General features: G+C 42.7%; 1 protein-coding gene across 1 annotated transcript; it reads right to left on the bottom strand.

Moving 5' to 3' along the window:
- Positions 1 to 26485: 26485 nt before the first annotated feature.
- PDPK1 (3-phosphoinositide dependent protein kinase 1) lies at positions 26486 to 116386 on the bottom strand. Its single transcript, XM_082262144.1, has 14 exons — positions 116256 to 116386; positions 52811 to 53056; positions 49729 to 49771; positions 49170 to 49307; positions 44210 to 44354; positions 42763 to 42860; positions 41439 to 41514; positions 39971 to 40039; positions 39778 to 39874; positions 38695 to 38868; positions 33912 to 34129; positions 32584 to 32641; positions 32069 to 32221; positions 26486 to 26782 (listed from the first exon to the last, which is right to left on the bottom strand). The coding sequence occupies exons 1-14, from the start codon at positions 116277 to 116279 to the stop codon at positions 26669 to 26671; spliced, it is 1653 nt and encodes a 550-aa protein (XP_082118270.1). The 5' UTR covers positions 116280 to 116386; the 3' UTR covers positions 26486 to 26668.
- Between the last annotated feature and the right edge of the window lie 27793 nt (positions 116387 to 144179).

Here is a 144179-nt window from a genome sequence, read left to right as displayed (position 1 = left end):
TGGGATTACTTCAAAGTAGGAGAGAGAAAGATCTGCACCAGGAAACCATTAGGATCATTGGGACAGGTCTCCATAAGGACTTACAAGCCTTTATGACTTCCCTTGCTGCACAGTAAAAGAGTCATCTGGTGAGTGCGTTGTGTAAACTGTCGGCACGAGGTGGAATCTTTTTTTTTACACTTCATAGCAAGCGCTGCCTAGGAAAAACTTTATATTGATATCTCTAGGCAAGACTTTTTTTTTTTGTTTGGGATAGAGTGGGGGAGGGTTAGAAGCTCTGTCAAGTTTTTATTGTTGTCTATTTCCCATTGGAAAGATTCACCCTCTTTTTGTACTGGAAGGTTTCCCTCTAAATTCCTGCTGCGCCTTTGGCAAGGGAAGTGAAGATAAATTTCCCCAATGGTACACAGCAACATATTTTAGGCCCTATTAACACCTAAGAAATTCCAATGAATATTGTGTTGAAGCACTTCTGATGAAGCTTCAAATGTTGCTTCAAATTGCTCGGATGTTAATAGGGCCTTAAACATCCTAAATGTATTTTCTTAAGTGCATGCATTTTACATACCTATATATGACTTGGTATTAGGAACTTACATTCCCTGTATAGCAGATGTAAAATAAAGGGAGGAGAAACAGCACAAGAAATCTATCAGTTTTCTGCAGTACAAGAGCATGCTGACAGAAGTATAGTGACAGAGAGAAAGAGAAAAAATGGAAGGGTAGCGCTGGAACCCCGGAATTTCTTTTCTTCCTCCTCCCTCACCGCATCACACCCATCCTACCTCTTTTCCTATTACCCACCCCCCTGCCTTTCTCCTTTGAACAAATGTAATCTCCATCATACTCCCCACCCAATACACTCAATCAGTCTTGACTATTCCTCTTCTCACCCTTCTATGCACTCCCACCAATTTATATTACCCTGTTTTTTTTTTTAACAGCTGTCATGTAACATTCTTTTAAATCGTGTTTTGAAATATGTTCATTTTGACTTATGCCTCGTACACACCCATCGATAGTTGGCCGTGAATTTTCGGCCAACGTCCGATCGGCCGATTTTTGGCTTGTTAGTATGATGCTTTCGACAACCGACTCCGACTTTTCGGTCGAACAAAATCTGGTGTGCAGGCTATAAAATTTTTGTTGGCCGTCAACAGAACGGCCGATTTTCCGTCAGTCAGTACAGATTTCGGCAGACAAAAATCTGATGAGCAAGACTGGGCATGCTCAGAGAAGAAAAAACACACGGAAAGTAAACCAGAACATGACATCACTTCTGAAGTTGGTTTATGTTGGCCGAGAAAATTCGTGTGCAGTCTAGAGTACATTTCAACCAACACAACAACACTGGACAAAAGACGGCCGATCGGTCGGCCGATAATCGTTGCGTGTGTACGAGGCATTAGCAGTATCAGAATTTGGGGTAAGTACCCAACAGAAGTGCACTGAGGCTGGAGTGTCCATATGTAAAGATTTTCACTTAGTGCACAATTATAGTGCACAGATTTTATAAGTACTTTTTTCTGTGTGTAATAAAGTTTTTTTTCCAATGGAAAGTGCTATGACCTTGTCCTGTATATTTGCTTTATAAGATGCCCAGATGATGATGATGGATTTTTAAGTGCAATCTGGACCATATGGTGATACAACTATCTAAGTACTAAAGTTCTGTTTGCCCTTCTATAAAATATGAGGTTCACCATAGAGGGTGAGTTTGTGTCCAACAAGGGTGAGGGTGATCACTTGAGGGTGAATTTTGGAGCACTGCTGCATTCTGGCTGCTTGCTAATGGAGATATCTACACTTTAAATAAAGACTTTTTTGCACATGAAGAGAGATATTGTTTGAACAATTGGGTGAAACACACAAAGCACCCTTTTTAAGCTTTGCATTATGGTACTTTATAAATGAAAACTGCTTGCACTTTAAAATATTTTAAAAGTGATTGTAAAAAATATATATATTTTCTTTAAATAATAAACATGTTAAGCATACCTGCTCTGTGCAATAGACTCCCAGCTCTTCCTCTTCTCAGTGTGTCACCATAGGAAGCCTGGTTTTGACAAGTATACACAGCAAACAAGCAGAGCTTCCTCTTTTGGGTGGCGCTCAACTTTTATGAACTCCCAGCAACCTCTGGAGCAGGGGGTCTTCAAACTATGGCCCTCCAGTTGTTCAGGAACTACAATTCTTATCATGCCTGTGAATGTCAGAGTTTTCCAATACCTTATGGGATGTGTAGTTCTGCAACAGCTGGAGGGCCGTAGTTTGAGGATCTCTGCTCTGGAGGAACCCTGGGTGAGAAAGGGCGGTCTAAGGATTGACAGTACAGACTTATGGGAAAATCAATGAACCAGTCACACAAGCAGGAAAATACATTTTTGAGGACATTCCATACACCATTGGTGTACAGATTGCCTAAAGGATGCCACATTGGAAAACACAAAAATTTGGGTAGGCTAACCTGCTTTTTGAAACTAAATAATGACCAGCGCTAGGATTAACATACCACCATAAAAATTATTTTGAAGCAGCTGCTGCTCACCATAAAGAAAAACTTTTTTAAAAATTATATGTCACAGCGCTTGCATAATAAATAAGAACGTGTAAAAGTGCAAAAAAACATAAATAAATATGTATCCACAATAATGTATAAAGTGTCAAGTGACTAAGAATACAAACCAATATTCACATAATTACAAAGCGCACAGTGCTAATTGCAAAAGAATAAAGTCCCAAACTTTGATAATTGATACAGTCTTGTTTCAAAGTGCTACGTGCTTTACAGATCAAACTTACAAAGGTGCCAGCGTGCTTGAACTCTGTGTTGATCCCACAAGAATGTGCTCCACACTGTGAAGTGCCAAACTCCCCTCTTGTGCTCCTACTAACCAGAAATGATGACCCTATGGGTCAGATGGAGCGTTTTCTAGAGAGCATATATCCAATGGTAGGAGAACCATCCAAGACAGGGATGCCAGATATCTGCCGCTCGTCCCAAATAAAATAAGCACTAATAGGGAAGTACTGCTGATTGTACGTTTAATATAATCAATCTAAAACACTTACAAGCTTTAAACGTTAAAAATCGCATCCAGACAGAGATTTCCTGAAACGCCATGTCCGTGCTTTCCACGGACGGCAGGAAGTGATGTCACCGGTTAGCATGCACCGGAAGTTGCGTCAATGCATTTCGCCCCCCACCCACCCAGGCGTCATCAAAGAAATACAGAACTTAATAATTTTAAATAAATGACCACTGTCTATGACACTAAGGGGTTGATTTACCAAAACTAGGGAGTGCAGCTCTGCATAGAAACCAATCAGCTTCCAGTTTGTTTCGTCAAACAAGCTGAAGTTAGAAGCTGATTGACTACCATGCACATCTACACCAAATTTTCCACTCTCCAGTTTTAGTAAGCCAAACCTTAGGGTTCACAAAAGGACGTTCTTGCCAAACCAATCTGTTAACATTTTACGAGAAGGTGAGCTGTGAGCTAGATAGGGGGAGACCTGTGGATGTGGTGTATCTGGATTTTGCTAAGGCATTCGACACAGTTCCCTACAAACGCTTAATCTACAAACGAAGGTCTGCAGGCATCGACCACAAGATTTGTTCTTGGATAAAAAACTGGTTACATGGGCATGTCCAAAGGGTGGTGATAAATAACGCGTTCTCAGACTGGTCTGGAGTGGTAAGTGGAGTCCCACAAGGCTCAGTCCTGAGACCAATATTGTTCAATTTATTCATCAATAACATAGAGGATGGAATCAGTAGCTCAATCTCAGTTTTCATGGATGACACAAAAATAGGCAGGGCAATAACTTTTCATCAAGATGTAGAAATCTTACAGAATGACCTGAGCAAAATAACAGAGTGGGCAACTACATGGCAAATTAGGTTTAATGTAGAGAAATGTAAGGTATTGCACTTGGGGGCAAAAAACTTAAACGCAAATTATGCCCTCAAGGGGGAATCTCTGGGGGAATCCAGGATGGACAAGGATTTGAAGATAGAGTAGATATACTAACCAATAGCATGCAATGTCAAGCTGAAGCTGCCAAAGCCAGCAGAATATTAGCATGCATAAGAAACGGGATATATTCCAGAGATAAAGCTATAATCCTGCCACTTTATAAAATCCTGGTCTGCCCACATCTGGAGTATTCTGTCCAGTTCTGGTCACCAATCCTCAGAAGGGATGTGCTGGAACTGGAGAGAGTCCAAAGAAGGGCAACTAAATTAATTAGGGGATTGGAGGACCTTAATTATGAGGAGCGATTGCAAGCGCTTAATTTATTCTCCTTGAAGAGGAGACGCCTGAGAGGGGACATGATAGCGATTTACAAATACCTCAATGGTGATCCCAGCATAGGAAAAATTGATTTAGTCTCAAGAAGTGCAAGAGGGCACGTGGCCACACAATGAGTTTAGAGGAGAGGCGATTTAACCTTAAGCTGCGTAAGGGGTTCTTCACTCTAAGGGCGGTGAGAATGTGCACCTCTCTTCCACAATTGGTGGTAGCTGCGGAGAGTATGGGTACTTTTAAAAGACTCTTGGACGTGCATCTCACAGATCAGAACATTCAGGGTTATGGGAAATGATCAAGCCACTGACACACACACACACACACACACACACACACACACACACACACCTGCACAGGTTGAACTGGAAGGACTCTTGTCTTTTTTCAATCTCAACTACTATGTACTTAAGTAACCTAGTTTTTTTCTACTAAAATCATTCTACCAGTACTAACTGTCAGTGGCGGCTGGTGCTCAAAATTTTTTGGGGGGGGGGGGGGGCACAAAAAGAAAAATGTAATAGGTATTGCTTCGCGTCAAAAAATGCGGTAAAAAATTGCATGACTTTGAGGTCATGGTACAGGCATGGCACAGGTGATGGTACAGGCATGTCACAGGTCATGGTACAGGAGATGGTATAGGCATGGCACAGGTCATGGTAAGGGCATGGCACAGGTGATGGTATAGGCATGGCACAGATATGGTATAGGCATGGCACAGGTCATGGTACAGGCATGTCACAGGTCATGGTACAGGCATGTCACAGGTCATGGTACAGGAGATGGTATATGCCCCCTTTCAATGCAGAGACCAGCGTACATGCCCCCTTTCAATGCAGTGACCAGCATACATGCCCCCTTTCAATGCAGAGACCAGCTTACATGCCCCCTTCAGTTTGTAGGGTTCAATATTGAGTTGGCCCACCCTTTGCAGCTATAACAGCTTCAACTATTCTGGGAAAGTTGTCCATAAGGTTTGAGAGTGTGTCTATGGGAATGTTTGACCATGCTTCCAGAAGCGCATTTGTGAGGTCAGGCAATGATGTTGAATGAGAAGGCCTGGCTTGCAGTCTCCACTCTAATTCATCCCAAAGGTGGTCTATTGGGTTGAGGTCAGGACTCTGTGCAGACCAGTCAAATTCCACCTATTATTTACTAGCAAATGTACTAGTCTGTATGCAAAAGGTATACACTAAAATTTGTTTCTGGTAAAGCTGGTACGTGATTTCCGTAGCAAACAGGACTCCAGGACTCCAGGAATCCAGGAATGAACAACTTTAAAACAATAGATAGATAAATATGAAGATCCTAAAAGTCCATAGGAAAAGAGCCCTCAGGAGCAATCCCATTAACCATGTGCTGATATGACGGCGAAACCTCCACCAGACACCAATGAGTGTGGTCTCTTACCAGACTTTGTAGATCCCCATTACAGAGATCCACATTCGCTCCAATAGTAATGGTCACAAACACAGTTGGCAGATGGATGGATAATAGGTCCTGATGTCCAAACAACATACACTCCAAGATTATTAGTAGTGCACCCTCATAGGCAATGGTAACAAAACAGATGTAACATAGGGTAGGTAAAATGGAACAAAAAAAAGAGAACTCCTCATAGTGAAGTAAGTAGTAAACTTCAAATTTAATAGCTTAAAAAAGTTTTGCACTCACATTTTGCACAAACAAGGTACGCTTTAAAACGAATCCTACAGAGGTGTTCCCATAGAAGAAGTGTGGAAGTAAGCAGCCGATATGCTTCAAACTAAGCAGAGAGACTCGGGGAGATGTATGGATTGCATACGATGCCGATTCCCCTACCGGTTTCGTCAGATGTTGACGTCATGTGGTATGTAATGTGGCTTGTAGCATTGACGCTTGCAGGACTTCCTGTTCCAGCTTGCATTGCTGGCCTTTTATATTTTAAAATTAGGTAGACATTCTTACAAGGGCATAGTCCCTCTCCACTTACTACCTATATCAATTTCTTTGAAGGGAGCGCATAAATACCATAAGTCAAAAATTCTGACTATTATCTTTCAATAATGCACAAAGTGGTCACCGCCTCCACCTATAACTGGTCTTAGTGGTAAGGAGCACTGGAAGGGCGGACGCAGATCAAAAAAACAAAGAGATTTCTAGTCACAACTTACCAACCAGCCAGCGACCAACCGAATTGACCTGTCTAACAGTATGCATTAAAAAAGGGGTTTGGTTGCACACATTTGCAAATACATGCGTAAGCTGCAGGCCCTGACAAGGCACCCTGTGATCTGCAGTCCCTAACTCTACAATTTAAAGAGTCTCTACAATGAGAGCACATGCATTTAATGGGATAGATGGAGGACAGGTGACTAGAGGGAGCCCACCCCTCCTTAAAGGCACAGGGTCACACTGAACACCCAGCACATCGCACAATGGCGGCAAAGGTGTCAGTGCGTTGCCTGGCTCAATATAGATATCAATAATGCACAAAGTGGTCACCGCCTCCACCTATAACTGGTCTTAGTGGTAAGGAGCACTGGAAGGGCGGACGCAGATCAAAAAAACCAAGAGATTTCCAGTCACAACTTACCAACCAGCCAGCGACCAACCAAATCTCCTGTCTAACAGTATGCGTTAAAAACAGGGGTTTGGTTGCACACATTTGCAAATACATGCGTAAGCTGCAGGCCCCGACAAGGCACCCTGTGATCTGCAGTCCCTAACTCTACAATTTAAAGAGTCTCTGCAATGTTATATTATCCTTCAAGCCTTGTGCACACTTTGAGTTATAAAAAAAAAGCTGTAGCTGTAGAGTGAGTTTTTCACTTTTTTTTGCAGAAGCGTTTTTCAGCGTTTTTTAGCTGTAGCATTTTTTAGCAAAACTATACTCCCATAAAAGCTTATGGCTCAAAAATGCTGATAAATGCTGAATAGCCGCATTTTTTAGCTTTTATCAGAGTTAAAACATTTTTACAGCTCAAAAACTCATCTTAAAACCCACTAGTTCTGGGTGGGGGGGTTTCCAACCAGAAAACGCCCCTGCCAATAACAGCCTACATGTGCATGGACACATAGGATAACATGCAGGGGAGTTTACTTGCTGCTGCAGAAAAAAGCATCTGAAGCCAAAAACAGCAGCTGTAAAAATGTCCAGTGTGCATGAGGCCTTATTGTCACTATGCTTACAAGCTTGGGTTGAGTATTTGACAGGAACTCCTCAAAAACAATGGGAATAGCCAATAGTTTACATTGCCCACATATACTATAATAGCATCCAGCACAATTTGTCTTGTGCAAACACTTTTCTTGATATAACAATGGCATGTGTATAGAAATGTTTACACCAGAAATGTACCATTGTTTACTCTTGAAAGACTTAGAGTCGGTTCACACTGGGGCGACTTGTCAGGCGACCTGGTCGCCTGACAAGTCGCCGCGGGTCGCCTGCCATAGATTAGCACAGGACCAGTTCTAATAGGAGCGACACAAGTCGCTCCGACTTAGAAAAAGGGTCCTGAGCTACTTTGGGGCGACCTGGAGCGACCTGCATTGACTTCAATGATATGAAGTCCGTGCATGCCGCTCCGAGGTCGCGGTGCGAGCTGCACACCGCGACTTCACAGGTCGCCCCGGCAAGTCAGGTCGCGCCTATGTGAACCGGCTCTTAATTGATTTGTTTTTTGGAGTCTTAGGCTGGCCATACATTATTCGATGTTCTTGCACAATTTTTCTTTGGATTTAGAAAAACCATATAATAAGGCCCTTGCACTACATAGTTGAAGGTAAATCTAAAAGGAAATCGAACAAGAAAAGTATGTAATGTATGGCCAGCTTAAAGTAATCATAGATTACATATTGTATCTCCAAATGTATTTGAGAAGTCAGAGCTAAAATAAAATGCTAAAAGTGATTAAATAAACATGACAGCTGAGGTGTGAATATCAGACTAGCTGCTATAAAAATAACCAAAAACTTCAATCACTTTAGTGCAGTGGTCTCCAAACTGTGGCTCGGGAGTAGGATGCAACCTTTTGCTTGCCTTTATTTGGTCCTTGGGAGACTATTCCCCCCCACTGACACCAACAATTGGGACACTATTCCTCCCACTGACACCAATGATGGAACATGAATCCTCCCATTAACACCAATGATGGGACACTATTACTTCCACTAATACCAATGATAGGGCATTATTCCTCCCACTAACACTAATGATGGAACATTATTCTTCCCACTAATACCAATGATGGGACATTATTCTTCCAATTAATACCAATGATGGGGCAATATTCTTGACACTAATACCAATGATGGGGCACTATTCCTCCCACTGACCTCAATGATGGAGCACTATTCCTCCCACTGACCTCAATGATGGAGCACTATTCCTTCCACTGACACCAATGATGGGGCATCATTTATCTCATTGACACCAATGATGGGACAGTATTCCTCCCACTGATACCACCAATGATGGGACAGTATTTCTCCCACTGATACCACCAATGGGACACTATTTGTTCTACTAATACCAACAATGGGGTACTATTCCTCCTCCTGCTGACCACAGGTGGTATATAATTTTTTTTATATTCGCACTGACCTCCAAACCTGAGACATTTTCTACTCCCAATTGCCACAGTTCGACCCCCTATAGCAGTGATGGCAAACCTTGGCACCCCAGATGTTTTGGAATTACATTTCCCATGATGCTGATGCACTCTGCAATGTAGTTGCACATCATGGGAAATGAAGTTCCAAAACATCTGGGGTGCCAAGGTTCGCCATCACTGCCCTATGAAGGACAGCAAACTGGCCCTTTGTTTATAAAGTTTGGAGATCCCTGGTTTAGTGCTATAAATGTAACTAATATACAGATGACAATAATTAAACTAAATATCACTTTCAAATAGTGAAAATAAAGTCTAACTATGTGCAAACACAACGCATATAATGTGCAAATAGGCAAACAAGTGTGTGCAAATCCAAATATACAAGATGATTAGTCTCCCCTCCACACTGTTCACAAAAGTGAAAAAAAGGTTCATGGAATTAGAATTTCAAAGCACTAATCCTCAAGATTGTGAATAGTCCTAAAGCATAAAGGTGTACTCTTGTTTCTTCCACAAGTAATAACCAGATCCACCACTACAGCTATCCCAGTTAAAAACACACTCACCAAAGGGAGTTGACCAATTAAGTGAATGATCTGGTCTAACAGGCTTTGTGATTAATCCTGGTCTTCCCCATCACAGACTCTGGCAAACTTTGTATCCTCAGTGTGATGAATAAGGCGGAGAAGAAATCCATAATAGTGTAACACCGTTTATTAAAACCTTAAGGCCTTATGCACACGAGGCGTTTGCTTTTCTCCTCTGAATGCCAGAACTCTGGGCAGGAAAAAAGCTGTTTAAAAAAACGTTCCTAAAGTCGCATATTGCGCATATCACCTAGTCAATTCAAGCGTTTAAGTGTTAAAGAGGAAGTAAAGATTCCCCTGTACCTATAGGTAAGCCTATGATAAAGTGATGCCTTATGAGCTAGTATGCGATACGATGCATACTAGCTCATTATGCCTTTGTCTTTCAGGTTTTTTTTTTTTTTTTGGAGGTTTACAACCTCTTTAATGAATTCCACTGTAAACAAAAAAAAAAAAGTACTGCTCAAAAGCATCTAATACTAATATCAGATGCAATGAACTGATGCAGATCGTATGAAACAGCTTGTCAAGTTACAATATGCTACATGAAAATGACGCCTGATCGCACACAGGATGCCAACTCACTGTGACCAAAACGAAACCAGGTAATGTAAGATGGCTTCAGCTCTACTCTCCACCAGCAGGAGAGGTCTTCCAGATGCGTTTCACCCCTCTAGTGGGCCTAATCTTTGGGTCGGCATCCTGTGTGCAATGAATTTCATGGGCCACAGTTTTCTATTGCCATTGGAATGTGTTATTGCTCACACATGTCCACTGTTTAGAAGGATATACACGTGTTTAGATGTGTTTGGCGTTTTTTCTGCTTTTCAGTCGCTCATCTGAACGCGCTTTTGATGTTTTTTTTTCAGCCTGTAAACACCTTTGCGTGCTTAGACACATAGGCTAACAAGGAGGTGCTTTTACAGGCTGAAAAAAAGTCAAACGCCTGTTTAAGTGGCGTTTTTTTTAAGGCCAGTGTACATGGTGCCTTAAAAGAAAGTAACAACTAAAAACACTCACAGGAAATAGTGCCTTTTCCCAGCCCTAAGCTTTGAATAGCTCGGACATGCATAGGAGAAGCACACCAATCACTCCGGTGGGGGAAGACATTAATTGTCACCTGTACATTAGTTATACAGTATATAAAGTGATAAATGCTGAGTGATACAAGTTTTTGGTTAGCAAAAGGGTAGTCTACTGCATATCCTTCTAGATGCAGGTAAAAGGGTTAATGTTGGCGCTCAAGGTAAATGACAGGATAGGGCAAAAATTAAAAAACATCAATAGATAAACTTAGCCCATAAAAAAGTTCATAGACGGGGGATGAGAATACTCCAAATGGACTGGTGGGTAATATGCAGCAAGGGCAGGCTCTTCAGTAGAGTGAAGTCGACTCTGTAGGTTTGAGTAAAAGGATAAACAAGAAGAGCGCCTCGAAGTACAAAGTGGATATCAGAATCTGCTTACCAGAATGTATTGACGACTTGACTATATTGTAGATGGTCTCATCAGGCACAGGGATGTGAGTCCCCCTCGAACCATGCAACCTGGAACCACTTAAAGGGCTCGATTCAATCTCAAAAACAGAAAATCAGAAAGCACTAACATAGTGTAGTAACCAATGACGCTTTATTGATAAAACCAATATTTGCACTTACTCAATCTAATATTCAAAGTTGCATGTCATCATAAAACCATATAAAAACCATCCAAAGCCTGCGGCGTTCCCTCCGAGCTCCAGGCTCAAAGAACAGAGCCGACAAATCAGAGAATAGTTGCGTGGTGACGTCACCGTTGTAGTCTGCACTCTCACGTTTCATCATAGATAATGCCGTCTGGGGATAGGTCTAGGTCTAGTTCCAGGTTGCAGGTTCCAGGGAGACCCACACCCCTTTGCCTGATGAGACCACCTATAGTCTAGTGGTCAATACATTCTGGTAAGCAGATTCTGATGTCCACTGTTGGTGTGAAGTAGGAACGTCTTGGTTATTTTTCATCTATGATACCTATCACTCTTTCCATCTGTGGCGTTTCTCCTGCTCACATGGATCATTGATTCAGGACTCTGTAATATTTTTACCCTATGGACTTTGTTCTTCTTTTATTCATATATTTGAATAATATAATGAGCAATTCAGTTGATATTTGCATGAAAAGCATTAGTATATTGAAGGTAACATAATTTCAGTTGTAAAAAGCATCAGTAATCACATACAGTAGCTTTAGGCTCTGAGCGCATGACAAATCACCCATAAAGTTGCATGACAAGCCGCAGCCCATTGATTCCAATGGCATCCATTCCAATGTAAGTGACTTTTGTGCTAGTATGTACCGAGCCTAAAGGCCCGTACACACGTAGCGATTGTCAGCCGTAAATATTCGGCCAACGTCCGATCGGCCGATTGTCGGCTTGTTAGTATGATGCTTCCGACAACCGACTGCGACTTTTCGGCCGAACAGAATCTGGTGTGCAGGCTTTAAAATTTTTGTTGGCCAACACCAGAACGGCCGATTGTTCCTCAGTCAGTACAGAATTCGGCCGACAAATAGCAGATGAGCAAGACTGGGCATGCTCAGAGAAGAAAAAACACACGGAAAGTTAACCATCACATGACATCACTTCTGCAGTCGGCTGTTGTTGGCCGACAAAATTCGTGTGCAGTCTTTAGCACTTTTCAACCGACAGGACAGCACTGGACAATAGACAGCCGATCGTTCGGCCGACAATCTCTACGTGTGTACGGGGCTTTAGATGGGAATTGATCCTCTTATGCTTTGTATACTAATGAATTTGACTGAGTCTGGAACCTGTGACAAGCACACCCACCTTTGCAAAAATATTTTTGGTCTTGAACCAGTTGAAAAGAAACACTGAAAGAGCTAAGATCAGATGTACAACAGATAGCAATTTTAGGGTTAAGTAAACCAATGGCTTTATATTACTCTAGTATAGACAGATCCATCAGGTTTTTCTCAATGCTTCTGGAAAATGTCTCAAGATAGTTGATTTATTAAAAAGTAAATTTTTCTAATTTTTTTTTTTTTAGTGAAGGTACAGTGGTTGTAGCAACAGCGAAGCCCCTTATGCAGGAGAGAGGCTGTACTGCTTGCCTTCCACTACGTAATCATAAAATATAATATTTAAAGGTTATTTTTTAAGCAATGGAGAGGTTCTGTCTCTTGCAGCTTCTGGCTTATCTCAGAACATAATGCTGCAATTATAATTATTGCCCTTGTAGTGCCATCGACCGGTAAATTCTGCAGTGCAACCCTAAAACTTAGTGATTCTCTTTCTGCAGGAAACACAGGGAGGTTGCAGTTGCTCTAGATCTGGGGAGCTCTGAAATGAGGGGAAGCACTGCTGATTTATATCATCCAATCATGTGCAAACAAAAAACTGCATTTTTGTCCTACCGTAAAATCCTGTTCTCTGATGTTCATTGACGGGCACAGCTCCATATCTTGACCCTTGTGTTATGCTGCTCCACTGCAGGAGTAGGACAAGGCGGAAAAATGTTTGACTACGCCTATAGGGCAGTCCCAGGAGGTATATTCCCACTTCCTGCTACAGGTCTTCAGTTTTGTAACAAGCAGTGTCAGAAGAACATAACCCAACTCATTAGAGGGGCAGGTGCTGTGTCCATCAATGAACATCAGAGATAAAGATTTTACAGTAAGACAAAAATCCAGTTTTCTCTTTCGTTCATTGACGGACACAGCTCCATATCTTCTTGACCCTTGGGATGTCCCAAAGCAGTGTCAACATGAGGGGTGGGAAGAACACAGCAATAAACATACTTCCCAAAGGCTAAACTTAGCCTACCAGGTAAAACAGGAGCTCAACCAGGAACAACTGGAGCTCACCTGACAAAAAAGTACACCCTCAAACAGGACTAATCCTCTCCAACAGCGACCTACAGAACCTTGTGGCCAAAAGAAGCATCCACAGATGCCAACACATCCACCTTATAACATTTTGTGAAAGTGTGCGCGGACGACCAGGTGGCCATCTTGCAAACCTGCACCACTGACGCCTGATGACGGAAGGCCCAAGAGACACTAAGCGCCTACGTAGAATGTGCCTTAACAGGGAAAGGAGGATCCTGACACTTGATGGAATAGGCCTGCACTGCCATCTGCCTGATTCATCTGGAAATGTTTGTAGCAGACGCAGCCAGCCTCTTGCGGGGTCCATCCGTAAGGAGAAACAGGGAATCCAATTCATGGAAGGACTCAGTCAGGGTACACCCTGATTGCCCGAACCACATCTAAAGAATGTGAAAGATGTAGTTGGTAATTTGTAGTCATTTTGTACTTAACGATATGTTCTCTATATACTCTTGTATTTTTACTGCTTTAGGCAGTATTATGGAAATTGTCATAGGTCCGCTACTCGGCACCACTCATACGAAGTCTTATTTTTTCTTGATCCTGTTGTTTAATTATATCTGACAAGAACTTATACATACTTTCTGTAACAATGACTATTGTTTACCTCACTGTTAATATACGCTTTTGTACCACAATTTTTTCACCCTAATAAAAAAGTTTGTATACAAAAAAAAAAAAATAAAGAATGTAAGGCAATCTCTTTAGGGTGCTTAGGACACAGAGAAGGCAACAAAATGTCTTTATTTAAAGCGGTAGTATCCCGCTTTTTGACACTTTTACCTACAGGTAAGCCTATAGTAAGGCTTACCTGTAGGTACAAATAATATCTCCTAAACCGGCACGGTTTAGGAGATATTTACAGTGCATGCAGCCGCTCGCGCGAGCGGCGCATGCGCTCTGAAGGTCCGGGGGACCTTCAATTAAGTTGCCAGGAGCTTGCCGGAAAAATCACTCCCGCGCGCATGCGCGGGAGTGACGTCATCGCGGCTCCGGCCAATCATCGCGCCGGAGCCGTCTCTTCCGGCCAATCAGCGCGCCGGAGCCGCCGAACCCGGAAGAGACGACGAGGGACCATGGCAGCGCCCGCAGCGATGTCCGGGGGTCCGTGTCGGGGCTTCGTTTTAAGGTAAGTTACACATAATGGGCTAGTATGCGATGAATACTAGCTCATTATGCCTTTGTCTTGCAGGTTTTTTTTTTAATTTTTTTTTATAGAGTTTACAACCGCTTTAAATGAAAACCAGAGACGACCTTAGGAAGGAACGACTGACAGGGACGAAGCACCACTCTCCATGAACCACCAAGTAAGGTGAACGACAAGACAAGCAGTCAGCTCAGACACCCTCCATGCAGAAGAAAAAGCCACCAAGAAGGCTACCTTCTGGGACTATGTAAGCAGAGGAATCTCACGAATATGTTCCAAGGGCGGTTACTGACGAACCAACAGCACCAAGTTTGGATCCCATGAGAACAATGTAGACCGCACTGGGGGAGCCAAGTGGCAAACCCTCTAAAAAAAGGTGTGAACCACAGAAGCGTAGCCACAGAAGCATAGCCAAAGGACGATGGCCAAGGCCGAACCGGGCCCTTGATGGTACCCGAGGCCAGACGCTGCTCAACACCTCGTTGGAAGAAGCGAAACTCTGAGTCACCGAAAGGAGAGAGGGTGAACCCCAAGAGAGTCACATCCCCAAAGTACAGTATCTCACAAAGGTGACTACACCCCTCACATTTTTGTAAATATTTTATTATATCTTTTCATGCGACAACACTGAAGAAATTACACTTTGCTACAATGTAAAGTAGTGAGTGTACAGCTTGTATAACAGTGTAAATTTGCTGTCAAAATTAAAACAGCGCTATATTGTATTTATGCTAGCGCTGTTTTAATTTTGACAGCATATTTTACCTAAGTTCTTACTTAGTGCGACAGCAGCTACATCACATTTTATATATATATTTTTCACATTATATATCATTTTTTCACTATTTATATTTTCTATTTATCCATACCTGTTTATTCATATTTTTTTTATATATCTTGGGCCATAAGCGCGGGTTTAATTAACATTTTCACAGTGTAAATTTGCTGTCCCCTTAAAATAACTCAACACACCACCATTAATATCGAAACCACTGGCAACGAAAGGGATAACACCCCTAAAAGAACATGTCCAAATTGGCTCCAAAGTGTCAATATTTTGTTTGGCCATCATTTTACAGCATGCCTTAAGCCTCTTGATCATGAAGTTCACCAGAGCTTCAAAGGTTGCCACTGGAGTCCTCTTCCACTCCTCCATGACGACATCACAGAGCTGGTGGATGTTAGAGACCTTGCGCTCCTCCACCTTTGTTTGAGGATGCCCCACAGATGCTCAATAGGGTTTAGGTCTGGACATGCTTGGCAAGTCCATCACCCCTACCCTCAGCTTCTTTAGCAAGGAAGTGGTCATCTTGGAGGTGTGTTTTGGGATCGTTATGTTGGAATACTGCCCTGCGGCCCAGTCTCCGAAGGGAGGGGATCATGGTCTGCTTCAGTATGTCACAGTACATGTTGGCATTCATGATTCCCTCAATGAACTGTAGCTCCCCAGTGCTGGCAGCACTCATGCAGCCCCAGACCATGACACTCCCACCACCATGCTTGACTGTAGGCAAGACACTTGTCTTTGTACTCCTCCACTGGTTGCGGCCACACACGCTTGACACCATTTGAACCAAATAGGTTTATCTTGGTCTCATCAGACCACAGGACATGGTTCCAGTAATACATGTCCTTAAGGGCCATACACACTATAAGATTTTCTGAAGACTTTTTCCTTCAGATTTACCTTTTCTATGTAGTGCAAGGGCCTGCCAGATTGCATACAAATTGAAAGTGTTTAGCTTTGACCTCATATTATATGGTTTTGGTAAGTCTAAAGGAAAAAGTCTTCAGAAAATCTTATAGTGTGTATGGCCCATTAGTCTGCTTGTCTTCAGCAAACTGTTTGCCGGCTTTCTTGTGCACCATCTTTAGAAGAGGCTCCCTTCTGGGATGACAGCCTTGATGCAGTGTGCGGCGTATGGTCTGAGCACTGACAGGCTAACCCCCCCGCCCCTTCAACCTGTCCTGTTAAACCACTGTGAGGTCTTGGCCACTGTGCTGCAGCTCAGTTTTAGGGTCTTGGCAATCTTCTTATAGCCTAGGCCATTTTTATGTAGAGCAACAATTATTTTTTTCAGATCCTCAGAGTTCTTTGCTATGAGGTGCCATGTTGATCTTCCAGTGACCAGAATGAGAGCGATGACACCAAATTTAACACACCTGAGAATTCGTAACACTAACAAGTGACATGACACCAGGGAGGAAAATAGCTATATGGGCCCAATTTGGACATGTTCACATAGGGTATACTGACTTTTTTTTGCCAGCGGTTTAGAAATTAATGGTTGTGTGTTGAGTTATTTTGAGGGTCCAGCAAATTTACACTGTAGTCAAGCTGTACACTCACTACTTTACATTGTAGCAAAGTGTAATTTCTTCAGTGTTGTCACATGAAAAGATATAATAAAATATTTACAAAGATGTGAGGGGTGTACTCACTTTTGTGAGATACTGTACGCTCCTCAAACATGATGGTAAATCAACCTCTAGCCTTCAGCACCTGGCTTCCGACAGCCAAGCCGTTAAAACCAGTGACTATAAAGCAAGATGGAAGATTGGCCCTTTAGCCAACACATTTCCTCTAAGAGGAAGTCTCCAAGGAACATCGATGACCAACCGTATCAGATCTGCATACCAAGACTTTTCGAGGCCAGTCTGGAGCCACTAGGATGGCCGTAATCCCTTCTGCCTCGAGCCCACGCAGGAGTCTTGGCAGAAGTTCTGGAAGAGGAAAGATGTATATCAGACCAGAAAAGAGCCACCAGTGTGTCTGTGGTGTTGGCCAGAGGATCCCGAGACCGTCCCACAAACCCAAGCACCTTCCTGTTGAGATGAGATGCCAGCAGGACCAACTCAGGAGTTCCCCACCGGAGACACAACTGATGAAAACACCTCCAGAGGAAATGTCCAGTATCTCAATTGGTAGTCTGTATTCTTCCAGACCCCCCCCCCCCCCCCCCGAGCACAACCCGTGCCAAAAAACGCCAACCTACTCGGATATGCTGGCATTCGTGGTGACCATCGTCCAGTACAGGGGAAGGAAGATTTAGTCTGTTGAAGCACCGGAGAGCAAAGCCACCGAACCAGGGACCCTCGCGTACCTCTGCTCAACAGGATCAGATTGTTTGGAGAACTGGATTCTTGCCCCACATGGCAAGAATCTCTCTTTGCAGAGGTCTCGTGTGGACACATTTTGGAACTCGTCCCATGGGAGGAACACCATGGCTGAGGCTGCGTCCAGAACAGACCCAGATAGTCCAACTTGGTGGACAGAACCAAAGCCAACACCTGGAAATGTATTTTACAACAGAACAATGCCAACACTTGGGCCAACACTTGTTAAAACCTGAGGGCTGAGATGAGACCTCTTGATAATGCTCCTTGCTCACGGCAAGCGGAGGAAGCACGAATGAACGACATATATCAGAATATGAAGGTAGGCGTCCTAATATCGAAATAGGCCAGAAGATCCCCCTGATATAGGGATACCACTACCGTACGAATGGACTCCATTTGAAACATCTGTACCCGCACAAAGCGGTTCAGAGCTTGAGGTCCAAGATTGGACGTAGTTGGCTTTCCTTCCTGGGATCTGCAAACATGTTTGAATAAAACCCATGAAACAAATGTTCCGATTCTGGAACCGGAACAACCACCCTTTGTAGTGTCAAGTTTTGCACCGCCCAAAAGAGACCTCGCAGGTGGTCTGGGGAAAAACGCAGGTTGGAAGGAAAGATCCTCTCTGGAGGAGAAGACCGAAAACTTGATCTTGTAGCCAGAACAAATCAGCTTGTAGACCCACTTGTCTTGAATCCGGGAGGTCCACGGGTCCCGGAGGAAGCGAAGATGTCCTCCCCCAACTCAAATACGGGTAATGGCGTCCCTACAGGCAGAAGAGGGCTTGTCTGCAGGTCTTAAGGAACCAATCTCACTATATCAGACCAGGTCCTCATGGAACCGGAGAAGGTCCTTCCAGGGAGGCTCCAAACAGGAGATTCCCCACAAAGGAAAGACCACATAAGGCCTTCTGGAAAGTCTGGTCCGCAGACCAGTATTTTAGCCATATCATGCACCGAAGGATCATTGCTGTCACTGACAGCCCAGAGACTAAGGGAGCCGCATCCAGAGAGGCATCACAGACAAACTGCAACCCCTGGACCAAATAGTCCGCCAGCCCCGCAAAGGCAGGTGGAAGCTGTTCCCTCTCCAGATTCTGGTGCAAAAACTTTGCCCACTCAGGAAAGTCATGGACACCAAAGCTATGGTGAACACCGCAAGGACTGAATTGGCCACAGTAACATACGGCGGACCAAAGTTTCGGCTCTCCTGTCAAAAGGATCTTTTAAAACCGGAGACTCCTCCACCAGAATTAGGGTGGATTTATTCAGCCGGGAGACCGAGAGTCCACCACAGGTGGGACTGCCTACGTACTCAACAGAGACTCCTCAAGGGATACCGTCTATCGAAACGCTTAGGCACCGCCATATTGCATTTTGAAAAACTCCACTGACTCACGACAATTTTGTCACAATAGGCGGGAAAGGGGAATACCTTTGCCACTTTAGAGGATCTGCGGGCCCCAAGGGGACCGGCGCCTCTGATGCAGCAGCAGCGGCATCCCCCATGTTTAAAGTTTTCCGCACCGATACGGTACAATCAGAGCATACACTAGCAAAGCCACAATCTAAATTTGACCTAAAATACCCTCCGTGACAGTTTAGAGGGGCTGGGGGGATGGAGGGGAAGCCGGGGGTCTGACCATCCCAGGGAGGGGCCCACGTCCACCCCGAAAGACCACCAAGGGAGAGGGGGGATACTACTTACCACACCATGGAACCGGGTGGGCACCACTACAGGTAAACCATTGCATCATATTGGAATGGGGGTGCTGTGGGCAAGAGGCACGCTGCAACACAGGTCTTGACCAGGGCTGTGCGTCCTCACGAGGCGTTTAACTTACCAGCCAGCCTCCGTCCAGCGGGGCTATGTCGCGGCCAACCTAACGCAGAGCTAAGGTCGGGTTGCGTTCGCTGGCCAGACTGGGAAGGCCGCAAGGATCTAGGAAATCCAGTGTGTTGCCCAGTCTGCCAGTTGATTGTAGTTCTCACAGGAACAGAAAATAATAGAGAATAAAAAATTTTGTTTAAAAAGGAAAAAATGCCAGGACCAGAGATCCCAGCAAGGAACTAGGTCCTTACTCCTAACTAGGCAGAAAAAAACTGAAGACCTATAGCAGGAAGTGGGAGTATACCTCCTGGGACTGCCCTATAGGCATAGTCAAACTTTTTCCCCCTAGTGTGCTACTCCTGTAGGGGGCAGCATAACCCAAGGGTCAAGAAGATATGGAGCTGTGTACATCAATGAACGAAAGAAAAATGCTGCTTTTTTATTTTCCTTGCATGTGCCTTTCAGATCTAGGGCAACTACACTTGCAGTGCACATACTATTTGCCTTTAGTAATTGAATCCCTGTATGTCAGTGATTCAGCTCCAATTCGCCAATATAAGCCAAGCAACAGTGTGACACATGGTATCCCTCCATATTTTTATTATTGGTGAATTGAAGTTTAGGTATGCATATTTTGCTTGGTTTACATTGGTTAAGTTTAGACCAATGTAATTTTGCATTAGTCATACATAGAAGATCCTTGTGAAAGCTGGAAATCACTGTAGTAGCCACCGCTACTACAGTTATCACAGCTAACTTCCAGGTCCCATGCAGCGTAGCTGCCTTGTTGCTTAGCCCCTTCCCACCGACCGCCACGCGGCCCTTTAAGAGTTCTAAATGCTGGGAAGCGGAGGCAGGCATTCGGGTCATGTGACTGCTGTGCTTGGCTGTCACAACAGTCAAGTGATCGTAGAGCTCCCGATCAAGTATACTTTGGGAGCTTACCGATATCCGCTTGCTATTATGCTGGGAGCGTGCTAGGTAAGTTGTAAACACAGGGCTGTATATATGCGGCCATTCTGCATCCAGGCCCACCCGCTGAGAGGCCGCATATATGCATACGGCAGGTATCACTTGGTCAGTGTAGGCATCATTCAGAGAATACTTTGCATTTTCTCAGTCAACACAAAGAGTTATCTGATTGAACAAAATGGAGACATGGCAAGGTCACAATTTTTCCAGTGGTTTAGTGGAGGGCCCTTTGGTTCCTTTTATCCTATCTCAATATGGTATCTCTGGTTATATTTTCTCATATCTAATTTAAACTGTATGTAAACCCCAAAACACAAAATGTATTGCAGTTTACCGGGCTTTGATGTGAAGGCTGCATTTTTTTTTCAGGCAAAGAACATTTTTAACAAGTATTAATCTTGCCGAAATCCAGTATTCTTGTGATTTCCTGTGAGCCAAAAAGACAGCAAAACAATGTTCTTTTTCTTTTGTACACTACTAATACCAGCAGCTACCATGTAATGGAGAAGAAAAGAGGCAGATATGTTTGAAGTCCAACCTCAGTTGCAACCATGGCTGCATGCAAAAATACAGAGTAAAGTGAGTGTAGTCATGAGGGGACTGGAGGTGTGTCATTTGCAGGCTCCCCAGGTGAAGACACACTAAAAAAAAAGCCTGGAAAAAACAAAAAACACTTCCTACATTTGATAATTGGTAAGCTGCATTCAATTAAAGGTTTATTTTGGGGTGTAGATACACTTTAGTCCCGGTTCACACTGATGCAGAAATCGCAGTGATTCCCGTGCGTTTCCTGCACCACATCACAATTGCACTCTGCTGTGGGTGTCAATGTTAACGACACCCTAAAAAACGTTTCGCAAATCACAGTGTGATTAGCTGAATTGGATCACATGTGTGTGAACACCCATACGATCCGATTCCAGGGTGGCAAAAAAAAGGTGTATGCACCTTTTTCGTGCGGGTGGGATTTGAGCCATACAAAATGAATGGGCTTAAATCACACTGAAAAGAATTGCATGTGATTGGAACAGGAATGCGTTGTGATTCCTGTCTGAATCACATGCAGTTCCCTGCACCGCACCAGTGAGAACCTAGGCTGAAGCTACCCTTTCAATGGGCAATATGTCATCCACAAACACCAGAAATCATTCATTATTAAATCCCAACAGCCTTAAATAAACAAACAGACAAGTTGTACACCTATAACCCTACATGCTTTTTATTACAAGACTAAATCGAGCATATGTGAAAAATTCCTCATTCAGTAACTACATCTAGGGGCACAAATATTTGGAAAGAAGAAAAAGAAACAAAAATTCATTAAATTATGAGAAATATGATTAAATCATCGACCAAATAGAAAATTTATATAATAAAGCCAGAAAAAAAGTTGTAAAATATAGTTTACAATAATTATTCACATTCATGGCTGTACATCAATACATACAACAACGTGGCCCGGAACATGAATTCAATTCAAATAATTCATATATTAGAATTTAAATAACACAGACTGAACTAGAGGCCAACATTTAGCCAGCAAATAACCTTATACAAGAATAAAAATACAAAAGTGAATATCCTATCATTGCATTATTTAAGATTTTTTTTTTCAGTTTTAAGCTTAGCCTGTACATCACAGTTACAGTCAGCTACAAACCAGGTATAGAGAAGGAAAAAAATAAGAAAGAAAAATAACATTTATATCCAACTGCCGCCAACCTGAAAAGAAAGCCAACCTACTATCTTCAAGCTTTTTTATTTTTCTTTTCATTCCTGTTACTAAATACAGCAGGTACTAAACTCTGCCACCAGTCAAGGCATTTTAGCAGACACCATGTTATACCTAGAGATTGTGGTCATTGTGAGAGGCTTAATCTACCATGTCTACCATTCACCAATGCTTGTTCAACACAGACTTGTTTGCTCGCAGTGTCACCAAATCTATATTAAATCATTCTTTTCATTCAGGTCACTGTGCAAGATGCATGTAAATTCCATTAAAGAGGCATACTTCTACTGTTAAGAGACATAGCTTCATGGAGGAAGATGCTTAGCCATCCTGACTGGTCTTAAGCCGCCCATAAAACGGTTAGAATCTCAACCAGTTCAGCAGGAACCGGCCAAGCTCCGAACCATGTATGGGCAGGCTGAATGTACCCAAGTTGATCGATCAACTTGGGAAAAACCAGCCTGTCGGATTTTACATGCGATGTTTGCTAGAGGCTGTTCTAGACGTTCGCAACAATCAGTGCGTTCTCCTGGCATGGAGCAGCTTCCCCTGCCGGGAGAACACATTGGCTTGGCGTGGTTGCAGGAAAGAAAATCGCTCAGTCTTTGGCCGGCCTTACAGTCACATCAGAAGCTGTGGGTAATGGCAATATTACCTAGTACTGGACTTGATTTCCAAAGACAGAAACCCCAGCCAAGAGAAATATTTCAGCTGCCACTGCCAAAATATCATTCCCAAGATTAGCTAGTTGATTGGAAGGCAATTGAAATAAAAGTGCAGCACTCTAAAGTATAGCGGAAAACAAATTAAAAGCCATGCCAATCAAATTGATTTTATTTTTTCTGATTTACTGACTTGGAATAAGACAGGGTTAGGACTTCAGTATGGCTTTGGTGCATGTTTGTTCTGCATCAATATACTGAAACCAGAGGAAGCCAAGCAACTAGCTTTTTCAGATATAGCTCAGCAATGACAAGCAGAGACTAGTAACTTCCATTGGATGTAGTCATCACTTTACCTCAGGGCTGGGTGCTAATTGTACAACTCTTGTTGAAATTGCTTAAGCCGGCCAGAGATGTTTAGAATCACGGCTGGTTTAGCAGGAGCTGGCTGATTTTCGAACCATGTATTGGCAAGCTGAATGTACCCAAGCTGATCAATAGATCAACTCGGGTACAGCCAGCCTATTGGATTTTACATGCGATTAATAATCACTGTGTTCTTCCACCGGGAGAACTTGATGGCTCTGCGGGAGGGATTCCCCTGTTAACACTGACTGTGTTGATGAGGAATCAAGCAATTTTCTTTCCTACAACATTGCTCTGTCTATGGCCGGCCTTAGCCTACAACCTGGATGAAAGCTGATTTTTGTGGAGGTTAAAGGGGTAGTAAACTGCAGTTGAAGAAAAAGAAAAAATCCCCTGCAAGGCAATGTCATAATGCACTAGTATGTATCGCATACTAGCACATTAGAAGAGATTTACTAAAAAACTAAGCCCTCCAGCGCCATGCTGAGAGGGCTTCCATCTTCCTCCCGGTATTCCTTCTGGGTTCGAGGCCTCCGGCTACATCAGTGAGAGCCGCCGTTTATGGCACGGGCTCTGAAGGTTCGGCACTGTGTGCCGGACTTTCAGAGCGCATGCGCCGGTAACGTCACCAGCTGGCATTTACTCTGAATATCTCCTAAAAAGTGCAAGTTTAGGAGATATTCATGATACCTACAGGTAGGCTCTTATTATAGGCTTACCTGTAGGTATAAGTGGTATAACAGAGTTTACTACCACTTTATTAGCTTTTACTGAGCAAGATAACAGATTTCTTGAAGAGGCACCATCTTTTCTGAGAAGTTCTAAGAGGCCCACCCAGGTTTTAGGCCTAGAAGGCATTTTTATGCCAAAAATTAGGATCTTATTGGCTCGAGGCAGAAGAATATTTGTCAAAATGCCTCTTCGCAGCAGACTAAAATGAATTTGTTGCCTACACACAGTGAAGTTAAAGGGAAATTCCACATTCAGAAAAGAAAATGTGGAAACCCTAGCCGGTTAGTTGAGGGTCAAGTACCTGTCCACCCATCAGTGAAGAATATGCTGCATGCCCATGATGCTTAGGATCTGGTTATTTTGTCTAAAGATAAATTGCTTTCTACTGCAGCAATCCAATTCTTGTCTTTTCAGCTGAAGAAAGGGAATAGGTGTTTGGTCATAGGGATGTAACAAGCTGCATTGTCCAGTTGGGTTGAGGTGAATTTAGAAAAACAGTTTGTTCTGTACACACAAAGCCTTAATGTGTGTATAAATCAACAATGGCAACCAGCAAAACAAGGTAAGAAAATTAAGAATGTACAGTAAATATGTTAGAGGAAGAAAATGCCACAAAGGTGAACATTTGCTTCAACATGATGTAACAGGGGTTTAGTAAGTGGTGTAAGCTGGTTTACACTTCCTTCCAGACATCACTAGCAGGTTAAAAGGGAATTTTCCTTTTCTTTTTTTTTACTGAATGTAGGAAATCACTTGAGACATTTTAGGCATGACATGTTTGAAACCGCATCTGTATTTTCACCTCCTTGCAACCAATCCTTCTCCTTTTCTGTTGATAGGGCAGTCTGGAAAAAAAAAAGTTGGTTGGTTGCTAAGGGGATGAGAACAGAGCCATTTCTATTGGACCTTTCATAAATTGATTCACCAAAAGTTATTGCTCCATAAGTATCAGTCAGGAACTGTATTATGAATTTCCTTGTGAGTAGTCACCAGTTCCTAATAAACCTTTTTAAATGTATAAAAAGTACTGGCTTGACCCGAAAAATGAAAGCCCCCCACTGTGTGCATGCAACAGGTGCTTTTTAGGTTCCCTATATAATAAATGACAGATTAGGCCTTTTGCTTTCTTACAGAAATGACGAAATGTTTTTGACCACCAAACAGAAGTCTTTCCTGAACTACCAGTTTGGTATATGACGAGTACCATAAATTCTGACCGGTCTGTTAACGCATTTGTGGCCTTTGTGTAATTATGGTTTTAAAAGCAAAAAACAAATGGTTGAAATAGCAGCAGGCAAACACAGCTCTATGCTAAGACAACTTTCCGTGGGCAAATTGAAGTGTAATCCGTGGAACAGTCTTTTCCTTCTCTTTTCACATAAAACTAAGCCTACTAATATCCACAAATTAAAAGGTCAGGCCACCCGAAACTGGTGTAGGCAAAATAAATAGGCTTTTAGCTTGTATCTCCCATAGGCTTGAGCTGCAAGATCTTTGCATCCCAGTTCCTAGCTCCGTCCACCTGTCACTCTTAGTACAAGTGGTCTCACTCTCCCCGCTGGAAGTTTTTACTTATTTTACATTAAAGAGTGATATTTTTCCAAAACTTCCAATGGTGGCAGGGAGATGTCAATGCAATATAGCTCTATGGGGCACAGGAAATGTGCATGATCAATTCACCCAACTTCCACCCAGAGCTGAAACGTGAGCTTTAGGTATTTGTGTGGACCCTTTAATTCCTTTTTTGCCAGGCAAATATGGAGGAAAAAATACTTTTTTCCATCTAAATTATCCTGCAACAATGTTTTTCTTGTGATGGATTTAAAAAGGGTACTGTCAGACTGAGGATAAAAATTCAGATAACATTTCTTTACTATTAAATATATATGTATATATATTTATATATATATAAAATGTATATAACTCTATATTCAGTGCTTACGTCAACATACTATTTCCTCTGCAGCCTGAATCTTGTTATTTAAACTCTGTGTTGACAGGTGCACCGTTCCTGAACAAACACAACTAGAAGTACCACGTAGAACCGGTGACGATAAGTTTACTAATTGTACATCTCACCTTACTTAATGCACTATTAAAAAAATAAAAAATAAAAAAAAACATAAGTAAAGAGTAGAACTGGTGTTCCTTGCACCACCGGGTAGTGGATACCATTACAAGACTGCTGTGTTCTACCTTGCAGCATTGTATAGGTTGTAAAGCTTCCTGACCAAAAACTAGTTTCACTGGCAAACCGAAAAAAAACTAAAATAGGCAAGAGGAAGGTCCCACAGACTACAGTATATGAGTTTGTCAATGTGTGCACAAGTACGACGATCTGTGTTTCTACCGACTGTACGTTAAAGCTGGCATAACAAGGCCTACCCACTAGGTTGCAGAAGATATAGAGCTGGTGTGCACAAAAGCAAAATCACCACAGCAACGATATGCATGTTGTAACTCAACAGAAGCACAGAGAAGAAGCAAGGTAAACCCTGGATTCCATTAATGTCCATGTTTGTCTTCGTGTTTTTTTTGTAATTTGTTTTTATTTTTTTCTTCACTCTATGTAGATTTCAGACGGTATAATTTGTCGCGGAGAGATGGTGGCTTGGGTGAGTGGAGAAGGGTTCTCTCTTCTGTTCTGCTATGTAAAGCTCATCTGTTGAATCAGGGAGTCTAGCAGCATGAGGGAAGCTTGCAGGACATGGAAGAGACGCAATGCTACATGCTGCTGTTTTGGTGATTCTGGTATCTGTGCCGCCACACTTCCTGAATCTTTTTACACCACTTGTGAGCGTTTCCACTTGGGTCCATCAGGTAATAAGTTCGGTTAGGCTGCAAGTGAAGACCACAAAAGTTAAAGTGATAATGCTTACAAATATAGGAGTCCACAAGCATGCAATCAAAGCACCTGAAAAATCTCAATGGGGTATTGTTTTAAAATAAAGAACTGTTTGTTTTAAATTAAAGACGTGTTGAAATCACAAACCTCAACCAGTTAACACTCCACCACAAACCATAGTAACAGAACCAGGAAAATTCATCAGAATAGAGACATTGAAAACGTCTGTGATGACGAAACACGTCAGTCAAGCATGAGGCACGCAAGCACTGCGGTGGCCATCTTTGTTTACATGTCTGTTTCATCCGCTTTCATGTGAGTAGCATTCTTCTGTTTTTTATGCAATAAAAGCTTGTACATATTACACGATTGGATCCCTTTCTTTTATGAGGTGTACACTGGAGGTTTGGTGATGCAGAAAATGCCAGAAGGGGTTATTATCCATGGCTCTTGAACGCACTGGGGATGTGGATATATTGAAGGATAGCTCCCTATATGCTGCCCTGCCACGAGAGTGATACTACACGTCTCTTTGAATGCTCATTAACCACTTGCCGTCTGCTCACTCGAGCACTACTGCGGCAAAGTGGTTGGTTATCGTCTGGCGACGTAGACCTACTCCGAGGCTCGCTCCTGCTGTGTTCAGTCACAGCGGGAGTCGGGCCAGGGGAGGAGCAGCGGCGATCGCCGCTGCTCTTCCCCGATCGTCGGGGAATCGAGTGTGGAGATCCGCCCGCTTGTGTAAACACAAGCGGGCGGATCACCTAAGTGACAGGCAGGGTCAGATTGCAGGGTTCAGCATAGCTGAACCCTGGATCTGTCCTTGTGTCACACAGTCACCTCCCCCCACACACGTTAGTAAGCACCAGGCATACATTAACCCCTCCCTCTCCAATAAAATTAACCCCTTCCCTGCCAGTGTCATTTTTACAGTAACAGTGCATATATATAGCACTGATTACTGTAGTAATGTCACTGGTACCCCCAAAAGTGTCAAAAATGTCAGTCAGGGTTCCGATCTGTCCGCCGCAATGTTGCAGTCCCGCAAAAAAAAAAAAAAAAAATCGCAGATCGCCGCCATTACTCGTTAAAAAAACCCCATCAAAAATGACAGAAATCTTTCCCTTAGTTAGTAAACGCAATAACTTTTGCGCAAACCAATCAAAATACGCTTACTGTGATTTTCTTTACCAAACATAGGTAGCAGAAAACAAATTGGCCAAAAATTTAAAAAAATTTTGATTTTTACATTTTTTTGGGGGGGAATTTCATATAAAAAAAAATGTGAAAATATTGTTATTTTTTCAAAATTTACGCTCTTTTTTTGTTTATAGCGCAAAAAGTAAAAATCGCACAGGTGATCAAATACCACCAAAAGAAAGCTCTGTTTGTGGGGAAAAAGGGACGTAAATTTCGTTTGGGTATGGCGTCGCACGACCGCGCAATTGTCAGTTAAAGTCGCACAGTGCCGAATCGCAAAAAGTGGCTCAGACGTAAGACAGCAAAATCCTCTAGTGGTAAAGTGGTTAATTTGAGGGTCCATTTATTCTGGTAAGAGTTATATTTACATCGAGCACAGTGGTGGATCATTATCCTGTTCTGGGAGCGGCTTCCTTTCTTCACTTCCTCTGTTTACATCAAACTATTGAGAGACTGTGGTTTGCCACATTAGTGGCACTTTTAGTATGTGTCTCCATCCAATGGACTGCTTCATGAGGATTGTGCTATACGCGCATTATATTTTTATTGTGATGATTTAGTAATGTGTTCTATTTGTTCATCTATGTAGCACATCTTTATCAACCTTTAGGCGCTGCACTTTTATATTATTGTGTTTACTTGTGGATCCATCATATCCTATAGTGCTGGCTGCCCTGTCCTTAATTCATTTTCTATTTAGCCTTTCAGTTGAGAGGTGCTGGTCTTCGGCCGGTCATCTATTCATTTGTATTGAGAACTAGCGTGGCTCTTTACCCCCCCCCCCCTTTTTCCCTAAAGACATGCTGGGAAAGAGCTGGCTCATGTGACAGCTGTATATCAATTAGGAAAAAAAACTAAAATAAATACAGTGCCATGATCCATATGCAGAAAAAGAATGGATAATGTAAATTAAACAGTGTGTTTAGTATCACTTTAACTTCAAACCTGCACTGGGACAAGACAAGTGCAACAATAAAATACACATGTGCAGCAAGGGCGGCAACAGATGCATTGAAATCAATTTCAGCAGGGAGAGGCCAAATTTTAATCCATGTGTAGTTACTGCAGTTGAACAGAAGTTGATTGTTCCATTGGATAAAACTGCTGAATCAGCAGCTGCAGCACTGATATGTGTATTCTGACAGTATGGGAGTCTCCCTGCTATCAGAATTCAAAGACAGTTGTTTCATACAGCCCACTGGCTGAACATAAAGACCCAAAAAAAACCTAAACCACATATGGCCAGCTTAACACGTTAATGACACTAACTCAGGATTAAAGAGACACTGGCATTTTTTCCCTTCAGAGCAAAGTGAAAGTTTCTAAAGACAGGCCACCACCTCAGAAAAGTTGACTTCCTTATCTACACTACCTTCCACCACCCTGTTGCAGAAGTCCATACCAAGTAAGCTGCCCCCCCTCCCCCAAACACATGACAGTGTTAAGGCCCGAGATTACCTGCTCAGGCCTTAGAAATGGCTTAGAGCAATGAAGTGAGGCGGCAGAAAAGGAGAATGAACTGGTGGGTATACCTAACTAGGGTGGTGAGCTATCATCTGACACTGTATATAAGTCAAAATTTCCACGCTAATGGGTAAGAGAAAAAAAGTTTGTAAGAATGGCTGCTGCCTACCTCAAAATATAGTGTAAACTATATTCATAAGTGAAGTGAATAGGGAGGTAATTGGCGCTGCCAGATTTAATCACACAGTAAGTAAAGGGAAACAAATAGGGTGTGGTATGTCATATGAATATAATGAACCAATATTTAAAAAGCTAGTAAGTGGTGCAATGCACAAATGCCCAATAATAAATATTAATAAATAGATAAATACATATAATGAATATGTGCAAGTATTGTGACCTTATAAATAAATAAGTATATCATATAATAAACCAGTATTCCGGAAACCAATATATGATATAATGCACAGACGCTCAATAATAAATATTAAAAATAATGCAGTAATAAATAAGTGCAAATTGGGGACAGTGACCTTATAGGTATAAATAAATACTAATATGAAAAAGTGACCATTTGAAAGGTGAATGATAAATCAATTAATAAACAAATTAAAAAATATGGTGAACAAAAATACACGTGAAAACTAGCCAATATGCTAGAAGTGACCAATTAAAGTGATCTCAGGAGAGAAGTATATAAATAAAAAGGTGAAAAAAGTGAATAGGTAAAATTGGAATATATGGGCTATGTGTTCTAAAACTTCAATAAAGGTTGGTAAAAAATATATCAAATATAAAAAGATATCCTATAAAAAGTCCATAAATAAGTGAATGAATGTCCAAGGAGAATGGAAAAAGGAGGGGGCTGCTCCTGATGACGTCCGTTGACGAAACACGTAAAGCGTAGCCACGTCAGTTCCGCTTAAGGGAGACACAGATCCGGTCGCTGGAACGCACAGCGTCCCGTAAGTTACCGCTACACAAGGGGTTTGCGGTCCCTATCACCTGTATGCACGGTACATTGTTTTTAATGGGAGTATTCTGTATTTTTATCTAATAAACTTAAAAGTTGTTATACAGTAATTCATGGAGTCTTTTCTTCCTTGTATTGCCTGGAACCTTCCCTAACTTGATGGATATGCTATATGCATGAGGATTTATCGTCCATAATCTATTCCTATGGGAGAATGTAAACCTGTCTAATTAGACAAGAGTGGAGTACGCGATCTGGTCAGCCGATTGAGGGGCTTATTTGAAATACTTGAAACGCTGGTTACCCCTGCAGGGGTGCCGCCCTTTGGTGAGTGCGGGAAGTTATAAGAGGGGAGCACTGATTTCCTCACCCAGCACCCACGTTTTTCGGATCACCCCGTGACTGACCTCCTATTTCCATTCTCCTTGGACTTTCATTCACTTATTTATGGACTTTTTATAGGATGTCTTTTTATATTTGATATATTTTTTACCAACCTTTATTGAAGTTTTAGAACACATAGCCCATATATTCAAATTTTACCTATTCACTTTTTTCACCTATTTATTTATATACTTCTCTCCTGAGATCACTTTAATTGGTCCCTTCTAGCATATTGGCTAGTTTTCACGTGTATTTTTGTTCACCATATTTTTTAATTTGTTTATGAATTGATTTATCATTCACCTTTCAAATGGTCACTTTTTCATATTAGTATTTATTTATACCTATAAGGTCACTGTCACCAATTTGCACTTATTTATTACTGCATTATTTTTAATATTTATTATTGAGCGTCTTTGCATTATATCATATATTGGTTTTCGGAATACTGGTTTATTATATGATATACTTATTTATTTATTTAAAACAGGGATCCTCAAACTACGGCCCTCCAGCTGTTGTGGAACTACACATCCCATGAGGCATTGGAAAACTCTGGCATTCGCAGACATGGCTAGGCATGATGGGAATTGTAGTTCCTGAACAGCTGGAGGGCCATAGTTTGAAGACACCTGATTTAAAAGGTCACAATACTTGCACATATTCATTATATGTATTTATCTATTTATTAATATTTATTATTGGGCATTTGTGCATTGCACCACTTACTAGCTTTTGAAATATTGGTTCATTATGTTCATATGACATACCACACCCTATGTGTTTCCCTTTACTTACTGTGTGATTACATCTGGCAGCGCCAATTACCTCCCTATTCACTTCATCATCTGACACTGTCACTTTGAACCTGAAGTGGTAAAGTCTCTTTAAAGGAGGCCCAATTTTTTGTGAGCACCCTGCCCTTCCCTAAACACAAATGGCCTGAAAAAACTATTGGTTGAGAACCAGGTGCTCTCTTATTCCCATCCCAATATACTTTACACACTCTGGGCACTTGAAATCCCACGGTGGCCTGAAGTGTATACTAGCAGGATTTCACGTACCAGCTCTGCCAGGAGTCATGGTGATGTTACCTCCACCTCCTGGACGCGTAAACATTTATTTTATGTTTTTGGGGAACAGTTACTAGATTCGTGTCATTTTAAAATTATTTGGGGAGGGGGGCTGGGGGCATGGAAGGTCAACCTAAAGGTTACATGAAAACATTTCCTTTGCCATACATTCCAAGTAGACTTACAGTATGAACAAAAAATGTTTTAAAGTTCTTGGCCTCTGGGCGCAGTTCCTGTGACCATGGAATCTCTCCTTTCAGGACTTTGTTTACTGGATCCACATAATATAGGTGTGGACCCTCTGTAAGGAGCAGCTGACGTCGGCGAGCAAACAGCCCCTGCATATACAAAGAAAGTGATTAGTTTTTAGTACCGAACATTAGTGAATCTTTCTCCCAGATAAGTTGTAACATTTGCAATTAATTAAAACCAATTAACTGCAATACCCATTTTTTGGGGATCTCGCTCTATGCTGTAATTACGAAGTAAAATATTCACAAAAACCTTTGCCACACATTTCCCTCCTTTCCAAAAACACAGTCACACATACATTAACATCTTTAAAAGTTACTTCTTGTAATAATCGTCCCATTTAACATACACCAATTTTTTTTTTCACCCCGACAAGGAAAAACTAAGAAAATATATACAGTATACAAAAACCACTATAAAACTCCCTAAATAAAAATCTTACACTTACCTTTCTTTTATCTACTGGACCCATTTTTAGGATTAAATTATTTTCTACAAACTGGTGCCTGCAGATGAAAAAGGTAAAACACACAAACAAAAATGAGTAAAACCAAGCAAAAACTGACATGCTTAAGCAAATGTAGTCCTTGGCTTGCACAGGGCTACTTGCTAATTCCCTAATAACTCTTCATGCAACAAACAATACTCTGATAAGAAGTAAGGCCCTGTTTACATTTGAGCATGGTGGGTGCACTGGAAAAATCCCTGCTTGCTGCATCCTTTCAGAGATATAAACTAGACTGTGCCAAACCGAATACATAGTACAATACAAGATACAATACAGCTAAGGCGGCACAATGGAACTGAACATGTACAAAGATAACATTAGATTGCATCTCAGGAGGTACAATGCATCTCAGGAGGTACAATGCATCTCAGGACAAGGAGTATTAATATAAGTAGCTTCAACGGAGTATAAAGTGGGGTACACACTAGTAGAAAATCTGCCAAAAATTCCCGTCCAAGGTAAAATCGTACGATTTTCGGCTAGTGTGTACACAACTTTCAGCAGCCGATGCTGACATTTTCAACGCACAAAAAAAAACAGAGGGACAAACACCAAAATTTTTATCGTCCATCCCCAGACGACCAATTTTCGTGTAATGTGGTTGCAGTAAGTCCGTGAAAAATCGGATACGAAAGAACGCGCATGATCTGAAGTTGCTGACAACCCGGAAGTCTGGGAACAAATGTTCCAAAAAAAAAAAAAAAAAAAAATCAGACAAGAAATTTTGTGAACATTTATACACTGTCAACTAAAAACGGTAATGAACGCTGAGCAAGAGAGAGAAAAATCGGAGGATATTTTGTCCGATTTCCCTCAAGTGTGTACGGCCTCAACAGTAGTTATGAACTCAGAACGGTTTTTACGGGATAGGTAAAAAGGAGTAAAAAAAAAAAGCGGGTGGTAATGTGGAAGAGGACATATAAACTAAGTTTTTCGGTCTGTCGTAGGGTAAGTATTAGGAGGGGTATTTATTATAGGATCAGAGGGGGCAGGAAAGAAGGGTGGGCAGGATTCGTAGGCATAGTAAACCCTTTAACAAATAACCCCCAGAAACCTTATACGCATTTTCTTCTACACCTTTATGGCCCAGGGCTGTAAGGAAGTATGAACCTACTGTTATGGGGCTGGAGGAAGTAAACAATAGACTATAAGTTCCATGGCTTCATGACGACAAAGGTGGACCTAGCTCCCATGCAAAATGTTTAATTTAGAACCTTTTTAGGACCTAACAGGCTTGATTTAAAAGGGGCAGAAATGGAGCCGCTTACCACTGGTTTCCTCCAGATTGTTTTTCTAGCAGTAGCCGCTTTTCCTCCTCTGAGAACTGTAGATCAAGCTCAAAAGAATTATTATCAATGTCGTGGATGTACTGTTCTATGTTACTGCCAGACCGCTGTGGCTGAATGGGTTCTGGTGTTAGCCGCGTTTGGGGTGATACAGACAAGGCTACTTGCATACCTCCAAACTGACTCAGAAGGTCATCATACTGAAAGAGAGAAAGGCATACATTAAATCACATTAGATGACTATACACTAGGTGCACTGCCTGTAAGTCTGGATCACAAATGGGTCAGAAAACATTGGAAATTAAATTCATTCAATACATTTAAAAAAAAAATGTTTTTTTATGATCTAGTCTAATTGTATACAGCCATAAACAGATAGTGCAATGCCTACACTGTACTGTAGCTCCACTATCCCAGCCTCTGGCTACTATTAGGAAGTAAAGAATGGTAAGGTGTCCTCCACAGAGTTCAAAATGTGCCTTGTGAGAATCTCCTTACTTCAATACTGGACATTTCCATACAGTGGGCCAATAAACGCCCTAGTTGATATAATCTAAAATGTCAGATTGGGTAAAGCCTGATTCTTTTTTTTTTTCTATAGAAAAGAAAGAAAACTTGTATTACCCATAAGATTAAACAGAGGAAAAAGAAAACAGAATTTAATGTTTAGGCTTCATGAACAATGGACGTTATAAAAATGCCAGTAGCGTTACCTGTGGAAAGTTGTAGCTGTAGAATGAGTTTTTCAGCATTTTTTTTTTTAAACAAAATTATACCCCCCCAAAAGCATATGACTCCAAAACGCTGATAAACGCCAAATAGCCACATTTTTCAGCGTTTTTTAAGCTTTTACAGCTGACAAACTCCTATCAAAACCCACTAGCTTCAGAAAAAAAAAGCCTGAAGCCAAAAAACAGCAGCTGTAAAAATGTCCAGCGTGCATGAGACCTTAAAGTGGATGTAAACCCCATTCATGAAATTTGACCTGGCACATATATCTGTAGTGTTTACTTATCGCTCTCCAAAGCCCTAAGTCCTGTGTCTTTCCGCTGCTCCGTTCCTCTGTTATCAGCATTATAACTTCTGACAAGTTCCCCTACATAGGAGATAAAAGCAGCTGGAAATTTGGGTCGCGGTGCGTGCATAGAGATAGATTAGCAGAGAGCTGGTCTATTCACAGCACAGCTCTGCATGTTTCTTCCTTCCTCTGCCTATGTGGAGGGGGGGGGGATATGTGCCTTTCCTCCAGTCAGCTGTCACACAGTGTATGCTAAGACTCCACACCCAGTGCTGAAACAGGAAGAAAAAATTCTAACACAGTGTTCACTTTCTAAACGATGTAGAAAGCTGAAGACAGCAGATATACAAATAAAACTTAAGTAGGGAGATTTGTTTCATCTCCATGTATCATCTGAGGTGGCTGTCAACTTCACTGGGTATATGTGAGGGTTTACATCCACTTTAACTCTGGGCTGTTAGGATGAAGGTGCTGAACCTTAGAAGTTAGAGGGGCAAACGGGTATCATCCGGCTGGAGATCATCTGTTTTATAGTCAGCCTATTTCCTATTATATACAGAAATGTGTAGTTTTTGAACAGCTCAGAGCTGTAGACTGCACCTGCCAGTAAACATAATACACAGTGTAGTGCATGATACAAAAACACAAATCATTTATACAGAAGAATTTTGGAGAGAAGGCAGCACATTTGATCTCTTTAGAATTATACATATCATCATGAAGAAACAGAAAATGTATAAAGACGACTGCAGGGGAAACATTTCTATTTCTTTAATATCTGAGGATTTCCTAATCAGGCGTCTTCTTTATGAGAGTGTGTTAGAACAACATTATTACATTTTGTACGCCATTAGTAGGAATAAAGGTTACCCTGGAAGTTTGTAAATTTATTGCATATACCATCTAAACAACTAACAGTTTACAAGCCATGCCTTACCCTTTTAATTAAATAGGGTAATCAACTTTGGATTGTGGAATTTCCTATATTCACTAAGCCTTCCAACTAAAAAACCAAGTGGAAAGTAAAAGGCAGGAATACCCCTTATGTTACATAAACCACATACCAAAAGAAACATTTTGTTTTTTTGTATGATTTTTGAACATTTTCTTGCTTTATTTGACCCCGGGCATACTTAAAACTGATATATAATAAGCATATGCCATAATGTGTGATAAAGAGTTCAAATCTGAAGAAATACCCATTAAAAAGGTTTTAAAATATGAAAATTGTTAGTATTAACTACAAAATAACCTCCTGCACCAATCTTGATGAATTACCCATATTGTCTTAAGTACTAAAATGCCTGAGGACCCGTTATGTTGTTGACTATAGGCCTGACTTACATAACATTAAACTTGCTGTAACCCTTGTATTATTAATTATTTACATATGTGATCAGGCAAAATAAGCCTTGTTTACGTGCTTCCAGCAGTATGAATGAGTGAACTCTACATACCCCATACTAATTATCACATGTGCTGAAATATTCCCCATGTAATGCTTACATGCCACGAAAGTGCTACCAAGTGCAACAGTACAAACTTATACACCAGTGAGGAATGAAAGAGCACAGTAACCCTATTGTGCTCTACAGGTGAAGGGCCTCTCATAAAAAAATTGGTATATTCCTCCTTACCACTATATTTAAATGGAAAAGTCTGCAGAGGAGGAATAGCATTCACAAGAAAAGCATCAATATTAGGTAATATGTAAAATCCTAAATTCAGTATGTCCCCTTGCCTATCCAATCTTTCCAAAGCATCACAAAGTAGTGAGCTTTGCTGAAAATCTCAGGTTAAAGAGCAAAGTAAAACATAGCAAACAACCGGTTTTGTCTGAATATGGGACATACTCTATTATAAGATTAGTAATTTTTTCCAAAATAAAACAAATTCTAGATTTAGGTTAACTGCCTCGTAGTCCATTAGGTCCATGCAAACTGGGCTTAAAAAAAAAAAAAAAACGTCAAAAAAACCTTTCTCTCAGTGCCGCTTCACATATGTGCGGCTGCGGAGATCGCATGTAATTCGGAGCGCACTGCTCCTTCATTGCATGCGATCTGATGTGCGGTGCGAATTTCAGCTATACACTTTGTATGGCTGAATTCCCACCAAAGACGCACAGGAGGCATTTTTTCAGCCGCATCAGGATCGGATCGCACAGTGGTTCACACTTGTGAGATCCGATTCTGTGCGAACTGTCAGATCGCACTACAATATGCGATCAAACTGGGGGTGTCGTTAACATTTAATTGACACCCACTGCGTATCGCATATTGCAGTGTGAACTGCCAGAGGTGCGGATGCGATGCGGGAATACGCTGCATATTCGCAGCGTTCCCGCATCGCACAAGTGTGAACGGAGCCTCATATAGAGCATATTTGTATTCACATTTAGGTGCATTTATTGTTTTTGTTCTGCTAGAAAACTGATCTCAAAAATGAGTGCCTCCAAACGCCCTAATGTGCATCGACACATAGGATAACATTAAAGCAGTTCTAAAGGCAGAGGGTGTTTAATCTTAATGCATTCTATACATTAAGATAAAAAAAACCTTCAGTGTGCAGCAACCCCCCCCAATACTTACCTGAGCCCCATCTTAATCCAGTGATGTTGCACGAGAGCATCGGCTGTCCGGGACTCTTCTGACTGGCTGAGACACAGCAGTGGGCGCCACTGGCTCCCACTGTGTCAATCAAAGTCAGTGGGGAGAGATGGGCATACAGGCAGAAGCAGCTCAGTTTGGTTCCCCCATAGCAAGCTGCTTGCTGTGGGGACACTTGGCAGGAGGAAGGGGCCTGGAGCGCCGGCGAGGGACCTAGAAGAGGAGGATCGGGGCTGCTCTGTGCAAAACCAACTGCACAGAACAGGTTAACATGTTTGTTAGTTTAAAAAAAAAAAAAAAAAAAGGACTTTAATATCACTTCAAGCTGCTTCTACAGGCAAAACGCAAATCTCCTGTAGAAAGCCAGTGTGCATGGAGCCTTAAAGTCTATAAAGCTGTTGAGACCTTCCATAGTTCTGCACCCAACCTGCTGAAAAAAAAAGATGTGTAAACAAATACAGAAAGTTCACAAGTTATTGTCTGTGTGTGAATGGGACGTTATAATGTGCCAATGTTCCTAGAATGATGCCTGCGTGAATTAGCTGTATTAAATTAGCAAAATTAATTTGTACTTTTCTCTAATTATGGAGTTGGTAAGGACAACTTCCTGTGGCGAGGATGAACAGGTCCTTCAAAATTGTGGCTTAGGTGTGGGTGGGTGAACAGCACTGCAAACAGTGGTCAAAAGGCTTTTCAGCACGACAAATTCTTTACTTTTTAATGTTACAAAAAAAATGAGGAAACATCCAACACATTTCAGAGGTTGGGGAGCCAAGGATCAGAGCAGCACCAAGAAGCAGTCCAGAACATCCATTTTAACACCCAATCAATCTCTTGATGCTTGTATCTGTAAACCCTGAAAAGCCTTGGCAGTATTGCCATCTGCTTTAACAATAAAGTTAAGGATTCTTCATATTATGGTGCTGCTTACCCACCAACACATAAGCTTTGGTTTCTGAAAGACATAAATGTATTGTGTTGCAACTGGGACTCTTGCATTTTAATAATCCTAAAAACACAGGTGAACTGAAACCCTGTTAGTGCTCTCAAAAAAATAAACTGCTTTTTTTCTCACTGAGCTGGGAATGTTCCTTGACATTCAACTAGCATGAATGTGTTCTAACATCACATTTTTACTTACATTTCCATAGAATTCTTCATCGTCTTCAGCCATTGCTGGTAAATAAGCTGTGAGTTTTGGAGGTGTCTGAAGGTGCAGGTCCTGCCACGTGATGCCATCAAAGAACGAATGGGCCTTGAGGGGGCCAAAGCCTCCAAAATCTTCACAGCCTAATCGTTTACTAGGGTCTAGGACCTGGCAGAGAGGACAAAATCAAAACAGTAGTTAAAATGAAGTAGAACAAAGCTTAGAAAAATATGATTTTTGTACTTACCATAAAAGCAAAATTTCTAAAGTCTCTTAAGGGACACCGAAATTCAGACAACAGTTGGCCAGTCAATGAGATGTCCAAAGACTATGAGAACCCTCACAACAAAATAACCCTTAAGGATAGCTAAGTGACCCGCTGAGAGTCTACTAGAAAACTGAAGGGTACCAGACTCAATAAAGGGTTGGGTGTGCAAGAGGTACCCCTGCACGTTGATGAACAGTATTCAACTCAGTAGGATCCCCCTGACAAAGAGCAAACCATCTGATATGAGTAACTAGACTACAATCCCTTGCAATGTGATATCCTGGCAAGTGTGATCCCCCGAGGGCAGGGAGAAGAGACTACACCTATTCACTCAAAGAAACTAAAGGATCATGGCAGGGAATTCTTGGTCTATAAAGACTCTCTGGATGTTAGCCACCGAAGATAGACACATGGGAGGACCTATCTGGTTAAATCTTGCAGGCTTTGGGCCACTCATAAAGAGTTCAAATTGCAAGCTTAGGCACCCGAACTCCTAAAATGCTTGCAAAAAACATGCTGCGTACAGGAGGGGTTATATAATATAAGTTCTGTTTGCCAGTGTCTCAATCTCTTGTAGGTGGCAGTATAGCCCAAGTGATATTGAATTATTATGACCCTCAACTGAAAGGAAAAAAACTTTTTATTTTATTTTACAAGATATCTTAACTGAGCTCATGAAAATGTTACAGAGAATTAAACTAAACATAAACTAATACTTTGATAAATAATATAGATAAAGAACTGAACCAGTTTACATCTTCCACAGATTCAAAAACCACAGGCATGGTTCCTAATGGATAAAAAATTACCAGAAGCTTTTCCACAAGGTCTTTTGCTCTAGGGAAGAATTTTTCTGGGAAGTCATACTCCAGCTTTATTATCTTCTGGAATATAAGATATTCATTTCTGCAAGATAGAAGGACACATGCATTTTTTAAGAAAGTTAGAATACATAGAAGCACTGATGAACAATGGCACATGCCAATTATGGCAATCTCTTACCCAGCTCTGAATGGTGGTAGTCCGGCTACTAATTGATATACAATACAACCCAGTGCCCAGAGGTCCGAACTGCAGGGAGGAGGAAAAAAAAAAAAAAAAACAGGATTTCAGAATGAGGTCAGTCTAATAAAAAAACAGGTTTTAAAAAGAGAGAAAAAAAAAAAAATCTAGATAACGATACTCAACCAATTCAGGCAGTACAGCTAAAAAGCAGGCCAGTGTTTGACACTGGTGAATTTTGAGTGTGCACCCACCTCTTTCAATACAGCATGCTGGCTGACTGTGGAACTTATATACAGTAGCAAACAGAGGGGATCCACTGGTATCATAGGAGCAGACTTTTTCTCTAAAAGGGGGAAGTATGCCATTTTTTTTTTTTAAGAGACCCATACATTTAAAAGTTATTCCAGGGTCTATTTTTAATAGGACCCCGTCACCAACTTAAAATATAAAAGTGAAAGCACAGAATCATCAAGTATTGTAAATGCTTACTTGCAGCTATTTCTTTTTAATCATGTGGAATATGTCTTTAAATTTGCTAATAAAATGAACTACTCTAGTCAATTTCCTAGCACAGCAACCTACTTTTTGCATGCTATATTCCTCTCTCTTCTTCAGGTAGCACCTGATTACTCTTTGTGCTGACCAAGCTGCTTCATCCCTCCTCTCGCCTTCCTACATAACTTTTTAACTAGCTGCTTGGGGAGAAGCGAAGGGGAATTCTAAATCATTTTTACATAAGTGTAAGTTCTGAGTCTGCAGGGGCTGCTTATGGTGGCGCCCAGCAGCAGCTTCACGGCATGCACAAAATACTCTAAATGCACATCACTACAAGGCCGGAGTTTGAGAATGTAATAAGCAAATATGTTTATCCGGATATCAGATTAACAATACAAATCAATACAATTTTAATCAAATTAACTCAAATAAAAAACAAAAAAAAAAACAACCATTTTTAGGAATTCATAAACTGGTCTTTTATAAAATGTTTCCTTTACTGATGTATAATCTTGCTTATAAACTTTTAATAATATGTGCTTTACACCATAATGTATTTGCAGAGCACACCAGGCTTTCTAAAAAGAGAGCCCAGCAATGCCTCTTACTAACTGAAACCTCGTACTAACCCCTCTGAGCAGAGACAAGGAGGGGAGTCTGTCCCTCCTCTGACAGAGTCAGAGTTTTTCATAAGCTGCACAGGGGTTGAATGGTTGTTTAGATGCAGATAGCAATTAAAAGAAGTTCTAAGACAGATCATAGTGTTACCATCGCCTCACCGGTTTCAATATGAGAGAGTACAAAAACAAGATATATTTGTATTAATGTACAGTATATATGAAAAATACCAACTTACCAAACTTAAAAATGCAAAAAAACCAATCATGATATTCATAGGTTTGCTTCCTAAGGGTTCACAAAAAAATGTAGATAAACTAGGAGCTGGGCTTTAGAGTAAAATAATACTTGCCTCTTGCAAGCAGATTTCTCTGTGAGAAGTTCTGGTGACACATATTGCGCTGTCCCCACAAACGAGTTTGCTCGTGCTATAAACAAACAAAAGAGAAAAATCATTAGCAATCTCAGAACAAACTTCCACTGTTAATTTCATAACACCGGAATTTTGTCGTTTTTTAGTATTGGAAAACAGCATAGTGTCAAAACAGCATAGTGTCTGTCACTTATTTGGACAGCACGTAATTGGTGGCCATACATGTGTCGACTTTATTCAAAATGATTGCATCTGCACACAATTGAAAAGCTCTAATTTCCCTTTTAAACTTAATTTCGATCAGATTCAATCAAACCTAGCAAATCGGCCAGGGTGGAAAATTATCAATCTCTTTGCACCAATTGTCAGCACAGAGATACGTTGTTTATGAATATGATCGCATTTTGATCAATCAGATTATACGAATACATGGTGGAAACAGAGATGCAATCGGTAAGTTAGGATGGCATCTTAACTATCGATTGAAATCCACTTCCCTGTGTGTGGCATATTGATCAAATTGGTTGTCAACTATAGATCAAATATTCCGATCATAAGATTTCATCTAGAAAATAAGTCAATCATTTACTAAAGTATGGATGGCCATCATAAAAAAAGATCATTCATCAAATTACCATAAACCTAATCTGAAACTCACACAACATATTTTACATGAGTAGAATGGGGACTTACAAAATAAGTTAAAAAGGTTTTAAAACTAAAAAAAATACATATACTAAAGCTCATCAATCCTCAAATGTGGTGGCTGCATTAGTTTCCTTTTTTCCATTTTTTTTTCTATTCTCACCAGGTAATTCAGGATGTGTGTTACTGGCTGAAGCACCAGGTGGAAATTGAGGGGAAAAAAAAGCTTTAGTAAAAAACTGAACTAATGTAGCCAGCACATTTAAGGATTGGTAAGCTGTAACATATTACATTTTTCCTTTGGGGTTTAAAACCACTTTAAATGCAAACTGTATAATGCACGCCATCAGGAATTCTCCATTTCTGAACTTCTGTATTCACTTTCCAAGCATGCCAACTATTGCTCATAAGATTGCCAATTGGTTTAATCTGTACTTATGGATAGCAAAACATTCATTAAATGGGTAAATTAGAATTTCTGCCAGTTCAGTGTTTTCTGTACAGAGGCCCTATAAATCATTGATCCAATTTCTCTTTCAAACAGCAATATGTTTATGCCTAGCCAAGTGTCCATACGCTAAGTCTCTGTAAATATAAATATGTTATAAAATAAAATACTAATAATTATTATAAGAAGATGAAAACACGAGACCCCCACCTTGCCTGGTGTCAGACGATAAGACCTTTGCTGTTCCAAAGTCTGTAATTTGAATATGCATGTCTTCACTAAGTAAAATGTTTTCAGGTTTTAGGTCTCTGAAACAAGTAAAAAAGCACAGTTAATATCTGTCACTGCATGTGAACAATGGTAACATCAGCTGCCCTTCTCTATTGGCACTTTTGGGTTTGGGTTTGCTTTAATGATGCTTGGTAGTTTTTTCCTGGAGTTTACTGAACAGGAATTCAGATGATTTATTTGATATTTGAAATGACTAGCACTATGCCATCTTTACCTTACTTTAATGGTTTTAGATTCCATACCCTTAGAAATCCTTTACAATTTTATCTCTATTATGAAAGCGTTTGTAAAGGTTCAAAACTTTTTTTTTTTTTTAATAACAAACGTCATACTTACCTGCTCTGTGCAATGATTTTGCAGAGCAACCCCGATCCTCCTCTTCTCGGGTTCCCCGTTGGTGCTCTGTGCCCCTTCCCCCTGCTGAGTGCCCCCAGAGCAAGCTGCTTGCTCTGGGGGCACTTGTGCGTGCTCGTTCCCGAGCGCCTCTTGCTCCCAGCTCTCTCCTCACTGGCTGTGATTGACAGCAGCGGAAACCAATGGCTCCCCGCTGCGGTGTCTCAGCCTATGAGAAAGGAGAGACCTGGGAGAGCTTCTGATCTAGTGCATATCGCTAGATCGAGATCGGGCTCAGTTGAGTATAAAGGGAGGATGAGAGGGGAGCTGCACACTGTAGGTTTTTTACCTTCATGCACAGAATGCTTGAAGGTAAAAAACCTTCAGCCTTTACAACCACTGTAAGTTATATTTTATACAACCATGCTTGCACTTTATGTTTAGAGGTTTTTTGAGAGAAAGGTCTATCAGCAGTCACTACTTCAATCCAATTGTACATCTGAAGTTTGGGAAGAATAATTTAAAAGAGAAGTATAGACTTCATTATTTTTTTTTTAGATTACTATTTACCTAGATGGATGCAGCATACGATGCTCCATCTGTCCCGCACCGGCTCTAACACTGAGAACTGAGCAATCAAGTACCGCAGACCGCTGGGTTCTCACAGCTCTCTGCTCTGTCCCCTCCTTGCTCACTGGGGTGCTGAGCTTTGGAGGGGGCAGGGGCGGCCGGACCGGGCTCTCAGCAGCTTGCTAAGCCGGATGCCGGTCCAGGCATGTGGGCGGATCCCGACTTCATGGTCGCGATCTTACCTGAGCCTGGATAGACACTGTGACATCAACAGATAGAGGACTTCAGCCAGTTGGGTGCTGAAAACAGGTCACAGGAGTGCGAAATGAACTGCACTCCAGTGATCCACAAAGTACAGCCAAACGAGCTTTGTCTGTACTTCTCCTTTAATTCCACAAAATACTCTGAAACAATTTTACCTTCATACATGCATACATAACTATATTTAACATGACATCCTCACCTGTGAATAATTCCCTTATCATGTAAATATTCTAAAGCGCACACTATTTCAGCAGTGTAAAACCTTGTGCATGTTTCATCGAATGAGCCAATCTTCCTTATGTATTTCAGTAGTTCACCATTCTTAGCGTAACTGAGGCCAAAATCTGCAGCACTTGTTAAGAAACCACATGTACAACAGTATATTTTTTTTCCCCTTTCTAAAACACTAAAAGCTACCCCTTATAAACCATGCTCAAAGTAATATTAAAAAAAAAAAAAAAACATTGGATCCCATTTAAACAAGGTCTAAGAAACATTATGAAGTATAATACAGTATTATAAAGTCTGCTGACTACAGCCATCAATCTCAAGCTCCCCTCCATTTTACAACCTTCAGCTTGACAGTAAAAAGTTATTGGTGGCGATTGGACAACACAGACATGTTCATTTTAGACCCTTTAGTATAGGCATGCGCAACCTGTGACCTGCGGAGCCGTCTGATGTGGCCAGCTATCTCAAACCTATGGTAACCCGTGCAGCCTCCTTTCGGGTGCACGCCGCTCTACTGAATGATTGCTGATCCTCCATAATCCTAGCGGCTGTCATACACAAGCTTCTATTGCGATCAGCTCCCTGATTTTCTCTTTCCTTCCTTACACACAGACACGGGGGGAGGAGCCTTTAGCGGAGTGGATTACATCTAGTGGCATCCATACAGGGGTCCTAAAGGTGGATTCTCACAGTTGTGATGAGTTTGGTGTCATTTCGGAAGCATATGAGTGCATTGTGTGTCATCTTATCTTTGCTTAACCACCTAGGGACCGGAAGGCCCTTAATGACCAGGCCTTTTTTTGCGATACGGCACTGTGTTATTTTAAGGGCTCTTTCACACGGTCCGCCTCCGTAGGCGGATCCGTGCTGCTCAGCGGGGATCGATCCGCCGATCCCCGCTGAGCCGGCGGATGACAGCTGCGTCTCCGCTTGCAGCGCCTGTCCGCTCTCATCCGATCCGATCCCTGAACGGATGGAAAAATAGGGTTTCCATCTGTCCAGATTTCACGGACAGGATCGGATACGGATGGCAGCGGGTGTCAGCGGAGGTGTCTCCGCTGACATCCGCTGCCCCATAGAGCTGCATGGAGGATCCAATCAGATCCGCCAAAAAAACTGACAGGCGGATCTGATCGGATCGCCCGTGTGAAAGGGGCCTAACTGACCATTGCGCAGTCATGCGACGCTGTACCCAAATAAAATTGATGCCCCCCACAAATAGAGCTTTCTTTTGGTGGTATTTGATCACCTCTGCAATTTTTTTTTTTGTGCTATAAACAAAAAAAGAGCGACAATTCTGGAAAAAAAACTAATATATTTTTTACTTTCTGCTATAAAACATTCCCAATAAAAAAAACTCAAAACGTTTTCATCATTTTTTTAAGCCAATTTGTATTCTGTTACATATTTTTGGTAAAAAAAAAATCCCAATAAGTAAAAATTTATTGTTTTGTGCAAAAGTTATCGTGTCTACAAACTAGGGGAAAAATTTATGTCATTTTTATTTTATTACTAATAATGGCGGTGATCAGCGATTTTTAGTAGGACTGCAACATTGCGGCGGACAGATCAGACACCTGACATTTTTGACACTTTTGGGGGTACCAGTGACATTATTTATTATTTTATTTTCAGGTTCTTATATAGCGCTGTCAATTTACGCAGCGCTTTACATATACATTGCACATTCACATCAGTCCCTGCCCTCAAGGAGCTTACAACCTAAGGTCACTAACTCACATTTATACATAGACAGTAGGGCCAATCTAATACAGGATCCAATTAACCTACCAGCATGTCTTTGGAGTGTGGGAGGAAACCGAATACCCGGAGGAAACCCACGCAGGCACAGGGAGAACATGCAAACTCCAGGCAGGTAGTGTCGTGGTTGGGATTCGAACCAGCGACCCTCTTGCTGCTAGGTGAAAGTACTAACCACTACACCACTGTGCCGCCCTCAGTGCTAAAAACATGCACTGTTACTGTACAAATGACACTGGAAGGGGATAACATGAGGGGCGATCAAAGGGTTAAATGTGTGCCTAGGGGGTGCTTTCTGTGTGGGGGATGGGCTCACTGGATGAACACAGAGACCTGTGTTCCTAAATAGGAGGAACACAAGATCCCTGTGTTCATCCCTCACAGAACTGCCGTGTTTACATCAGCAGACCACCGTTGTCTGCACGTGGAGTGATCGCGGGTGCCCGGCGGACATCGCGGCTGCCGAACCCGCTGATTGGCTCCCCCTCTAGCCAATCGGCGCGTGCACCCACACTAACTTCTACACGAAGCGACGTACATGTACGTCATTTCGCGCAACAGAGCCGACTTGCCTCAATAAATCTACAGCAGCTGGGCCGCTAGTGAATAAAGAAGTGTATTGCGCTATTAGGACAAGTGCTGCAACACAGGTTGAGACCTTTTTTTGCTGGAAACACCTGAGCGCGAGAGTAGGATCAATGGTGATCTGGTTAATAAAAAATTAGATTTTTGTGATTAAACAGTGGGTAAACATCAATTGGGGATTGGTCCTATGGAAAATGATTATCCTGATTGTTTAAAATCTTCATTATGCTATTCAAAAGAAAAGAATTCTAAGCTCTGAACTATTTTATTTCATTGTGGCCCACGGCCGGTTACCAAATCACTTAAGTGGCCGGCCCGTGCACTTCAAAAGGTTGAGCACCCCTGCTTTAGTACATTAACAACCTCTACAGGGAAATAAGACCCTATAGAACCACCACTCCTTTTAAAACCAACTCATCATGCTTTTGGAGAACATCCTTACATTATTAGCATCTATAGGGTAACTCAATGTCTGCCAAGTCTCTTTACGTGAAGTGTAGCAGCAAACCCTTCTCAGTCTGATGCAAGCCAACTTTGCATATTGGTACCTTACTCCGCTCTTAAGAAAGCCAGGACATGTAGTAGGAAAAGTCTAGCATGGTGTGCTCTGTGCGATCCTTACCTATTTCGGCTTCATTTGATATTTTTGAGTTTCAGAGGCGCACTTTAAGAGCTGTATTATTCACTATTATTCATTATTCACATTATTCAATTCCAGCATGTTACGCCATTTTCAGTTGATAGTTTTAGACAGCTTGACTGACAATTACTTATGCAACATTGTACCTTTATGAACTTTTTATAAATTTGTTTGAGACTGAGCTTTCTTTTGGTGTTATTTAATAACCACTGGGTTTTTTTTTTTACTATATAAATGAAAAAATGCCCCAAAATTAGGGAAAAAAATGTTTTTCTGTGTTGTTATAAAACATATCAAATCAAACTGCCAGTATACAGTATTACAAACACTCCACAAAAGTACCCTTTTTTTGGAAAGTATACATCCCAAGGTACCGTATATACTCAAGAATAAGCCGACCCAAATATAAGCCGAGGCACCCAATTTTACCCTAAAAAACTGGGAAAACTTATTGACTCTAGTATAAGCCTCGGGTGGGAAATGCAGCAGCTACTGGACCCAACTTGACCACCACGAGACCCAAAACAGGGGCTGCGGGCATGGTGCAGGGGCTGCGGGCATGGTGCAGGGGCTGCGGGCATGGTACAAGAGATGGTACAGGCATGGCACAGAAGATGGTACACAGGCATGGCACAGGAGATGGTACACAGGCATGGCACAGGAGATGCAGTGCTGTGGGCATGGTACAGGAGAATCTCCTGTACCATGCCCGCAGCACTGCATCTCCTGAGGAGATGCAGGGGCTGTGGAGGAGTCTCGCTTACCTTTCCGCCTTACATTTAAAAATGGTGCAGTCTGGCGCCAACACGTCACCGCGCATGTGCCGTCTGCCCGGGAATAGCCGAACGTGTACGGGCTTTCCCGAGCGGCGGCGGCACATGCGCACTGACCTGGGGAAAAGGTAAGTGAGACTGTAATTCGAGTATAAGCCGAGGGGGCTTTTTCAGCATAAAAAAACATGCTGAAAATGTCGGCTTATACTCGACTATATACGGTAATCGCATTTTTGCCACATGTTTTGGAAATGAAGAAACATGCTGGTACTGAGGTGGTTAACTTGCACTTAGCCTTTAAAAGACAACGTATGAAGCATAATGCTAGTATTCTTTTATTGGTGGAATAGAGTTCCATGGAGGATAACATTTTCATTGCATTGAAATCATATTGTGAGCAATAGCTATATGTCAAAGAGAACACATGTGCACTTCACACAAGGATGTTTTAACCATCTGTTCTGTAGAAAATGTTACTACAATCTTGAAAAGGTTTAAAACAGACACATTTAGACAAAAAGTGGGCATGGTTATGCTGTGCTGAATCTCCCTAAAAGCATTATAAGTAGTATGATTAACAAAAAAATTTACTCTTACCCCCAATTAATGGTGGTCAGTGACAGCAAAATATCCTCCTAATACCTTGTGATTAGTTAAACGTCCCCTATTTCAAATCATTGGTGGTCAGTATAAGCAACATTCTACCCCAACATCCCCCAATCAGTGGTTAGTGGAAGTGCTGGTACATAAATACAGTAAATAAATTTTTTGTACAAGGGAGTGGCAATCCTCTTTCCTCTCCTTGTTGTTTGTAAGAGGAAAGTTGGCTTGTGTATGATCCCAAGGTATAGAGCCACTGTATTTGGGGTTTGTGATTTTGCCTGTAATCCGTGCTGTCCAATGACAGCGCGTGCACACAATGTAAACAGGACATTCGTTCAGAGTAGCCACTTTGGTGGCCAGCAGTTTTGCTACAATAGCCAGCCAGGAGGCGTTTAGGGCACCTTTCAGAAATGACTCTCTTATGGTTTTTACATATTAGTCAAAGCAGGGTATAGACTGCCGTGTGACTGAGCTTGGAGAAAGCCTGGAGCTTGGTTAGAATACATATTTTGCTAGTAAATCTAGCATATTCCTATTTTAGGGTAGCATGCTGCTGATAAGGATACACAGTTTATCAACATCTTGAAATGTGAAGTATAGTTTGACGAAGAACGGGTGGTCCAGACGTGACATCACATCTCTTTCCCTCGTCACATAAGGTACCTTATTCTCCTTTACAATATGACGCTTCTGTAAAATTTTAACTAACAAAGACAAAACAAGATATTAGGGCATTTTTAGAGATAAAAAACAAAACAAAACATGCAAACATAAAGAAACATTCTTTCATTTATCCACCCCCTTCTCTCCCCTTGTTCATTCACAAAACATCTCGTAATTTGTGAACAAAATACATGCCATTCTTTGAATGGACAAGGGGAGAATGAACAACATGATCTTTCACCATAATATAGCTGTAACGGTCAGCTGAAAAAAGATCACAGCTGACCGCTGTATCCACAATAAGAAAACTAGGATTTGAACCATACCGAACAGCAATCCGGACCCAATATAAACAGCATTGGACAGAACTGATTGGGATCAGGACAAAAGTGTGAAACTGTTTTTGTTTCTTGAAGTTTCACATTAAACATTGTGAAAAATAACTAAAAAATATAAACTTACTGGCAAACTCTCTTCCTGTTGTTAACTCTTTAGCCAAAACCACCTACAAAGTAAAAAAGGTAGTTTTAATGTTTTATAAAGGACATTATCAGCATTACACTTTCACATGAACCTTTAAAGATGCAGAAATTAAAACTAGTTACCACCAAAACAGTATTATATTGCAGCTTACCCATCAGATAAGCGGTGGCTACATTAGTTTCCTTTTTCACTTTTTTTTCTTTTTCCCCCCTCTGTTTTCACCTGGTGATCTGGCCAGTAACTCACCTCCTGTATTAGAGTGCCTCCTCTCTGGTTAAAGTCACAGGAGCTACAGAGATACCTTTGATTAGCAGTAGGGATGCACCGAAATTTTGGCCACCGAAATTATCAGCCGAAAATGAGCCTATCCCATTTCAGCCGATAATGGGTTAATATTGCCGAAATTAATATGGCCGCCATGAGGAAGGAGGAGGGTGCAGCGCAGGTTTTAAAAGTCCCGCCTCTGGCCGGCCGCCCGCCTCTCAATGACGTCCCTACTACTACGATGTGTGTATGAATGAAGGGACATACCAGGCGGGAGGGCGGGGCGAGCGGCCGCTAATAGATATAACTATGTGATCCTTCCCTGTCAGCGGGACTGTGTGTGAATGAGAACTGACCTGACACCGGGCGGGGGGAGCGGCCGCTAATAGCTGTAACTATGTGAGCTTCACTTCCCTGTCAGGCATGTATCTCTGCTGACAGGGAAGTGAAGGCTCACATAGTTATAGTTATTAGCGGCCGCTTCCCCCGCCCCCGCCCGGTGTCAGGTCAGTTCTCATTCACACACAGTCCCGCTGACAGGGAAGGATCACATAGTTATATCTATTAGCGGCCGCTCGCCCCGCCCTCCCGCCCTGTGTGTCACTTCATTCATACACAGATCGTAGTAGTGACATCACCGGGAGGCGGGCCGCCGGCCAGAGGCGGGACTTTTGAATGAAGGACACCCAAGGAGGGACGCTGAGCCAGGGGGGGAGGGTGTACTGCCGAGGGGGACGCTGAGGCAGTGGGGGGGGGGGGGGGAGATGGGGGAGAGCTGAGGCAGCTTACCAATGGTATTTGTATTATGAAGCATGAGGGGGTTAATGTATTGCCACTGCTGGTCACTGATGCATTAGTGACCAACCAGTGGCAGTTAATTAACCCCTTTGTGCTGCATTAGTACAACCAGTATCAGTGTTAATTAACACTGGTTGCACTGATACTGGTTGCACTAATGCAGCACAAAGGGGTTAATTAACTGCCACTGGTCGGTCACTAATAGATGAGTGACCAGCAGTGGCAATACATTAACCCCCTCATGCTGCATAATACAAATACCATTGGTAATTAAATTAACCTCTTGCCAACCCATCACAGTAAATATACTGTGACAGGGTGGCAGCGACAGGTGTACGTCGCTGCCTGTTTTTGGTGTATGCCCCTCTTCTATCTATTTTACATTTTTTGGGGGGAAAAGTCATTTTCGGTTTTCGGCCAAGGGCATCCTGCATTTTCGGTTTCGGCCCGAAATTTTAATTTCGGTGCATCCCTAATTAGCAGCAATGTCAGTCTGGCTAGAGGTTTGTGTTAAATGTACTAGCAACTTTAGATACAACAAACTGAAGCCAAACTCCACCTCACACTTTTTAGGCAGTTACAGCAAGAGTTTTGTTCCTTTTGGGATAAAGGTTTTATATGAGTAAATAAAAGCTGACCATTGTAAGCACTCCTGTCAGTGATAAATGGTTTGTCTCATCCCTCCAACTACTATATCTGCAGGACAGCTTGTTTTGTTGAAAGACAACAGACTTACTAGCAGGATCACCGGGTGAAAATAAAAAAAACAAAAAACAAAAGCCTAAAATAGAAAACAAATGCATCCATCACATCTAAGAATTGGTAATCTGCAATATAATAAATGTTTACTTATGTGTTTAATGGCATTTTAACTCCATAACAGAATGACCTATGTGTATGAATGCCATAATTGTGGCTAAACCTTTCACCACAGAAGACTCATACTGATACAAACACATGAATAATGTGTTATAATGTGAATAACCAAAACATCTCTTACATAAGAGTCTCTGCAAGTCCTTTGCAGCAACCAAGATTGATCATAGTAAAATAGGAAAAACTTATGCTAGCCAACATCTTTGCATTGCAGCTCATTTAGCATTTTTGGACATAAAGTGTTTTAAAGCATACCTGGTGCTTTAAAAAAAAAAAAGCCAGGCTATTCATATGAATAAAACACAGGCACAAGGGGGTATCTGCATAAATATTTGGACTTCTTAAACATATAAAATCTAAGAAAAATGCTAAAAACTAGAACTATAAAAATGATAAAAATAGCTTTTGTCCTCGGTTTGATGTGTCACAATGGATACGTACCAGAACAGTGGTGGTCAGACTCTCCCCTTGTAATTGGCAGAGTGAAGAACCACAGTGTGGATGACAGATGAAAAAAATAGATATCCCTCTCATTTGTACACTGGGGATAGAAGAGGATTTTCACAGGACTGCTACAGATGCACACGCGTATGAGGAGCGGAAAGGCAGTGAGGCAAGCCAGGGCTGCTGTCAGAAACCACTAGGCCCCATACAGCGAACCTGACAGCCCCCCTCCACCCCTTTCGCCCAAATAAACACAGCTTACTATGATTCAGTTATGAACACAGTGAGTGACCGGTACCAATGTAGCCTTCCCAGTGGTCAGCTGGGCAGCACTAGCTTTGTCACCAGTGTCTTAGGAAGTACGAAAAAATATGAAAATTCACAAAAATAAATTTAGCATCATGTAGAGCTGCATGCATCTGTGACCTATATTTTGGGGATGAAAAGCCAGCTTCAATTGATTCAGTCATTACTTTAGCAGAAACGTAACAAGTCTCTTTTTACTGGTTTTCAAAAGTCTTGGAAGCTCTAGCAGCCAGTAAGATTTCAGCTTTTAACAGCTAAATAACAGCTTGTCTTGTTGTAATGTCTAACTACATGATGCTAGTATTTGCAATGTATTATTAGATAACGTTCCTATAAACCAAACTAATCCATCTGCCAGCAATGCCGAACTTACTGTCGAGAAGGACCCTTCACCAAGGATCTTGCCAAACTTAAAGTCTTGTGGACGTTTCTTTCGAGGCTGTTGTGTTTGTTGTTGCCCGGTGTTCTGCTCTGTGTCTGAACTGGGTCTGAAGTCTGTGGCGTTCGATTCACTGGTGGAACCTGCTTGGCTGCTGCAAGTTGCTAGAGTTGCTGGAGAGCTGGAGTCAGGGTTAATCACTAATGAAGGAGATGGGCAGGAGCACATGACCACGTTGGACTGAATAGGCATCGCATCATACCAAAAGTGGGAAAAAAGAAAGAAAAGAAAAAAGGAAACTATTATTATCTCTTAGACTAGAAGTCACAGGTAGCCAATTACTACACAGAGTATACATGCCCTATTTCAATTGATAAGCATGCATGAAGTCAACAAACTCTTATCATTGACATCTTGTCCTAGAACCACTATGCATTATCCTGTAAATACTGTACATCCCTTCACATTCAGTGCCTTCTCTTCACTGCTCATCCTCAGTAAAACCCCTGTCATCCCCAATGCCTATACTTGTACCCTCCACCTGTACCTTCTTTTTTCACCATTACTCTAGGAAGGAGGAGGAGGATGACCAGCCAAGCAGCTTTCTGTTGTCCCCTATTTATTGCCAATTTGTATCTCTATAATGCCTGGAAGTACCACTGCTTACATCATATTTCTCAGCCAATCCAACTAAATGTATGAATAAATGCCGAGATATAGCTCAGCGCCAACACAATTAGAGCAATCAAACATAGAAATGACGCCTTTAAATGATTAAGAGAAAACATAATAACTTAAGGTAACCACTAGGGGCACCGTTACACTACAAACTTTCCATCGTATCTCAGCTTCATTTCTCAAACAATGCTGCGACTAAAACATGCTCCGAATAAGGCAAGTATCTAGAGTAAATAGTGTCAATGTGCTTAGGTTATGTACATAAAAAAAAAAATAATAATTTTTGAGAATTCTTGATTTTTTTCCATTTTAAGACCAAAATACAAATGAAGCATTAATTTAGTTGACCAAATAAACAGGAGTCTGTTAATCTAGTAGGAATTAGTGAGTGGTACTATAGCTCATCTGATGGATTTAATCAATCTCTGCAACTGACTAGGATGCCCCTCTAATGTACAGGTATATCATTTGAGATGGAAGTCAAGAGAAAGTGCTTTGAATTTTTTTTTCTTGCATGAGATTTTAAAAAACCTGAAGTTTAGTTAAAAACATTTTTACAGCTTTAGTTACATTACTTACACTATATTACCAAAAGTATTGGGACCCCTGCCTTTACATGCACATGAACTTTAATGGCCTCCCAGTCTTAGTCTGTAGGGTTTAATATTGAGATGGCAAACCCTTTGCAGCTATACCAGCTTCAACTCATCTGGGAAGGCTGTGCAGAAGGTTAAGGAGTGTGTTTATGGGAATGTTTGACCAATTGTTCCAGAAGCCCGTTTGTGATGTCAGGCACTTATGTGGACGGGAAGGCCTGGCTCGCAGTCTCAGCTCTAATCCATCCCAAAGGTGATCAGGTTGAGGTCAGGATTCTGCGTAGGCCAGTCAAGATCTTCCACCCTAAACTCGCTCATCCATGTCTTTGGTTATGAATATCAGGAGCTGTCCGGCAATGAACGAAAGAGAAAGGTCAACTTTTCTCAATTGAGGAGAGGGAAGGATGGCAGTGTCTCCATCAGATCATCTTTAGTGCAGCTGAGCCTGGAGATCAAAGGCTATTAACTTCCAAAGAGCCAGGGGTTCAGCAGCAGGAAAAAGACAGGGTGGCCCGGCAGTGAAGATTTCTACAGAACCCAGTAGCCTGACCATTGCAGGAAATATTTCATTACAGATAAGTAATATACTGAAGTTGTAGAGAAACAAATCATTTTTAGCTTATTTTTTTTAACCACATCCTACATTTTAGTCGACTAAAACGTCCTACATTTTAGTCGACTAAAACGTCCTACATTTTAGTCGACTAAAACTCATTTTAGTCATCTAAATGGTCATGGTCAGGTCAGAGAGGAGGCCTGTAATGCTGCTGCCTGCAGTCAGTGCAGGGAGTGCACACAGTGCTGCTCAGAGTGCTGGATGGGGGTCTCAGGCTTAAGGGTGGTCTCTGGTCTGACTCTGAACTGAAGTTGTTGAACAGGATGGGCCGGGCGGGCCTCAGCGGCCTATATGCACTCACACAGTCCTGGATGGATGGCGGAATCGGATGCCAGTGGTGACTGGTGAGTGGTCTGAGGGGACTCAGGGAGGCAGTAATAGGTGGCCTGGCTGTTAACTCACAGTGGGTGCTCTGCTCTGGATGTGGTGGTGGCCGGGGCCAGTGCCATGTGATGAGTCGGGCCTGGCGCGTCTGGCTGTAGTGCTGCAGTGCTCTGGTGAGGTCAGGTGACTGGTCTCGAGTCGACTCTCTTGTAGTAGTCCACTCCTCGCGTTGGACGTCACGGGGCACGCCACGCCAGACGCCACACAGGCGGAGCTCCGTGAAAACCGGAAGTTGGGTAAACGTCCCTGCCTCACATTCTCGTTTCGTTTTAGTTAGTTAACAAAAACGGATTTTCGCCATAGTTGTCGTCATTTTATGAAAATGTGCTATACTTTGCGTCTCATTTTCGTCAGTTGAAAAATGCCGGTGACGAAAACGTTTTCGTTGATGAAATTAACACTGCTGTAAACTCCATTGGCTGTAATGTCATTGCACATATTACCTGAATATATTACCAACATTAAATATTAGGGAAAAATATAAGAAAAGCCTTTTTCTTAATTGTTTAGTTTTCAGCAGCTTAGTAGATGCTCCTTACTTATGTGTATGCGGTGGTGCAATACATGTTTAAACTTTAATGTGCTATTATTACATGCTCTGGATGGAATTGTGTTGCCGATATAGAAACGGCCAGCAGAGGAGTGTTAATGTTGATGGTAAATTTTTTATTTAGCTTTAGTTCTAGTCTTATGACTAAAATGCCATTTTAGTTTTAGTCGTATTTTAGTCTTAAGACTAAAATGCCATTTTAGTTTTAGTCGTATTTTAGTCATCTGAATTGTTTTAGTTTTAGTCGTATTTTAGTCAACTAAAATTGTGTTAATTTAGTAGACGAAAAAGTTTTAGTCGGTTTTAGTCGACGAAATTAACACTGTTCAATATCCAACTATTTAGATATTTAAGAATATTAACTAAATTATCCACTTGCCGACCGCCGCACGCCGATCTACGTCGGCGGTCAGCCCCTCACAGGCAAAGTGACGTAGGGCTACGTCACTAGCTTGTGAGGGTCCAGGGAGCGAGCGCGCGCCGCCGGAGGCGCGCTCCCGCGTGGTCACGGACCCCCCCGCGCGTGTGACCGGCGGACCCGATGTCCACCGGCCACTCTGCGATCGGCGGGGGAGAGGGAGAAAGTCAGGCAGCTTGTGTAAACAAGCTGCCTGTCATTCTCCCCTCTGTATGAGAGCTGATCATATGGATCTACTATGTAGATCCGTTGATCACTCTGCATACAGCTGAAGCCACAGCCAATCACAGTAAGAATCACGCCCCTAGGGACACACACAGCCCCTCCCTCTCAAATAAAGTTAACCCCTTCACTACCAGTGTATTTTTACAGTAACAGTGCATATATATAGCACTGATTACTGTAGAAATGTCACTGGTAACCCCAAAAGTGTCAAAAATGTCAGTCAAGGGTCCGATCTGTCCGCCCCAATGTCGCAGTACCGCAAAAAAAAAAATCGCAGATCGCCGCCATTACGCGTTAAAAAAAAAAAACAACAAAAATGACAAAAATCTTTCCCTTAGTTAGTAAACGCAATAACTTTTGCGCAAACCAATCAAAATACGCTTTTTGCGATTTTTTTTACCAAACATAGGTAGCATAAAACAAATTGGCCGAAAATGTTAAAAAATTTTAAATTTTTACATTTTTTTGGGGGGGAATTTCATATAAAAAAAGGGAAAAATATTGCTATTTTTGCAAAATTGACGCTCTTTTTTTTGTTTATAGCGCGTGATCAAAAAATCGCACAGGTGATCAAATACCGCCAAAAGAAAGCTCTGTTTGTGGGAAAAAAAGGACGCCAAATTCGTTTAGGTACAGCTTCGCGCGACCGCGCAATTGTCCGTTAAAGTCACGCAGTGCCGAATCGCAAAATAGCCCCTGGTCGTTTAGCAGCCAAATCCTCCGGGGCTTAAGTGGTTATACACCAACCTTTTTTTTTATTTTTTGAGGTTTTTATCCGATTAGTCGGCCAACTAATCGATTATGAAAATAATTAGTTAGTTGCAGCCTGAAGTTTCATTCTTCAGAGATGACTCTAAAGAGACATCTTTGATATTTTGGTAGTGACTTTGCATAGGATCAAATAAAAAGGTCATCCATCTGCTGCAGACAGGAGAAAGCATTTCCTTAGTCTCCTCTCCTCCAGTGATCAGACTGCAACAATGTAACAAGTCAAGGGGCTGGAGAAGTCCAACACCTGCACAGGTACCATCTTTAAGTTGGCAACTCAGTCCAGAAAGTAAATAGTTTTCGATCAACTTCAGTACAACCAGCATGTCATTTTTTTTTTTTTTGCCACATTTATTGCCAGCGGCTATAGCTACCAGAAAAGAATTGTATTCCGATTACAGGAATAACCTCCCACTGTCAGAATACAATAACAGAGCAGGGAGAATTCGGGATTCCCCTTCAACACTAACTGTGTGGATGGGGGAAATTTAGTGATTTCCTTTCTTTCAAGCCATGTGTTAAAAAAGTAGCCTCTCATTCTATTCTTAAAGTCTCCCTTAAAGCGGAGTTCTGGCCTCTAAAAAGTGTTTTCGATAAAAATACCCCCGGGAAAGTCAGGGCTAGTGCATTTCAGCAATGATAGCCTCTGAACTGTCTCCGGGTTCACTTACCTTTTAGAAGAAAAACTTATCTTGAAAAAGTCTTGTCCCGCGCTGCCATCTCAGGTGTGGGCAGCTGAAGCCAGAGCGTCCTCTTCGGTGACGTCGGAGTCCCAGAATGCCCTGCTCGTCACTTCCGATGCAGGTGCGTCATCCCTGCACAGCTTCTGGGCATGCCCAGAAACTGTTTAGCAGGGAATAATGCGTCTGTACAGGAGTGATGAGCAGGGCCGGTGCAGGCGCAATGACTCCTGGGAGCGATGACGTTCGGCTCCTAGGAGTCAATGCAAGGAGGAAGTGACGGCGTGAGCCGCGGCCGCAGAGGGAGGAAGTGGAAGGAAGGTAAGTATATTTTCTTCAAAAACAAGGTAAGTAAAGCAAAAAAAAATCGTGATCATCCAATTTTTTTTTCAGGTTACTTAGAGCAAGTGGATGTCAAATTTTAGTTCTGAGGCTGGAACTCCACTTTAAGCATGCCACCTCCCTATCACAACAGTCTTCTTTTGTACTGCTTAGCCTGTACATGTTTGGAAAAAATGTTTGCATCGTCCAGCATTGCTGCTTCTGTAATGAGGTGTGGCCAGGAAAAAGCATACTTTAGTATAAAGGCAGGGTTTGCCATTTTTTAGTTTCTAGGTCTGACACCAGCCCCATCTTCTTCTGACAGTGTTCTACCTGTCTATTTGTTACAGAGGCAGTGCTGCTGAATACTACAAACAATGCAATGACCCTGTATACAACAGGTAGTGCAAAATAAACATGTAATTCTTTATCAGAATCTATAAACTTTCAGCATTACATTACAGATTACTGCTCATCATACCGTATTAACCACTTAAGGACTGGGCCTATTTCTGACACTTGTTGTTTACAAGCTAAAATCAGTATTTTTTGCTAGAAAATTACTTCGAACCCCCAAACATTAAATGTTTTTTTTTTAAGCAGAGACCCTAGAGAATAAAATGGAGATCATTGCAAAAATTTTTATCACACTGTATTTACGCAGCAGTCTTCCAAACACAATTTTTTTGGAAAAAATTCCCTTGTTTGAATAAAAAAAGAAGAAAACAGTAAAGTTAGCACAATTATTTTCCTATAATGTGAAAGACAATTTTACGCCGAGTAAATAGATACCAAACATGCCATGCTTCAAAATTGCCCACGCTCGTGGAATGGCGACTAACACTGGTACTTAAAAATCCCCATAAGGAACAATTTAAAAATTTCTGCAAGTTACCAGCTTAGAGTTACAGAGGCGGTCTAGGGCTCAAGTTATTGCTCTCGCTTAAACAATCGTGGTGATACCTCACATGTGTGGTTTGAACACCGTTTACATATGTGGGTGGGACTTGCGTATGTGTTCGCTTCTGCGCGCGAGCTAACGAGGACAGAGCGCTTGCGCATGCACAGTAGGAAGCCGGCTGTGAAGCTGGAAAACTTCACTGCTGGTTTCACTTACCTAAGATGCTGGCGCCTGCACCCAAAGCCAATAGAAAAAGCTGCTCAGGTGAAGACATCTCTGGTTCTTTGGAAAGGTAAGTGTCCTTATATTAAAAGTCAGCAGCTACAGTATTTTTTGGGGTGAGACTGGAGCTCCTCTTAGCATGATAAAGCCTATATGAGATTTGATCAGTGTTTATTTTGGCAGCAAATTTCAATTTAGTTTTAGTCTTAGGACTAAAATGGCATTTTAGTTTTAGTCCCATTTTAGTCTTCTGCAAGTGTTTTAGTCGTATTTAGTCGACTAAAACTCCAGTACATTTTAGTCGACTAAAACGTCCTACATTTTAGTCGACTATAACTCATTTTAGTCATCTATAATCGAATGGGTGTAGTTCAATTGTAATTTGTAATGCATTATTTAAGCAATTTCCAAACTCATTATATACTACTGCTGGTCCTGGAGTGAAAAATCTAATATGTTATTATTTATGGTATTAAGCTTGGAGCATGCACCAGTGTTAATTTTGGCAGCAAATTTCGATTTAGTTTTAGTTATAGTCTTTTGACTAAAATGCCATTTTAGTTTTAGTCGTATCTTAGTCTTAAGACTAAAATGCCATTTTAGTTTTAGTTGTATTTTAGTCATCTGAATTGTTTTAGTTTTAGTCGTATTTTAGTCTACTAAAATTGTGTTAATTTAGTCGACGAAAGCGTTTTAGTCGGTTTTAGTCGACGAAATTAACACTGGATTTGATAAGGTTTTGTACAATGTGAAATGAAGCTCATTTACCTTTGCTCCTTGTACCATGCTGGTAAAAAAAGTCCATTGCTTTTCTACTGGAAATGTTTTTGTTACGGAAGCTATTCAGAGGCAAATCGTGAACTGCAAACACACTTCAAAACTTAAAAGCTAAAGTTACAAGTAGATAAACAGTAATTGGTACTTTCCAAGCACCTGGCTGCTCGCGCTATTTCTGTAACTTCTATCAAGTGAAAAACCACAGGGGTCTGTCCCTTGCCTGCAATGCCTTGAAAATATTTACACTGAATGAATGCTCAATGCCAGACAGGGTGAAGATGAGAAAGAATCACCTCGTGTTAACAAGGCCAATTAAATTAATGTCAGGGAAGACATGAAAAATAAGATGCTTGCCTTGACTGGAAAACTCAGTGGGGGATTTCATAAGGAATATATCTTTGTAATTCGATTTACTAAATATGCAAATCTTTTACCAATCGTTATCAAAAAGACTCTCGTCCATCAAAAAAAAGTGTCACTCCAGCAAAAAACTAACCTTTTGCAAAATCCCTATAATATAAGCCCATTCATATTATGCTCATTTATTTTAGCTGAAGGTATAATAAATAAATTACCTGGTGATCCTGGCGTTTCTCTGACCAAACCCTTAAAGCGATAATAAACCCAAAACCAAAAATGTATTATATGGCAGCTTATCAAGAATTAGATGCGGTGGCTGCGTCAGTTTTATTTTCTTTGGCTTTTTCCCCCCGTTTTCACCTTTTCTGGCCAGTAACACCCCTGTATTAGTGAGACAATTCTGGATGAATGAGAACAGGAGGCACAGCAGACAGCATCACTGTCAGTCTGGGGGGAGGGTAGTATTAACTGTATTAACAGATTTAGATACACTAACAAGTTAGCTGTAAAGGCTCTTTCACACAGGCGGACCGTTCAGATCCGCCAAAAAAACGGACAGGCGGATCTCAACGGTCCCCTCATGCATCCCTATGGGGCATTGGATGTCCGCTGACATCCGATTCGTCAAATCTGGACGGATGGAAACCCTATTTTCCATCCATCCAGCGGATCGGATCGGATGAGAACGGACCGACGGTCCATTCTCATCCGATTTCCCCCATAGAGATGCATGGGGAACTGACAGCTGTGTCTCCGCACACAGCGCGGAGACACAGCTGTCATCCTCCTGCTCAGCGGGGGATCGGCGGATCGATCCCCCGCTGAGAAACACGGACTCGAGTGTGTGAAAGGGGCCTAAGGCTGCATTCATACCTCAGTGTTTTTGAATCATGGGCAGATTTGCCGCGATCCTGCCCGCGATTTTAAAGCGCCGAGGTGTGAATGAAAAAAAAAAAAAAAAATCGCAGAATGCAAATTTGAGATGCCATTCATTTGAAAGGCTCCTAAAATCGCGGTGTGGTTCTGCCACGTGATAAGTCAGCAGGGGAACCCCACAAAAAAGGTGTAAAACACTGCAAGGGACAAACCCAACCGCGCTTGCAACACCACCCAGCCACCAGGCACAAAGCACCAAGCGATCCTCAGCAAAGCGGGAGAGAACCCCTCCAGAAACGCAATGCAATAGGCTGAATGACAAGAAATCCGACGCGTTTCATCCTCTAAGACATCTTTAGACCCCAGGTGATGTCTTAGAGGACAAAATGAGACGGGTCCCTTGTCATTTAGGCTATTGCATTTCAAATTTATATGCTGGATGATGATATAAGCACTTGTTACTTGGATATGATGAAAATGTTCTACCTTTTATATTAAAATTTGGAGATAAATTTGGAGATACAGTTTTACACTATGTGGAGGCTCTTTTTATCTCTATGGTCCAACGCATTGTATGATACTACTCTGTGAGTGGCCGTCCTATTGTGGAATTACTTTGGGAAACTTCCAGAGCTGCCTTCAAGCACCATCCTTGGGTATATCCTAATGCGGTTGACTCAGTGCTAATGGTATCCGAGTCCACACTCTCTGGTAAGCAGTAAATCCTTATAGAACGATGGACAGTCACATAGTGGCGATTGAAGCACGGGAGGTGGCATAATCAACTTATATCACAGTGTCTGCACCGTAATCTCTTTTTCTTTTTTACCTCTTATTTCATATTTTTGTTGACTCTATTATTATATGAACTTTGTTGTCACCATCATTCAATATTGGCACCTTTGCACTCTTAGGTCTTATTAGATATTTACATTTTGAGCTTTTCATATTGATATATTTGTTTTAGCACTTTTTACCATATATGTTTATTATAATGTTATTTGCATTGTGGTGCGAGCAGCTGTAGACACAATCTGACTCAGCGTAGTACTTGCACAGGCACACTTGACATGGGAATCAACAATTGTCTTCTCCTAGCAGGGGAGCAGGGATGGGCATGGGAAGCCTTCCCTGCCAGGAGAAAACAGTGGTTATTGCTAGCAGCTATAACAGCCGCTAGCGATAATCGCAAGAGAACCCGGCAGGCTGATTGTACCCATGTTGATCAATCAACTTGGTACATGCAGCCCGTCCATTAACTGTTTCAGTCTAGGCTGGTTCCTGATGAACCGGCCGATATTCAAACCTTGCCGACCTAAGTCATAGCAGACTGGGAACAATCAGGTGTTCTGTATGCTGACAAGAACATTCTGATAGGAGGAGAGTACAGATGGATGACCCATCAGTCTGCTGCTGCTCCTTCACTGTCCAATTACAGATTGAGACAGGAAGAGGACTGGCTGTGTTGCAGCAGAGAAAAATCAAGTCTCCCGGATAGTTATGTAACTCTCGGGACTTATTGGACAGGAATACCAAAGCCTTTTACAGGGAGGTCCATGCATGTATTTAGATATTTGCCTGGTATTTAGATATTTGCTTCAGCTTTAAGTAAGTAGAAGTTAGGCCTGTTTCACACAGGCTTCAGCTTGCAAAAGAGCAGTGTGAACAGCGAGCTATTGCAGAGCTTTCAGCAAGCTTTGTACCATTCAACTCCAGTGTTGCCACTTTAATCAAGCTGCTAGTAGGCTTCACCAGGCTTTCAACAAGCCTCAAGAAGTTCTGAAGCCTGCTAACAGCTTGTTTAATATGGCAATCAATACTTCCATTATGATCTGTGCTCAACATTTACACACTGGAGCTTTAACAAAGCTAGCTGAAAGCTCTACAAATGCTTTGTCATAGCTTGCTGTTCACATTGCTCCTACTGTAAGCTGAAGCACGTGTGGAACCTTAGTTACAGAAATTAATGTTACTGTGTATTTATCTATGGCTAACAGAGGAGGTGGAGTTATGAGCATCTTATTTTCCCTACAAGACAGTATACCCATACAGGTTATGGCAAAAAGGTACTAAAGAGATCCAAAAGCACTTAACTCTAATCATTGCATAGCACAGTAAAGCCTTTATACAACAGAAGGTATTCATATGTCTAACAACTCGAATCACATAGCCCTAAAATAAGAGGATTACTCTTTATTTTCGAACACTGGGTGGAGCCATACAAATCATCATAACTGCTGGTGTATAGTGCACAAATAGCCTAATATTAAAGGAGAAATATGGCCAAAGATTATTTGGCTATACTTCCCCTATGGATCTCATGAGTGCAGTATGTTCTGCACTCCTGTGACCCTTTTTAGCTGACAGTGGGCTAAAGCCTGCTGAGGTCACTCAGCTGATTCAGGCTCAAGAAAGATGCCAAACATATGGTCTAGATTCACCCAGATGCCTGGACCGGCACCTACCTCAGCCTCTCAGTGAGTCAGCCCCTCCGGCCCCCTCCACAGACCAGTGCTCCAGTGAGCGCTGGAGGGGAGAGCACAGAGCCAGTGAGAGTGACAGTCACAGTACTCTGCCCAGAGCGGAGGGAAGAACTGAGCATTCATTTGTGTTTGATCGCTCAGTTCCAATTGTAGAGCTGGCGGGGGACAGATGCAGCATTGGATTGATGATGATGATGGATCCACCTAGGCGAGTATACTGGTTTTGTTTTTTTAAAATCCAAAGCAGTTTATTCTAAAAACATACAACCATTTTAGGCTATAAGGTCATCATCGGTGCAGTGTATAGAAACCATGGCTTCTTGGCACCCATTGAGACACTTTTTCCGATTTTCCATACCAAATACAGACCCCAAAGTGCTTGGTAACACTATAAGTATATTGTTTAAAAACAGAAGCACCTTACATGCTTATGCTTATAAATGTTCCATTTGAATGGAAATTCACTATCTGACTGTTCATTCATGTGGTAACTGAGCAGTTCCACCCTTTATACTTCTACTGTACAGAGGAGGTCAGGGGCAGTAATGAGGCAGCTGTTTTCCAGTAGGAAACTGCTGAAAATTGAGACCTGTGCAGATAGGAACTGCAAAACATTACAAACTACACAAATATCTACAGGTAGAATGTTTGGGACTTTCCTGATGCATGAAACATAATAAAGAAAAATTAAAAATTATCCAGGTATTCTTCACCATACTTTTTCCGTTAAGCAATTTACCGTATATCTACATAATTTCAAAATAAAAACAACATATCCCTGTTTATCCTTAATGTCTGGCTTACCTAAATTTTACCTATAGGTAAGCCTATAATAAGGCTTACCAATAGGTAGTGTAAATATCTACTAAACGTGCACCATTTAGGAGATATTTACTGTACAAGCAGCCAGTGACATCACTGGCGCATGCGCTTTGAAGGAATGGCCACCCGTGCCGTTACCGGCGGCAGTGACGTCATTGTGGTTTTAGCCAGTCACAGAGCACGAGTCTGCAAACCCGGAAGCAAGATGGGTGAAGATAGAAACTGATGACATGGCATTGCTGTAAGGCTTCGTTTTTCGGTAAGTTTCACATAATGTTCTAGTATGCGATGCATACTGCACAATATAGTCTTTGCCCTGCAAGTAAAAAAACAAAAACAAAACGTGCAACGGTTTACAACCGCTTTAAAAATTCACTACAAAGAGCAACTGTGATTTGAAAATTGCAATGACCAATAAGCTGTGCATACAATGTGCGTAATTTAGCTAGTTCCTAATGACCCAGCCAAATACACTTCATAGGTGGCCCTGTCTATCGTCTCCTGCCCGAGATCCTTTGCTCTGGAGGAAAACGGTCAGCCAAAGAGCAGCTGCAACTGCTGTTCTGGCATCCTCATGGCCAATGTTGGCGATGGGCAGAATACAATAGCCCAGCAGGAGGATGCGTCCATCAGTACTGTGTAGAGCATAGATGGAGGAACATGATCAAGTTCTTTTGTAGACTACCAATGGCTGTTTCAACAAACGATACCCACCAGGCCCCACTGTTGTCATCCTGGCCCTAAGTCACGCCACACACCATTCAGAAGAGTGCATGCATGCTGAAAGGATGTAGCTATAATAAGGTTGCAGGAGATCAGCAACACAGATGACTAACAATTATTTCCCTTTAAAAAATGGGTGTATTGGTTAATAAATTGTAAACCGTTTAAATACACAGTACTTTAGCAAACTAAAACACCATTAGGTTAGGGTTTACAACTACTTAACCACTTAAGCCGCGGAAGATTTTACCCCCTTTCTGACCAGGGGGTATTTTGCAATTCAGCACTGCGTGACTTTAACGGACAATTGCGTGGTCGTGCAACGCTGTACCTAAACGAATTTGACGTCCTTTTTTTTCCCACAAACAGAGCTTTCTTTTGGTGGTATTTGATCACCTGTGCGATTTTTTGATCATGCGCCAACATCAAAAAAGAGCGACAATTTTGCAAAAATAATATTTTTCAAAAAAATTTTATCTGAAATTCCCCCAAAAATTTTTTAAAATCAAATTTTTTTATACATTTTTGGCCAATTTGTTTTCTGCTACCTATGTTTGGTAAAAAAAATCACAATAAGCGTATTTTGATTGGTTTGCGCAAAAGTTATTGCGTTTACTAACTACGGGAAAGATTTTTGTCATTTTTGTTGTTTTTTTTTTTTTAACGAGTAATGGCGGCGATCTGCGATTTTTTTTGCGGGACTGCGACATTGCGGCGGACAGATCGGACCCTTGACTGACATTTTTGACACTTTTGGGGGTACCAGTGACATTACTACAGTAATCAGTGCTATACATATGCACTGTTACTGTAAAAATGACACTGGCAGGGAAGGGGTTAACTTTATTAGAGGTGCAGTGACTATGTGTGTCCCAAGGGGCGTGCTTCTTACTGTGCAGGGATGTGGCTGTGAGTGTAACAGCACAGATCTACGGTCCTACATAGCAGGAACGTTAGATCAGTGCTTTTACACAGGGAAGAATGACAGACGGCTTTGTTTACATTAGCCGCCTGCCTTTCTCCCTTCACAACGGACGATCGCGAGTGACCGGCGGACATCGGGTCCTCCGGTCACACGCTCGGAGGTGTCCGTGAACGAGCCGAGGTGGGAGCGCGCCTCCGGCGGCACGCGCCCGCCCGCTATTGGCTCCCAGGCTAGTGACGTACCGATACGTCACTTTGCTTGGCCGGGGCTGACCGCCGCAGTATATGTACTTGCGGCGGTCGGCAACCGGTTAAAGTGCTTGTAATCCCAGATAACAAAAATATATTTGAAAATTTTCTCAAATTCAGCACAACTCATTTGTGCAGTCTGGCAGGGATATGAGCAACCTGTCAGCTGTAATCCTCTCTGCCTCGCTACTGGATAAAAATCTGACACATGCTCAAAATATGTGTCGCCACGCCCCCTCGCCTTTGAGTGACTGACATGCAGAAGAGACCCATGCACGGGCATTAATAAAGGGTGCATGTCTCCTGCTGCCCCAGCCTGAGTAATAGTTTTAAGTGCTTGTAAAACTCATAAGCATCAGTTCCCAAATACATGCACCATTTTATAGTTTGTTCAGTAAAAATCCAAACCGCTGTATTATCACCTCTGTACTTTCATCTCTAAGCCTATCACAGTTCTCTGGAAGTCTCTAGTCCGTGGGCAGCGGATTTGGGATGTCGCTGGCCCCACCTCCTAGCTGTACACCCCACCTCGCACCTATTGTTTCCCATTAAAATGATGAACTGATAAAACCACTGAACAAGCTAAAATATACATTTCTCCAGATTGGTTTTAGCAATTAGGCACCACTTAACCTAACCCAACAAAATGCCCCCCCCCCCTTTTTTTAACACCTATTGTACCTAACCTGTGTAAAGCCCTGTATACACGATCAGAATATCATACAAAAAAATAGCACTTTCGAAAGGATCATACGATAATCTGATCGTTGGACAGCTGTGTACTGAAATTTTCGAAGGAACAAACACAAACATTTTTCTCCTACAATACCAGATTGTACGATTTTCGTTGTACAGTTTTCGTCTGAAAATACAATGCAAATACACTACAACACATTACATCACTTCCGAATTTTTATTCTCTCGTACCAAAATTTTCGTACTTTAGTAACTTATTATTTTTCAATACGGTGATTAGCATCCAAAAAAAACAGACAATTGTTTGTCCGATAATCTCATCGTATGTACTTGGCTTAAGAATGATCTGTATGCTTATCGATTTCTAGGCTGCTCCAGTCCAGTCATGTGATCCAGTGCCCCGGTGTCAGCCAGCAAGGCTGCAGGGGCGAGGAAGGAGTGGTGACAACAAATGGGCCATTAAAGCCAATAGGTGACATCCCTGCTCCAGACTTTACTGGCTGCTGTCACACAGTGCCCTCTCCTCTCCACTGCAGCCACCACCACTGGCTAACTCAGGGGGGATTATATGACTGGACTGGCCTGAAAATAGGTAAGTATACAGATTTTTCTTACACAGGTTAGTCAGTATAGTTGTTAGTGGAGGGAGGGGAACATTTTTAAGATTACTTTGGTGGTGCCTGGAATTTCACTTTAAAGCATGCACAGTACTGTGATTTATGGCTTAGTGAGTCGCCAGTCAAAATGATCTGTACCTCTGCAAACGGATTTATTTTTCTGTGCTTGTACCTGCACTTTTTAAACAGTGCAGGTAAAAGTAGGGTTTGTTTAAAGCGCAAGATGAAATGACTCACAGCTTAGTCACAGTGCATTGCATGCAATGGCTAGTGGTTGTTCGCAATGCAGAAAAGCAAGACATAATTGTATACAGGTTTTTCCGCCCATATCCAAATCTTTTATGGAACATTAATGTTTAATCTAAACACATCAAAAGGCATACAAATAGAGATCTACCTTGCTTAACATTTTGTTTTGCATAGTTCTCTCCATGCTAGTGTTTTACCTGTAATAAGCATAAACTATTCCCCAATGCCTTCATGTGCCTCAGGCTGCAGAAACCAGCAGCAAACAGTGCAAACGGCAAGGAACTGTACAAATGTAAGCAGAAGGTGAATGCAGAGCATGTATCTGATAACTTCCTAACAAAACCAGGTGGCCGTGCTTCTACTTCTACTTCAGCAATATACTCTATAAGGTAATAACCAATGCTTTGCCCAGCTTATATACCCATCAACACACTGCTAGGCACATTTTGCCCAAGTCTGTTTCAGGACTTGTGATTTAACAGTAGAAGCTATTGGTAAATTCCTAAGGGGGAAAAGGAGCAGGAATTCTAGGTCGCATTCCAGCTGCTACTTACTCACCTATCAAATTTCAGAAACAAAGGCCAACAGGAACTTTATTACAATGTGTCATTCAAGGGTAAGGGTTTTACTGAGAAACAATGATGAAAGAAACTTACAACTACCCCACCATTTGTATCGATTGAATGCTTTTATAAAATATATTAATCATAATAATAATAATAATAATAATAGTCATATTAATAAAAACATTTTTTATTAAAGCGGATGTATCCTCACATAAAAAAAAAAAACCCTGCAGGACAAAGACATATTGAGCTAGTATGCATCGCATACTAGCTTATTATGAAATACTTACCTTAGAACGAATCCCTGACATGGTCGTCCGGACACCGCATGCGCGCAGGAGTTCACTTTCCGGCAAGGAGCTCTGAAGGACCGAACCTTCAGAGCGCATGCGCTGCTGGTGTCAGCGGCTGCATGCAGGGTTTAGGAGATATTCATTTTACCTACAAGTAAGCCTTATTATAGGCTTACCTGTAGGTAAAAGTTAAAAAGCGGAGTATACTAACGCTTTAATGGTAGCATTGTTTTCTCCAAGCAAGTCTGTGTGTAGCTTTAAAGCCACACTCCGGGCAAAATAGTGTGGATGAGGAACCAGACTGAGGAAAATTAAAGCGGAACTTCACCCAAAAGGGGAAGTTTCACTCTTCCTCCTCCGATGCCATTTGGCACTTTTTTTTGGGGTGGATGGGGGGGGGGGGGGATGGGGCTGGGGTGTGGGTACCTGGTTTTCAAAGGTACTCAATCCCACTTCCACTTGGATTGCCTAGGCGATCTGAGCGGAGGTTCCCCTCCAACCAGACCCACCCCCACCTCACCTTCTGAGACACATCACAGGTCCCAGAAGTCTGCAGGACCATTTAAAAAGGCAGTGTGTCTGTGAAGCCACAAGGAGTTAAGACGCCGGTACCAGGGACCAAAGACCTGTGAAGAACCAAGCTTAAATAAGCACAGCACTGGATTCCTGGGCAGGGGAGTGTCTGTTTACTATTAATTATTAAATTTTCACATCCCTGACTGAAGCTCCCCTTTAAGCTGTCTGCGGTCAGCCTACAGACCAGATACGACACACCCCAATGTCTCCTTCTGCAATACAAGTCTGAGGATATTGTGATGAGGAGGTGTGGTCACTATTTACATACATCTAGGTCAGCTTACAGCACTGGTGTAGGAGGGCACAAAACAGTGTTTTCTTTAAGGGCCCTGGAGCACTGTTGTACAGCAATAGGATGTGCATTGCATTAAGGCAGTCTATTTATTTATAATGGGCTGCCTAACAAACCAAGCAGGTGCATGTACTATTTTTTTTTATGAATGCAGCACACTACAACACATGGTAACACGCTGTGGTAAGGGTGGATAAAAATCTATGATTGAAAAAAAAAAATATACATATATATTTTTTTTTTGATTTAAAAATCTGTTTTTTTTTTTTTTTTATCAAATTTATTTTAATAATATGCTTTTGGCATAAAAATCTATCTAAAGAAAGTTTTCTATTTAAGATACAGTATTAGTTTGTTCAGCATGAAATGGAGCTTAGTTCGGTAGCATGAGGCTGTATATTTCTGCAATATTTACATTTTTGGTAAACTCAGTCAATCAATCCAAGCTCTGCAAGCTAAGATACCATGCACTGCATTGATGCATTCACACAATTTCACAGTAACCATGAGATAAAACAAAGTTCAGGAATATTCCTTTATCCGATTGTTTTGCAAATCTATGTACACTACAAACTGTATGATTGAATCGGTTCTGATATCGCTGTTTTACTAACCTGAGAGATTATTATTCAAAATAGGAAACTTTCATTTTGTTTGCAAATATTCAAGACTCTAACTACCAGCAAGAATAAGTCCTTACATTTAAAGAGCACCTCTTATTTCAGATCCATCATGGCAGCTCCTGTTAGTGGGCATCCACTCACCTGCTGCCGCCACGTCCCTCACCTTGTTGTGTCACTGCCACATCACCAGCTGTCCCATTAAAGTGAATGGGACGGTCGGTGAGTCAACAGTGGGTAAGAGGAGCTGCTGCGGGACAGAGGTGACAGCTGCTCTTTAAAAATTTGCTTGATTGATTTAAATCGAGACTTTTTACTAGTTTACAATTCAAAATCAAATCCACCCTGGTTGTGGTGCTATGCAGCATAAGCCCGCTAGCAAGGTGTCATTCAGAATGTGTTTCTTGCATTATTAAGTAATTTCCAAGTAAAAATCTGTTAGAAATCCTAAAATACATTGTTGGAGGACTATAAAAGGATGTGAGACATCAACTGGGCTTTAAAGTGGTATTAAATCCAAAACCAGAAACATATTATATTGCATATCAGAAAAATAAAGAATCACATAGTTGGAAATAGGATTACCCCCCTCCTAAAAATCACTTGTAAACTCAATCAGGTGTAGCTAATCACCTTTTCAATGTCACACAAAGCCATTTGACTTTCAACTGTGATCAGCTTTGGTTATTTTGTTTAGCTCATTATGAAAAGAGAAAAAATTAAAAGGCTTTACCATTGCCTAGAAGCACAGTGAAGTTTATTATTAAGAAGTAGAAGGTATTTGGTACAACACAGATCCTCCCTGGATCAGGAGGTCGCTCCAAACTGGATGAAAGACCCCGGGAGGAAACTGGTGGGCATGTGACAACGATATAACAAATTCTCCACAAATGTTGCTTATATGGGAGGATTGCAAGAAAAAAAAAAAGCCACTCCTCAAGAAAGGTAACATACAGTCATGACTGAGCTTTGCCAAAACGCACCTTGAAGATTCTGAAGCCACATGGAAAAAGGTGTTATGGTCAGATGAGACTAAAATTTAATTATTTGGCCTCAACACCAGAGGAGATGTCTGGCGGCAATCAAATAAAGCTCACCATCCAAATAATACCATTCCTACAGTAAAGCATGGATGTGGTAATATCCTGTTATGGGGTGTTTCTCTGCAGCGGGGACTGGAGCTTTTGTCAGGATAGAAGGAAAAATGAATGGGGCAAAATACCAATATTATCAAATATCAAATTATCAAGGAAAATATGCTACCCTCTGCCAGAAAATTGTCAATGGGAAGAAGGTTTACCTTCCAACATGACAATGACCCAAAGCACACAGCAAAAATGACCACACAGTGGTTGAAGGAGAAAAAGGTGAAATGTCCTTGCCTGGCTTAGTCAGCGGCCAGACTTAATGGGATTGTAAAGGCAGAAGGTTTATTGTCATCTTAACCACTTCTGGACCGGAAAGTTTTACCCCCGTAATGACCAGGCCATTTTTTGCGATTCGGCACTGCACTACTTTAACTGACTATTGCGCAGTCGTGCGACGCTGTACCCAAATAAAATTAATGTCCTTTTTTCCCCACAAATAGAGCTTTCTTTTGGTGATATTTGATCACCTGTGCGATTTTTATTTTTTGCGTTATAAACAAAAAAAAGAGCAACAATTCTGAAAAAAAATTGTTATATAACATCCCCCCCCCCCCCAGAAAAAAAAAAAAAAAAGACAATTACATTTTTTCATCATTTTAGGCAGATTTGTAATCTGCTAAATATTTTTGGTAAAAAAAAAATCCCAATAAGCGTATTTTGATTGGTTTGCGTAAAAAAGTTATTGCATCTACAAACTAGAGGAAAGATTTAGGTCATTTTTATTTATTTATTTTTTACTAGTAATGGCAGGTGATCAGCAATTTTTGGTGTGACTGCGACATTGCGGCAGACATTTTTGACACTTTTGGGGGGGGGGGGGGGGGGGGGAATCAGGGACATAACTACAGTAATCAGTGCTAGAAATATGCCCTGTTACTGTACTGACCCTGGCAGGGAAGGGATTAACCCAGGGGCAATCAAAGGGTTAAATGTGAGCCTAGGGGAGTTTTTTCTAACTGCGGGGTGGGCTTATGGACTCAGCACAGAAACCTGTGTTCCTAAATAGGAGGAACACAGGAGCTCTATGTTGATTGCTGAGAGAACACCGGTCTGTTGTGTTTACAATAGCAGACCACCGTTCTCTCTCCACTGGAAGCAATCGCGGGTGCCCGGCAGCAACCGCGGCCGTCAGCCCCATGGATCAGCTTCCCCTCTAGTGAATGGATGTGTGTGAATGCCCCAAGGATCGCTCCTGCGAACTGCCGTACAGGTATATCTGCGGTGGATTCTATGCATTAAGATAAAAAAACCTTTTGTGTGCAGTAGCCCCCCTCATACTTAAAGTGAGCCCATCTTTATCCAGCAATGTTGCAGGAGTTTCTCAGCTGCCCAGGACTTCCTTCCTCATTGGCTGAGACAGCAGCATGATGCAATTGGATCCCACTGCTGTCAAAGTTAGTCAGCCAATCAGGAAAGAGAGGGGGCGGGGCCGTATCTGATTAAACACAGTGAGCTGTGACTCGACTCGGGTGCCCCTACAGCAAGCAGCTTAACAGGAAGGAGGGGCCAGGAGCACAGAAGCAAGACCCGAGAAGAGGAGGATCCGGGCCACTCCGTGTAAACCAGCAGCACAGAGGAGGTAAGAATAACATTTTTATTTAAAAAAATAAATAAAAGACTTTACAATCACTTTAAACCCCATTGAAAATCTGTAGAATGACTTGGAAGACTGCAGTCCACAAATGGTCACCCTCAAATTTACATGAACTTGAGCAGTTCTGGTCTTTGCGGTTCTAACTCCCTACTACAAAAAAGAGAAATAGATAGCAAAACAAAGCTTGCATCATGGGCCCCTCGTGGACTGATTGACAAATACCAGAAAAGTAAAATTGTAATTTTATAGATATCAAATATTAAAATAGTACAACACATCCCATATACATGGTACTGGATATGTGTAGATGTAACCATACAATGTGCAATATATAATTGCCTAAAAACAATGAGCTAAGTTGAGAGGAAAAGTTGTCTAGCATTGCAACGTGGCACCTAACATGTTTCGGACTTGTTGCATGTATTGTCCTTCTTCAGAGATGACAACAACAGTACTCCCTACTACAGCTCCAACTTTACAAGTAGTCGCTCTGCACTGCACCCTGATGCTCTGGAATGGCAGGTCAGCAAGCCCAAGCCACGATCTACCAGTTCCCTGGCTGCAAACTACAGGTTGCTGACCCCCGATTTATAATAGAATTTCTAAAATACACGTGAACACACACCTAGAATAAAAATAATTTACGGTAACACGTTAACCCTTTCTGAGGACAGACTGCACACATCCAGTTTATTACCAATCATGAAGATCTGTCAGCACAGAGGAAATACACTTTAATGTAAGTTGAAATGTATATGTGTTAATGGGCACTTAAAAGAGTCTGTTTTTTGTTTTTTTTGTCTTCTTGATCACATGGGAAGGCCTTAAACTGTTTACTGCAATAAAGTAATACTTTACTCATTAACAGAGTTGCAATGGAATGCCAGTTTAACATTCTACAATCAGCTTTACTATCAGGGTTAATATTTGAAAATGTCCTTTTTAACATTTAAGTGGTCCTTGAGAGAGACTACATCCTCCAAAAGTACAACTGCCTTGTGAACTCAAATCCAAGACATGATCTCCAAAATGTAACTGCCTCAAACTTGTCAAGCTGTCCAGGTTGTATGTAAAGAGACACTGTCATTTTGTCCATGCAGGCCCCTCAATATAATTACCAGCACTCCCAAGCCACTCTTTCTTCATTCCCAGCCGGAGAACAATACCCAGCACTTTCAGGTATGGAGAGGCATGTGACCTCCTCCCGTTATAGTGCTCTGCTCTAGCAGCCAAATAGCTAGGGGTAGTGATGCCACCGCTCCCCAAGGTTGTCCACACAACTAATTTGGAGAATGAACAAACAAGCTGGCCGCATTCCAATGACATCAGTCTTCACAAAGCTTTATTGTACCAGGACAGAATCACCAAAGAGTCGGCCCAGACCAAGCCTCACTCTGACATGTTTCACCTAAAACGTTTTAATCATAGAAATCAGTCATTTTAGTGCTGGCTGCAGAGCTAAGGTGAGTATGGTTGGGAGGTTAGGGGGGGGCCTTTGCAGAGATGGACAAAGTGACAATGTCTTTTTAAAGGAGGAGATTACATCAAGCACCTAATTAGCGCAAACTAGACTGGGAGCAAGGTATGAAATAAGTTACAGTATGCACTTATAGAAAATAATTTCCAATAAACCCGCTTTACACAAGCTTGTGGCACAGCAAAACTGATAAATCTTCCAACATTCTGTTATTCTCCCCATAAGGCAGACCATGCACAGTGAAAATTTCTTCCCTGCAACCATGGGTTGCAGAAAATAAATTTGCATGATTAAAAATAACTATTTCTATTACAATGCTGATGTAAAAAATATGTATGCTGTGGCCGTAGATCTCATTTAAATCCTTACCATAATAAATAAGGCATACAGAAAAACAACAACATATTCCCTTGTAACTGACTGACCTCCTTTCCTTTAAATAGAGCCAAGGGTGGACTGACTCATTAGGAAATCAATACAACATTATTTATTTAGGCTGTTGCACCTGCACTGTTACACAAAGATAAGGTAGGTTGCAAGTGATGTGCTTTGGGGATGTTAGGTCTATGTTTAAAATACAATAAGGGGAAATGATCAAAACTGGAGCAGCTGTGCATGGCAACCAATCAGTTTCTACCTTTCATTTTTAAATGTCAAGTGAACAAGCTGAAAAAAGAAGCGGATTGGTTGCTATGCACAGTTGCTTCAGTTTCTGTCTGCTCCAGTTTTAGTAAATTCCCACACTGCTCTAAGTATGGTCCTTATTTATAAAACTGGGGGCAGAATGGTGTCAGACAGCTCGCAGCGGCTAAAGAAGTTCAAACATGCACCAGAAAATGACAGTTTGATTTCTGGTTGTTCCTTTTGAGTTGTCATAGTTCTTCCCACAGATGGTTTTATAAATACCGCCCAGCACATTATAATCCTAATATGTGCACAGAATACGAAGCTTTGAGCTGGTACTTCATCTCTCTTGTCCAATCATACTTCATTAAAGCCAATCATTATCAGCTAAAACAGGATTCAGATGCAGGAAGTGTTTCATATACAAACCATTATCTTATTAGCGCATGGACAATAATAACCTAAAATGCACTTAGCATCATCCTTTTACAGGAAAGAAGAGTGATCTTCTACACCGCATGTGCCTATACACAGTTCATCAAATTTACTTGATCATTTCGGATACAACTACGGTCAAATAATAAAATCACATATGTGAGGTAAGTTGCTTATACACGGATCGAAATTCATCTAGTTTAGCAGGGACCAGCTGAATTTTGATCCACATATGGACAAGGCTGAGTGTACCAAAGTTGATTGATCAATTAACTTGGGCGCAGCCAGCAAGTCTGGTTTTTTAATAAATACGGTTACTGCCAGCGGCTATAGTCACTAGCAGTAACCATTGTATTCTGCCAGCCAGGAATCCTCCAAGCGTTCTCCGCTGGCAGAAGACAATAGCGCAGCAGAAGGTATTCCCCCATCAACACTGACTGTTACATAGTTACATAGTAGTTGAGGTTGAATAAAGACAATAGTCCATCCAGTTCAATCTGTGTAGGTGTGTGTGGCCGTAATCATCTCTCATACCCCTGAATGTTCTGATCCTTGAGATGTACGTCTAAGAGTCTTTTGAAAGCCACCATACTTCCCGCAGAAACCACCTCTTGTGGTAGAGAATTCCACAATCTTGTAGCCCTAACAGTAAAGAACCCCCCACGTTGCCTGAGGTTAAAACGCTTCTCCTCTAATCGCACTGTGTTGATGGAGGAGATCAAGCGATTTTCCTTTCTTCTACCCGTGAGGGAAAGAAATTAATTTCATGTTGTAAAGCGCTGCGCAAACTGTTGGCGTTATATAAATCCTGTATAATAATAATTTTAATATCATCTATAGCTAGCCTTAGGACTATTTCACAAGACTGATCCTTTTACAGGACAAACAGCAACAGATTTTACTCCTTCGCTAGCCAGGAGAAGCAACCGTTTACTCTATAGCTTCTCTCTTGCTAGCAAATGGGATTTAGCAGCCTGGGCGCATGCACACTGTATCTCAAAGAAGCTGCTCATAGGGGCGCGACCGGATGTAGAGCGGGACAAACGTCTGAGGAGAGAGCTCCATGCTGATCCTGCATTATCCTGCTCTCCCTTGCCAGATTCTTCTGGCCATCGTTAGCCTGGACTCACCCAGCATCCTTGCAGGTCCCGGCAGATCCTCTGATGCCATCAAAGAGCCGCTCCACCGCTCCTACTCCAAGCAAGAAGCCGGAAGCTCCGGCGGCCGCATATCCCGGCGCCATCTTGGCTCGCAAACCGAAGACCCTTCTAGCTGAGATAGATTTTGCAGGCGAGCAGGTGTACGGCACAGCTTATCTGCTCCAGCACAGGGTACTGACACCTCATTAATCTTGCAGGCGATTGAACACAGCAGGACCTCCTTACTTGTAAGGATATATTATTTTGCAAAGGCAATCTGATCCGCAACAACTTGAAACCGGGTCCTGCATTGCTGCCACAGAAGACACTACCTCTTTACCTTTCGGTTTATGTACAGTTTATATATTTGCAACATGGGCAAAGGAGGGGTACTATTCCTTTTAATTGCTCAATACACTTTCCACTCAAGACTCAACAGTGCCTTCTTAAGGAGGACTACCCACCTTCTCAAGACCGCCTACTTAAAGAAACTTTGAGGTTGCCTCTCGAGGCCTCCTAGTCGGAACAACTAACCCTTTTTCTGTCTGAGTAACAGACTTTTTGTATAACAGTTCTGGAAACAAACTGCTAGGTCTAGTTGGGGTTTTGGCAAAGTGGTAGCGAGTTTAATTTAATTGTTTTTACTGCTATTTCTATGCGACCACCATCATTTTATTTTTTTACTCTCACTTTAGCATAAGGTGGCAATTGTGTACTTGGTCACCCATGAGGGTTTTTATCTATTTCTTGCATTACTCTCCTGTTGGTATTGTCATTTTTATTTTCAATGGCTATGTCCGACATCAAATTAGTCTTCTAGAATATACAAGGCCTCAACGACAAATTCAAGCACTCTATTCAAATTTCTCACATCCCATAAACAGCACATCCTGTTTTTGCAGGAGACTCACCTTACTGATAATCATATCTTGGCTATGCATAGACCCTGGGGCAGACAGGATTTTTATGCAACCTGCTGCACATATGCAAGAGGTGTCGCTATATTGATAAAAAAAAATCCCTTCCTTGCAAAGTAGAGAGCGTCATGACCCTGGAGGTGATAAGTCATCCTATTGTTAGATCTCCACTCTGTCCTATGGGCCTTTGTTATGGCTTATCTGCCGGAGACTACCTCCATTATGGACCTCAAACTTGACTCCTCCAATTCACTACGTACTGCTATCTCCAATCTGATACATTGGGCAGACAACTTTGCTCTCACAGAGCTCTAGAGGTGGAAGCATGAGAACACTAAAGCTTTCTCCTATTTATCTGAAACCCACATTCCAGAATTGATCTTGCCTTTGGTAGTTCTCCAGCACTAGCTAAGTTGTCTGAGTCCTCCTATCTTCCTGCAGGATTCTCTGATCATTCCCCATTAGAATTATGCCTTCGTCTTGGAAGCCAGAGGGACCCAGGTACATGGAGACTGGCTCCCCGATAGATTCATAATAAAAACGTTGCTGAAATAGTGTCTCCACTAATCGAATCCTACTGATCAATTATTGAGGACACCGCCTCTCTGGCAAAGTTGTGGGATGCCTTTAGGGCAAAGATGCGAGGCAATTACATATCGGCCATTAAAGCCATCAGAGCCATTGCAACTCTTGCCACTGCCCTCTGATTTGGTGGAAGGTATATGAATTGGCTCTATAATTGAAAAACGTGCCCTGTATACTGACAATCTGATATTGTTCCTCAGTGATCCTGGACCTTCTCTCCAAGAAGCCCTGGATATTTTTTTCAATTTTACTGTCTTGTCAGGACTAAGGGTCAATTGGGATAAATCCCAAATTTTACCTGTTGACCCACAAGTCAGACTGACCCTTCACTCCCTTTGACTTTGCTCCGTTATTTGGGCATTATTATTCTCCTAACGTATCTGATCATGCTAAATTGAACCTTTATCCCCAACTTAAATCTAAACTGAGTGCTTGGGACAATCTTCCATTGTCTCTCATTGGCAGAATTATCTTAATCAAAATAAAAAAATCTCCCGGTTTTCTTATATATACACACTGCTGAAAAAAAAAATAAAGAAACTTTTTAATCAGAGTATAGCATCAAGTCAATGAAACTACTGGGATATTGATCTGCTCAGTTAAGTAGCAGTTTCATCTGCTTTGGTGTTAATTAAATGAACAGGTGCATTAGATGGGCAACAATGAGACAAGCTCCAAAACAGGAATGGTTTTACAGGTGAAGGCCACTGACATTGTTTTCCCTACTGCATCATCTTTTCACTTGGATTTTCTTTTTTGCCTTTGAATTCAGCACTCTGTAGGTTGATATTTTTTATTTCCATTAAACAATGTGGCATCCTTTTGTTCCGAACACATTACCCAGTTCATATTAGTATAGATATCTAGCATGATATTTTTCCCCATTCAGATCTAAAGTGTTTTCAGAGTGTTCCTTTAATTTTTTTGAGCAATGTATTAAGATATTCCCCAATTTGGATTCCCAAGGTCTTTTTTCAACAATTTGACACCGCAGGTGCCTCTTTCCTCTGTAAAGATAGCGCCCTAGGTTCAACAAAACAATTTTTAGGAGGCCTGGACTGAGGGAGGCCTGTCCGGATATCCAAAAATATTTTTTTTGCAGCCTTGTTCTCACATGCTCACAATTGGGGAACATCTGCTGATTCCAATGCCTCGGTGGTTCTCGGGCCAGCTTACCTTGGGTCGTACAAATCATTGAGGAACATATTGTATAGGGGTTTTAAGGCTCATTTTCCCCTTACACCCTCCATGAAAGCCGTCATAAGGGTCTGGCAAACACTAGTCTGTAAACACCAAGGGGACTCCCATGCATGGTCTCCAATCACTCCTCTATGGCTTAACCCACTCCTGAGTTTCAATCTATTCCTGATCCAGCGATCTGGGCAGCCCAGGGCATCAAATCACTGGAGCATGTTGGAATAGATGGCACTTTAATGTCTTTTGACACCCTCAAACAAAAGTTTGGGCTTATTAACCACCATTTATTTAGATATCTCCAGCTCTGCCACACATTTGCTACCCAGTTTGATTCTCAACAAAAGCTTCTCCTTCGGTGCAATCTGGAATCTTTGTTGTGGGATGATAAATTGGCCAAACCAACATCTAACATATATAAAGTGCTTATGCCTTCTGTCCATTTTGATGTGGAGTGGCTGCTTTCTAAGTGATGTCCCGGACTTCGATGCAGAGGATTGGGAAGACACCTGGAAATACTCATTTTTCAATTCGTTTCAGTCAGAGACCGTTTAATCCAATTTAAACTAATCCACCATGTCTATCTGCCACCACAAAAATTGAGCAAAATTTATCCGGATGCTTCTTCATGCTGTTAGAAGTGTGGTGGTGGAGATGCAGAATTCAGCGACATGTTGTGGTTCTGTCCTAGGATACAATTTTTCTAAGAAGAGGTCATGTGTTTCATTACTTCCCTTACTACGATTCTCGTCCCTCTAAATGCGTCTGTCTGGTTGCTGGGCTTGGTGGGCACCTTGGCCCACTGCCAAGCAATTAAGACGCTTATAGGACTACTGTTCTATGCAAGGAAAGCTCTGATTCTTAAATAGAAATAACCCGAAGTGCCCTCTCTAAACCTCTGGAAGGTCTTGAATAATTCTTCTATTACTTTATATAAAGTCACGTACCACTCCAAGAGCTGTTCAGCCAAAGTCGACAAAATATGGAATATTTGGCCTGAATCGCACACAAAACGAATGCTACTCATTAATTCATTTGATACCAGTTGGCTTCTTAGTTGTGCTCAAGTGCCTCCTAGCCATTGTCACCCCCTACTATCCTGCAGGGTTCTAGACCCAGTATGTAACACACCCTTCCCCCTATGGTTCTAAGAATGGTGGTTGTTGAAATTGACATGTTACTGTACTTATCCTTTTTCTTGTGAACACAGGCAATATAAAAGGTTTCTGTTTTTGTTTACTTTGTTCTTGCGCCAAGTCTTTAATTGGACTATGTTAGTTTTATTTTTTTGAGACGGGGTATGCAAAGAGGCTCGGTTTTGTGAATCACCCTTTACCTTGAAAAAACAATAAAAAGCATTTACAAAAAAAAAAAAAAAAAAAAAAAAAAAAAAAAAAAGTAGAAGCTGCTCCTACAGGCTTTTGAGCTCTCATTTGTTTTCTGCCTGGAAATTCCCCTCCATGTTAGCCAATGTTTACAGGCATATGCTCTTACAGGTAGATACACCACCCCCCCCCCCCACTCAATATCCCAATTTTTTCCGAGCAGAAAAGGCACTTAAGTGCCCAAAAACATGTGAAAAAGCGTAAAAAAAAAAAAAAAAAAGCACAAAAACACACAAAAAATAGAAGGAAAAATTAGCTGAGGGGAGGTTTATGAAAAAAAAAAAAAAAAAAAATGCTTATGCTCAAAAAAAGCTCAATTAAAAAAACGTGCAAAAGAGCACAAAACGAAAAAAATAAGCTTTAAGCTTTTGGCAGAGAAATAAAAGCTCAAATGCCTGTAAAAGTAACTTTTTTTTTTTATCTGCAGTTTGCCCTCAGAGGTTTCTGCTTTTGGCAAAGTGTCTTCCCATCATTGGATAGACGTGACCATCTCAATGGGAACAATGCTCTCCCTTGTGCAGTATTGTTACTCTTGCTGCTGCTGTAGCTGCATAGATGTTGGACTTGTTATTAGGCCTATTTGTATATAGCCACTAGTAATGCTGCAGACTGACAGCACATTGCTGTCTATCTGTATGACCTTAGGGAAATAATCTAAAAGCCCTTAGTCCCTCCTTTTACTTCAGCACAGTATAACAGGGTGGACAACAAATTCAGCTTCCCAGATGCACCTGCAGAGGGTAGACGGACATAAATTTGACAAAAGATATAATGGTGGAATTAATGCGGAGTCTATCAAACCAAATACGTGCTATGGTGTTTGTACAGTAAGGGCCCATTCACACTATGTGCAGTGACTGGTGATTTTCTGCACCTGATTGATGCCAGTCACTGTGAGGGTACATAATAAAGCTTTCCTGTAGGTAAAATTAATTTTTATGTGCTTACCTGTCGGTAAAAATCAAAATGCTGAGTTTTCTACTGCTTTAACGTGTACTACCACTTAATGTATCCAGGTGATTTATATTAGGGATCGACTGATTATCGGCAATGCCGATATATTGGGGGCTGATATGCACTTTTCCTGATATATCAAAATCGGCCCCGGAGGTTACCGATATTGCCGATATTTAAGGAAAGTGCATGTCCAGGGTGATGCCTGCAGCTAGAGGCATCGCCCCGGTACCGGCATCCATAGCCGACGGTCGGCTGTCTTGTAATGACAACCAATGTGGCTGAGAAGCCTCTCGGCTGTCATTACAAGGAGAGGGAGGGGACGTTCCCCCCCCCTCCAGCGGCTCACCCGAGTCTCCGCCCCACCGGGAGACCCGGACAACCAGCCTGCACGGCCGCTGAAGACCCGATCAAAGCCGCATTCGGCTCCGATCGGGTTTCCATGCAAAAACCCAGAAGTGATGTCATGAGTGACATCGCTTCCAGGTACTGTCTAGCGCCAGATTAAAAAAAAAAATGACAGCATTCAAAACAGCCAAACTTGGCATTTTGAATGCTTTTAATTGCAGAGGAGGGGTTTGGGGTTTTTTTAGACCCCCAGATCCCTCCACAAGAGTACCTGTCAAGAAACAAAAAAAAGAAATTTTTTTTCAAATGTACAAAAATATTGGCACGTTTCGGCTGATAACGATATGCATTGGCCAAAATATTGGTATCGGCAACGAAAAACCAATATCAGTCGATCACTAATTTATATGTTGTTTTTTCAGGAGAGATGGTAAATGTCCTGATTTTCTTTTATTTGATTGTGAAAGGTAAATAGTCCCAAAATAGTAAAAAAAAAAAATGTTTTAAAAAAACTTTAGCACACTTGGGTGACATTACCACGCTGTGAAAATATAAAACCTTTATTTTCTTCCCTAACCCCTTTACAACTGCCCGCCACAGATTTACGGCGGCAGGCAGCCGCTCCTGGGCGAACCGACGTAGCGCTACATCGCTCGCTCTCAGGAGGCTAGGAGGCGAGTGCGCGCCGTCGCGCTCACACTCCCTCGTCAGCGGGGAAGCCTATGCGTGTGTCAGGCGGCTCCGATTGCCGCCTGACACCGGCGATCTGATGTAAACACAGCCGTCCTTCTCCCTGCAATGATCACAGAGACAATGTGATCCTGCTATAAAGGATCACATGTTTCTGATCATTTCAGAAGCCCAACCCCCATACAGTTAGAATCACTCTCCTAGGCTTACATTTAACCCCTTGATCACCCATAGTGTTAGCCCCATCACTGCCAGTGTCATTATTACAGTAACAGTGCATATTTTTAGCACTGATTACTGTAGTAATGTCACTGGTACCCCCAAAAGTATCAAAAAAATGTCAGTTAGGGGTCCGATCTGTCCGCCGCAATGTCGCAGTCCCACAAAAAAAAAAAAAAAAAAAATGGCAGATCGCTGCCATTACTAGTTAAAAAAAAAAAAAACAATAAAAATGACATAAACCTTTCCCGTAGTTAGTAGACGCAATAACTTTTGCGCAAACCAATCAAAATATGCTTATTGTGGGGTTTTTTTTACCAAAAATATGTAGCAGAAAACAAATTGGCCTAAAATGTAAAAAAAAATTAGATTTTTACATTTTTTTTTGGGGAATGTTCTATAGCAGAATGTGAAAAAAAAAAAAAAAAATATATATATATATATATATATATATATATATATATATTTTTTTTTTTTTTTTCAAAATTGTCACTTTTTTTGTTTATAGCGCAAGAAATAAAAATGGCACAGGTGATCAAAGACCACCAAAAGAAAGCTCTACTTGTGGGAAAAAAGGACGTCAAATTTTATTTTGGTACAGTGTCGCACGACCGCGCAATTGTCCGTTAAAGTAACGCAGTGCCATATCGCAAAATACTGTAGGGCCTGGACATTAAGCAGGAAAATCTTCCGGTCCAGAAGTGGCTAAAACACACTAACCCTAACAGTGCCGCTAACTTAACACTAACTGACTCTTTCACCCCCACTTACACTGCTATTAGCTGGCACTAACTGATATTTACACTGCCACTCCATTCACGTCTCTCTGTACTGCAGTGTGTTGCACTATGGCATATAGAAACAATTATATATCCTAAACTTGCACCGTATAGGTCAGGATATATTTTAGCGAGCAGTAGCTAGTGACATCACCAGTGCACGCGCTCTGAAAGAGCGGCATACCTGTGCCATTCCTTCAGAGCTGTGTACCATCTTCCACGTGCATGCCATTCAAGCGAACCCAGAAGGAAGACCAGGTGAAGATGGAAGCCTCTGCAGCGGTGCACATTATGATATTGTCTTGCAGGAAGAAACCTTTTTTTTTTTTCACCACGAGTTTACTAATGCTGTAAGGGTATGTTTTGACCCTGGTCACGAAGAGGTTAACCTGAATGATTTTGAAGTTTGTAAATTTACTTTATGAAGATCCCCACACATTCAGTAACTTATTCACTGTATCCTGTGAGAAGGCACTGCTGTGTCACACATTTCACAGAGCCTGAACTACAGAGGCCATGAGAGGAGGAGTCAGTACAGAAATCATTGTTTGCAGGCAAGGTACCATGGGATATGTAGTTTTTAGAAGTTGAAAATAAACAGCAATGGAGAAGCTGCAAAGCATGCAGGGAATCCCAGAAGTTGTGGAAAGAGATGGCCAACAGACAGGCAGGACTCAACACTAAAAAATGTTTTCAATAAGCTTATATTGGATTGTCAGAAATAACTATTATTGTGCTGCTATTACAATGTTGATGTTATGAAATTAAAGTGTATGCGGTGACCATAAAATTCTTTTAATTTCATGTTTTGTCTTGAGACAAAAGAGAAGAAGAGAGAGAGAAGTAAATATCCCCAGTGGGACACATAAAAAAAACAACTTGACAGAGTTTAGCACTTTCCTAATCTAGCCAAAACTAAAAAAGTTGTGTTTATAGTCAATTGCTACATATGGGTACACTATTATACTGTAAATATCCGGCTTTTAGCCCCCGTTCACACTGGGGCGACCTGTCAGGCGACCTGGTCGCCTGACAGGTCGCCTGGCATAGAGAAGCTGTGGACCCGTTCTAATAGGAACGACACAAGTCGCTCCGACTTAGAAAAAGGGTCCGGAGCTTCTTTGGGGCGACCTGGAGCGACCTGCATTGACTTCAATGTTATGAAGTCCGTGCCGGCCGCTCCGAGGTCACGGTGCGAGCAGCGCGCTGCGACCTATGAGGTCGCCCTGAGAAGTAGCGTCGCCCCAGTGTGAACGGGGCCTTAGAGTCGGTTCACACTAGCGCGACTTGTCAGGTGACTTGTCAGCCAGACAAGTCGCGCTCCCTCGCGGTCCATTGACCGCTACAGGACCTGTTCTAATAGGAGTGACACAAGTCGCTCCGGCTTAGAAAAAGGGTCCTGTACTACTTCGGGCGACCTCGGAGCGACTTGCATAGACTTCCCTTATGTGAAGTCCCTGCAAGTCGCTCCAAAGTCGTGGTGAATGGTAATGCACAAGTCGCCCCCGAAGTAGTAAGGAGTCATGTCGCCTCAGTGTGAACAGGCTATTATAGTTAAAACTAAAGTTTTGGCTTTAGGTATAAACTTAAAGCTAAATCTTTACAATACTGTAGCTCACTCATCACCTCCTCCCATGCTCGCCTCCAGGACTTTTCCAGAGCCTCTCCAATCCTATGGAACTCCTTACCCTTATCTGTCCGATTATCCCCCACTCTATTAGCTTTTAGGCGATCTCTGAAAACCCTACTCTTCAGAGAAGCCTATCCTACCAACACCTAACAAATGTACCTCCTTTTTCTCCATCAACCCATCCCCCACAGTTATTGCCTTTTGTTTCACTTGACCCTCCCTTCTAGATTGTAAGCTCTAACGAGCAGGGCCCTCTCGTTCCTCCTGTTTTGAACTGTATTGTAACTGTATTGTCTTCCTTCACATTGTAAAGCGCTGCGCAAACTGTTGGCGCTATATAAATCCTGTATAATAATAATAATAAATACTGTAGTTCATTTTCATTAGCAAAGTAAAAATGCTTATGTGTTTTTCTTTTTTGTATGTTTATTTTTTTTTTTTTATTTCACACTTTTATAAAAACTCACTTTTTTTAAATAACTAAGTTCCACTCAGTGTATAAAGTACTACAGTGGCAAATTTACAAGATAAGTGGCCAAGGGGACAGCATGCAAAGCGGCCACCAGTCCTATGAACCAAACAACTTACAGTTGTGCTCATAGATTTACATACCCTGGCAGAATTTATGATTTCTTGGCCATTTTTCAGAGAATATAAATGATAACACAAAAACTTTTCTTTCACTCATGGTTAGTGTTTGGCTGAAGCCATTTATTATCAATCAACTGTGTTTACTCTTTTTAAATCATAATGACAACATAAACTACCCAAATGACCCTGATCAAAAGTTTACATACCCTGGTGATTTTGGCCTGATGACATGCACACAAGTTGACACAAAGGGGTTTGAATGGCTATTAAAAGGTAATAATCATCCTCACCTGCGATCTGTTTGCTTGTAATTAGTGTGTGTGTATAAAAGGTCAATGAGTTTCTGGACGCCTGACAGACCCTTGCATCTTTCATCCAGTGCTGCACTGACGTTTCTGGATTCTGAGTTATTGGGAAAGCAAAAGAATTGTCAAAGGATTTGCGGGAAAAGGTGGTTAAACTGTATAAAATAGGAAAGGGATATAAAAAGATATCCAAGTAATTGAGAATGCCAATCAGCAGTGTTCAAACTCTAATCAAGAAATGGAAAATGAGGAGTTCTGTTGAAAACCAAACCACAGTCAGGTAGACCAACTAAAATTTACAACTGCCAGGAAAATTGTTCGGGATGCAAAGAAAAACCCACAAATAACTTCAGGTGAAATACAGGATTCTCTGAAAACATGAGGTGTGGCTGTTTCAAGATGCACAATACGGAGGCACTTGAAGAAAGATGGGCTGCATGGTCGAGTCACCAGAAGAAAGCCATTACTACGCAAATGCCACAAAGGATCCTGCTTACAATACACCAAACAGCACAGAGACAAGCTTCAAACCTTCTGGCACAAAGTCGTTTGGAGTGAGGAGACCAAAATCTAGCTTTTTTGCCACAACCATAAATGCTACATCCAGGGAGGAGTCAACAAGGCCTATGATGAAAGGTACACCATTCCTACTGTGAAACACAGAGGTGGATCACTGATGTTTTGGGGATGTGTGAGCTACAAAGGCACAGGAAATTTGGCCAGAATTTATGGCAAGATGAATGCAGTATGTTAGCAAAAAATACTGGAGGAAATTTGCATTTCTCAGCCCGGAAGCTGCGCATGGGACGTACTTGAACATTCCAACATGACAATGATCCTAAACACAAGGCCAAGTCGACCAGTCATTGGCTACAGCAGAATAAAGTGAAGGTTCTGGAGTGGCCATCACAGTCTCCTGACCTCAATATCATTGAGCCACTCTGGGGAGATCTCAAACGTGCAGTTCATGCATGACAGCCCAAGAATTTACAGGAACTGGAGACTTTTTGCCAGGAAGAATGGGGAACTTTCCCATCTGAGAGGATAAAGAGCCTCATCCACAAATACCACAGAAGATTTCAAGCTGCCATTGATGTTAAAGGGGGCAACACAAGGTATTAGGTATTGATAATGCCAGGACTCTAGACTGGTGGTGCAGATGCTGCAGGAAGCAGTGGAGGATGGGGTGTGTAAATTTCCTTTTATTGTTCCCGTAGATATAAATGAAGGACTAGAAGCAACGATACAAGGATTGCAATTCAGCCGGTTCAGCAGGGACTGGCTGAGATTTGATCCATGTATGGGCAGGCTGATTTGATTGTTGATGGATCGATTTGCGTACAACCAGCCTGTTTGATTTTTACATTTGATTACTGCCGGTGGCTATAGCCCTTAGCAGTAATCATTGTGTTCTGCCGACTCAGAAGGCTCCCAGCACCCCCTGGCAACAGAACTCAATAACACTTCAGGTGGCATTCCCTCATCAGCACTGACTGTGTTAATTAGGGAATCTAACGATTTTCTTTTCTTCCACCTAAGGTTAAGGGACGGAAACTAAAAAGTCAACTAAAGGCTGCATAACTCTTGCAGTGTGGGCACAGCCCCAATGGAAGAGATCATTTTTTATTTGGGCTTTAAGGGGATAGATCTTTTCCATGAGAAAGAAGGCTGAGCTTCTCAATGACAGAATACCCGAGCAAGAAGAAAGTCTTTAAAATGAAAGCACCTTTATACACATGTAATATTGTTAATGCTTTGATATCTAATACAATGTCCCGACTCCCGAGTACAGTTTTAAATGTAACAAAAAATGAAAATGCGGTATCACATTCCTGACCAGGCAGTGTGGAAAAAGTGTGTGAATTAAAAAGTCAAACAAACAGATTCCTAAATATTTTTACACTTTAAACCGTTCATACACATTTATTTCAACTGTTAAGCTTTTTCAGAAGTGGTGAGCTTTAAAAAGTGTTTGCTACTTCAGGGCTCAACAAATCTCAGGCAGCAGGTCGCCATTGCGAACAGAAACCACGTCCCAGTGCCTGGTATTCCGCCAGCCAACTCACCACTGGCAACAGGCACAAGCAACTCCCATTGCCCAATTTGCGCCAGACATGCCGCTCTGGGTAACTGATCCAGCGCAAACATCCAAAAACTAAAACTCTCTCTCTCTCTACCCACAAACCAGCACCACTGTGCACCTTTCACCCCCATCCCAGCAGACTCACCGCCATGGTGCGGAAAGGCTCCCCTACACTCCCCTCTCCCTCTGCACCAGCCAATCCGTGTGCACCATGGCACTCCCCTCCTCCTCCCGCCAGCAGGGAGGTGATCTGAGTCCAGCCCCCACAGCACAACACACACATCAACAACCTCAAGTGTCAAATCCCCACCTCCCGAGAGTCCCAAAGTAACACACATCCCCTGAAACCACCCAGAGAGAAAGCCATCCCACCCAGCAGCATGCCTGGCTCCAGTTCCCTGTGCAAATTCAAGATCTCCACCATCAAAAATAAAGCCCTGTTAGAAAAAAAACAAAAACTGGCTCCTGACATTTTTAGCTGGCTCCTAGAGTCAAAACAAATTTGTCAAGCCCCGTGCTACTTCCTAGACTGCACTGTCTGCCTCCAGACAATCAACAAAATAGTTTTTTCTGGTGGTGGTCAATAGGTGCTTACTGAACAGCATTGCGGCTTGATTTTCATTCACTCCTGCCACAAATTATGGATATAACCACCCAATGTCTATGGACTACCTAAAACATCAAGGATGCTCTGCAAATGTAAATATTGTAGCTGTGGGGCTATAATCAATACTTCTGAAAATCTAACCTACCAATTGTGTTTGAAGGAATGACAAAAGCACCAAAAATATGTTGTTGTTGTGTTGTATTAACTTCCGAACGGCCCACCTTATATTTACGTCGGTACTTTGACGTTAAATAATGGTGTTATGGCAGCAGACAGCTGTCATAACCCCGGTATTTTTCTACATGGCCGACGGTCCTTTTTCACATAAAAGTGGTCCCAGCGGCGGATTCGCTGCGGGATCAATTTTATGGGCGGCGGGAGAGGTGCCCATCCCCTCCCGCCACTTCCTGGTCGTTTTCCCCACTTACCGGAGCCTTTGGTAGCGGGCAAAACGATCCGGTTCTCTGATGTGTTTTCCCAGGAAGTTGAGTGAGGGCATGATGGCCCCCACTCGATTCTATGGCCTTGGAGGACTGGAGCGACGTCATACACCGCTTCCTCCCAACCGCCTTAAAGGGCCCATTTTCTTTCTTGCAGAAAAAAAAATTACTTTATTTTTATTTCTAGTGTAGATGTGAGATCCGAGGTCTTTTTGACCCCAGATCTCACATTAAAGAAGACATGTCCTGCTTATTTATATTACAAGGGATGTTTACATTCCGTGCAATAGGAAAAAAGTGAAAAAAAAAAAAATATATATATTATATATATATTATATATATATATATATATATTATATATATATATATATATATTATATATATATATTATATATATATATATATATATATATATATATATATATATATATATATATATATATATATATATATATATATTTTTTTTTTTAAAAAAGGGACAGTGTAAAAATAAAACGTAAATAAAATAAGAAAAAAAATTTAAAGCACCCTGTCCCTCTGAGCTTGTGCGCAGAAGCGAACACATACGCAAGTCGTGCCCACATATGTAAACAGTGTGAAAACCACACATGTGAGGTATGCCTGCGATCGTTAGAGCGAGAGCAATAATGCTAGTCCTAGACCTCCTCTGTAACTCTAAACTTTTAACCTGCAGAAATTTTTATAGCCTCGCCTATGGAAATTTTTAAGTACCAATGTTTGTCACCATTCCACAAGTGTGCGCAATTTTGAAGCATGACATGTTAGTCAATTTATTCAGCAAAACTTTCTTTCACATTACAGAAAAAAAAATTGGGTTAACTTTACTGTTTTCTTATTTTTTAATTTAAAAAAAGTGTATATATATATATATATATATATATATATATATATATATAATATTTTTTGTTTTTTTTAATTGTGTAAGACAGCAAGGATCTCCATTTTATTCTCTACTGTCTCCTAAAAAAAAAGAAAAAAATTATATATATATATATATATATATATATAAAAATAATGTTTGGGGGTTCTAAGTAATTTTCTAGCAAAAAATACTGATTTTAACTTGTAAACAAGTGTCAGAAATAGGCCTGGTCCTTAATTGGTTAAAATTGAAAGGTTCATGCTTCAAGGAGCAATACAATAACATACTAGAAAAGTCAAGTCTTCATGGCTATGGATTAGTTTGTTAAAGGTTGCAAAACAAACATGTTTTTTTCTTATGATCATGGTCAATCACTTTCAATATCTTAGCCAGCCATCAAGCTTTATATAGCTAGCAAATTTTTGGCTCTTTCCACAAATCCTGTCATGGAAAGTTTCATTTTTTTCGGCTCTGAAAGATGAACAGTACATGGCAGTCGGCCAATTTTAGCTTACTGATATCCCAACGAGCATACAGAAAGGAGGAAGATGTACTTGATATTGTTTGTTATTCAAAAGGCAGTCATCCTAATCAACAAACAGAACCAAATACGACTTGATGAGTCCGTTTTTGACTCCTGGGTTATCAAAAATATATAATGAAACCTAATATGTGGTGTAATTTATGGTCCAGAAGGAGAACTCCAAAAGGTTATATGGTGACTGACTCATCGACAGGCTGATCGATGGCATTGTGTACATACTATTATATGTTTTTAGGGCAGAGCACAACTTATGTAACCAGCCAAACAAATCATTAACAGTCATTGTTTTAAAATACTTGTGTGTAACCAATTTCATAGGGGTAGAAAGGGGGGAAAAGAACAAAAATAACTTACCAACTGAATAGCAACAACCACAGCTAAGAGCCGGTTCACATTAGCGTGACTTGTCAGCCTGACAAGTCGCGCTCCCTCGCAGTCCATTGACCGCTACAGGACCCGTTCTAATAGGAGCGACACAAGTCGCTCCGACTTAGAAAAAGTGTCCTGTACTATTTTGGGGCAACCTCAGAGCAACTTGCATAGACTTCCATTATGTGAAGTCCCTGCAAGTCGCTCCGAAGCCGTGGTGCAATGTAATGCACAAGTCACCCCGAAGTAGTAAGGAGTTGTGTCGCCTCAGTGTGAACCGGCTCTAAACAGAATGCAGTCTCTTGTTTTTTATTATGTATGTGAAAGTCAAAAGCTCGATATAACATCTTACTTCAAACTGTTAAAGGATACGTTTACCTTTAGTAACATATTACACTCATATTCAGGCTCGGTTCACATATATGCGATGCGGGAAGGCTGCGAATCCGCAGCCTGTTCCCGCATCGCACACGCACCCCCGGCAGTTCACACTGCCATATGCGATACGCTGGGGGTGTCAATGTAATCTTAATGACACCCCCAGTTTGATCGCATATCGCAGTGCGATCGTGCAGTTCGCACAGGATCGGATCGCACAAGTGTGAACCGCTGTGCGATCCGATCCTGATGCGGCTGCAAAAATGCCTCCTGTGCGTCTTTGCTGCGGGAGCGATGCGAATTTAGCCATACAGTTTGTATGGCTAAACTCGCACCGCACAGCTGATCGCATGTAATGTCGGAGCAGTGCGCTCCGACATTACATGCGAACCCCGCACACGCACAAGTGTGAACCGGGGCTCAGAGTATAACATGTTACTAAAGCACCCTGAACCAATCCCAATGTGACAGTGGGCAGAGGATCTTCTCCCCGCACCTGCTGTCACAATTCAAAACAGTGCGGCCTAACAGCTGCCACTGCTGTTCACATGTGAGGTCTCTTTTCAAACTTACATTCATACACACGCATACCAGCATGTCTTTGGAGTGTGGGAGGAAACCCACACCGGTACAGGGAGAGCATGAAAACTCCAGGCAGGTAAGTGTCATGGTTGGGATTTGAACGACAACCCTAGTGCTGCCAGGCAGAAGTACTAACTAAGGATGCACTGAAATGAAAATTCTGGGCCGAAACAGAAACCGAAAATTCAGGATGCCCTTGGCCAAAAACCGAAACCGAAAATGACTCCCCCCCCCCCCCCAAATTATTTTAAAATAGTTACAGCCTGTATATATAGATGCTCCTGGCACTATATACATGTCCCATAGCTGTATTATACAGGTATAGTGCCAGGGGGTAACTAAGTATAGGGAAACAATGATGCACATCATAACACATAATATGTTGTCACTCACTGCTCCCCACAGATAGCAGGTTCTGCTCCTGTCCTTCCTATCCCAAGCGGCCATACAGTAGAAGATGAAGGGAGGAGGTGGGTGGAGCCAGAAAGTCAGTAATAGGCGTGGAGAGGAGGGCAAGGAAGATCCTCCTCCGCTCTGCATGCTGGGTTCTCTTCTCGGCCTCGCTTTCCTCTCGGGACCCTGACGCCACTGGTTGCTAGACGCCAGGCGGCTGGCAATTCTAGCAACCAGTCTAGCACAGGGCAGGCAAGGAGGTACAATTGGCAGGTCTTGGGAGCCAGCCACGGCTGGTCACGCACCATATAAGTTAAAGTGAAAGCTGCTGCTATGGCGGTCATTAATTTTCGGTATATACGACCCGTTTTCGGCCGAAATGGGATAGGCCCATTTTCGGGCGATAAAATTTAGGTTGCCGAAATTTTGGTGCACCACTAGTACTAACCACTTAGCAACTGTGCTGCCTCCCCCGATCCCCAAAATAAGATAAAAAATAACAGTTCACTAAAAGAGAACATAAAACCAGCTTTTGTCAAGAGATTTCAACTGCGGTACTTTTTATCTGGTCACTAGGTGTTCTCAGTTTAATGACAAGCATCATTCAACCCACTTCCTCTGAGCTCAAGTGTTTTTTACTACTTACATAAAAAATAAAAATAAAAAACACACATTTAACAATGTAATATTAACTGCAAAGCTGCATTTATTTCTGCCTAGAGTTCCACTTTAAAATTAAGCTCCAGTTTTTCTAAAAAACCAAACACCAAATCAAACTTATAGAAAACAAGCCAAAACCTACCTTTATTCTGTAGCTATTGAGCTGACCGATTCTATAACACCCTTCTCAAATTCTCAAACTAAACAGCCTTTATTCCTTTAGTGAATTAAAGTGACACTGGTTTTTACAAAAAATGTATTCGAGTATGTATTCTTAAAGGATAAGTTTACCTTTACAAAAAAAATAAAAAAATAAGAATAAATGAAAATTTTTTTGCAGGTAAAAAAATATGCATTTTTTTTCTTGTAATGGACCTGTAAAGCATTGCACCTACAATGAGCAGATTGTGGGTGTAATGCCACGGTCCTGCAGACTGTCTGTGTGCCTGCCTGGCCATACCTGTGGTATCTCATTGAGAACTACAAGGCAAAAGCCGAAAAGGCTGTCAGACCTTGCAGTTTTCCCATTCACATAACGCTCTGAATGGGTGACGCGGATAGGCAGGCAGAGCCCCGCACGGCTGCGTTTTTTTGCAGATTGCGACAGCTAATGGGGGGAGGGGGGTCCCTGCTAACTGTCAGAACAGGGGATCGGAGGGAGCAGGGGCAAGTGCATCTAACATATTACACCTGAATATGGGTGTACCGTTACAAAAGGTTAACCTTATGGTGAAATAAAAAGAAAGCGCCTTCTATTGCCCTCAGTCTCATCCGAATCTGCACATTTCTTTTTATGTTGCTGTGATCTGACTTCCAGAGCAGGGATCCTCAAACTACGGCCCTCCAGCTGTTGCAGAACTACACATCCCATGAGGCATTGTAAAAGTCTGACATTCACAGACATGATGAGGCATGATGGGAATTGTAGTTCCTGAACAACTGGAGGGCCATAGTTTGAAGATCCCTGCATTAGAGGGTGGCTACAATCCTTCTCTATGGTCCCACAGCATATAGGAATGTAGCCACCCTCTCTTGCCTGCTCCTTAGATGGACTATGAGATGTGTAGTGTGCATACAGTAGTGAATATGACTGCAACTAAAATGCACTGCTTGTTCCAAACTAAAATTAGTGAGGGGGGGGGGGGGGGGGATCAGTTAGGAGAGGTTTAGGAGGGGAACTCATGAAGGACGTTACAAGGAGGCAGAAAAACACAGCAAGCAATGATTTCATGAATAATAAACAGGATGATTAAGTAGTGGATGTGTATTGATTATATTAGGAGGATAAGAATATTGTTTAATGTCACTTTAACTCATTAAGTAATACAGAAAACCCTAGCTAAATCACTTTGTCTGCTAAAGCAATGGCACTGTGTACCACAAACTGCAAATCTATATAAAAATACTTATTCTTAACTTTTTACTCATCTTTTATTGCTGCTAACCTACTGCACCCCACTTCCAATCTACATGCATGCACTCCAATGATGGCTGAATGGGGCAGGTTTCCAAACGTCGCTGTGTGTGTTGACACGGCCATCTATAGTGTCCAGTAAAAGTTCATGTGACGATTGGATTGATTTACTAAAACTGGAGAGTGCAAAATCCAGCGCAGCTCTGCATAGAAACCAATCAGCTTAAGGGCTCTTTCAGACGGCCGCTCCGCTGTTCTTGTCCGCTGCGGGACTTTTTTTTTTTCTTTTCACGGAGCGGATGACATTTGTGTCATCCGCTCCGTATGTCCGCATATCATCCCATCCGTTTGCAGATGATATGCGGACATAATGTAAGTCTATGGGCATTGCGGATGTCAGCGGATGACACCGCTGACATCCGATTTTCCTTCCTTTCCGTTTTTTGAACGGAGGAAAAATAGGGTTCTGTTCCATTCCAAAAAACGGAACAGAACTAAAAGGAAGAAAATCCGATGTCAGCGGTGTCATCCGCTGACATCCGCAATGCCCATAGACTTACATTATGTCCGCAAATCATCCGCAAAAAAATAGGATGATTTGCGGACAAGCGGAGCGGCCGTGTGAAAGAGCCCTAAAGGTTTCTGTCAGAGCTTCACTGAACACGCTGAAGTTAGAAGCTGATTGGCTACCATGCACAGCTGCACCAGATTTTGCACTCTCAAGTTTTAGTAAATCAACCCCATTTTGACAACAAAAAAAGCACAACTAAAACAGGTGTTGTCACCATCTACTAGGAACTGAAAAAGACCTTGCACGCTTGCAACACTATACATTAAGGGAACCCCAAATGCAGACAAAAAAACATGCGGTTAAAAAACGCGCAAGAAAAGGGTATATTGCTGCGCTAGGCTAAAAATCTAAACATATGGAAGATAAAATCTTGCGGTCACGCTCGCCCACACAGAGGAGACGCGGCGGCCATCTTTTTGGTGGTACACTGCCAAAGTAAGCGGAACATGCTGGATTGAATCATCTTGTGACTGAGATGCTTGTTTTTATCCTGCTTTTGTAAGTGCTTTTAATCCTTTTTTGAGGTGAATAAACTAAACGGTCTGCGCTATGATGGTGCCCCTGTTCTTTATTTAATATCTACCCATGATCATTTGCCTGGTTATTGCTGGACACGAGGAGGATCGCCTCGGACTATATGAGTTTTTTGGCATATATGATCTCTGTCATGGGGATCACCTCTATCTGGTAAGAGACAGTGTGAACAGGGTGTTTGGTGGTGGTGTCACGGACCTGCAGTTTAATTCATCTGACGAATTGGGACTTTTTGCACAGACTTTACATACTTAACCCTTCTGGGTTTTTTTCAGGATTAGCGCTACATTGTTTATTACATTTTACAAAAAATGTGCAAGGCTCGGCGTACAAAAAAGGTGTATAGACTATTTTATTGCAATTGTCTCGGCGCGGTTATGCATATGATCACAAAGTGCTAAATGTGAACGCCTTCGTTATTGCATTGACATTTTCTTAATATCAGAACTCCAACCAAAAATAATAAGAAACAAATTAGCAGCTTTTTTTTTTGCAATATTCATTTGCAAACTGGAGCCCCCCCCCAAAGTCCACCTTTTCCCTCAGTCTGATGAGCAGCATCATTTAACCCATTTCCTCCAATTCCCACATGGTCATGGACCCACCCAGCTTGTGCTTCAATAATGAAAGGAGAAGCAATACAGAGATCAGCTGTTCTGTCACTCTGCTTTCTCCTTCTATCAGCATGATCCTTGCCAGCACATGAACTGAACGGCTTCTTCTTGCTACTTCTTCTTCTCACACTCCAGCGGTGATGTACAGGGATTAACAGACTAATATTATTTCAGAAATGTATATATTTACATCGCTAAAAAATAAATTCAATAATGTATTGTTACAGAGCTGCATCAGTGCCGGTTCACATATATGTGATGCGGGAACCTTGCGAATCCACTGTGGGTTCCACCATTGCATTCAAATCGCAGGCAGTTCACACTGCCATATGTGAATCGCTGGGGTGTCAATACATAGTTAACGACACCCCCAGATCAGTTCGCATATCGCAGTGTGAACTGACAGTTCAGACATGAATCAGATTGCATAGGTGTGAACCACCATGCGATCCGATTCTGCTGCGGACCCAAAAAAGGGTCCTGAGCGCGTTGTGTCCGAATCCGATGCAAATTCAGCCATACTATCTGTATGGCTGAATTCGCATCGCACAGACATCGCATGTGATTTGCAGAGCAGTGCGCTCCGAATCACATGCAATGTCTGCCATCACTATTGTATGAACCGGGACTCAAATAGTGTCTATTATATTTGCTTAGAGTTCAGCTTTCTGTCAATTGCTAATGCATAGAAGAACAGAATTTTAAGAAAACTTGTCTTCTCTTGTGATGAGAACAGAAAATTTTGGAACATTTTGGGCAGTAAATAGAAAATCCTTGCAGGCTACAGACTAAAACATAAAAAGTCATTTTAAATTATTTTACATACCAAAACTGGTTGCACACCAAATATATTTGTTATATTTCTTACTATTAAACTGTAGTATCCCTTTAAAACTATGACATAAGTAAACTCTGGTCCTGTCACTGTGTTGTGTAATTAACACAAACCCGTCAATTGCTTTATTGACCCACTTTCTGTGGCTGGGTCATTCTGTTCAAAGCCACAACTGCCATCCCAGGCACAATAAACCATTTGAACTTAGGTTTAGCAAACAAACTTAACTTACATGGTGGAATTTGGCAGGTTAACAAGCACTAAACAGACCAAGAAGGTAGACTAAAGCACTTTCTGCTTCCAAAACAAAAACTCCTGTTTGTGTGTACACCAACCATAAAAAAGAAAATCTAAAGACAGAGAAAACAAACCCGATTCAAGGAAGGAGACAAGCTACAAGCTGGGCAGCTAATCCAATTTCCAGGTCAGCAGAAAAACAGCAAAGACTACAGCTATTCTTATTCCTCATCCAATATTCATTGTCAAACGTTCTTCTAGGAGCTATACAGTATGTTGTGGCATTAAAACTATACAGTGAACACGAGATCAGCTATTATTTCAATCTGGTTATACATCATTTCACAAATGCCTATTTTGGGAAACTGAATTATTCAACGATAAATTACATAACTGATATTTCTGCTATTACTTAATTGTTCTCATTCCTGCAAAGACTGACAGTCAAAAAAAGAAAATACTCATCCTGAATATGACCGAATATTTTACTGAAATGTTCCATTTTCTCTTAGCTCAGTTTAAATGAGGCAGTCTTTTTTTTTTTTAACAGAAAGTAATAATTTGATACAAATTACTGCAGAAAATATAAAATTCATGGCTCAGTATTTCTTGTCTTTGATGTCCTAATTAAATGTTTTCAGGGAAGAGATCGACAACAACATTTAGTCATGTTTATAAATACTTGTTTTTTAAGGCTACGTTCACATGTAGGCGTTTTGGAGGCGTTTTTGGGGAGTTTTTCTGCTCTAGGATCAACTCTCAAAAACGCCCAACAAGACAAATCCTATTCATTTCAATAGCCCCTGTTCACATCTGAGCGTTTTGACGCTGTGAGCAAAACGCCCAACGTTCAAAAAAGTACATGAGCTTCTTTTTTGGCAGATTACAGGCGTTCTCCATTGGTCTCTAGTCAATCTAAAAACGCCTGCACAAAAAACGCCTGTAAAACGCCTGCAAAAACGCCCATAAAACGCCTGTAATAGCAACGCCAAGATGTGAACGTAGCCTAAAGAAAGGTAAAAGGAAAAAAAAAAAATAGTTTCACATGCCTAATCTGATTGGTTGCTATAGGCAAAACCCCCTTATTACATTCAAGGGCTTTGGGGTTTATTTACTAAAATAATAAAAATTCACTGCTGCAAGAAGGACAATTCATTTTTCATTTTATATTAATAATATAGACAATGTACAAGATATAGGGGTTGATTTACCAAAACCGGCGAGTGCAAAATCTGGTGCCGCTCTGCATAAAAACCAATTAGCTACCAGTTTGGTTTTTTTGTCAAAGCTTAAACAAACTGAAGTTAGAAGCTGATTGGCTACCATGTACAACCACTTCTCTCCAGTTTTAGTAAATCAATCTCTATATCTGGTACAATGTCTATTTTATTCACATAAAACGAAATGTCCTTCTTGCAGCAGTGAATTCTTACTAACTTTTAAATTATTTTGATAAAATAGATCTACAAAAATAGAAAAAAAAAAAAAAAAACAACCAACCTAAAATCACAGTAGGCTAAAGCTCATATTAACTGCACAAAAGGAAGAAAAGGAAAAGAAAGTACGAGCTTTTAATAGTTGAAATGAATCACAATTTCCCTTGTTTTCTTCCTCCTGATAATGTACATATTTATCATTCATGACCACGTGCTTTGTGAATGAAAGGCTCTTTGTGATCATTTACAATCTAACATTCCATAAAATGTCACAATTTGTGGTCCACTGTAAATGCAAAATGTGACAGTTTTTTTATAGCTTACATCCGATTTCACATGATGTCGTGGGAGAAAACTGTATCTGGATTGTTACTTAACCAATTCCTGAGGTCACTGACTGAGCTGAAAGCTGCTTATGTATTCACCATCAATACCTATTGCTGATGAGATTTTTACCTTCGGATAGTTGTATTTAAACTTCCTAATAAAACAAATACCTTTTGCATAGTTTGCATACTTAACAAATATCAACCTATCCTACAATAAACACGTTTTACAATACCAATTTCTAGCAATACATTTATAGAGATATTCTCTAATGACTTAATATGTTTACACATAAAGGCACTTTGGTAGAAAGACTCTACCTATAAATATGTTTCTGCATTTTATTTTTCAAATAAAATAATATACTGAAGTTGAAAAAAAACCCCAAGAATAACCCAGACTATGACTGTCTCAGGCAGGGTAGTTTTGTTATTTATACGCTTATGAAGACTGCAAACGGGGTTTTTTTTTTTATACAATTAGTTATTTAGTTCTATTAACAAAAAGTTACTTTATTATGCAAAGAAAAAAGGTAACTGGTGTGAACGTTTTACCTATGTACTTTTTCACTAAAGTCTTGGTTTTGTACATTGTGGTCCAGAGAATAAATATGAAAAGTTAACTGGTGCGAACGTTTTATCTATTTGTGTACTTTTTCAATAAAGTTTTGATTTTGCACATTGTGGTCCAGAGAATAAATATGAAAAGTTAACTGGTGCGAACGTTTTATCTATTTGTGTACTTTTTCAATAAAGTTTTGGTTTTGCACATTGTGGTCCAGAGATAAAACGTTCACACCAGTTAACTTTTTATATTTATTCCATGGACCACAATATGCAAAACCAAAACTTTATTGAAAAAGTACATAAATAGAATAAATATAAAAAGTTATGTACTTTTTCAATAAAGTTTTGGTTTTGCACATTGTGGTCCAGAGATAAAACGTTCGCACCAGTTAACTTTTTATATTTATTCTCTGGACCACAATGTGCAAAACCAAAACTTTAGTGAAAAAGTACATAAATAGAATAAATATAAAAAGTTAACTGGTGCGAACGTTTTATCTATTTATGTACTTTTTCAATAAAGTTTTGGTTTTGCACATTGTGGTCCAGAGAATAAATATAAAAAGTTAACTGGTGCGAACGTTTTATCTCTGGACCACAATGTTCAAAACCAAAACTTTATTGAAAAAGTACATAACTTTTTATATTTATTCTATTTATGTACTTTTTCAATAAAGTTTTGGTTTTGCACATTGTGGTCCAGAGAATAAATATGAAAAGTTAACTGGTGCGAACGTTTTATCTATTTATGTACTTTTTCACTAAAGTTTTGGTTTTGCACATTGTGGTCCAGAGATAAAACGTTCGCACCAGTTAACTTTTCATATTTATTCTCTGGACCACAATGTGCAAAACCAAAACTTTATTGAAAAAGTACATAACTTTTTATATTTATTCTATTTATGTACTTTTTCAATAAAGTTTTGGTTTTGCACATTGTGGTCCAGAGATAAAAACGTTCGCACCAGTTAACTTTTTATATTTATTCTCTGGACCACAATGTGCAAAACCAAAACTTTATTGAAAAAGTACATAAATAGATAAAACGTTCACACCAGTTAACTTTTTATATTTATTCTATTTATGTACTTTTTCACTAAAGTTTTGGTTTTGCACATTGTGGTCCAGAGAATAAATATTACAAGGAAACCAATAAACATCAAATACTTTAATAAACGGTGTCAAAATAATACACAGATATGACTGGGATAAAAGTGAATATAAAACACCATTCAAAATGTATCCTATCCGAAAATACTGAACTCAAATCTTTATTACTAAGCTTACCATTACAATTAATTAGCAGTTGCCACAAAATAATTATTTTTTATTACACATACATTCACAAAACCTTATAACCGTGGGAACAAAGTATCTGAGATCCAATTTTGTAATTTTAACATTTGCTTTGATACATCAGACTTCCTGTCCACATTACCACTGAAAGGCAATATAACAACCAAAACAGAATGACAGCTTTACTAATAACTTCAAACACCGCACCTGTAATTTTGTCAAAACAACTATATATAAATAAACACGCATAAAAATGCAAAATCACATTTGATTTTAGAACAATTCACTGGACTATTAATGTAAACATGTATTAGTTCTACAAATATATCTGTAGAATAATAAAATATTTTACACACACAAAACAGTAGTAGTACAGTCATAAACTAAGTTTGAACAAGCTTCTTCACTAAATCTTAAAATCGTACAACGGAAAAAGGGATCTGTCATAGAGGCATGCAAATGGCACATCCACATTCCAAAACCTTGTATACATCCACATGTAGTTACATGTTGCCATAATTGTACAACACAACGCCTGCCATAAATATTGCAGAGAAACTAGGAGGCAACTCAAAGAAGGACGGCAACAACACCGATTATTAGGTGCAGTACACTTTCTTTTTCCTTTCAAGTTTCCAGTTAATGGAAGAAATCCTGGGACTGACAATGAACTTAAATGACTTCAAAAAAGACAAAAACCACAGAACTAATGTGTATATCATTCAATAAAACTTAATGTTTACCATTTTCCCCAACTTCCTATTTTCACTTGCCAGAAAGGGAACTAGAATGTCACTTGGATATATGGGGGAAAAAATCAACAGTATTGGGCATCTCACTATTCTCTGAAATTTAAGGGAAACCTGTCACACGAGAAACATGCAGGCTGCCATTGCTGACATCTCCTATAATAGACCGATGCCTGGCTGTCATGCTGAACCATATTGCTTCAATACTGGAACTTCTCCAGAGCAAATATGCAAATAAAGACTTCTGATACTCCAACTTTATTTGCATATAGTCCCTGGGTCAGTGACTTGGAGGTCACTACAGCCAGAGGACAAAAGTGAGCCTGGCAACTAACATTTTTGGGATGACAGTCATATGTAAAGTGGGGTACACACTAGTAGAAAATCTGCCGAAAATTCTGCCGAAAAATGTGAAATCGTCTGATTTTCGTCTAGTGTGTACACAACTTTCAGCAGCCGATGCCGACATTTTCAACAAAAAAAAAAACGGAGGGACAAACACCAACATTTTTTTCCTCCGTCCCCAGATGACCGATTTTCGTTTAATGTGTAAGCAGTACGTCCGTGAAAAATCGGATACGAAAGACCGCCCATGATCTGAAGTTGCTGACAACCCGGAAGTCTATGAACAAATGTGCCAAAAAAAAAGAAAAATCGGACGATAAATTTCGTGAACATTTATGCACTGTCGACTAAAAACGGTAATGAACGCTGAGAAGACAGAGAAAAATCGGAGGATATTTCGTCCGATTTTCGTCAAGTGTGTACGGCCCTTAAGACAAAGGGGTTGATTCCTAAAACCTGGAAAGTGCAACATCTGGTCCAGTTGTGCATGGTAGCCAATCAGCTTCTAAATTAAATTAAGCTTTGACAATAAAAACAGAAAGCTGATTGGTTTCTATGCAGAGCTGCACCAGATTTTGCACTCTCCAGTTTAGTATATAAACCCCAAAATGTCCACAAAAAATAAATAAAAATAAAACACACTCTAATTGCATATTGTGCAGAGTAACTTAGAAAATTAGCCCATCCCCATACCTCCCAGAAGCTTTGAATTATATTATAAAGGATCAGTCCAGGCAAAACTGATATTTCACCAATTGGTAGAAACAGGAAGATGGAATCATTGGACCATTCTGATGGAAATCCAGTGGTGAGATGTCTGGTGTGCCCACCACACAACACCATGAAGAAGTCTAATGCTGGGCATACATGGGTCTCAGAAGAAGTGGATGGAGGAATCCCCCCCCCCCCCCGCTGTATTCTGACAGCAAGGACTCTGGCCAGCGCCACAGCTGACTGGTTGCAGTGCTGATTGAACAAAAAATTTCCAACAAGCCCGTTCATGAGAAGTCAACCATTAGATCAACTTCTTACAAACAGGAAAATCAATAGATGGATAAAAATGAAGATGGTCCCTGTTTGAAGAGAAGCTCCAAGCTCCTGCAGAAATTAAAAGTCAGCAGCTACAAATACTGTACCTACTGTCTTTTAAGATTAGGACGTTTACCTGCCAGGAATCCAGCAGTGTGTTCATCCGAGCTGATTTTTCTAATCGGCTATCGGGTGCTGCTGCTGTCATCTCCACTAAAAAGTAAAAGCCTTGCAAACTCAGCCATAAGCGGTGGCTGGTATATGTCAAAACCAGGTACCAATGCCCCCCCAAAAGGTGCCAAATGTGGCAGCGGAGGGGGAAAGGAGGCAGACAGGTGGAGCCTCCCCTTTTGAGTGGAGCTCCGCTTTAACTCGCCTTGTGACTTTTCATATGACGTCATATGACATCATGGAGTATGCAGATAGAATAATGTGAGCTTATGAACAGGGCAGAGCCAGGAACACTGGTGGGAAGATCTCACCCCTGGAGTCTCCAGAAGAATTCTGCAGGTCATTCACCAGTTGCTGTAGAGATCATCAGCAATTCACACAATTTGAACCACAATTCACCGCCTTAAGCCCCGTACACACGCACCGATTGTCGGCCGAACGATCGGCCGTCTTTTGTCCAGTGTTGTTGTGTTGGTTGAAATGTGCTCTAGACTGCACACGAATTTTGTCGGCCAACAACAACCAACTGCAGAAGTGATGTCATGTTCTGGTCTACTTTTCGTGTGTTTTTTCTTCTCTGAGCATGCCCAGTCTTGCTCATCTGACTTTTGTCAGCCGAAATCTGCACTGACTGACGAACAATCGGCCGTTCTGGTGACGGCCAACAAAAATTTTATAGCATGCAGACCAGATTTTGTTCGGCCGAAAAGTTGCAGTCGGTTGCCGGAAGCATCATACTAACAAGCCGACAATCGGCCAATCGGACGTTGGCCGAACATTTACGGCCGACAATCGGTGCGTGTGTACGGGGCTTAACAGAACTTTTGTGTCTTCTAATCCATCCTATACTATCCATTTAGAGCAGAACCCTTAAAATAACCTTCAGATCTTAGGGAACCCCTGCTAATAATACTTAGATCTACAGCTCCTGCAACATTAGAAAGAATAGCGCACATATGCAAAAGAAAGGACTATATTTGATAGTCATTTCTTTTGCATGTGTGCGCTATTCTTTGTAAATATGCATGTTGTTTGGTTCATAGCTGCACCAGCTTTAGAAATGCATGTTCAGGGTGTGCCCCCCCCCCAGCTCTTTGTTTGTCCTGCAACATTAGTGTGGACAGTAGGTTGATGTATACAATAAAGTGAACTTACTGTATTTCACACCCAGGGCACAAATATGAGACACAATTGTGCTCAGTAATATTGAAAACGAAACAAATAATAATAATGGCAAAAAAAGAAACACGGAGACTAAAAATTGTAGCGTTCCATCATACTGGTGGTCTGCAGAAGGAACCCCATCTCACTGGTGCACGGCGAGAGAAAGAACCCCCCCCCCTCACTGGTGCACGGCGAGAGAAAGAACCCCCCCCTCACTGGTGGTCAGCGGGAGAAGGAACCCCACCTCTCACTGGTGGTCGGCGGGAGAAGGAACCCCACCTCTCACTGGTGGTCGGCGGGAGAAGGAACCCCACCTCTCACTGGTGGTCGGCGGGAGAAGGAACCCCACCTCTCACTGGTGGTCGGCGGGAGAAGGAACCCCACCTCTCACTGGTGGTCGGCGGGAGAAGGAACCCCACCTCTCACTGGTGGTCGGCGGGAGAAGGAACCCCACCTCTCACTGGTGGTCGGCGGGAGAAGGAACCCCCCTCTCACTGGTGGTCGGCGGGAGAAGGAACCCCCCTCTCACTGGTGGTTGGCGGGAGAAGGAACTCCCTCTCACTGGTGGTCGGCGGGGGGGAGGAACCCCCTCTCACTGCTGATCGGCAAGGGGAAGGAACCCCCTTTAACTGGTGGTCCACTGGAGAAGGAACCCCTCCCATTTGTGGTCTGCAGAAAAAGGAACCCCTCATACTGGTAGTTTGTAAGAAGAATACTCCTTGTTAGATTAGTGGTCAGGGGGAAGAATATTCCTCTTACACTATCAGTGGTTACTTATCTGAGAGGCAGAAATGTTTCCATGATCTGGCAAGCTCTGGAGGAACCCTGGTGGAAAGGCTGCTCTAATCTTTAACCTGGAAAACCTGCTCTCACAATCTTTGTGCCAGCAGGGTATGTATGTGACCAATATAGGACATTAGATACCATAGTCATCTTTGTAAAGCACTGCCAGATATGACCCAACTATTAAAGCTGCCTATGTTTTAAAATACTTTACAGGTACATAAGTGCAGAAATCCAAAAACTGAAACTAACCGGTACATAGACTACTCATGAACATTAACCATCTCAGAAGACCGCAGAACATTAAACTGAAGAATAAGATTCAAATACAAAAACACAGGTACACAGGAAAAGAAATCCAAAGAGGAATAGAGCAACAAATGTCCAGAACCTGGAAACGGGGAATAGTCTATAAACCTAAGGGGCTAGGAAGCCAATAGACCTATAAATGGACAGCGAGTGTCTCTCGGTGGCCTAACTTGGATTGATAACACAAGCACACATTACCCAACTCCTTTAGAATGGTTAGCTGGCTCTTAGTGTGACGTCTCATTCTACAATTCCTTGTCCACAAATACATTTTAGGCAGTGGTGCCTAGGTTACATAAGCTTCAACCTCCCTGATGCCTGGAATTTTAAAATCTGTATTAGGGCCCTTTCACACGGGCGGTCCGTATATCGGATAAACGGACATAATGCATGTCAATGGGATTGCGAATGTCAGCGGATGACCATCCGCTGACATCCGATTTGCGTCCTTTCCGTTCAGTTCCGTTTTTTGGAATGGAAGAGAACCCTATTTTTCTTCCGTTTAAAAAAACGGAGCGGATGCAAAAATGGATGTCAGCGGTGTCATCCGCAATCCCATTGACATACATTATGTCCGTTTATCATCCGCAAACGGATGGGATGATAAACGGACATACGGAAGGGACACTCCAGAGTGTCACCTGTGTCCGTGTGAAAAAAAAATAAAAAATGTGTGAGGAATATACGGTCTGCCCCGTGTGAAAGGACCCTAACTGTGTCACTGAAGTATAAATAAGCCCAAATATAAATAATAAGATTGTGAAAGAAAGCAGCAGTCTGAAGTGGGTCTGTTCTTTTTTTTTTTTAATCCTTTTTTTTACATTTTGCGTTTTTTAATTTACCGCACTATCTATGGGAAGAGTCTCTGGTTTATGCTCACTCAGCAGCTTCATGAGTGTGCAATGAGGTGGCCAGGTCACATCAGCAGAAATGGGGACAGTCCTGAGCTAACTCAAGAGGGGCCAGCAATTGCGTCAATAAAGCTGAAGGTGGAATCGCTCAGTGCATCAGCCTGTACTGTACGTCCTGATGCGACAACGCTGAGCCTGCATAAATGTAACAAGTCAGTGCTAAAATAATCATAAATAGAAAGCTGCTAGCAATAGGTAAGCATACAAAAAACGAAATATAACAGTAATAAAGATGCAGCGCCTCACACTATGGTAGCATTGTCACCCTATGAGTAGAAGTTCACAGTACTGCCTTATAGCAGCACCATCAACTGGTCCAAATAGAACACAATGAGGGGTAAATGACAATTCACCATTTTTTAATTTAAAGACATTTTAAACTTTCCTACCTGCACCTTGTATTTTTTACTTGTACAAGGCTACGTTCACACTGACATTAAAAACCAGGCGTTTGAGAGGCGTTATAAATGCCTCTTAAACGCCTATGCAAATGATACAATAGACAACACACAGTGCTGTTCAGACTTCAAAACATGAAGTGTTAGCATCGCTTCAAAATTGAAGTCTCATGGCGAGTCAAGAGGCATTTGAAGCCTTTCAACGCCTTCCATTTAAGTCTATAGTAATGCTTCACAAACTCTATGGCAGGCAGTTGCGGTGCGGTTGCGGGGCCTTGAGATTCATTTTATTTCCTGTAATGGAATAGGCATTTGTGGAGCGGATTTAACACGCATTAACGCTCATCAAGCGCATGAAAAATTGCCCACAGGATGTTTGAGGAGCATTTTTACCTCCTCATTAAGGCCCCTGTCACACATTTTCTGTTTGACTGTTTATTTCATCAGTTCATTCACATCAAAATGGATGAAGTTTTCATCAGTTTTTCATCCAATTTTCATCAGTTTTCTTTTACATCCACTACCAATGCAAAATCGGATGAAAAACTGACCATGTCAGTTTAGACCCATTTTTCATCCAATCCGATCCGTTTTCTTTCTTTAACGGAAGAAAAATAGAGCTTTGATCAGTTTAAAAAAAATGGAAGATGACAGATGTGGATGTAAACTGACGATTGTCCATTTACATCCATTTTTCCATAGAGATGAATTGATCTCCATTTTTCATCCGTCAACGGATGGATGAAAAACGGACAAACTGTGTGAAAGGCCCCTAACGCTTTGTAAAACGTCAGTCTAAGGCCCATATTAAAGCCCATTAACGCGAGTCTAGTGTGAGAACTGACACTACATATTCCACAATCACGGAGTTTCTTGGTGGTGCAGGTGCAGTCATTAGATGTGACACAGCCACAAGCAGGCAGAACATTCACAGAGAGATCACCTTACTCGAGATGTGTTTTCATCACATTACCACTTCCACATTTGTGATTAAACAGTGGAAAAGGCATGGATTGGACACTATGGGTTGATTTACTAAAACTGGTGCATTAAAATCTGGTGCGGCTGTGCATGGTAGCCAATTAGCTTCTAACTTCAGATTGTTTCATTAAACTTTGACAGTGTTCACATTGGTCCGATTTGACATGCCAAATCGGAGGCAATTGCCGGCAATAGCACCGTCTGAATCGATGCTACGTTGACTTTGCGGCGCCGCACCGATTACCAAAAGTAGTTTCTGTACTACTTTAGATCATTTTGAGGGGGATGTCCCATAGACATCTGTGCAGGAACCCGCACAGATGTCTGTGAAATAACCCCTGAAGTTGGACTGAAATGCTGGCTTGATCAGCTGAACGAGGTTTCAAAACGGCCCCAGTGTGAACCTGGGCTAAGGCTCGGTTCCCATTGGTGCGATGCGGGAAACCCTGCGCATCCACTGGTGGTTCCCGCATCACACCCAATTAGTAGGCAGTTCACACTGCCATATGCAAACCGCTGGGAGTGTCAATACAAAGTTATGGACACCCCCAGATCAGTTTGCATATCGCAATGGGAATTGTCAATTCGGACAGGAATCGGATCGCATGGATGTGAACACCCAATGCGATGCGATTCTGGTGCAGGCCAAAAAAGGGTCCTGCACGACTTTGGTCCAAATGCGATGCAGACATTGCATGTGATTTGCACAGCACTGCGGATCACACGCAATGTCTTCCATGACATCGCACCAATGTGAACGGAGCCTAAAATCTGGAAGCTGATTGGTTTCTATGCAGAACTGCACCAGATTTTGCACTCTCCAGCTTTATTAAATATCCCCCTATGTGACCCAGAAAATTGCCTGTTTTTTTAGCAACTGGGGACAAGGTACTAAGTGAATGAATACGTGGACAAGGAGCTACAAACAATCGGCCATGGCGCTACAAAGAGCAGCCACAGCATATGAGTCCATCATTAGGCCTAATGCATTCTGGGAGGAAAATTCCACTTTTAAGGGCATTTGATTTTTTTTTTCTGCTTCCAAACGCCCCTCCATATCAGCCTGTTTCCCCTTACACACACACACACACATACAGACAGACGTTAAAGCCCTGTACACACGATAAGAAATTTGGCCGGGAAATTTCGTCCAACGACCGATCTGCCGATTTTCGGATTGTTAGTATGGTGCTTTCGACAGCCGAATTCGACTTTTCGGCTGACAAAATCCTGATGTGCAGGCTATAAAATTTTTGTCTTCCGTCAACACACGTCCGATTTTCGTCTCATTAGTACAGATTTAGACGGGGAAAAATCTTATGAGCAAGACTAGGCATGCTCAGAGAGAAAGAACACATACAAAGCAATCCAACACATGACATCACTTCTGAATTAGAATTCTGTCGTACGGGAAAATTTGTATGAAAATAACCTCTTCACTTTCCACATCAGACTAGCATGCCACAAAAGAGGGATGAGCAGTCTCCGGAAATTCGTAGCGTGTGTACGGGGCTTTAGTCCCGGTTCCCACATATGCAATGCGGGAGCCCTGCGAATCCACTGCTGGTTCCCGCATCGTATTCAACTCGCAGGCAGTTCACACTGCCATATGCGAATCGCTAGGGATGTCAATACAAAGTTAACGACACCCCCAGATCAGTTCGCATATTGCAGTGTTAACTGTCAGTTCGGACATGAATCGGATCACATAGGTCTGACCCTATGCGATCCGATTCTGGTGTGGGCCCAATTCATATGGCTGAATTTGCATCGCACATATGTGAACCGGCGCTGAAGGTGTTGTTAGGGGCAAAAAAAAAAAAAACATAATTTGTACACATTCAGGAGCATTCAGAACAAAGACAAAGAATAAGCATATACATGCCTAAGCGCTAGGTGCATATAACGCTTGAGCATTTATTATAATGACCAAAGTAAATGACATTTCTTGCCAATAAAATGAATGTATGGCTAAATGCCTGACCTACCTAAATGCATTTGCCAAATGTGACTTTAGGCGTGTTATTAATGCTGCTTATCTCCTGCCAGGAGAAAAAGCGTTGAGAAGAGCTGAGCAAACGCCCTGTGTGCATGAGGCCTTACAAGGCAAACAACACCGGGAATAGAACTACACTTAGAACTAGTTAAAAACAACATAAAGTGTACAATGCCTTTAAAGTATACCCAAAGCACTAACTTTTTTCCTCATTTTGCTTGTTTTTCAACAAGCTCATTCGTGAGAAGTCGACCATTAGATCAACTTCTCACGAACAGGAAAGTCCATAGATGGATTAAAATTGAGCTGGTCCCTGCCCTGCTTAGACTTGCCTTGTGACTTTTCATTCATATATTAGGGAGAATGCAGACAGAAGAATGAGATTATGGACAGGGCAAAGCCAGGAACACTGGTGGGAAGATCTCACCCCTGGGGTCTCCAGAACTCTGCAAGTCATTCGCCAGTTGCTCTAGAGATCATCAGCAATTCACACAATTTGAATCACAATTCACCACCTAACAGAACTTTTGTTTCCTCTAATCCAGGGCTTCCCAAACTTTCTTGTGCCGAGACCCACTTCTGAATACCGTTATTTTTTGTGACCCACTTGCTTGTAATTGAATATTGTAAAGCGCTACAGAATTTGTTGGCACTAAATAAATGCAAATAATAATGCATTTAAAGGGAGGGGGATGTTAAATTAAATATAGAAGCTGCCATAAACTCCTGACACCGCCGGGCCACCTGGTCCTCCTATGACACAGCGGCTGCCGTCTCTGCCCACTATAGCTAAGAGAATCCCGCCGTCAGCCACCACCGCTCCTGCCACAACTCCTGCCTCTCCACCCCATGAACATATCCTACAACCTACATAACAGCCCACATACGTACTCCCTGATGCAAGTATCCTCCTCGCGGGAAATGCAGACCAGCCTCCATAAACTGCGTGGGCGGGGTCCTGAATCCATCGCAATGACTGCTCTGGCTCTCTGTAATTTGCGCAGGCTTGCACAGCACAATTTAAGCGGGCCCGCAGCTCGCGACCCACGGTTTGGGAACTCCTGCTCTAATCCATCCTCATATCCTTTTAGAACAGAACCCTTAAAATAACCTTTAGGTCTCAGGGAACCCCTGCTAATAATAATTATTTCTACAGCTACTGCATCATTAGCGTGGACAGTAAGTTGATGTATAAAATAAAGTAAACTTTACATCCAGGGCACACATATATGCCAACTATTTTCAGTATGAATAATAAAAACATAAATAATAATAATGGCAAAAAAGAAACAATGACAGTCAAAATTGTAGTGTTCCCTCATCCTGGTGGTCCGTGAGAGAAGGAACCCCTCTCCCATTGGTGGTCCGTGAGAGAAGGAACCCCTCTCCCATTGGTGGTGCCTGGGAGAAGGAACCCCTCTCCCATTGGTGGTCAGTGAGAGAAGGAACCCTTCTCCCATTGGTGGTCCCTGGGAGAAGGAACCTTTCTCCCATTGGTGGTCCCTGGGAGAAGGAACCCCTCTCCCATTGGTGGTGCCTGGGAGAAGGAACCCTTCTCCCATTGGTGGTCCCTGGAAGAAGGAACCCTTCTCCCATTGGTGGTCCCTGGAAGAAGGAACCCTTCTCCCATTGGTGGTCCCTGGGAGAAGGAACCCTTCTCCCATTGGTGGTCCCTGGGAGAAGGAACCCCTCTCCCATTGGTGGTGCCTGGGAGAAGGAACCCCTCTCCCATTGGTGGTGCCTGGGAGAAGGAACCCCTCTCCCATTGGTGGTCCCTGGGAGAAGGAACCCCTCTCCCATTGGTGGTCCCTGGGAGAAGGAACCCCTCTCCCATTGGTGGTCCCTGGGAGAAGGAACCCCTCTCCCATTGGTGGTCCGTGAGAGAAGGAACCCCTCTCCCATTGGTGGTCCGTGAGAGAAAGAACCCCTCTCCCATTGGTGGTCCGTGAGAGAAGGAACCCCTCTCCCATTGGTGGTCCCTGGGAGAAGGAACCCCTCTCCCATTGGTGGTCCCTGGGAGAAGGAACCCCTCTCCCATTGGTGGTCCCTGGGAGAAGGAACCCCTCTCCCATTGGTGGTCCCTGGGAGAAGGAACCCCTCTCCCATTGGTGGTCCCTGGGAGAAGGAACCCCTCTCCCATTGGTGGTCCCTGGGAGAAGGAACCCCTCTCCCATTGGTGGTCCCTGGGAGAAGGAACCCCTCTCCCATTGGTGGTCCCTGGGAGAAGGAATCCCTCTCCCATTGGTGGTGCCTGGGAGAAGGAACCCCTCTCCCATTGGTGGTGCCTGGGAGAAGGAACCCCTCTCCCATTGGTCATCAAAACAGGTGGAAGATTTGTCCTCTATTCCTGTTCTGGTGGCAACTCAAAATTGTGGATCTACTTTTACATTCATTCCTGGTGATACTGGTGATCAGGTCAATCAGAGCTTGTTTATACCAGCCAACATGCTAAAAATGTGGGCTGCCATCCTCCATGTAGGGGGCACTGCTTTGTGCTCTTTTATTCCACGGCACTGTTTACCTTTGTTTTCAACTTTATCGAAGTGTCACAAATTGTCTACACAGCACATTGTGCTGCGATGAGCTGAAGCGGAGTGACATTTAGTGCCTCGCGTTGTGTAAAAACTAGGTATGCATCGATCCGATATTCGGATCGGATATCGGCCCCGATACTGGCAAAATAGCTGGATCGGTAAAATTTAGCAGACCCACGGGCCGATCCGGGGGCGTCGCTACTCTCCAGGCTTCTGACCCTCCCTCAATCACTTCAATAGGAGAAAAAAAAGCTTTTACTCATCTAATTCTACAGTTGCAGGCATACTTCTTCTGTTTATAGGGGGGGGGTCGTCTTTCTTTCGGTATCCACATCACTGGCTGTGTGATGTGGACATTTCCTAGGTATCTGCCGATCCCGATACCGATCCGGAAGTATTATTTTGTTATAAGCTCACAAAACAGTACTTCCGGATCGGAATCGGGATCCGCAATTTCACAAAGCAAAAGATCGGGACCAAAAAAGTTGGATCGGTGCATCCCTAGTAAAAACGTAACATGTCTACAATTTTCTGCAGCTTCCGCAACCCCTTCAGCATATCATGGTGTGACCAATTGTTTTCTATGAGCCCTTGTATAGATCTATGCAGCTGGTGTGAGCATACCCTTAAAAAGGAAAATAATCTCTTCAACGGGAACTCAGCAAATTTACCATCATCATCGAAAGTGAAAGTAAAATCCCAAATTTTGACTAACACAGACAGCGTGACTTGTCCCCACCCCCTCGTCACAGAATTAAATTGACAGCACCAGGAGCTTGTGGTTCCCACTGCTTTTAACCTGCCCTGTGAGGAGGGAGAGAGCTGCTGCTCCTGTACACATCGCTGGATCCAAATTGGGCTTAGGTAAGTATAGTGGGGGAGGGATCCTGTGGCACAAAGTGGTTGTAGACCTCAGACATGAAATATGAACAAAGCCTATCCCTCTATAGCAGTGTTTCTCAACCCTTTTTCAGTCAAGGCACCCTTTAAAATTATGGACAATCTCAAGGCACCAATTCGAAAATGTAAAAAACTTTTTTACATAATGTGGCAGCATCGACACATGTAGGACACCCAACATTCGAGGTGATTTATTCTTACAAAGCATATACACTATTGCACACTGGTACCGACTATTATTCCAGGGTTTCTCCTCTCCCTCAGTTTTTCTCCATCACTCAGCTAATGTAACCCAAATGTTGATGGAGAGGGGCAGGGGAGTGTCAAACAAGGATGCTGTGCAGGCAATCAACACTGATGACATCTCTGGTTGTTCGGATGCTAGTGGCTGGAAGGCTGAAATTTTAGGCATTTTGCTAAGGCACCCCCTGAAGAAACCTCAAGGCACCCTGGTTGAAAAAGGCTGCTCTATAGTGTGTAGTTGTCTCAAGAGTACTAAGTGTCATTTCTGACTGCTGCTTTGTTCCTCTGCTGTCAGCATGGATCACTTCTGACAAGTTTACCTGACAACAAGATAAAAATGGCGACAGAGGAGGGAGGCTCAGCTCTGTTTCTGTGTGATGTATGAAGGGGGTGTGTCCCTTGCCTCCAATCAGCTCTAAGAGCTCTCCTCACTGAGCTCTGAAGAGTGTAACTTCAGCTCTCCGCCCCCTTTTTTCTGTGTGAAGGGGAGTGTGTCCCTTGCCTCCAATCAGCTCTAAGAGCTCTCCTCACTGAGCTCTGCAGAGTGAAACTTCAACTCTCCGCCCCCTTTTTCCTGTGTGAAGGGGGTGTGTCCCTTGCCTCCAATCAGCTCTAAGAGCTCTCCTCACTGAGCTCTGCAGAGTGTAACTTCAACTCTCCGCCCCCTTTTTCCTGTGTGAAGGGGGTGTGTCCCTTGCCTCCAATCAGCTCTAAGAGCTCTCCTCACTGAGCTCTGCAGAGTGTAACTTCAGCTCTCCGCCCCCTTCTCCTGTGTGAATGGGGGTGTGTCCTTGCCTCCAATCAGCTCTCAGAGCTCTGCTCACTGAGCTCTGAAGAGTGTAACTTCAGCTCTCCGCCCCCTTTTTTCTGTGTGAAGGGGAGTGTGTCCCTTGCCTCCAATCAGCTCTAAGAGCTCTCCTCACTGAGCTCTGAAGAGTGTAACTTCAGCTCTCCGCCCCCTTTTTTCTGTGTGAAGGGGAGTGTGTCCCTTGCCTCCAATCAGCTCTAAGAGCTCTCCTCACTGAGCTCTGCAGAGTGTAACTTCAACTCTCCGCCCCCTTTTTCCTGTGTGAAGGGGGTGTGTCCCTTGCCTCCAATCAGCTCTAAGAGCTCTCCTCACTGAGCTCTGCAGAGTGTAACTTCAGCTCTCCGCCCCCTTCTCCTGTGTGAAGGGGGGTGTGTCCTTGGCTCCAATCAACTCTCAGAGCTCTGCCCACTGAGCTCTGCAGAGTGTAACTTCAGCTCTCCGCCCCCTTTTTTCTGTGTGAAGGGGGGTGTGTCCCTTGCCTCCAATCAGCTCTCAGAGCTCTGCAGAGTGTAACTTCAGCTCTCCGCCCCCTTTTTTCTGTGTGAAGGGGGTGTGTCCCTTGCCTCCAATCAGCTCTAAGAGCTCTCCTCACTGAGCTCTGCAGAGTGTAATTTCAGCTCTCCGTCCCCTTTTTCCTGTGTGAAGGGGGGTGTGTTCCTTGCCTCCAATCAGCTCTAAGAGCTCTCCTCACTGAGCTCTGCAGAGTGTAACTTCAACTCTCCGCCCCCTTTTTCCTGTGTGAAGGGGGTGTGTCCCTTGCCTCCAATCAGCTCTCAGAGCTCTCCTCACTGAGCTCTGCAGTGTAACTTCAGCTCTCCGCCTCCTTTTTTCTGACCGCTCAGACAAGCTGTACAAATTCTGGACTGTGAATGGATGCAGAGAAGAGAAGACTGCAAATACACAATTATGTAGGAAGATTTGTTTCATCTCTGTGTACCACCCGAGGACAGTCACTTCACTGGGTATAGGGAGGGATTACAACCGCTATAAGGTAAAAAACCTTCAGCCTTTACAACCACTTTAAAGTATAACTAAAAGGAAAAACCCATGTTTTTAGTTTTAGATAGAAAAGGATTAGGGGTTTCTTAGCTGTCTGTGCCCACATTAGGGAGAATCTCTCGCTCTCTCTGTCCTGTTTATTGTTAACCCTGAAAGCATGGAAAAATCCCAAATGTTGGGCTGTCCCCAGAACAATAACAGAAGGGAACTCCTCCAATGGGGACACTAATTCTGGTGACAACCCAGGATTTTTCACATTGTAGGGATTTCCTCTCACTTCCTGTTGTGGCTATGGGACAGGAAGTGAAGGAAAATCTCCCCAATGGGATACCGATGGCCGAAAAAAATCCAAATCCACCTTATTCTATCCAAAATGTGGTAAAAAGTTGTGCCACTTCCAGAAATGTTTTCCCTGCCTGGACACCCTGCACACAGACATCAGATCAGAGGGGTGACGAGCTGCTTGGCAGCGATCTTATGCGCAGCGCCCTGCATCTAACCTGTGCAGGACCTGGGCCTTGTAAGATCTGCCATAAACACTCCATAGTAATAAATAGGGAGGGTGTGATGAAGGGGGCTGACACAGGCAGAGCTGGGGGCTCAGTCTGGGAGGACTCCCTTCTCTCCCCCCTTGCCTGGCCTGTCATCACCTCCTCTCCATGTGTGGCCAAGTGACAGCAGGCAGGGCACACAGGGCATCTGCCCATCCTAGCAGCTCTGGAGGGGAGAGGCCTGCTGCCGGTGCCTTCCCTCCCCCTCCTCCCCTCAGCCTGCTGGCCCTGGGCTCTCCCCCCTCTGAGCCCACCTGCACCCCCCAGCACCGCACCCTCCCCAGCACCCCATAAGCGCCTCACCACTTGGCTAGTGGTCCTGGCCATGGCCTTCTTCCCCCTCTCCTCAGATGGCTTCAGGGAATCACACAGCCAACAGTAATGGCCGCCCGCATCGTCTGGAGCTGACGTCACTCCACAACAATGTTCGTGGTAGAGAAGGGAGGCGCTGCTCCGACGCTCTCCTAGCCGCCATTGGCCGCCGTCGTTCCGGGCCCGCCTCCTTTCGCAGTCGATTGGGCGACGCGGGTGCTCGTCAGCGAGCTCTGGCCGCGCCTTCCTCCCCCTCCTCCTCATTCACAGAAAAAGCGTCTTCGTTTCCTTGTTTGTTTCCTCCATTTCGCAGTGTGATGTGTGTGAGGATGTTCTGTGAGAGGACTGCCTCATACACAGCACACCCAGGGCATATGGACACCTGCCGCCTGCACCCAGGGCTCCTCCTCCTCCTCTCTGTGTGCCATGGACATAGGACAGACTAGAAATGTGTGGGCAATGCAGAATGAACTAATGTGCCCTGAGAAATAAAATACCTCAGCTCAGTGCAATGTGATTACAGGAGCAGAGCCTTCATTTTATGGTCTCCCTCACACAGACGGCGGTAACCTGCGTTTTCTCGCCCTGAAACGCCAGTCTCCACCAGAGCGCATAGGAAACAATTGTCCGCAACGCGCTGAAAGGCACTGCAGGTCACTGGCTAGGCGGAGACCTGAATGGAGTTTGCAATTTGTACACTTTGAATAAAGTTTAGAAAAAAAAAGGTAAACAGTGCTCTGTGTTTTAAAATGCAAAGCAACAAAGCTAGGGGGCATAGGAAACAATGATCTTCAATGCTGTATATTTCCGCAACGTGCTGAAAGGCACTGCTGCTGGGCAGAGACCTAAATGGAGTGTACACTTTCAATAAAGTTTAGAAAAAAAAAGTAAACAGTACCCTGTGTTGTAAAATGGAAAGCATGGAAAGAAATGGAAAGTGGGTCACCACTAGGGCACATAAAAACACAATACACGTTAGGAGGGGAACCCTTGGGGGAATCAAAAATGGAGAAAGATCTGGGAGTCTTGGTTGATGATAGACTAGGCAACAGCATGCAATGCCAAGCGGCAGCTTCCAAAGCCAACAGAATATTAGCATGCATAAAGAAAGGGATGTATTCCAGAGATAAGACTATAATCCTTCCACTTTATAAAACTCTGGTCCGACCGCATCTGGAGTATTCTGTCCAGTTCTGGTCGCCAGTCCTCAGGAGGGATGTGTTGGAGCTGGAGAGAGTCCAGAGAAAGGCAACTAAACTGATTAGGGGGTTGGAGGACCTTAACTATGAAGAGCGGCTGCAATCGCTCGATTTATTTTCCCTGGAGAAGAGACGTCTGAGAGGGGACATGATAACAATTTATAAATATCTTAATGGGGATCTCAGCTTAGAAAAAAAGCTGTTCAGTCAAAGGAATTGCATGAGGACTCGAGGACATACAATGCGATTAGAGAAGAAGCGTTTTAACCTCAGGCAACGTGGGGGGTTCTTTACTGTTAGGGCTACAAGATTGTGGAATTCTCTACCACAAGAGGTGGTTTCTGCGGGTAGTATGGTGACTTTCAAAAGACTCTTAAGGCCCGTACACACACGCAGATCGTCGTCATACAAACGTCGGCGGACAAAAGATCTGCCGATTGTATGCGTGTTAGTATGGTGCCTCCGACAGATGTCTGCACACAATCCGCGGACAAGAGTCTTTCTTGCAAACATGAAAATTTTTGTCTGCAGACACCAGAACGGACGATTGTTCGCCTGTCAGTACAGAAATCAGCCGACAGACCGCAGATTTGCAAGACTGGGCATGCTCAGAAAATAAAAAACACAGGGAAAGTTAACCATTACATGACATCACTTCTGCAGTCAGCTGAAGTCTGCGGACAAAATTGTTGTGCTGTCCTTGTGCTGTCTTTGCACTTTTCAACAGACACCGACATCCCGGGGAGAAAAGACGAACATTTGTATGACGACGATCTGCGTGTGTGTACGGGGCTTTAGACTTACATCTCAAGAATCAGGAGATTAAGGGCTATGTTAGATGATTACAGTCACACACACACCTACACAGGTTGAACTGGATGGACTATTGTCTTTATTCAACCTCACCTACTATGTAACTATGTAACAAAGGGTCACCACTGCAGGTCACTACGCTGCTGGGCAAAGACCTGAATGGGGTGTACACTTTGTACGCTTTGAATAAAGTTTAGCAAAAAAAGGTAAACAGTGCCCTGTGTTGTAAAAGGCAAAGCAACAAAGGGTCACCACTGCAGGTCACTAGGCTGCTGGGCAAAGATCCGAATAGGGTGTACACTTTGTATACTTTCAATAAAGTTTAGGGAAAAAAAAGGTTAACAGTGCCCTGTTGTACAACTCAAAGCAACAAAGGGTCACCACTAGGGCACATAGGAAACAATCGTCTTCTATGCTGTATATTTCCACAACGCACTGGTAGGCACTGCAGGTTTTTGCCCTGCTGGGCGGAGAACTAAATGGGGTGTACACTGTATGCTTTCAATAAAGTTTAGAAAAAAAAAAGGTTAAGAGTGCCCTGTTGTACAACTCAAAGCAACAAAGGGTCACCACTAGGGACAGAGGAAACAAGTGTTTTCTATGCTACATATTTCTGCAACACGCTGGAAGGCACTGCAGGTCACTGCACTGCTGGGTGGAGACCTGAATGGTGTGTACACTCTGTGTGGTTTCCAGGGCTTTTTTTCAGCGGGAATGCGGGGGAACGCAGTTCCGGCACCTCCAATGGGTGCTGGAGGGTCTACTGATGCTGGCTGCTGGGAGATCTATTGTTGCTGTAGGGGATCTATTTTTGCATGGAAATCTATTGTCGCTGGTGGAGGATCTTTTGATACTGAGGGTTTATTGTTGCTAGAAGGAATCTACTGTTTAGGGAGGGGTCCACTGTTGCTGGCTGCTAGAGAGTCTATTGATGCTGGCTGCTGGGAGATCTTTTGCTGCTGCTGGGGTCTATTGCTGCTGGGGGGGGGGGGGATCTATTGCTGCTGGCTGTGGGGGATTTTATAGCTTTTCCTGTTATCTTAACCTAATCCTATACATTCAAATACAAAATTATACTTGGCTCTATATTCTCTAAAAGGGGCTGTACTGGAAGCTGGGTAGGGGGTGGAACCAAGGGTCAGTGCTCAGAGGTTGGAAGGGGTGGAACCAAGGGTCAGTGCTCGGAGGTGGGTAGGGGGTGAAGACACAAAGTAACTTAGAAGAGGGGAGTTACTGCACCTATTCTCTGAGAAAAAAAGCCCTGGTGGTTTCAATAAAGTTTAGAAAAATAAAAAGGTTAACAGTGCCCTGTTTTTGTACAACTCAAAGCAACAAAGGGTCACCACTTAGGCACATAGGATACAATTGTCTAGGCAGAGCCTAGTGTCATTACGCCATTTACGGTTTGAGTCCATGGAGCGCATCGCGTCCCGGACTTCCTGGTATTTGACTTGAGCTGTTTGAATTTTACTCAATGTATGTGCACTATTATTTTTACCAATAAAACTAACTATACAAATTCACACTATGGGGACTGTCTACTATTTCTATGTACCACTGAGATTTCTGGGGATTGCAAGGAAAGGCTGCCAGAGAGTTGGTCGTGGACACAGCATACAGCCAGGTGTAGCTGCTAAAGCTGGATACCCCTGTTGCAAGGGGAGAGAGGTCTGGTGAGTGTACTATCAGGAGGGGGGCACAAGTGGAGACACCGGGCACACTGCCTGCTGTTGCACAACCCCCTGGTTGTAACGTCATCAAGCATTCCTTTATTGATGCTACCATAAGAACAAGCAAGGATAGCTGGAACGACAGACTAATTAAAAGGACACTGCACATTATCTAAGGACTGTTCACTAAACACAGATCACTTTTGCATCAATTTATGGTTTATATGTGATTACATTGAGTTTATATGATTTGAGTGTAATTAGAAGTTCACTCCATTTGGGCACTTTTATTTTAGCATTGGCACTTTAGTAATCATTGCAAATATTTTTTGCAAATGTTGCACAATACCTTTACATTTTTCACTTTAGTAATTTTTTGCACATAGTTTGTTTTGCATATGTTGCACTATAATTTAAATTTATTTGATTTGTGGCTTTTAGAGAATGATATGCTTACGGGTATATTAGTATTTTATTGCACCTAGAGCAGCGCCAAAACCCATTTTTTATACATAGATTTACAACAGGCACTGCCTCTTCTAATTGGGGGCAGCAGCTCAAAGCACTTTTAGAATATTATCACAATTTTTGTTAATTATCCATAGAGCGGACTATATTAATTTAATTAATTGTCTTTTATGCTGCATATTTCCACAACATGCTGGAAGACACTGAATGTCATTGCCTTGCTGGGCAGAGACCTGAATTGAGTGTATACTTTGTACGCTATAACGTTTTTAGAAGAATAAAAGAGGGTAATGCCTCGTACACACGCAACGATTATCGGCCGACCGATCGGCCGTCTCTTATCCAGAGTTGTGTTTTGTTGGTTGGAATGTGCCTAGACTGCACACAAATTTTTTCGGCCAACAAAAATCAACTTCAGAAGTGATGTCATGTGCTGGTTTACTTTCCGTATGTTTTTTCTTCTCTGAGCATGCCCAGTCTTGCTCATCAGATTTTTGTCTGCTGAAATCTGTACTGACTGACGGAAAATCGGCCGTTGTGTTGACGGCCAACCAAAATTTTATAGCCTGCACACCAGATGTTTTTCGGCCGAAAAGTCGGTTGTCGAAAGCATCATACTAACAAGCCGAAAATCGGTCGATCGAACGTTGGCCGAAAATTCACGGCCAACTATCGACGCGTGAGTACGAGGCATAAGAGTTCCCTGATGCACAAGTCAAAGCAACAAAGGGTCACCACTAGGGCACATATAAAACAATTGTTTTCTATGCTACATATTTCTGCAACACGCTGGAAGGCACTGCAGGTCACTGCACTGCTGGGTGGAGACCTGAATGGCATGTACACTTTGTACGCTTTCAATAAAGTTTTGAAAAATAAAAAGGTTAACAGTTCCCTGTTTTTGTACAACTCAAAGCAACAAAGGGCCACTACTAGGGCACAGAGAAAACAATTGTCTTTTATGCTGCATATTTCTGCAACATTCTGGAAGGCACTGAATGTCATTGTCTAGCTGGACGGAGACCTGTTGAGTGTATACTTTGTACGCTTTCAATAAAGTTTAGAAAAAAGTAAACTGTGCCTGTGTTGTAAAATGCAAAGCACCGTTCATCATTGCTGCTAAACAGCGGACACCAACTACACACTAAAAAATTGTTAGGATGCAGCTGGTGTGACGTGCCCTACAATGTACAGAATACAGGGCATGTGTCTTGGACGGCAGGTATGTTTCCCCATTATTTGGTTTGTGGTCCCTTTAAGGAGGACAATAAAGATATTTTTAGTAGTCAGGGGTGCTCACCCATGCAGGGTGAGGGGTTCTGGGGTAGCCTGGTCGGAGGGGGAAAGACTGATTGGCAGTTTTCTCAGAATTAATAAAGTACCCATTTGGGACTCGGAACTCAGAGACAAAGGGAGACCTTGAGTGGGAGAGAGCCTCCAAACCCAGATTACAGGGACTTTGGTCCCAAGAAGGGTCAACCCATATACAAGCGAGGCTTGAAAAAGGTCAGGAAGGAGTCTGCACCTGTTTGCAACATAGAGTGGAGCTCCTGCAGCTTTTCTTGTACCCTGAAGCAGACTGGAACCTTAGCCCAGGCGTAGGACTAGTATGCTGGCGGTGAGCCAAAATATTGTATTGTTTGCAATATACCAGAACTGTGGACTGTGTATTTGCTTTGCTGAAGAAAAGCTTTTTTATTTTCCTGATTTTGAAGGAACAATAAGGACTGTGTTACCTTTATAAACAGTTAGTTGGGGATCCCAGGCTCCCCATATTAGAGTAGGTATACAGTGGCCTGCATGGTAAAATGCAGCATTTTACTGTGAGGTCTAGTGTCTTGTCGCCTCAGGCAAGGAACTCTGCAATGTGGGGTGCATCCTGCATTTTTATACACTGCAACACACCAGCGTTGTGTTGTGAAAAAAGGTTTTCTATGTGACCTGCGTTTATCCGATGTGCAAAAACTCAGGTCACCATATGTAGTGTGAATGAGCCATAAATTAGAACTAAAGTTATTGATTTAAAGAGGAACTTCGTTCCCCTTACTGCTGGCCCTTTCCCCCTGTCCCCCTTAGTGGTACCACCATCTTTGATGAACAGATTGGCTAAAGTGCACTATCTGTCCTTCAGGACCTGAAAGATACGCACATGCCTGGGTGGCATCCATGGGAATACAGGCGATTAGGAAAGTATGAAAAATGTTATTTGGTCTGTGTGCGCTGCGATTCTTTAGTGCGCGTGCAGACCGAACATAAAGTCCTTTACTTTTCTAATCACACCTAGATGTGCAGAAGGTCTCTGCAGGGTACTGAAGGCTGGGTAGAGCCTTTTAGCATATCTGTGCACGTGCAGATTGGGAACAACATAATTCTTACCTTGGCGGAAGTGCTGCGCTGGAGCAAAAAAGAAAAATCAAAATATTAAATTGTGGCAGATGGAGGGGGCTAGAGCACAATAAAAACTATTTTTTTTTTTTTTTTTTGAGGTGAAGGTCTGTTCATTCACACTGACATAAAAACTGGCGTATGGGCATACAACATAAAATACTCCTGTATTTGTGGCGTCAATGAGTCTTAGCCGGTGCTAATTCTGCCCATATGACTATATTGATGGAATACGCTATATGCGGGTGATACTCCTGTAAACACTGGTACTCGTGTTCACATGCGAATGAGTGTTATTTCCAGATTGTGGAAGTTTCATATTCAAGAGCTAAGCTTACACCAGTACACAGGTCACTGCTGGGGCACATAGAAAACAATTGTTGGAAGGCTGCATCGTATTGCTACTCTTAACCACTTACAGACTGGCCAACAGTAATTTTACTCTTGGCTTGAGCAGGCACCACGATTTACAAGTTTTTTCAGCCCGCTCATGCGCATGTAGTAGCCCAATCTGTGATCACTGTGTCCACCGGATACAGCTGATTGCGGTGCCCAGTATCAAGCCTCTGTGATCGGCCCAGGTATCAAGTGATGATCACTACTACCTAGTAAACATTAGTCATAAATGTAATCCATTCATAACATTATTGTTTACTACTCTGTGTGATCTGTGATTGGTCACCAGTGATCACATGGTATCTGGGCTAATCATAGCATCACAATAGTAAATGATGAAAGCCATTTATGACAGTTCAACGACTGCTGTTACAGTGATCATCACTGTAACAAGCGATCATAGTGTAAGAAAAAAAAAGAATCTCTTATTGCCCCCTCCAAAGTAGTTCAGTATCACTATGGTGACACTGAACTACTCTGATGACAATAATTAAAAAAAAAAAAGAAAAAAATTGATAAAAAGAAAAAAAATGTCGGGTTGTGCTGGGTCGGGACACATAACCGGGTGGCATCCCTTAGTTATTTAAAGTGTTTGTAACTCTAAAGAAAAATTAAAAAAAGAAGATTCTATTCCCTTATAGCTGGTAAAACACAGTGCTTGTGCTATCTAATCCCTCCCTAAACTGTAAAAAAAAAAACCCTTGCTGACCCTGCCAATTCCTGTGTCTCCCTCTATGAGCTGACTACCATAATCATGGCTTCTGAGCACTGATAACTGTGGTCAGCCTGTGTGCCTCTGTCATCCACAGCTCTCCTCTATCTTCCTCACCCCCTTCCTCCCTGTCTTTCATCTCCGTGGGTCTGTGTCCCTGTATCCACCCGCCCCCCCTCCTGCCACTATTATTAAAAAATAAAAGATTATAAATTGGCACTGTGCCTTCGTCGGTAGCAGAGCTTGGGGTTTTTTTTTTCTTTTATTGGTCGGCGGTGGCGGCAGGCATCGTGATTGACGATGAACCTACATTTTTTTTTTTTTTTTTTGAGTAAAGGACTTGTCAAAAACTGCCTACTGTCTTTTTTTACACTACACTTTTTTTTGGTGAAATAGTAGAGGTACTATGTACCCTATAATCATTCACATAGGGGGAGCAGAGATCTGGGGGCCCCCTTGTTAAAGGGGGCTTCCAGATCCTGATAAGCCCTCCGCCTGCAGACCCCCACAACCACTGGTCAGGGTTGTGGGGAAGAGGCCCTTGTCCCCAATTAACATGAGAATGGGGCAGAGCCCCCCCCCCGCCCTAAAGCACCCTTACCCCATGTTGCAGGAATGGGGCCTGGAATGGTTCAGGATGGAGTGACACTCACTTGTCCCCTCCCTTTCCTGGGCTACATGGTCGCATAAGTGTATGGTATTGATTGGGGGGGGGGGGGGGGAGAACCCCACGTCAATTTCTTTTTTAAATTCTAGCATGGGGGTTCCCCTCAAAATCAATACTAGACCAGAAGGGCCTGGTATGGATTTTTTCTCATTTTTTCATTGCAAGTAATTCTTTTTTATTTATTTTTTTAACATTTAGCTGTCAGCCGGGAACCCCACTGACAGCTGACGAATCATAAGTTCTTAAGGACGCAGTGGCCGCCCACTCCTTAACAACCATGTTGTTTACTGCTCCTTAACAACCAGTACACATTCCATCATTACTGCATGCCTCATTCACTACTTACAGTAATTAATGCATGCATTTAGCTGTTTTCCTTCTGTGAATGGAGTTGAATGCCTTTTTATGCGGTATTTACCAAGCTTTTTGTAGTAAATACTGCAAGACAGTATAGTGAATTGACAGTTACAGGATCACGTGTTATGTTTTGGCAAAATTTGTCCAGACACCTAAATATCGCACGGGAGTTTGTTTTGTTAATGGAGCCCACTATGTAAAAAAAAAAAGCAAAAAATAAAATACATTTTTAATTTAACTTCTTCAATTCCAAAAAATTCTGGCAAAAAATGACAACTTCAAAAATACTTACTCTAAATACCTTTGACTGTCTACTTTTCAAAAAGGGGTAATTTTGGGGATATTTGTACTGTCCTGGAATTTTAGGGCCTCAAGAAATTAGACTGATCAATTTTCAAATATACTGTATATACTATAGTTTGTAGACTCTATAACTTTCACACAGACTAAATATTATACACTGATTTGGGCTATTTTTTACCAAAGAAATGTAACCGTATACATTTGGCCTAAATGTATGAAGTTTGGTTGCAAATATTTATAACAGAAACTGTAATTGTAATAAAGAAAAGTTTATTTTTGTTCTCTAAATTTGCAGTTCGTTTTTCATTTATATAACAAAAAAATAAAAAACCCAGTGGTGATTATATGGCACCAAACGGAAGCTCTATTTGTGTGAAAAAATTAATATAAATTTAATTTGCATACAGTGTTGCATGACCAAGCAATTGCCAGTTAACCACTTGCTGACCGCCAGCACTACATATACTGCGGCAGGTCGGCTCTGTCCCACGAAACAACGTAACTGTAAGTCACTTTGCGGGACGGTGAGAGGGGGGGCGCATAGGGGGAGCTGATCTGCAGGTCCGGTGGCCGCGATTACCGCCGGGCACTCGGTATCGCTCCCTGTGGAGATAAAATGGCGGTCTGTGGTTGTAAACACGGCAGACCGCTGTTCTGTCAGCAATGAACACAGGGCTCCTTGTGTTCCTTCTATTTAGGAACACAGGTCCCTGTGTTTATTCCATAAGTACATCCCCAACACAGCTAGAAAGCACACATTTAACCCTTTGATTGCCTCTGGTGTTAACCCCTTCCCTGCCAGTGTCGTTAGTACAATAACAGTGCATATTTTTAGCACTGATTAGTAATGTCACTGGTCCCCCCAAAAGTGTAAAAAATGTCAGTAAGGCGTCCGATATGTCCGCCGCAATGTCGCAGTCCTGCTAAAAATTGCTGATCGCCGCTATTACTAGTAAAAAAATAAATAAATAAATAAATCAATAAATAAAAGTGACATAAATCTTTTTCTAGTTTGTAGACGCCATAACTTTTGCGCAAACCAATCAATATGCACGTATTGGGATTTTTTTTACCAAAAATATGTGGCAGAATACAAATTGGCCTAAAAGGATTGAAAAAATTCTGACTTTTACATTTTTTTACTGGTAGTGTTATAAAGCAGAAAGCGAAAAATGTTTTTTTTTTTTCAGAATTGTCGTTCTTTTTTTGTTTATAGCGCAAAAAATAAAAAGCACACAGGTGATCACATACCACCAAAAGAAAGCTCTATCTGTGGGAAAAAAGGACATCAACTTTATTTGGGTACAGCGTCGCACGACCACGCAATTGTCTGTTAACCACTTCCCGACCGCTCACTCGAGCTCTACTGCGGCAAAGTGGTTAGTTCCCGTCCAGCGACGTAGACCTACGTTGCTGGACTCCTCCCCTTGTGGGCAGTGCACGCGCGCCACCGCAGGCTCGCTCCCGCTGTATTTAGTCACAGCGGGAGTCGGGCCAGGGGAATCGAGTTTGGAGATCCGCCCGCTTGTGTAAACATAAGCGGACGGATCTCCTAAGTGACAGACAGTGACAGATTGCAGGGTTCAGCATAGCTGAACCTGCGATCTGTCCCTGTGTCACTCAGTCACCTCCCCCCACACACGTTAGTAAGCACCAGGCATACATTAACCCCTCCCTCTCCAATAAAATTAAACCCTTCCCTGCCAGTGTCATTTTTACAGTAACAGTGCATATTTATAGCCCTGATTACTATAGTAATGCCACTGGTACCCCCAAAAGTGTCAAAAATGTCAGTCAAGGGTCCGATCTGTCCGCCGCAATGTCGCAGTCCCGCAAAAAAAATCGCAGATCGCCGCCATTACTCATTAAAAAAAAAAACACCAAAAATGACAGAAATCTTTCCCTTAGTTAGTAAACGCAATAACTTTTGCACAAACCAATCAAAATACGCTTATTGTGATTTTTTTTACCAAACATAGGTAGCAGAAAACAAATTGGCCAAAAATTTAAAAAATTTTTGATTTTTACATTTTTTTGGGGGGGAATTTCATATAAAAAAATGTGAAAAATATTGTTATTTTTTAAAAATTTACGCTCTTTTTTTGTTTATAGCACAAAAAGTAAAAATCGCACAGGTGATCAAATACCGCCAAAAGAAAGCTCTGTTTGTGAGAAAAAAAGGTCGTAAATTTCGTTTGGGTACGACCGCGCAATTGTCAGTTAAATTCGCACAGTGCAGAATCGCAAAAAGTGGCCTGGACGTAAGACAGCAAAATCCTCCGGTGGTAAAGTGGTTAAAAAGCACAGTGCTGAATAGCAAAAAATGCTCTGGTCATAAAGGGGGATAAAACCTTCCAGAGGTGAAGCAGTTTAACACCATACCTAGCATTTTTTTCTTACATGCTGTCACTTCTGTGTATACTGTGCCCATCAATTGCATTGCTGTAGGTGTATTTGTGCATTGCAGAGCAGAAAAACACCCCAAAAAGCCTTGTTGACACCATTGGAAGCAAGACCTTACTTGTCTTCGAGAGCTCTGGCAGCTGAAGAATTCTCAGCATCTAACACTCATCGGTGTGTTGGATGTCTGGTTCCCCAGCTGTGTGTTTAAGTTCCTTCCACTACATCACTACTGTGTGAGAGGAACCACAATGATGGGTGGGGGGCACAGGCATCAAACACACCCGGAGGTATCAGATGCTAGGTTCTGTCAGAGGCTCGATCTCCTAAAGACAGTAAGGCTCGGTTCACACTGATGCGATGCGGGAAGGCTGCGAACTCGCAGCCTGTTCCCGCATCGCACACGCACCCCCGGCAGTTCACACTGCCATATGGGGGTGTCAATGTAATCTTAACGACACCCCCAGTTTGATCGCATATCGCAGTGCGATCGTGCAGTTCGCACAGGATCGGATCGCACAAGTGATCCGATCCTGATGCGGCAGCAAAAATGCCTCCTGTGCGTGTTTGCTGCGGGTGCGATGCGAATTTAGCCATACAAACTGTATGGCTAAACTCGCACCGCACAGCTGATCGCATGTAATGTCGGAGCAGTGCGCTCCGACATTACATGCGAACCCCGCACACGCAGAAGTGTGAACCGGGGCTAAAGTTTGGACTTTCTGCCTGCTGGCGAGGTGAGTTTTAAAGCGGTGGTAAACTCAGTTTTTGAACTTGTACCTACAGGTAAGCCTATAGTACCCATTCGCACTACAAAAAACGTCCAATTCGGATGCATTTCTTGTACATTTTTAACACGTTTTTGATGCATTACAGTGCGTTTTTTATGCTTTTCCTTTTATGAATTTCCAGATGCTTTTTTTCCTGTTTTTTTTTTTTTACTGTACTAGGGCCCAGTGCATTTTTTATGCTTTATTTGTTGCTTTCCAGGTGCTTTTTTTCTTCTTTTTCCCTGTTTTTTTACTCTTCCTTGGGTCTGGTGCATTTTTGATGCATTGTTTTATGTTTTTTCAGTACAGTTCTGTGCAGGAAAAAAGCAGCATGCTGTACTTTTTTTTCTAGAACTCTAAAGCACTGTGCTGGTGTGAACTATGCCATTGGATCCTATATACTAGTGATGGCGAACCTTGGCACCCTAGATGTTTTGAAACTACATTTCCCATGATGCTCCACTACACTGCAGAGTGCATGAGCATCATGGGAAATGTAGTTCCAAAACGTCTGGGGTGCCAAGGTTCGCCATCACTGCGTATATAGCATACTTTCCATGCGTTTTTGATAATTGAAAAAGCACTGCACTCTATGCGATGTGATCGACCCATAAAAAGGCTTACCTGTAGGTACAGTGAATATATCCAAAACTTGTGGATAGAAATTCACACTGGATACAGCTGGTGACGTCACACGCAGACGCATCCTGAAGGGATGGCATACCTGTAACATCCCTTCAGAGCTCTGTGCCCTAAACCAAGACTCCCATGCACATGCGTGGGAGTGACATCATCGCGGTTCAGCCATTCAAAGGACCAGAGCTAGCGAACCCGTAAGGAAGACTGGGGAAAGATGGAAGCTCTGTCAGCAGTGACATGCCACTACTGGAGGGCTTCATTCTAGGGTAAGTATTGCATAATGTGCTAGTATGTGATGCATACTAGCACATTATACCATTGCTTTGCAGGGGATTTTTTTTTTTAAACACTGTGGGTTACTACCTCTTAAAGTGGAGTTCCACCCTAAATTTATACTTACCTCCATCTTCTCGCTCCGGGTCACCTGAAAAACAAATGGATAATTGCAATTTTTTTTTTTTTTTTTACTTACCTTGTATAGAAGAAAATATACTTACCTTACTTCCTTCTTCCTCCCCTCGGCGGCCACGGCGATTCATCACTTCCTGGCTTTGCAATGATTCCTGGGAGCTGAACGTCATCACTCCCAGGAATCAATGTGCCTGCACCGGCCCCGACGTCAGTTCCGGGGCGCGCACGTCATTCCCTTCTAAACAGCTTCTGGGCATGCCCAGAAGCTGTGGAGGGATGACGCGCGCGCCCGGAAGTGACGGCGGGGCCAGTGCAGTGCATCGTGGGACTGAAGAAGACGGACGAGGACGCAGAAGAGGATCGTGCTGGCTTCAAGCTGCCCACACCTGAGATGGCAGCGCTGGACAATACTTTTTCAAGGTAAGTATTTCTTCTAAAAGGTAAGTGCAACCCGGGACAGATCAGAGGCTATCCATTGTGGAATGTACTAGTCCTGACTGTCCCGGGGGTATTTTTATTAAAAAATGTATTCCCAGGGTGGAACTCCGCTTTAAGGAGTCTTTTTCAGGAAATCCTTTTGAGAAACTAAGATAGTAAAAGACGGTGCAATCACTATGGTGTGAGCGTAGTGACACCAAAATTATTGAAAAAATAAATATACTGTATGTTAGTATGAGCGTGCAATTGCCACAAACAAGATGTGTATCTGATTATACACCCGGATACTGCTGCATACACTCTGTGTTTCATGTGACAAGCAAACTATAATAAATAGTGCGCATAATATTAGATAAAATAAATAATTAATGAACTTAAAGCCACAAATCCTCTATCCAAACCACAAAAACAGAATCAACTGTGCAAGTCCACAATAATTTTAAAATAAAAGTCCTTCATTTATAAATGTGTGTGCCCATTTTCATTTTCTTCCACTTATGCTATAAATACTGTACTCTTTCTGCAACGTTTTTGTGAATCACTCCAACTTGTATTGTGCAAAACCCATCACCAACATTTCAGTACTCTCACCTTGTGGTTTGACCCAATATAATCAGGTCTTATGCACTTTCAGAAGAAGTGTTGAAGTGTTGTACCCCTCTGCTGTATGTGGATGTCATTCACCTCCCACAGGAATCCTTCAGAACTTGTTTATAGGAAGCACTCAAAAAAGAAAGGTGTGTGTGTGTGTGTGTGTGTGTATATATATATATATATATATATATATATATATATATATATATATAGTACTCTCTGTATATTTAAAATGATTTTTTATTAAAAATAAAGCCCAAAATTAAAAACTTAACTTAAAAGTGCACATTTTACTGGTCCACATCAGTACATTGTATAGTCCAATCGAGTTGCGCTTATAATTATAATTGAAAGGAAAAAGAAAAGAGCCTAAACAGAGATAAATCAAAATCCATTCAGTCGATGAGTGCACTATCCATCACCTGAAAAGGAAACCTATCCGCCACTCTTAAGCTGAATACACACTATACAATTCTCTTTAGATTTTTTTTCCTTTAGATTTACCAAAACCATATAATATGCGGTCAAATCTAAACACTTTCAATCTGTATGGAGTCAGGCAGACCCTTGCATTACATAGTTGAAGGTAAATCTAAAGGAAATCTAACAACAAAAGTTGTCCAGTGTATATCCAGCTTTAGGCCCCTTTTACACATGCTGCCCGTTTGTCCGTTTTTCATCCATCCGTTGACGGAAGAAAAACGGACATCAATGTATCTCTATGTAAAAACGGATGAAAACAGATGATCATCAGTTAACATCCGTTTTCATCCGCTTCTGTCAATGTCCGTTTTTTTGAACGGATGAATGCCCTATTTTTCATCCGTCAAAAAAACGGATCGGACGAAAAACGGATGACAACGGATGACAACGGATGAAAAACAGATGAAAACGGATGACAACGGATGAAAAACGGATGAAAAAAGGATAACAACTGCCGAAAAACGGATGAAAAACGGATAACAACTGACGAAAAATGGATGAAAAACGGATGGAAAACTGATACATTTTGACGTGACTGAACTGATGAACTGAACGGACCATATGTGTGAAAGGGGCCTAAGGCTCCTTTCACACTATCCGTCCGTCGGACGGATTCCGTTTTTCTCAGCGGGGGATCGAGCCGCCGATCCCCCCGCTGAGCAGGAGGTTGACAGCTGTGTCTCCGCGCTGTGTGCGGAGACACAGCTGTCAGTTCCCCATGCATCTCTATGGGGGAAATCGGATGGGAATGGACCGTCAGTCCGTTCTCATCCGATCCTGTCCAATCCGATCCGCTGGACGGATGGAGAATAGGGTTTCCATCCGTCCAGATTTGACGGATCGGATGTCAGCGGACATGTCTCCGCTGACATCCGATGCCCCATAGAGATGCATGGGGGGACCGTTCAGATCCACCAAAAAAACGGACAGGCGGATCTGAACGGTCCGCCTGTGTGAAAGGGGCTTTAGGAAGACTCAATCACACTTCCTAAGAGTGGCGGATACCGCTTCCTTCAACCCAAGTGATGGATACTGAACTGGTCAACTGAATGGATGACTCTTTTATTTTTCCCTTCAATTATAATTATAAGCGCAACTCTATTGGACTAAATAACTTGTACTGTGTGTGTCCCACAGAAGAGTTGCTGCTGTATATGTCCATTTATATATGTTTTTCTTTGTTTTTTTTTTTTATATTTTGATATTCACTTTTTGTATAATACAAGTACATTGGAAATGGCTCATGCAAGATGGCGGCCCACACACTTCCTGTTTGCAGCATGAGGTCATAGGTCATAAATATTGTGGACTAGCACAGTTCATTTTTCCTTTTTTTTTTTTTTCTGCGTGGCACTATTTAATATATTGTTTACCTTTTTGAGAAGTATTTATTTTCAAGAGACAGTCACTTAACATTCTGGAATATAGTGGAGTTTTTCTTACTGTACAGTAGAATGTCACTCAAAAAAATTCTAGTTCTGCGAAGAATGAGTATGGTAGGATTGTAGAGCCTTTATTTCATTGCTGTGTCTTCGTGGGGTAATTTCCATTTACTTCTGAAAGTGAGAGGAAACTTCCCCTATGTGGGGGAAATCCCACTGAGCATGTTTACCCAACTCGGAGATTCCCCTCTACACCTGCTCAGTAACAAATATAACATTTTAGATTCCCCCTTACTCTTGTACTGCAGATATCAGTAAATGGGGTAAAAACCCACATTTAATACCCAACAAAGGTTTTATACCTTCCCCACCCCACAAACTTGCTCTTAGAGGAAAGCTTCTAAACTGCTACTATATGTATGCAGTTTCACTTATCATACATAGCACTCAATAAGCCGCAAGATCTGGGGTACTATGTTATGCACATACCGATTCGATCCCCCCCACCCCAAAGTCTCCGGGATTCCCAGGTACATTTTCTGACAGTCAGACAAAACATATCGGTGTACTGCCCATATGGGGTATGCAACACTTGCTAAGATATAAGCTGAATTATGAAGATTAAAGTGGAATTAACACTCAGTGTGGGTGCGGGAGTCGCGTAAAAATTGCACACTTTCCCACACCCACATAAAAAACACGCTCCTTTAAGAATACACATGGGGGTGCCATTAAAGTGAAAAGTTGTAAAGTCTCCTTGTTTTTTTTTTTTTAAATAACTATTATATTATATTTACCTCCTCTGTGCAGTTAGTTTTGCACAGGACAGCCAAGGTCCTCCTCTTTTTGGGTCCCTCGTTGCTGCTCCTGGTCCCTCCCTCCTGTCGAGTGCCCCTCACAGCAAGCAGGGGCATGGGGCTATGGGGTTACCCGAGCTTAGCTGCAGCTCCTTGTGTCCATTCAGACACGGAGCTGCGGCTTGGCACAACCCCCTCTCTCCCCTGATTGGCTAACTGACTTTGATTGACAGCAGCAAGAGCCAATGGCGCCACGGCTGTGTCTCAGCCAATCAGGAGGGAGAGTCCTGGATGGCCGAGGGACTTGTAGACATGGCTGGAAAGAGAGGGGCCCAGGTAAGTATTAGGGGGTGCTGGGGAGGCTGCTACACCCAGAAGGTTTTTTATCTTCATGCATAGAATGCATGAAGATGGAAAACCTTCCTGACTTTACAACTCCTTTAACTCTTAACGGCACCCCCATGCACCCCCAATGCTAAAGCACCATGCAGTTTCTGTGCAACCACATTTAACCACTTTTGGACCGGAAGGATTTACCCCCCCCCTTAATGACCAGGCCATTTTTTGCGATATGGCACTGCGTTACTTTAACTGACAATTGCGCGGTCGTGCGATGCTGTACCCTAATAAAATTGATGTCTTTTTTTCCCCACAAATATAGCTTTCTTTTGGTGGTATTTGATCACCTGTGCAATTTAGATTTTTTGCGCTATAAACAAAAAAATAGCAACAATTCTGAAAAAAAAAAAAACAATATTTTTTACCTTCTACTATATAAAATTCCCAATAAAATTTTTTTTAAAATTCTATTTTTTTCATCATTTTAGCCCAATTTGTATTCAGCAACATATTTTTGGTAAAGAAAAAATCCCAATAAGTGTATATTGATTGGTTTGCGCAAAAGTTATCGCATCTACAAACTAGGGGAAAGATTTGTGTCATTATTATTTATTTATTACTAGTAATGGCAGCGATCAGCGGGTTTTTTTTTTTTTTTTAGCGGGACTTGCGACATTGCGGCATACAGATCGGACACCTAACTGACCTTTTTGACACCTTTGGGGGGACCAGTGACATTCCTACAGTAATCAGTGCTAAAAATACTCCGGACCCGCAATTTGGCTTTGCCTCCGCTAGCGATCCCACGAAGTGACGTACAGGTACGTTGTTTTTTGGGACAGAGCCGACCTGCCGCAGTATATGTACTGCTGGAAGTCGGCAAGTGGTTAACAAAAGGTTCAGGAAACATAGGTACAGCAGCCTATTCTAATGAATGGGCTGCTTTGCCATGCAAATGCTGCACTCAGAACTGCTTAGATGTAAATCTAGATTCAGACCTTGTGTGTTTCCATGGGCAACAGCTTCACTTAAATCTAAGAGCCCATTCACACTGCAGCGGCACGACTCTGTACTACTTCGGGGGCGACTTATGAAGTCCCGTGCACCGCAACTTTGGCGCGACTTGCACGGACTTGTCTATGCAAGTCGCCCTAAGGTCACCCTGAAGTAGTACAGGACCCTTTTTCTAAGTCGGAGCGACTTGTGTCGGGTCCTGTAGCAGTCAATGGACCGCGAGGGACTGCGACTTGTCAGGCTGACAAGTCGCCTGACAAGTCACTCTAGTGTGAATGGAGCCTAAAGGCCCGTACACACGTACCGATAGTCGGCATACAAACGTCGGCGGACGAAAGATCTGCCGATTGTACGCTTGTTAGTATGGTGCCTCCGACAGCTGTCTGCGCACATTCTGCGGACAAGAGTCTTTCTTGCAAACATTAAAATTTTTGTATGCCGACACCAGAACGGACGATTGTTCGCCAGTCAGTACAGAATTCTGCCGACAGACCGCAGATTTGCAAGACTGGGCATGCTCAGAAAAGAAAAAACACAGGGAAAGTTAACCATTACATGACATCACTTCTGCAGTCGGCTGTAGTCGGCGGACAAAATTCTTGGGCAGTCTTTGCACTTTTCAACAGACACCGACATCCCGGGGAGAAAAGACGAACGTTTGTATGCCGACGATCGGTACGTGTGTACGGGGCTTTAGTGTTTGCACATCAGCTCCAATATTTTTGGGTGGGCTGGAGAGGGCAGTTCTCTTTAGCCAATGATCAGCACTTGATGAAAGAGACTTGCCCTGAGTAAATATATGCTGCTGATAGTGGGTTGCACTTTATTTAATCTGGGCAAGTCCCTCTCATTGACAAGTACAGTACACATCATGTACTTACTACGGTGATCCTTAACAGGAACAGCTACTCAGGAGCATTGGCAGTGGCGGGCTCTCCTGCTATCAAGCCTGTGCCTTTTGGGGAGAGCTGCTCCACCCTGTTCTGCTCCCCAGCCCCGCCCCCAGTGGCGGGACAAGGTAATTCAGTGCTCAGGGGCGAAGATGCAAACATGCGTCCCCCCCACGCAGAGCAGTAGAAGCATTTGCAGCACACAAAAACATATTTGATGATTGCAGAGTGCACCAGTACAGGGCTTTTTTTCAGCTGGCACTTGGTGGAACTCAGTTCCACCACCTTTGGCTCAGGCCCTCTGCTCCCTGCTCACCATTATCTCTTGTAAACACAGAGATACGGCTTCCTGTGTTTTCCAAGTGCAGTATAAGGACAAAGGAGATACTGGTGACTGGGGTGCAGTGTGGATGCTGACACCCCCACTGGATGATCTCTCTGCAAGTGAGAGAGGCAAAGCCATCTACAGTGTGAGGGGATGTACTAGAGAAGAAGAGGGGTAAAAGTGAGATGTGGATGGCGGATGCCAAGCTTAGCAGCTGTGGAAGAAGGCTGAACTATGCACTCTGTGTGTAGTGCACCCCTGAGCCCTGCACTGTATACATAGCACACTCCCGAACTCTGCACGTAGCACACCCCTGAACTCTGCAATCTGTGTGTAACCCAACTGAACTCTGCACTCTGTACATAAGGCACTCCTGGTATTTGATGCCCCTTTAAGACCCTCTAACTGTTAGTGAAATTTTGACCAGTTTGGAGAGGGGGTTTTGGGGGGGTCGTGGTTGAGTTCCTGTACCTTTTTTTTCTGAGAAAAAAAGCCATGAGTGTTACTATTTACATTTGTGATTGCTCATCACCATGCACACAGCCAATTTCTTTGATGACAGCTTGGTTCCCAGCCAATAATGAATAACCTGGCTGCCCAAGGGTGATTTCTGAAGATTGTAAATGGTGTTCTAGAACCAGCTGAAGCTGATATTGGCTTCTGTCAAACGGTCCTGCTTGAAAACCTCCTTCGATCAGTGGGCTGCAGCACTGATCATTGTATTCTGATAGTGAAGTCCTGCTGTCAAAGTAAATAAATACAGAGGGGGGATTCCTCCTTCCTCCTTGTTTGAGTGGATGCAGGGATCTGTTCACTGCTGGAAAAAAAAAATAGCGTGTAATAGGGTTGCACTGATACCGGTATCGATGCCAATACCAAGCATTTGCACAAGTACTTGTGCAAATGCTCTGATACCTGAAAATGCGGTGTGATTTGAGACCATGTGAAATGAATGGGCTCAAATCGCACTGCAAAGAATTACATGTGATTTACACAGGAATGCAGTGCGATTCCTGTCTGAATCACATGTGGCTTCCCCACACAACTCCTGTGTGAACCCAGGCTTGTCATAGTGACTTCAGCTGGGGTTCACATAGGAGCAGTGCGGGAAACCACATGTGATTTGGACAGGAACCACAATGCATTCCTGTTCAAATCACATGTGATTCTTTGCAGTGCGATCGGAGCCCATTTATTTTGTATGGGCTTAAATCACTCTGCAAAGGTATCAGTAATTGGTATCAGTGAGTACTTGAGCACAAGTATCGGCACTCATACTCACCAGTACAAAACAGGTATTCGTGCAACGCTAGTGTGTACCCAGCTTTAGACAATGTATCAGGGTGTTTAATGGACTAAAAGACAAATCTCCTGGATAAACAAATCTGCATCGAGGAGAATAAATATAACATGGAAAACATTTTCATTTTTAGTACTTATGAACAAGAACACTAAAGGTGAGCATACACTATACAATCTGATTGTACAATACCGGCACAATCTCCCTTAGATTTACCAAAACTTTTTAATATATAGAAAAACCTAAACAGATAATTTAAGTAGTATCCAACCAGGCATGCCTTTGAACTACATAGTTAGTGGTAGATCCAAAATATATTGTACAATCAGATCATATAATGTATGGTAAGCTGGAGGCTGGCCATAGATGGATCAGTGTCTGATCCAAAAAAAAACCTGAGCAGACCCCCCCCCATTCACACAACATTGAAGCAAAAATATTTGCTGCTTTGAGAGACGTTGATCATTAAATTGACTTATTTTTAAGGCACGGTGGGCCAGACCATACAGCGGTTTAACAGGACAGGTTCCACTCAGAACAGGTCTCGCCATGGTCCAAAGAGGTTGAGTGTACGTGCTCAGCGTCATATCCAGAGGTTGTCTTTGGGAAATAGACATATGAGTGCTGCCAGCATTGCTGCAGAGGTTGAAGGGGTGGGGGGTCAGCCTGTCAGTGCTCAGACCATACGCCGCACACTGCATAGGATTTGTCTGCATGGCTGTTGTCCCAGAAGGAAGCCTCTTCTAAATATGATGCACAAGAAAGCCCACAAACAGTTTGCTGAAGACAAGCAGACTAAGGATATGGATTACTGGGATTATGTCCTGTGGTCTGATGAGATCAAGATAAACTTATTTGGTTCAGATGGTGTCAAGCGTGCGTGGCCGCAACCAGGTGAGGAGTACAAAGACAAGTGTGTCTTGCCTACAGTCAAGTATGGTGATGGGAGTGACATGGTCTGGGGCTGCATGAGTGCTGCCCGCATTGGGGGGCTACAGTTCTTTGAGGGAACCATGAATGCTAACATGTACTGTGACATACTGAAGCAGAGCATGATCCCCTCCCTTCAACTGGGCCACAGGGCAGTATTCCAACATCATAACGACCCCAAACACACCTCCAAGACGACCACTGCCTTGCTAAAGAAGCTGAGAGTAAAGGTGATGGACTGGCCAAGCATGTCTCAAACGGAAGGTGGAGGAGCGAAAGGTCTCTTACATCCACCAGCTCCGTGATGTCGTCATGGAGGAGTGGAAGAGGATTCCAGTGGCAACCTGTAAAGCTCTGTTGAACTCCATGCCCAAGAGGGTTAAGGCAATGTTGAAAACTATGGTGGCCACACAAAATATTGACACTTTGGGCCCAATTTGGACATTTTCACTTAGGGGTGTACACCCTTTTGTTGCCAGCAGTTTAGACATTAATGGCTGTGTGCTGAATTATTTTGAGGGGACAGCACATTTACACTGTTATACAACAAACAAAATGGCCCCTGCCCCCACCTATATCTGGCCTTCATAGCAAAGAGCACATGGAAGGGCAACGCATGTGAGACAAAAACAGAACACATTCCCTGCTCAATTTACCAACCAGTTTGCTTACCAACCAAATTAACCCGTCTAACAGGCTGCGTTAAAAACATGGGTTTAGTTAGCACACTTTTGCAAACGCATGCGTAAGCTGCAGGGCCACTTCACGGCACCCTGTATTACCTGCAGTCCTAACTCCTGTAAATTTATAAGAGCCTCCACAGTTGAAGCACATGCACTCTAATGGATAGATAAGGGGCTGGTGAGCCTAGAGGTAGCCCAACCCTTCCTAAAGGCACTTGGGGGCACAGTGGATGCCCAGCTCATAGCACAATGGCAGCAAAGGCATCCAGTGTGTCCACTCACCAGTGGCGGCCCGTGCATAAGGGGCGCCAGGGCGCCGCCCCCCACCCCTAAAAAAAAAAAAAAATTACAAAACGTACAAATAAAGTTGTACAAAAAAAAAATTGGGTTCGCCGGCCTCGCCTGAAGGAACTGGTGGCTGGGGGGGGGGGGGGGGGGGGGGTTACGTCCCAGAAGAGGCGCCGATTGGCTGCCTTCTGAAGTTCTGGGGCGTAACCTGGGTGCAAGTGTATGCGATTGGACACCCCCACTTTTTGATATCCTGGCTGTGATTGGTCCAGAGTCCAGCCTGGACCAATCAGAGGAGGACATCGGACCTGGTGACGTGACACGGGGGGGGGGTGGTGCACCCCCCCCCCCCCCCGGCGTCACGACCACCTTCCGTTCCCGCCCGCGGCCCGGCGCAGAGAGGAGCAACGATCAAGAGAGAGCTGACCGTGGAGGAGCTAAGTGGACGGATCGGAGCGCGAGGAGTGAGTGAGGCGTAGCGGCGGCCCGGCGCAGAGAGGAGCAAGCAACGACAGAGAGAGAGCTGACCGTGGAGGAGCTGAGTCGAACGGATCGTACATCGGAGCACGAGGAGTGAGTGACCAGTCCCACCACCAGGTCAGTCGAGTCTTCAGGCAGGCCGAAGATAGAATAGGTAGAAGGAGGGGAGAGATCGGTACAAGGGAGGGGAGTGACAGGGAGGAGAAGTACAGATGTATCTAATACTTTTCCACAATTAATTCTGGAATGTGCGGAGCTGCTATGGACACTTTTTTTGTGTAGAGCCCCCCTCTCCCCCTGTACATCAGCCATTATACATTTATACATAGGATGAAATGTTGTGAAGGGTCGGGATAAAGCGGAGTGGGTGGCAGTAGGCAAGCGTGAAAAGCTAAAACAAATGAAGATTAGTGACTGACTGCTGGGGAGATGGGAAAAGGTCCCCAGTCTAGGGCACAACACCCATGGCATGCTAGCTGGTCTACAGTCTATGGCACAGCACCCATGCCATGCTATCAGGGCCGGACTGACCATAGGGCAGACCGGGCAGATGCCCGGTGGGCCGGGGCCTCCGCTCTCAGTCCGTCAGACAGTGTCACTGTCTGTGTCCCGATGCCGGCCGCTGCTGCCACTCCGCGGCCGATTCCGCGGAGACTGAGGGCCGCCCGCCGCTGTCCCTGACTCCCCGCCAGTGGCCGCCACTCACTCTGAGTCCTAGCACTGCCTGGGCTCAGCTGGCAGCCGGCTGATGCTGAGCTGAGCCCAGCGCCGCTCACTGCGGCCGCCGGCCACTGTCACGTCGGATTGCAGCGGCATCCAATGTAGGCGCTCTGGACTGGAGGGGTGGACCGGCGTCAGGTGACTGAAGGCGAAGGGGTGGAGCTAGAGGCTGGGGACCGTCACCCCCTGGCCCCTGCTTGATTCAGGAAGAAGCGGGAATGAAGTCGCCGGCGCCGCACCGCAGACAGCTGAGCAGAGTGAGAGACAGGACGACGAGCCAAGGGCTGACTGCTGCAACAAGGTAAGGAAAGGGCAGCCGCAGGCAGCACAAAAACAGCAACAACAGCTGGGATTTGTGGTTCTGAGCTGGCCTCCATTGGCAGAGCAGTGTTCTGGTCAGACTGGTCTGGAACTGTCACTGCTAGAAAACATGTGCCATCATGCCAGTTTGCTTGTTACATGTGATGTGACAGCCAGGTGCACATTTTCAACTTGAAAATGTGCACCTGGCTGTCACATCACATGTAACAAGCAAACTGGCATGATGGCACATGTTTTCTAGCAGTGACAGTGTGTAGCTGACTGTTATCTGTTTTTTACGCCTGCCTGCTGCTAAGCCAGAAGTGAGCAATGCTCTGCCGGAGGCCAGAACCACAAATCCCAGCAGTGTTGTGTTTGTTTTTGTGCCCTTTCCTTACATGACACATGTTCTAGCAGTGAGTGTGTAGCTGTTTTGAAAACAGCTACACACACACTGTCAGAGCCCGTTCACACTGGGGCAACCTGTCAGGCGACCTGGTCGCCGTAGGTCGCCTGCCATAGAGAAGCTGCGGACCCATTCTAATAGGAGTGACACAAGTCGCTCCGACTTAGAAAAAGGGTCCGGAGCTTCTTTGGGGCGACCTGCATTGACTTCAATGATATGAAGTCTGTGTCAGCCTCTCCGAGGTCGCGGTGCGAGCTGCGCGCCGCGACTTGTGAGGTCGCCCCGGCAAGTCGGATCGCCCCAGTGTGAACGGGGTCTCACTGCTGCTAGAAAACATGTGCCATGTAAGGAAAGGGCACAAAAAGAAACACAACACTGCTGGGATTTGTGGTTCTTGCCTCCGGCAGAGCATTGTTCACTTCTGGCTTAGCAGCAGGCAGGCCGCAGGCGTAAAAAACAGAAAACAGCTACACACTGTCACTGCTGCTAGAAAACATGTGCCATGCCAGTTTGCTTGATACATGTGATGTGACAGCCAGGTGCACATTTTCAACTTGAAAATGTGCACCTGGCTGTCACATCACATGTAACAAGCAAACTGGCATGCCGCATGGCACATGTTTTCTAGCAGCAGTGATAGTGAGTGTGTAGCTGTTTTCAAAACAGCTACACACTTAGGGCTCTTTCACACGGTCCGCGATCCCCGCTGATCCCCGCTGATCCCCGCTGAGCCGGGCGGATGACAGCTCCGTCTCCGCTTGCAGAGCGGAGATGGAGGTGTCTCAGCCCCCGCTGCCCTCTATGGGGGATCGGAGGAGAGCGGACCGCCTGTCCGCTCTCATCAGATCCAATCCGATCCGATTACTGAACGGATGGAAAAATAGGGTTTCCATCCGTCCAGATTTAACGGACAGGATCGGATACGGATGGCAGCGGGTGTCAGCGGAGGTGTCTCTGCTGACATCCACTGCCCCATAGAGCTGCATGGAGGATTAGATCAGATCCGCCTAAAAAAACTGACAGGACTTGGATCTGATCGGATCGCCCGTGTGAAAGAGCCCTTACTGCTAGAACATGTGTCATGTAAGGAAAGGGCACAAAAACAAACACAACACTGCTGGGATTTGTGGTTCTGGCCTCCGGCAGAGCATTGCTCACTTCTGGCTTAGCAGCAGGCAGGCGTAAAAAACAGAAAACAGCTACACTCTGTCACTAGTGCTAGAAAACATGTGCCATGCCAGTTTGCTTGTTACATGTGATGTGACAGCCAGGTGCACATTTTCAACTTGGAAATGTGCACCTGGCTGTCACATCACATGTAACAAGCAAACTGGCATGCCGCATTGCACATGTTTTCTAGCAGTGATTGATCTGAAGTGTAACAGTGCAGGAATTGGGGTGATCTGAGGTGAGAAAGTGCAGGAATTGGGGTGATCTGAGGTGTGAAGGTGCAGGAATTGGGGTGATCTGAGGTGTGAAGGTGCAGGAATTGGGGCTGATCTGAGGAGTGAAAGTGCAGGAATTGGGGTGATCTGAGGTGTGAAGGTGCAGGAATTGGGGTGATCTGAGGTGTGATAGTGCAGGAATTGGGGCTGATCTGAGGTGTGAAGTTGCAGGAATTGGGGTGATCTGAGGTGTGAAGTTGCAGGAATTGGGGTGATCTGAGGTGTGATATTGCAGGAATTGGGGTGATCTGAGGTGTGATAGTGCAGGAATTAGGGCTGATCTGAGGTGTAAAGGTGCAGGAATTGGGGTGATCTGAGGTGTGAAGTTGCAGGAATTGGGGTGATCTGAGGTGTGAAGGTGCAGGAATTGGGGTGATCTGAGGTGTGACCGTGCAGGAATTGGGGTGATCTGAGGTGTGACCGTGCAGGAATTGGGGTGATCTGAGGTGTGACCGTGCAGGAATTGGGGTGATCTGAGGTGTGACGGTGCAGGAATTGGGGTGATCTGAGGTGTGAAGGTGCAGGAATTGGGGTGATCTGAGGTGTGAAGGTGCAGGAATTGGGGTGATCTGAGGTGTGAAGGTGCAGGAATTGAGGTGATCTGAGGTGTGAAGGTGCAGGAATTGAGGTGATCTGAGGTGTGAAGGTGCAGGAATTGGGGTGATCTGAGGTGTGAAGGTGCAGGAATTGGGGTGATCTGAGGTGTGAAGGTGCAGGAATTGGGGTGATCTGAGGTGTGAAGGTGCAGGAATTGTAGCTGATCTGAGGTGTGAAGGTGCAGGAATTGGGGTGATCTGAGGTGTGAAGGTGCAGGAATTGAGGTGATCTGAGGTGTGAAGGTGCAGGAATTGGGGTGATCTGAGGTGTGAAGGTGCAGGAATTGAGGTGATCTGAGGTGTGAAGGTGCAGGAATTGGGGTGATCTGAGGTGTGAAGGTGCAGGAATTGGGGTGATCTGAGGTGTGAAGGTGCAGGAATTGAGGTGATCTGAGGTGTGAAGGTGCAGGAATTGGGGTGATGTGAGGTGTGAAGGTGCAGGAATTGGGGTGATCTGAGGTGTGATAGTGCAGGAATTGGGGTGATCTGAGGTGTGATAGTGCAGGAATTGGGGTGATCTGAGGTGTGATAGTGCAGGAATTGGGGTGATCTGAGGTGTGATAGTGCAGGAATTGGGGTGATCTGAGGTGTGATAGTGCAGGAATTGGTGTGTGAAGGTGCAGGAATTGGGGTGATCTGATTTGTGAAGGTGCAAAGCTCACTTGATTTCTTACTATTATTCAAGCGGTTTACAGCAGTTACTTTATATGAAGTTGACTGTTGTTTTTTATGTATCTGGCACTCCCAATTTCTTTGAAAACATTTTTCGGCACACTGTGGTCAAAAAGGTTGTCTACCCCTTGATTAGGATAACCCTCATCTTGTGCTGCTTCATAATATTTTTAGGACTCAGTGATCAAAACAGGATTTAAAGTAAGACAAAAATAAACAGCATCATATGGCAGCTCTGATCTAAATTGGACCCAGTCTGTCAGATTAAACTAAAAAAAGGTACCATAATCGAATCCAAACATCCTGGAACATTAAATCCTGTCATCAACCATCCCGATGAACGCCCCGCCCCAGCCACGCCCCCGTCACGCCCCCCTTCTGGGCTGCTCAGTCCAAAATGCCCGGGCCTATTTTTTGTCCCAGTCCGGGCCTGCATGCTATATAGCTGGTCTTATCAATATATGGCACAGCACCCATGGCATGCTATATAGCTGGTCTTATCAATATATGGCACAGCACCCATGCCATGCTATATAGCTGGTCTTATCAATATATGGCACAGCACCCATGGCATGCTATATAGCTGGTCTTATCAATCTATGGCACAGCACCCATGCCATTCTATATAGCTGGTCTTATCAAT

The sequence above is a fragment of the Pelophylax lessonae genome, assembly GCF_965119305.1.
Source record: "Pelophylax lessonae genome assembly, chromosome: 6".
In the NCBI taxonomy this organism is placed as follows: Eukaryota; Metazoa; Chordata; class Amphibia; order Anura; family Ranidae; genus Pelophylax; species Pelophylax lessonae.
This window is presented reverse-complemented; position numbering and strand designations above follow the sequence as displayed.

Coding starts and splice junctions, on each gene's coding strand:
- PDPK1 (XM_082262144.1), bottom strand. CDS start 116,279: ATGGCCAGGACCACTAGCCAAGTG. Junction 49,772..52,810: donor GTGAAGGGTCCTTCTCGACA/GTAAGTTCGGCA, acceptor TTTACTTTGTAG/GTGGTTTTGGCTAAAGAGTT. Junction 32,222..32,583: donor GTCCAGTAGATAAAAGAAAG/GTAAGTGTAAGA, acceptor TTGTATATGCAG/GGGCTGTTTGCTCGCCGACG.